Source organism: Lepisma saccharinum, chromosome 13 (genome assembly GCF_977018435.1).
Source record: "Lepisma saccharinum chromosome 13, izLepSacc3.1, whole genome shotgun sequence".
NCBI classification, from domain to species: Eukaryota; Metazoa; Arthropoda; class Insecta; order Zygentoma; family Lepismatidae; genus Lepisma; species Lepisma saccharinum.
The window spans coordinates 81,345,426-81,478,606 of NC_139241.1; the positions used below are offsets into that span (position 1 = coordinate 81,345,426).

Genomic DNA, 133,181 nt, shown 5'->3' on the forward strand with positions numbered 1-133,181 from the left:
ACACCTTAAAGAACATTCCGCGAAGCAGATATGTAAGTACGAATGTTAAAAATGACGAAACAAAGAAGTTACACTTGTTTGTGGATAGTAAATTTTTACCAAATTACAGACTTACCTGGTCAAAAACAGACCAAATACTGACTAATATCTGACCGATTTTATTACAACCTAGCAATAAATTAGTATTTTCAATTATAATCATATTTGATTGAAATATATTATATACCTAACCTCCATACCCAAAAGTAGAGAAGGCTTCTGCGACGGCGTAGTGGTGACGTCGTCGCCTTGTAATCAAAGGGTCCCAGGTTTGATACCTGGTAGAGGCACATAGTGGTTCGGATATTCGGATCCCACTTTAAACTGTATGTTCAGTCCCGATTAGCCTTACTGTGGATAAAGTGGACTTAAAGCACAAAATCAATCAAAAACCAACAGTAGAGAAAGTTTGGGCCAAAGTTCCTTTTGTTTTATTGCGATTTCATCATGCTACGAATGCAATTTTTATATGGTTCGATTTCGATGTGCGTCTCTTAACACATACTGCGGAGTTTTAGCGATTACTTAAGGTTTTGTTCAATATATGCTTTCGTGGTTAGGTTAGGCAGGTTAGGTTTGGTTCCCTTAGCATTAAAATAAAGTCCCTAAATGCATTCTACTAAGGTTCCGATTTACTTCTACATTCATTTCAACGCTACTACGATATTTACTTTCACTTGTTGATGGAGAATATCTTGACCATGAGAAGTGCGTAAGGTAAGTTTAATTTTTTTTTTCAACGGTAAATAAATTCTCAATTCTTTCCCCGACACACACACACACACACACCAAACTATTCGTTGCTTACAACCAAAGCAAGATTGGGGTAGAATGTAGTGTTTACAAGTGTCATGAATATTTATTTTACCAGCTTTTAGAGGGGGTCGCTTCAGAATGCGACGACGTAATAAATCTTTTCTTTGAAACACTTTAAAATTTTGCTACAGACGAAACCTAGATGTGAAATGCTTATTTGCCATTTAAAGATAAATACCTACAGAAGTATAACACTATAATAGAATTAATAAGAATAGTACTTCACACATAACATATTTTTTGTAAAACTTGGTCTGAAAACTTACGCAATATTACCTAATTGTATCTGCCAGCAAAGTTTTTACAAGGAAATTTCTAGATTTTGACAACTCACGACACGAAATTTATCGTCGTCAGTTGTTTTACTTCCCAGTGCAAAACTCTCGATTCATTAATGAGCAATTCTGCATTACAAGTACGTCGCAAGAACATACATTGCATTAAAAGGAGAAATTTGATTAGTTTAAATAAAAATGCACCCATGATATGTGGCTAACATTAAGTCCTATCAAGCTTGAAAGTTCATTCCCCAGAATTTGATGACTTTGATTAGTGGCGTGCTCAAAGGAGATGGCTTTGTGGGTGGGTCATAATCCCCCTTTGGACACAGTATAACAGGTTAACTCACACCAGCTCCCCCTTGGGCACACCACTGTTGGCAAGTGCTTGGCAGCTTGGTAATCCTTACAAGAGGAGCCAGGTATCAAAATGTCCTTGCTTTCCTCATATTAAAATGTACGTGAGAAACAGTTATTGTGCAGAGGCATAATTTTGCAAAAGGGCCTCCCCGATGGCGCAGTGGTAGCGTCGTCACCTTGTAATCAAGGGGTCCCGGGTTCGATACCCGCTGGAGGCACATAGTGGTTCGGATCCCACTTTAAACTGTAGGTCCAGTCCCAATTAGCCTTACTGTGCATAAAGTGGACTTCAAACAACAAATCAATCAATCAATCAATAATTTTGCAAAAATGATAAGCAAGGGATGAAGACTTTTTTAGTCAATCTACTAGTTTCAGTAACTAACTAAATAACTCTCTAGCCTTCTTAAACCCGAAGGTTCATGGCTCCAGCAACACAGGCCTTCCATCTGTACCTATCTTGAGCAAGATCTATATAAAGTCCGCGCGTTCATTATATCCCAAGCGGTTAACAAAGGGAGCGGTACTCTTTGTTAAAAGAAACACCCAAGCTGGCGGTTTTCTCTTGAAGTAGAAGCAAACAAACTGGAGTAGGAAAGCGATGTTGCCAAATTGACGGAGAGATAAAGAGGAAAAGCAGAAGGAAATGGCAAATTAAAAAGAAAAAGAAAGAGAAACAAAAGTAAAGAATATGGAAAGAGAAAAGAAATAAAGATAAAGATTAAAAAGGAAGTGTTTAAGGGTATTATCCAAGGGGTTGGGGAAGAAATATCCAACTATTACATATTAGGCCTTAAAATGCTTCCGCCCAAAGAATGGACTTGGAAATTCTATTTTTGTCTTTTCTGTCGAAAGTTAGGGAGGGTCACGTGAACCGCTGAACCAATCGGCTTTGACCAGTTGCCGTGGTGAAGGGGAATTCTCGTGGTATTCTGCGTTGCCAAGTGTATGCCTGACAGGAAAAGTTCGGGGTTATTGTGCGGTTTGTTCGTGCTTTTTTTTTTCGTATCTGTTATTTTTATACAGAAAGATTATGAGCCTAACGCGAATACACCGGCGAAATCGGAAGAAAAAAAAGTTGTCGGCCGTGGTATTCCTCTGCGTGGCCAGACTCGTGAATTAGTATGTGCAGTGCGAGATTATTTTGAAAATGAAAGAGATAATAATGGCCCTTTGATTCCGTTTAAATAGTGATTGGGAGAACAGCAGTGGCTCTGGGAATTATTAGAACGTCCGTGATATCGGGAAGGAAAAGTCCCGCTTAACCCAGATATGCCTGAAAAAAAAAAAAAAAATTCTTGTTTTTTGTGTTTAATGCATTAAGAAAAATCAGATTAACGTAAAAATAGTGTTTATTTTGAAATATCTAGTTTCAACAATGCTCTAGAGGGTGTCCTTTTAAAAGGACAGTAGGCATTAAGGGGTACATTATGTTAGTGTAACGAAGTAATGCACATTTTTCTTCAGCGAAAGAAATGTTATTTAACATGAAACAAATACATAAGAACATATTCTAATTGTTTGTGTGGTAGCTTACATCCACGCAGACTCAGTTCGGTAAGAAAAGGAATTGTGGTAAAAAGATTATCAAAGAAAATATGATAAGGGTGAGACCCAATAGATTGTAAAACATCAGTGTACATGAGCACCACGGATGGGTCAAGACGAAGTGGCCTACTTTGTATTCATCAGGTAGTTTCGTTTTTGCACCCTGATATGGCTCCATCCAAACAACATACCCATTACAAGTAACACTAACCCACAGCTTGTAGCCGTACCTGATTGGTTTGCCGTGAATAAATTGATTGCATCATTGGCGACCATAATATGGCACCATTGCCTCATCAGCACAGTGATATTCGAAGTGTGGTGCCATTTCCCGACATTTCTTATTCAATATGTTGAAAAGAGGTCCCACTTTTGCAAAATGATCACTTGTGTCTAAATGCTCATTATCGCAACAAGGCAGATTTGACATAATAAATTCGAATCTGTCTCTAGACATAGCATTCACAACTGCGCCATTGCTTGTATCTTTACATTGTTCCCAATAAAGATACCTTCTAGGAACCTAGTTGTATCCACTCAACAAAATAATTCCTAAAAACCACTTCATTTCATCTTCACTGACATCTCCTGATTTGTTCTTTCTCGCTGCATATCTGTTAGTTTGTTCCAACAACAATTCAATAGCATCATCAAAGAAATGCAAAAAAGTGGTGACTCTTTATTGAATACTTCCTGAATTGTTGGCCAGTCACTAAATGACACCTTCAGTTTTCCTTTAGTCCACTTATATTATTTTCACTACATGACACTGACGGAGAATCTTGATTGTTGTTTCGGGAAACAGTTTCATCCAAATTGCTAATTATCTCATCGTTGTTGAAAGCAAAGAGTTCTGCTTCAGCATTCAACTTAGATCCTGGTAGGTTATTGGGTGAAACTGAATCATCTTCTCCAGAATCTACATCGGTGACATCTCCTGTGTCATTGGTTGGTGGCATTATTACAATATCCAACTCATGTTGTAAACTATCACCATCATCATCATCATCTTCCTCCTCAAGGATGGAAAGCATTTTTAAGTGTAAGACCTCTGTAATACAAAATTTACGTAATATAAATAAATGTATATAAATGAATATATATATATATATAAATGTATATATATATTATATATATATATTAATGATGATGATGATGATGATGAGTTGTCTGCCTGAAGGCAGGTGTTTTGACCAGAAGGTCGCTGGGCAAGATGAACCCATGGTGGTTTGCCATTGGCTACCATGTAATGAGGATTAAATGGACGTTTACAAACAACCATGCAGGAGCGGGATTTGAACCCGGGACCCCTAGCGTCGCAGCGCGATGTACTAACCACTCGGTCATGGGGTCCGGCATATATATTATTGTATTAAATAATAATAATTATAATAATAATTAATTAATATATTAAATATATATTAATATATAAATGTATAAAAAATGAATGAAGGTAAACACAAAGAACCCTCAAGTGCCTACTGTCCTTCTAAAAGGACACCTAACTTTACATAATTTTTGCATCTCTGTATATTAAAATTTTGAACATTATTTGGTTTTAGGCAAACACATATGAACCTAGCAAACGTGTACTGCTCATAAAGTAACTGAAACATTTATAAAAGATAACAAAACTTACCTTTCCGTTCTGCAGTGTGAAGAAAATTATATGGCTTCACAGACTCATAAACACAAATAAGGAAAAATAACATAACAATAGCCGGAAATTGTATGCATTTTGTTACGCTTTGTTCTAAGAACAATGCAGTGCTGCAAAATTGACAAAACTAGAGTCGTTTTCACGTTCAGAAGAGACAACGGCGCTTATGGAGAAACCGCACAGTGTTGCCAATACAGCGCTAGCTCATGTCGCCGGGAAATGATGACCTTCCTTCACAATGAAGGTGTTACATATTTTGTATATATAACTTTACATAATTTTTGCATCTCTGTATATTAAAATTTTGAACATTATTTGGTTTTAGGCAAACACATATGAACCTAGCAAACGTGTACTGCTCATAAAGTAACTGAAACATTTATAAAAGATAACAAAACTTACCTTTCCGTTCTGCAGTGTGAAGAAAATTATATGGCTTCACAGACTCATAAACACAAATAAGGAAAAATAACATAACAATAGCCGGAAATTGTATGCATTTTGTTACGCTTTGTTCTAAGAACAATGCAGTGCTGCAAAATTGACAAAACTAGAGTCGTTTTCACGTTCAGAAGAGACAACGGCGCTTATGGAGAAACCGCACAGTGTTGCCAATACAGCGCTAGCTCATGTCGCCGGGAAATGATGACCTTCCTTCACAATGAAGGTGTTACATATTTTGTATATATAATGATAATTATATGTAATTATTAATATTAATATTATACTGTGAACGTTACAGTTACCCTTTTTACTATGATCCATTGCGATCACTACACACGCGAGTGTAATGCACGAATATGACACTTCAGAAATCACTTAAAAAAGTAAAAATCACTGAGAGCTCACACAACTGAAAACACTTTTTCGGGAGAGGGAAAAAGTCTAAACAGACCAAAGCAGATCTCTCACTCAAGTAAGGGGAACCTGGCACATGGGTTAGATTAAGTTGCAACCCAAACAAACAAATGAGTTATGGCCCACGTGAACTGATAAGACGTGAATGACTCAAGCAAGGCATCTCATATTTCTATCTTGAACCCCCATATTTTGTCACGTGTTGGAAAGCCTTTCAAGGGTTAATATGGTGTCTATGAATTTATGTGTACGTTGGAAACTGAAAGGTGATCTTCATTTCAGTATTAATGTCGACAGTAATGTAAAGGAAAACAACGTGTATTTGCGACAGCACTAATGTTGATTACAACAACAGCATTGGAAATAATTGTCAATTATTAAATTTAAGTAATTTCAATTCTATTATAACAAACAGCATGAAGTTCATATTTTTACTGAATTGAAATAAAATAACTCGAGAACTTGGTGGTGATTAGCCGGAATGCTGCGGTGAGTCAGCTCAAGATGGCCAGACAACGTCTCCTTACTTCGCGCGCGGTTCGGGTTAAAAAGAAACTCCAAATGCATGGAAGTAATCTTTCTGTGAACCTTTGAGTGGTTATAAAAAATAATTTCATTATTTTCTCCACAACTTTGTCGCTGGAAGTTTTTACTTGGAATTACAGAACAAAAAATGGCCAGCGACGACATTTTCTACTGCACGAATATAAAAAATCTCCACATACTTTATTTGAATATTTTTTAATGCAAATATGCTTTAAAGTATTGATAAATTCTGAGTACCACCGTCACCTATGACAATTAAAAAACAGTGTCAATTTTTTTCATAATGAAAGCTTCAATTTTACGGCATGTTTCAACGTTAGGAATGAAAACAATGTAAAAATTGTGTTTTCACAGAAAATTTGCGTTTTTAATTTATCTAAAATTATGTAAGCAAGTTACCGTCTTTTTGTGTTCACCATCGTATTCTCTACAAAATTTCCTGCAAAACTGCAGGTACCGATTTTACTTAAGCTAAATTTGTAAATCCAGAAATTTGACAACAGCGCGCTCATATTTCCCATAAGAAAAGCATTGCCCATAAGAGCCCATTGTGTCTTCTGAACGTGAAAACGACTCTAGCCTCGCGCAGGGTTTAGGACCCCTCCAGAGGGATTTACAAACTTGAAACTACAGGACAAATTTGTTGGCTGTTATTCGCTGCCCGTCATGGGCTGAGGTTGCGCGCTCTCTCTCTGCAAACAACACTCGCGAGTCGCGAGCTCGCGAGTCGACTCTTTCCTTCGTTCAAAGAGTCGCTAAAGTGTGCCACGACTCTTTGAACGAAGGAAAGAGTCGACTCGCGAGCATGCTCCTTCCCCTCTCATCGTACACGGCACGTTTCAGCCAGCTTTACTCAACTAGGGGTAGGGAAAAGGAACAGAGAGGACCCCCCCCCTCCCTCTCCTCTCCAGTCCCCATTTGCTGTCCGCAGAATCGACTTGCTTTCTTTAAAAAAATCCGGCAGCCAGGCGAGTATGCACTTGCGCATGCGCCTTCCTCGCAAAATTCGTGGAAAGGAGAGGGAATAATGGAATAATAGTTGCTTGGCGGGCGGAGGAGTCGTGGCACACATACGACTCTTTGAACGTGTCGTTCAATTCTGGTGAACGAGTCGTTCACCGCTCACAAGAGAGAGTCGCAGTGGCGAAGCGTCCTATGAGGCCCGGAGGCCGTGCCTACCTTAATATATTTGTCTATAACGGATTATTTTATTACTTATAAATTTCATTAAACGACGCTTAATAAAAGAAAACTGAAATTCTTGGTCTTCCAATAATTACCGCAAGTTTGCAACCCTGCCTGGAACCGCATCTGAGCATTCAGCGAGGCCCATCCGAGAGTGCCTCAGCTGGACCATGCAGCTGGTCCCATAACAACCTATGTGATTCGTGCGGGAAAGCATAATTTCAGGGGTGCGTTCGCCTGTAATGTAACCTGAGAGGCCAGCCTCTTTTCTCTCTCTCACCCCCTCTCCCTGACTTCCGAAGAGTGCCGATCGTGTACGAGCGCTTGACGAAGCAGGCAGTGGACGTACAGAGCTTGTTGAAGCAGTGTTTCCATGGAAGATTCAGAGCTGTGCCGGGAGCGGAGCACACACAGCTGCTAACATGTAGCGAAAATGTGTTGCTAAGCAATGCTAACACCTCTAAGCCTGGCCTCCTAACCTATCAAAGTAGGCATTATTAGAATTCTAACTGCAAATAATGCATGCAAGTTGGTTACCAGTGTTAAGTTTGGTGCTTTCAGCTCTTTTGAGGAATCGCTTTTCGCGAAGTGTTGCCTGCTGGATGTGCCCCACACCAATCTCGATTCAGAGAGGGAAAGTATTTTATTTCTTTGAGGAAAGGGATATTGAGACGAAATTTCCTTTCATGCTTAGTGACATAACTGAAAACGCGCTACTTTTAAAATGGGGCAAAGTACGTACAATGCAAACGTATAGAGAAAATCCATGTTACTGAAATTTTCTGGTCGGTGTGTTACACAGTCCGTGTTCTCATTTAGCATTTCATCATTTTCTAAATCATATTATATATTTTTTTAAAAAAGTCACGTGTTGAGGAAGAATTACATGCATAAAAAAGTTAAAAAGAAATAATTGATTGATAGATTTAGTTTATTTTACTTGGCTTTCTGCCATTTTTGGCTAATTGGGAAGATGAGAATGACGATAATATGATGACATTGACGAAGGGACACTCAAGAAGAACACCTATGCCCAGGTGGGGATTCGAACCTGAGGCCCTTGTCGTAGCACGCTGTTATAACCAATCCGCCGCGGAGGTCAGCATTAAAAAGAAATAAACGCTAAGTGACGATCAAGTGAACCAACCATTTCTGTAATGCGAGAAACATTTACAATACTGTTATTGAAGTAGCAAATAATTTTTACGAGCAGCTTTAATCTAACAAATGTAAGATGGCTAGGGCCTGACAGAACGGCTTTTTCATTGGGTGACGCGTGGTCAGAACATCGAGTATCATTGTCACTTTTTTCTGACCTTCGAGACAGAAGCGCCTTTATTCTCAGATATCTAATCGAGACTAGATTAAAGTAGAATCTGAACCAATGCCTCCAGGAGGAATCGAACCTTCTACTTCTTGATTATAAGGCGAGAGCGTTAATCACTACATTATCCTTTGCAATCACTATCCCGACTTAAGTAGACGAGATTCAGGCAATATGTTATCTTTTATTTTCTAGGGGCTATATTTTAACATACTACTGTTAAAAAAAATCACATCTTCCCCTCCCCCCCAAACCCTGCTCCGTCCTGTGCCTACCCTTACAGAGACAGCACGCTTCGCCACTGGAGAGTCGTTACTTTTGAACGACTCGTTCACGAACGACCCATCACTACTGTAATGTCTCATGAAACAAATTGAATCTGCCATAGGGCTGGAGCATATTATTTGGTTTGCCAAGGTTGAATTATTCTATCTTTATCTTAAGTTGTGTAACAATTTGTGTTAAATTCTCAAATTGAGTTTACAAACCCACTAAAAATACTATTTATATGCTTATTTACATATTTTAATTTACTACATTTAACCGATCAATGTGCTAGCTTTAAGTTTTTTCGAAAATCGAACAATCAAAAAATATGGACAATGTAACATGGTATTTCATTCAAATAGACATCAACTATTACACATTCATCCAAACTATTTTCTGGGGATTATGATGAACGATTTTAGGGATGGTTTTGAGTGATGGGCACCCCTGTTTAGGGAGTAGGGGCAGATCAAGTATAGTGTTCTGTAAAGCTAAGAAAAAGCTACTTTCGGTAGACACGCTGTGGTAATTAAATACTTTGTGGGAATTGCAATATGGTTTCAGGGCGCGAATGATGTTTTTTTTTGGGGGGGGACCCATGACATGATTTTTGGGGGGAATGCACCATTGGCTTTCGGGGGGATGGGCACCTCTGTTCTCCATGAAGGAAATAATATCCTGCAGTTTTGTCTTCATACTTAGGATTTGCACTAGCAGCTGTGAGTGATAACTTGCATTATGCGAAGTCTAAGGAAAAAACTAAAAACACAACACTATAACAAAGCAACAAAACAGCACCATAACACAACACAAGTATAAAAAAAAATCAACCCCGCACGTGGTTATGGTGCAAAAATAATGAGAGGCGCCTTGCAACTACAAGAAATGTAAAGAAAATGTGGCAACAACGTTTGCGTGCATGCGCTTATCGGGGGCAGTTTGGCTATTGTTGCCAGTGTTAAGTTTCATGAAAGGGTTGCCGATGGAATATAATAAATGCGCGGACTTTACTCTTTTCCATCCCTACCAATTTCCTTTAGGTCCATCTTAACATTGTCCCTCTACTCTTCGTCTTGGCGTTCCTACAGGTCTCTTACCAACAAGAATCCTGTAAACTCCTCTTTCCTCTCCCATTCGTGCCCCATGGCCTGCCCACCTAAGTCTTCTTGATTTAGCCTAATCATTCTAATAATATCTGGACATAAATACAAATTATGTAGTTCTAGATTATGTAACCTTCTCCACTCAGCTGTCTCCTCATCCCTTTTAGGTCCAAATATTTTCCTAAGGATTTTATTTTCAAATACTCTCAACTTATGTTCCTCTTTCAATGTAAGGGACCAAGTTTCACAACCAATAATAGTTTCAGTACAATGTAAAATTTCACCTCCACTCACCGAAATCCTGCTTCTTAAGCAGGCTACTAAGCATACTTGCTTAGTGAAAAGTATGTTCCCGAGCATCAAGAGGGGACACGTTTTGGACATTATTAAAAATAGAATGAGACAAGAAATTATAGGAGAATGGGATAGTGAAAGGGTAGTGAAGGCACTGGAAACCATTTGGAATAACGGTTACAGTATAATGGGAGATAAAATAATGTTAATGAGTGAAGGACTAAATATAGGTTCCAGTCTAAGCCCAGCATTGGCTGAATTGGTTATGAATGAATGGGAAAAGAAAGTGATAGAAACAGGAGGTGACAAAATAATTCTGTTTTGCAGATATGTGGACGATTGTTTTGGCATATGGAAGGGAACGAAGAGGCAGCTTGGCATTTTTGCCAAAGAAATACAAGATGAAGAAAGAGGGATATTATTGGAACTTGAAATAGAAGAAGAAGACAAGTTAAGCTATCTTGATATATTGATGAAAAGGAAGAGAGGACAAGAAATTGAAACCGCTTGGCATCAGAAGAAGTGTGCAGCAGGGGTATTCTGCCACAAAAGAAGTGATGTAAGTGAGGTGACAAAAATAAACTTTATAAAGAATATGGAGGACAGAATCAAGAAAGTATGCATGAAAGAATGTGAAAAAGAAGGCAAAATAAATAGCCTATGGAAACAGCTGGAAAAGAATGGCTATGAGAAGCAGGATAGACTGGACATAAACAGAAGAAGGAAGAAAAGAGGAAGGGGAGAATTGGAAGAGAAAGAAAAAGAGAGAAGGTTTGGAATAAGGAGTATGGGGAAGACCACAGAAAAGATATGCAAAGTGCTTAGGAAAGCGGGAATTAAAACTTACAGGAAGGGAGGGAGAAGCATCTTAGGAATAGCGAGGAATGCAAACAAGAAAAAGGAAAACAGAGAAGAGGAAGAGGAAGGGATTATCTACGAAGTGAAATGTAAAGAATGTCAGAGTGTGTACATAGGAGAAACGAAAAAAAGGCTGAAAGACAGGTTGAAACAACATAGGGATGATGTTCGACTTAAGAGAGAGAAAAATGCAATATTTAAACACACGAGAGAAACAGGACATGACATAGAGTGGGATGAGGTTAAGCAGATAGGAAGGGAGAAGAGAATGCTAGTGAGAAAATGGAAGGAAGCCAAGGAAATAGAGAAGAAAGGTGAAGAAGACACAATGAACTGGAATGGGGGACTGAAGTTAAACAAAGAATGGAAGAAGATGTTAGAAAGAGTGGAAAGGACAAGAGAGAAAGAGGAGAGGAGAAGGAAGAAAAATGAAGGGAAAAGAGCGTGAGATTACAAGTCCAACCACATTCTATATGGAAGTAATTAATTGTGTTTAGCCTTTTAGGTGAAAGTAAAGTTGGCAAGTGAAAGTCACCTGCTAGAAAGTTCCAAACAACTTTCTAAATAGTCTGGAGGGAGTAATATAATACCTTGTTTTTGTATCTTGTTGCTTTTGTACTTGATACAGAGACCTTGCTAGAAGGTTGAAACGTTACGTTTAGTTTATGTTTTTAATAAAATAAATTACTGCCTTGGTCAGCATATTTAGTTTTTCATAATCATGGAAACAAGGCTTAATGGTGTTATAATTGCTTACTTGTTTCTGATCATGAACAATGATGTGTTTTTAACTTGAATTTAAATGAGCAAATTAGTGTTATCCATGCAAAATGTTCCAATTGTCTTTTCACAATTAAGTGCTTGTGTAGGTTGTGCGTTACTAGAAATTTATTTTGCAATAATCATGGATGTCACATTAGGGTGGCCCTTATTTTAAAAACTTTTGAATTTCTTTCTGGGACATGACACACCTTCAACTGATCAACTGATGTCATTCCTCAAGCAAATAAACTATGTAAAATTTCAATTGAATCCAACATTGGGAAGAGTGTCGCAAAGCACTTAAGTTTTAAAATTGTTAAGCACCTTGTACACAATATGTCCTACTTCTTCCTTTGGAATTAAAATTATCATCTTTGTTATGACTAATCACTATACTAAAGTGCAAGCTATCTTGACAGTGACGTCAGCTGGGACCGCACTACAGGTTGATGCGAAACCATTGTATCACTCCGCGCAAAGCATGAAAGATTCTCTCCGTCACAGTTGTGTCTCAGAGTCCGCAGAGAAAACACACAGGAAGAACGGAACGTTTTTGTGTACAGCTGATCGAGGGTTGGGTAGGGTGGGAGGTGGGGGGTAGTAAACTGCTCGACTTCTGACACCCTTTCAATGTTGCCAAACTTACATGGACGAATGGTCATTGAGTTCGAGTGCGTCTGTTGTGTATGTTGTTTGTACCGAAATGAAGGGCAAAACCGTACATAGTGAGAGCCGAGAGGTGATTTCCAATGTTGTTAATTTTTTTGACAACGAAGCAAGAGAAGGATGTTACACGTTTCCGGTCAATCAAGCTACAAAGCGTGCGGCGGCTGCAGTTCAAATGTCTGACACTTTCATTAAGAAAATTAGAAAGGAAGGAAATTCCGGGGGGAAATTTACGACACCAGGTAATCACAGGTCTGCCGAAAAGAGTAGAATTGTTGTAGACGACTTTGACAAGTGTTTGATTAGAAGAACTATTGGTAATTTTTATACGGTTGAACATGAAGTGCTTTCAAAATTAAAGAAAGAAATTAATTTTCGGGGTAGTCGTGAAACTCTTCGCAACATTATTTGCAATGACTTAGGATTATATAGTATTATATATTACATAGTATTATATAGTATATATATAATATATATTAGTTATATCAGCTAATCAAACCCAACAAAAAGCCCCCGCAATATCGGGTCGACACTCTTGCAGTAGAAAACGGCCACACCGTACTTCGTCTTCCACCTTATCACTGCGATCTAAACCCTATTGAGTATGTTTGGGGTATCATAAAGGGTCGTATTGCATCACAAAATGTGGATCGTAATTTGGGCAGAGTACTGCAAGTTGCAAGAGAAGAATTTCAGAACTTTCCCAAATAAGACTGGAATCACAACCATGACAATAGATTTTATTGTCATTAATTATTTAAATCGGGAATCGTCACGAACGCTATCCATACTTCTTCAACCACTGACCGGGCCACCCTGAACGTCGCGTTTTGCGGCAGGTCCACCAGAATTTCATCTGTCAGAGAACAGCTGTGAGGCATCGTGGCAACAGCGTGCCATTTGAGAGCAAAGAAAAAGAAAAATTTCCCCCATATTCTCGTCTGCTGCCGTTCACCGCGACAGAAACAGGTGGGGGTGGATTTTAGTTCGCATATTTTCCGGGTGTTTTCTCTTCTTTGCTGAGCAGTATATATAATTTTAACTTTGACTTGTAACAAAATAATCGTGCCGAATACTCTACATTTCAACAAGTTTTTAAGTATCTAATATTTTTAACACATTTATATGCTCTGTATATGCTGTAACGTGTTTTCATTAAGGAACTATATTTTTGTGCTCAAGCCTCGCGAACTTTCCGTTCAAAGGCGCGTTGCCATCTCGTATTTATTATCCGATTCCGTTCATTTACTTGTATTTATACATCGTGCTCGTTTTAATTGCTCTTTATTTTACATGATTCCATTCTAAAAGAAACCTCGCATTGCGACATGTTGGACTTCCTTCCCTTGCATTTCAAACTATTGAAATTCTTCCCTTGTTTGTCTTTTTTCTTAGTGCAGACAGTGAAAGTATCAACAATGGAAGTTTGCAATGCTGTTACTACGTCACTGTCAAGATAGGTTGCACCAGAGTTTAGTTGATTTATTTCTCTTCATGCCATAAACAGTGCCATGTGAACCTTTCCAATTTTTACTTTCATCGTGTACATGTACAATTTCAGACCATTCAAGATTTCCTGTTCAACAACTTTCAATTGTCGATTTTAAGTGTTCAATTCAATGACTTGTTCGTGATTTATTTGATCGTGCACAAATAGCTTTAGGCTGTCTTTCAAATTCAATGAAGGGAGAAGAGTGTCATCAGGAATAATTTCCTAAAATCTAAATTTTGGTCAGTTGACAGACCATTTGAAGTGCAAAATCCCAAAAGTTGTCCCCCCTCATAATACTGTATAATGTAAAAATCTTCAAAAGCGCGAAAAAAATAACTAAGATTTTTTTTTAAAATTATGGAAAAACCACTGACATTAGCAAAAAGTGAAACAGGTTTTTTGTAGCCCATCTAATGAGGATCAATACTCGGAAAAGATTATCTGCTTACCACCATTAGTTATAGAGATATAGGTCCAGAACTAAGTGTGTGCAAGGGAGGTGTTTTGGGATTTTGCACTCCAAGTAGTGGTCTGAAAACTGACCAAAATTTATACTTTCTACGAGCTTTGGTTATTACAAGGGTTATTGTTTTTCCCAGAGTTTGTAATGAGAGGAACTTGTGAATGATGATTAAAACACACAAAACTCAATCAATTACTGGTGTCGAAGCATTAGACTTTTAGTACATAATTAGATTAAGATGTCTGGGTGGATTGCGTCAACACAAAAGGCTTAAATTATGACAGCTTTATGCACACATATAATTTGGGTTCAAGTGTTCTTGAAGATAGAAATCCCAGGTACGAATCGCAAGTTAGATATTGATCTTGCTGTTTGTTACTTTATGTGCAACAAGGATTTTTAAATGTCCGTTGTATACATCTACTTTATGCTCATATGGGTTAACCAGGACTGGGCCTGCTGTTTAAAGCAGGATCCAAACCACTTTGCAATGTGCCTTGCCTAGTTATCAAATCCCTTGCAAGGCAGCAGTGTTCTGTGGGGGATGTAATAGAAAGTTATTTAAACAAACATATTTGAACAAAGTAACATAACATTACAAAAAATACACTACTGCACTACATACAGTGTAACCCCATTTTTATGTTCCTGGATTTTGCATTTTCGCACATTATACATTCAATCTTGGTCTGAACATAACAAAATGTTACAAAATTTTCCTCGATTTTACATTTTCCTGTATTTTCAGTTTCTTTTTAGCTTGGTCCCTTGAAAAATATAAAATCGAGGTTCCACTGTTGTATCTATTCTACCTTGAAAATAACTTTCCCAAAACTACTTTCGTCACTACACGGCTGGGAAAAGTTTGCACCTTTGACCAAATTAGATATAAACAACGTTTATGAAATCAAACAACAGGTAATGAATACAAAAATACTTTTATTTTCATAACAAAAATACAAGAAAAACTTGGCAATGGAAAAATGCATCACCATCCGAGCTCAGTGATTTAGGGCTTATGCAACAACATAAGAGCCAATATTCCATTATAAATCTTGATTCCTAAGTTTAAAAAATATCTACTATACTAGACAAATACACTGTACAAGAGAAATAACTAATAATAGAAGAACATAAGGAACACATGATAAAATGGATGCAGTACTCTCAGGTACAAAACAAAACACACTTTTCTGTACTTTTACTAAAAAAATAATAAACGTATCTAGTCAAGGATAATGTATCAACAAATGAATTTGATATTATTGTTAATACCTCCAAGTACCATTTCACAATTTCCTGTTTTCTTGTCAGAATATCGACTTCTAATGAGTGATTATTATTGTTTATATCTAAAAGAACAGTTGAAAGTTTTAAGGGAGGAACAGTTAATGCAAATAAGAGGAAGACTATGCACTACCACAAGCTATTTTTTTAAAATTCAAATGCGTACCAAATTTTCTGAATGGTGTCAGTGTAAATTTTGATTTGCTGTACCTTTTAAGAAGATACTTCATTGTGCTACCATCTATTGAGTAAAAGAAAAAAGCACTACTGTTGTTAAAAGTGAAACTGGTGCTATCATACACATTTTTTGTTCTTGCATTGTGTGGAAAAAGCAAATCTCAAACTTTTTTGCTTCATGGCGTGGTGCAAAGCACAGGGGAGCACTTTACTATTTTTTTCCTTCTGTTCAGAAAAACTACAGAAATAATTTTTTTTAGCTCAAGTAGACAGTTTTGTGTGGTACTTACGGGTATATTAATTGTGCGAGGCACATTTCAAAAGAAAGCAGATTTATAAAAAGTGACTGGCAACAGTGATCGGATCGAACCTGCACAGTAACATCAACTCATCAACTGGTCCATTGGCAACCTAACAATCATAGTTTTGCTAGTCAGCTGTTGGTTATCATGTGAGTTAGAGCATGTTAAAAAGGCTGCGTGATTAAACAATCCCGTCTGGTTTGTGGTCTGCGATTCAATTTCATTATGCCAAAGGTCAAAATGCTGAAGAAATTCACCGAGAATTGTGTGAATTTTATGGTTTGAATGTAATGAGTGAAGGAAAAGTATGGCAATAGTGTCCTGCAAATGGGAACTTTTTGATTACTCCCCGTATAGTGCGGACCTTACACCTAATGACTATCATGTCTTCCTGCACATCAAACAGTGACTCGATCTCGATGATTTGAAGAAACTGACGTGTTGAGAATGGCAGTGTTGGATTGGCTGAACTCCCAGGCAGCGCTATGTAGAGGGGTATAAAAAAAGCTTGTTCAATGGTACCAAAATTGCTCGGAAAATAATGGTGACTATGTTGAGAAATGAGAGAGATGTACGTGTTTGTAACCACTAATACAGTGCTCCTACACTTCTTTTCTGTGGCTTGAACCCAAATTTCGCTATGATCTTTGTGTTACGTATATGTTCTTTAAGATTTGAAAAGTACACATTAAAAAAATCATTTCATTTCTCATACGATATCTTGTACAGGAGAAAAAACTGTACAGACAAATTTTTATGTAAATGTACCATTTTTTTGAGTATGTTGAACAGTATTTTTTGGCAAATTCATCATTTTATAGTTTTTTGGAAAATTTTATTGACAGAAGTGAAATAATGTATGTGGCAGCAAATCTGTGTGTAATAATGTTGACAATTTTACCATATTAGTAACTGATAATGACTGTCAATGGTTTCGTGACAACTATTAATCAAGTCCAGATGCATATATTTCTTCTTAAACTGACTCAAGACCTGTTTGGTTTTTTTTTTTTGGTACTGAATTGGTAGAGCCATGGTACAGTATGCCAAAGACCTGGGCTAAAATGCTAGTCAGGTTGGCATTTTTCACCAACTTTGATTATATATTAGAAGGAAAGATACAAACACTTATTGTGACAAGTTAAGATATGTTTGCTTTGTTCATTTAACTAACATCACTTTGTAGTGACAGATACGGTTGGTTTCCTTCGTTATTTTTTTGTAACTCTGGGAGGAATGTAGTGCTGCCTCCTAGAGGAAAAGAAGCAAACTACTGTTTCTATGTAATAGTGTGTGTAAACCAGATGTAACGTTGGGAATGTAGTTTTGTTATCATGTAGAGCTTTTTTTTGTGAGTCTTTCCAATAAATTATCTTGATAATGCATGTGTTTGCATTCCATAACAGACTTATTCATAACATTAGGTTAACTATGACAGGGAGGTGAGAATAAGAACTCCTTAAAGGTATTATCTCAATATTTGCCTGGGGCAATGCAGGAAATGTAGGTGGAGGAGAAACATGATTGAAAAGAATGCGATTGATAGTCATCTTCATGTATTCTTACTAAACTGTTTTTCACAATTACGGGTTGTTACTAGAGTTCAATATGAAAGCAAATATGTAAGCAAAAATTTGTCAAGCTAATTGTCATGTCTTAAAAAAAGTCATGGTTATGATCCTTTGTGTGTCCAATAAGTTGCTTTATGAAACTAACATGAATTACATTGTATATGGTACATATCAAGAAAAGGTGGAAGACAAGACTACACAGAAATTGGAATTCTACAGCATCTTCACAGAAGTGCACCATTATTTCTGACAAAAAAATGTTAAGTGTACAAACATGATGAAAATTTGACCATTAACCAAATTTGTAGGAAAGTACAAATATTTGTACAAGTGTTCACTCACAACACACCACTTTTTATTCGCTACATGCAAATGAAAAAGCACATGACAACCTTGTGTATTGCATCACGCAATAGAAGTGCTAAGTACTTGATAGCCACACTCGCCAATACCAGTAGACTTGAAAAATCATATTTAAGGAACTTCCATCGCATATACACTGATTAAACATTACACTCACCAGAAACAGAAAATATTGTTCCATGGTGAGAAACTTTGATACGTTATCCTTGACGTAACATAACTTTTTGTTTTACGCTTTCAAAATCCAACTGCAATTCTCAGGCAGAGTCAAGTTGAACTCTGTGTTTCAGGAGTTATCACCGAACTTAGTGATATTATTATGTACACAGAATATTTTGGAGAAAACACAAAATGCACTCTGGCAGTGCTGCTGTTCATATTCACATGCTCATTTTTCAATATCGTGGGTCACTGCTAATCATTGGAACTAAACATATGCAAAATTCTCACTTAGTCTTTTCCTTGCTTACAACATACATTGGGAATAACAAACATGAATAGCGTTGAAATCAGACATTTCAAGGACGTAACATTTGTTATTATGAACACTTATTTCCTGTGCTAACAAAGTTCTAAATGTGTGAAAACTAATACTAGTACAACAACTAAAAGACACCCAAATTATTGCTTCCTGGAAAGGTAAGAAAACAAATTTCTCAAAGGTATAATATTTGTTCAATTATAACCATTCTATTCCACCCTGATTATCCGAACTAAGCATATGCCTGGACCAGTATTTTGGTTGACAGCATAATACATATTACTCTTCTCTGGACAAAAGACACTGATTATACAGAAAACTGCCATTTACTTCTAACGTAACATTGGAAGATTGCAATTATTCATAGGAATCTTATAATGATGCGAAAATGTTGTCAAGGTTTTATAGTACAAGATATACTTTCTGTGGAAAGCGAACTGTATGAGACAATATTATCCACTACTTAATGTGAGAAAGGTGTTATTCAGTTGTTTCATACAACATAGTGGACAATATAAATTACAATTTTACTTACGTTTTTTGCGAGTATGATACGTTTTCTTCAATTATGACGTTTCGAGAGATAACTTTTCTCTTCTTCAGGTTTCGGTGTTTTATAAGCATTCATAAAGTCATAGCTTTGTCAAAATATTTCTTCCATAGTCATCAGGATTAAGGGTTAGGTAAAATGCGATGATGACTGTGGAAGAAATATTTTGACGAATCTATGACTTTATGAATTGCTTATAAAACACCGAAACCTGAAGAAGAGAGAAGTTATCTCTCGAAACGTTGTAATTGAAGAAAACGTATTATACTAGCAAAAACGTAAGTAAAATTGTAATTTACATTGTTAATCTTGTGAGTAATTCGCACATAGTAAATATGAACGTAGTGGAACGAGAGTTTGTGAAGAATATTCATTTTTGTTTCTTGGTACAAATAATTCATACAGAATTCCTGACCACGCTGGGGTAAATTGCAGTGCATTGGTTTCAACTACTGTCATGCCACAATCGTTAAACCCACTGAAAATGCAACTACTACATTGATTTCATGAACTGTAGCACTAATTGTGCCCTTCGGATACATGGTTTATCAGGAGAATACAGAAGTTGTAAAATATAGGTGCATCGTTGCTCGTAAGTTAAGTAATTAACTTGTAATTTAAGTAATTAACTTACGAGTACGGATGCACCTGTATTTTACGTAACTGAAAATGTAAGTAAATGTTTTTCTTTTGTTTTTTCAATCACAGACAGCAGCTTTCACTTATGGAAATGATGACAAATGGGGTGCCAAGTGGAGTGACATGTAGTATCATAATAAATACCATTATCAAAATCATACAAAAAAAACTGCAAGAAGCAGTTTGATGCAAAGATAAAAGAAAGTGTGGTGATACCAATGAATGAATGAATGAATCTACGTGTTATGTAGTTGCGTAAAAATATTTTACCACAGCACTTTTCCACTCAACACAAAGAGTATACTTTTAGTGCATTATTAGAGTTTTTTTATATGTATAATATTTTTTCAGTACATCTTCAACACATATGTGCACTGTGTTAAAATGTTCAGAAACGTGGTCACTTGACTACAAAATTATGTCAATTATGAACATTTCAGTACAGATATGTATGTGTTCGTTTTGCTCATGAAGTTTTTTGGTCTTGAACAGGTGACTTGATATTAATGAGCACAACACAGTAATTTTAACATGACCGTTCAAATGAGAATGACAAATTAAATACATTATTATGAACAATGGATATGCAAATGAACAATTGTTAGTAACAATATTATGCTTGAATATTTGTACATAACTGAAAGTACAGGAATGTTACTTGCGTAGAAAATGAGTAACAGATACTTGTTTGAAAGCAATGCAAGAATACAGGCATTCTGAAATAAAGATATGGTGTACACAGTCTCAAGTTTAATTCCTTCACGTCAACTGACCTCAAAACTAAAATGGAAGAACCTTTGAATACTGTACAGTGATTGTTAACATGTGCTTAAGTACAAAGACGCAGAAGAAACTATATTACTAGTGCAAACTTTGCACTCAACCATATTATGACATCCACACTTAATATACTTGTCATGTAAGATCAGGTTACATGTTCTGAGATATTAAAAACAAAGCATGTCAAAAAAACACATGTGTAATACATAAAAATAAGTCTTTTCAAAAAAAGGTTCATGATCTGTGAGGTTTCTTACAGGTAAAACAACTTGTCGCACAGCTTATCGCTTGGTTCCCGGTGGATGTTCTGACCAACAAGATATGCTAACTTGTGTGCATACTGAAATAACAAAAGAGGAAAAATATTATTGATGAAAAAGACTTATTATTGAAAACAAGCATGCAAAAAAAGATACACACACATTGTCACTGAAAGCATGCTTGCACAGATATTTATCAGCTTCCTATGCTTGGCAATTTTTGGCCACTAAACTGCTGCAGTACAGGGTGTCCAAAAAGTTAAACCAACCAATTGATTGATACACTGATTTAGTTTATTTTACTTCGCGTTTTGTGCCTCTTGGCTAATTTGCGAAGATGGGGATGAAGGATGAAATTGATGAACGGACATTTACAAACAACCAAGCCCGAGCGGCATTCGAACTCTGGACCCCTCGCGTTGCAGCGCGATGTGCTTACCACTCGGCCATGGGGTCCGACTTACACCAATCAAGATTATGAACGTACATAACTTTTGTACAAAAAGCGATGGAGACATAAACATTGCAGTGGGTATTAACTTTGTCTATGTGGATGTTTTTTAAACATTAAACAAGAAAATTATTCTCTACATGAATGTACAGTATGGTGGAAAGTTACACTAAGCTGTAAAAATAAATTGTACGAAGTGAAAACAAAGACGAATAAGCTATCGAGTAGCTTGCAATAATTTTAGATGTGTATTGATGGTCTCCGTGGGTATTTATCTAACTGATGAAAGAACAATAATTTTTTATACATTTTGTGCACACAAATGGATGATTTAAGGGGTTAATTGAGACATATTCATAAAAATTACGAGATGTACTGGCAACATTGTTCAATCAATACCCAGATGAAATAAAAGATTTGAAATTATTGTGCAAAAATATAGGTAGGTTAGTCTTATGTAGAATTCTCAATTTTCATTGACATTTCCTGACTTTCCACCAACATTTTATGACCCTTTCCACCTCTGGTCAGTATATTACCTCCCCTTTCCTTCATTCGTCACAACTATAATTTCAGATTGTGAGTATTCATCAGTAGAGGCATGTGTATTTCGCATTTGACAAAAAACACAAAATGTGACACATTGTAATGTTAATTTTTCATGGTTCTGAAAGGTGTGAGGTGCATTTTCCTGCACTGTTGTGTCACAAAATGATGTGAAATGAACTGCAAAATGCTAAATAGAATCTAAGGGAGATTTCAGACCAAAGCGACACGCAACACATGTCACTCGGGAACAAGTCGATCAACAGCAATGTTTCACAGCATAGCAGGCTGCACAAGCCTGCGTTCGATTGGTGAAATCCTGAAGCAACACATCTTGCATGTCGCTTCGGTGCAAAATCTCCCTTAAACATGAAATTTAGAGTTTATTTGCCAATGCCAACTCATTCCTGCGAGCTTCGCAATTCACAGAAAATTCATTAATTCTGCTGTGAATATTTGAGAATAAAAAATGGATCCCTTTAAACAGGAAAAAAAACTTAACACTCTGGTAACTAAATAAATGTGCTGTTAGAAGGGATATGTTTATTTTGTGTCATAAGTGCAGTTTTTAAATCAAATTTAGGATTATGTTCACAATTTTAAAACCAAAATAACATTTTATATACAGGGTAAGTCAAAATGATGGACCAATTACAGAAATTTATACTGTGAAATCTAATAAACATATGTTATTGTGAGACACGCGCTTCGAAAGGTTAACTTTCAAAGTTTAGTTTCCACTTTCTACCGCTAGGAGTCAGCAGCGAGCAAGAAAATGGCATTGACTGGAGAACAGAGATCTTTCTGTGTGCTTGATTATCATGTGAACAAGTCTGTGATTAGTGTGCAATGGCATTTCCGTACCAAATGTCGGAGAGAACCACTTATTGGGAAGGCCATTTGTAAGTGGTATGAACATTTCAGAGATTCGGGCTGCATCTGTAAACGAAAATCGACTGGCCATCCGTCGACTGGGGGTCCACAGAAGTCCACCTAACGGGCAGCGAGAGAACTTCAACTTCCACAGAAAACTGTCTTGGCAGGTTATGGGGAAACATTTACAAATGAAACCCTACCACTTGCAACTAGTTCAAGCCTTAAAAGACACTGATTATGCTTTGTGCGTGCCCTTCTGTGCCGATTTCCTCGCATTAATGGAAACGGATGGGTTCTCTGAGAGGTTAATTTACAGTGATGAAGCAACTTTTCACCTTTCAGGGAAAGTGAATAGACAAAGTAAGGATTTAGGGAACTGCTAACCCCCATGAATTTGTGGAACACGAACGCGACTCTCCCAAAGTGAATGACTTTTGTGCCATTTCCCATGAAAAGATTTATGGGCCCTTTTTCTTCTGTGAACGTACTGTGACAGGACTTGTTTTCCTTGACATGCTGCAACTATGGCTCCTTCCACAGCTTCCAGAGGATAGCGCATTACCATGGCAGCATTCGGGACCATCTCAATGGGGCATTGGAACAACGTTGGATAGGCCGTGCATCTCCGGAGAATCGACCTCTCCTTCATTGGCCACCTCGTTCCCCCCGACTTGACCCCACGTGATTTCTTCATGTGGGGTTTTGTCAAGGATCATGTTTACGTACCACCACTTCCAACAACATTGGATGACCTGCGTGCCTGCATCACAGCAGCCGTTGCTGATATTGACCGCAACATGCTACACAAGGTTGATGTGTGCCGTGTTACGCGAGGTGCTCACATAGAACACTTGTGATTTGTTTGAAAAAAACTTTGACAGTTTACCTTTTTAGCACATGTCTCACAATGAGTAAATGTCTGAAATCGGGTCCATCATTTTTACTTACCCTGTATTGCTTTCAATCCGCTATAACGCCAAAATTTTATTTGCTGCTTTTGAACCGAAAATTGACAGTTTTTGTACGGAAATTTTGCTTTTATATTTACCAAAAACATGTGCCTATATTCATCACGTTTTCCAGGTATTTGGTAACCCTGACAAAAAAACTGAACATTAAAAAGAAAAAAACTAACAAATTACAAGCCAAAGTTAAAAAAAAAAAACTTTTAATGAATCTCCTGACCATTTTTCAACCTCAGCTATCTCGGTGATCACATTCATCACAAATCAATCATAAACATTAGACATTCAAGATTCATTTGTAGAATGAAGGTCAAGATTTTGGTACAAAAACAAGGCACATTTTGGGATCGAAAGCTGCATATACCGTATTTACGCATGTATAGTGCGCATGCGTGGATGGGTAAAAGTGACAAAAAATTATATCTCGTATATAATGCGCAGTACAATCCAGTTTCAAGAAATGGCTTTCTTAGTTGTAGGTTGTAAATCTGTTTGCTATGCTGATCAAGAGTAAATGACGTCATACCCATTCAATTGCTCATTCCTTCTTTTTCAAAATATATACTTTTTCTTTCCATGACTAATGTAACATTTATACGAGGCACATTCAGGACCTTCCAAATAGCAGTTAGTAGCACAAGATTTCTTCCATTAAGGAATTTACACACTCCATGTATGTCATATTATTTGGCCAGTAATACATTTTAATTTTTATTAACTTTTTCCTTACGTTTTCTTTCATCCAAAGTACCATACAAATCAGAACGTTTCTTCATTTTTTGATGAACTTATTTCAACCGCATTTCACATTAGTGTCGTTATCTTGTATGGAATACTCTTTCCATATTCAGAAACTGCAAGATTCAAGCTTTACAACGATATATAACATGATAGGGTTCCGTAAACATGAAAAATCAATGCAAGTGTCCCAAAATCATGGAATGACCCTGTACGATTTCATGTTGGCTGTCTGAATTATTCCGTGCATAATATGCACCACAGTTTTTGGGGGCAAAAATTTTGGAAAAAAGTGCGCATTATACATGAGTAAATACGGTAATACTATATTTGACTTGAAAACTGCATTCATTACACACACAATAAACATTTCACTTCCAATAGCACATTTACATAATTGTCAGAGCATTGAGTTTATTTTTGCTTCTCAAACATTTACAGAATTAATAATTTTCCATAACTTGCATAACTCACAGAAAATATCAGACTTCAGAAAGTGTTGCATTGGTAAATAAACTCTACATTTTGTGTTTAATAGTTTATTTCATATTCTGCATCATTTCGTGACAAAACATGGTAGGAAACTGTACCTCACACCTTTCAAAAACTAGGTATCGCCACAAAATCTGGGTAATGGATATCCGGATTTGAAATTATCCAATATCAGTTTCAGATGAAACTGAGAGTCTGAATATCCAGATGGTATGGATATCTGGAATTGTACATATTTGATTAAGAATATGTAGAAAATCCGTACAGTGAAATACAAACATGGCAAATAAAAGAATATGTGGATAGTCCATAAAATGGATAAACAATAAAAGTGTCTCGATAAAGGAAACACACTGATATCCACACATTTCAGATAATCTGAATATCAGGATATCCCTGACTCTGTTTATCAGAATATCCAATATTTGGATACTGGAAATCTGGATAGAAAATTATTCAATATCCAGATAAAATTTTATCTGAATTTGGACATCCCTATCAAAAACAAAATATGCATGCCTCTGTTCCATGTGTGAAATGCAAGTTGGATATTCAATTCAAAGTTACCTGGAAATTACTTTAACAATAGGCATGCATATTGATTGAAAAGGCAATACATACCTGGCATGGGGCTGGAACTCTTACGGTGCCAGGCCAGTTGTAGTACATATGGGTCATTTTGTATGACAGTCTCTGGACGTGATCTGGCGTCATTGTGCTGGTATCATGAATGACCACATAATGAGTAGGCGACACTGTTCCCTGGAAGAAAAGGGAAAAAAATAAGATATCAGCAACTTTTCCATTTCTTATAGCACTTTAAAGAGTTCAGACTAATTAATAAGGAGACATACACAGTTTCGCATCATGTGTAAAATTAATTTTGTTCTCGCAAAATGCACTCAAGTATTACAAAAATGAGAGTTCTTGTGGATTACACTAACACCGCTAGGTCTGTTAATCTTTTCAGGACAACTAGTTTCAAATTAAACCACCAAAAGTATTCATTTAATGAGGTACACACAGGAGATGTACTACGTAGATTTTTCAGCGAAAAATGCAGGCTCGACCAGGACTCGAACCCGGGTCTCTGGCAATCTGTGCCATTTCTTTAGCAAACGCTAGAACAAATATTCTGGAAATCTATTCTGCAAGATGGCTACACTGCTTTCCATAATGGATGCTGTAAACGCAGTTTAAGTATGTAATGATCCTGAGAGATCATACTCATTAGTATCACTAATGTTTATTTACTCGGTGTATATGTAACCATTATTATTATGTTCAAAGTTATTTTATTTACTTGTTCAATGTTACATGTGTTAATACCTGCTTTGATAATAATTGTATATTAACGTTTAGCACATGTTTAATATTATAATATGTATCGTTTGTGCCTTGAGCACGTAGTTCAATCGTCTGCCGTAGAGATGGCCTTGCCTGCTTTAGCACGCTTCCACATAGTTCGCGTGAACGGCACTAGAGGCGCTACTTGAACCGAGGCTATATAACTGGCCGAGCAGCAGATATTCTTCACTTGGCATCGATCGGTTAGTTCGTATGAACTTTCCAACCTGATCATTACCAGTGCGTAGTTAGAGTTCGGTTAGTTCATTGAACTCTCCAGCCTAATTATTGCCTATTTTTGTGGGAGCAGGAAGAGGAATATTATCCATTTTGCCTTGACTCATCTCACTCAACAGGTCGCTAGGTGCCGTGGCTTGCCACGAGTTGATAGCTTCCTGGAGATGAGGCCTTGCTCGAAAAGGTTTATTATCCATATTCTTCAGTTGGCTTTCAGGTCGACTCACGATAAGATCTCTCTTACAAAACTGACCTGGAAGAAGGAGCACTCCGCTCTTGCGAGAGGCCAAGCACCCTAGAGAAGTTGTCCTCTGCCTGCGGGCGAGAGAAGCTGCACTCCGCCTATCAGTGAGAGAGGTTCAACTCTGCCACTGGCAAGAGAACCCACTCCACTTTCGAGTGAGAGATACCCCACTCTGCTTATTGGCGAGAGATAAACTCCACTTTAGAGTGAGAGGACCCGCTCCGCTTGCTGTGAGAGGTTTCCTCCCCCTATCAACCTGCGGCACCCCACGAGGGTAGTGTGGCGTTGGGTTTCTAGGCAACCACCCAGAAGGTAAAATTACAGGTCAGATAAAATACTATGGTTATCGTGAGGGTGACCTTAATAGATGCCCCTTGTTCCCCAAAAGCCAACAGTTTCCCTGTAAAACACCTGCAGTTACAGAAGTCGGCACAAAGACAGCACATTCCTAACGAGAGTTGGAACTACATTTTCGACGGCAGAGGGCAACGGCAGCCGTGTTCCTGTTCCCAGTTTACAGCAGTTGCAGAAGCCATTCTTCCCCACCCCAATTGTGTGGCAGTATATTGGTCAATGAGTGTAATATGCTACACGGGTATGTGCTAAACTTACAACGTTTGCAGTGTATCCAGCTATAGTCATTAAACTTTCTCTAGCTTTAGACAGTGTATTTTTTCTCGAACCCTGAGTGAAATAGTGTCTCAAGACACCGCTGGCAGAAGAGTTAGCATGATGGGTAAAACTTTGCAGTGGGTTTGGTGCTACTGATTGGCCGTTGCCAAGCTAGTAGATTTGCACCTCTGCTGACCTTTCTCTAGCACGACGTAGCACGTATTACGTACTTGAAGTTTTGTGTTTCCGGGTTGCAGAGTTCCCTCCCCAACTAATTTCTCCACTCCAAATGTGGTACCCTTAGTGAATGATTCCTTCAAAATTGATTGGAAAAAAAAATCTAGCAAACTCTGCACCGTGGAAACACAAAACTTCCTGTACGTAATACACAGCTTTTCTTCTGCATTTTTATCCCCCCCCCTTCTATTTTTCAACATGACTTGGTAATATACCACTGCTACATACATTTTTTTAGTTGGATTGTAGTAGCCATATGGTGCTCCTCAATATGAATTTTAGTGTAAAAATTGAACCATTATTTATATTTTACACACGCACGCAGCTTTCATTATGGAGAGAGAAAATGTACGATTTCACCTCTGCTAAGAGTCCTGTCATTCTGCAAAAATAAAAAAAACTATTTCATCCCGCTACAACAATTACTTCTCTTGTATGATTTTCTTGTTCGTAAATTGAGGTAAGTTTGAAAAGGGCACACATAAAAATGTCTTCTCCATAGAGGCTAACAGGCAGGAGAGGCTGACATCTGCTAAAGGTTATTAAAAAGTGTTTCAATGCAGACATATTTTTTTATGGAGAATGAAAATGCTTGCAAACAAAGTTTACCTGGCGCACATTCTGTGACACTAGGAAGAAATCATAGAAGTTCCTTCTTGTAATGGTATGGTCCATAATTGTTCCTGGAGGTGGATTGTCAACTCTGCTACCATTCTGTGAAGAAAAAATGCAAAGTTATTTATTACACGTAATAGTCATTCTAATCCCAAGATTAACAAAGTGTTCAAATTCATATGTGGTTAAAATTCACTTCTTACTCAAATATGTAAAACTCCATGTAACATGTTAAAAACATAACTTATTTGCCTATTGATTTCGTTGACCCTACATCACCGTTCACAGAAGGTTGTCGAACAGCATTCTATTATTCTGTAATAGATGAGGTCCGGGATGGACCAACATGAAATGTCTACTGATACTGATAAAGAACCGATATAAAATTTACTAATGCCCATTATTCTACTGATTCAATATACAATTACAGTATATTTGAAGAACCTGAATGGTTTACTAAACCCATAATTAATGTATATAACCAGGCATGTGGTGCAATGAGTTTCATTTTAAGGGAGAAACTATGTATTTAGATACTTACGCTACAAAACTATGATATATGAATTACAGCGGACCCTCGATCTTACATTTTAAGGGGACAAAGCTGAGAAAACTTAAAATGCAGGGGTTCCACTGTATATGTTCATACTGGCCAATACTGATATTATATATTTTTGGTAAATAAAAAAAGCAAAATTTCAGTACAAAAACTGAGTCAATTTTGGGTTGAAAAGCGGTAAATAAAATAAAATATCGGTGTTATAGCGGTGAAAAATTGGATGAAAAGTGGTATATAAAAAGACATTTTGGTTTTAAAATTGTGAATATAATCCTAAATTTGATTTAAAAACTACACTTATTCCACAGAATTAACATTTCACTTCTAATAGCACATTTATGTAGTTATCAGAGTATTAAGTTTATTTCTGTGTAAAGGAGTCCATTTTTGCTTCTCCAATATTAACAGCACAATTAATCAATTTTCCGGGAATTGCATAACTCTCAGGATAATTCAGACCTCAGAAGGTGTCGCGTCTGTGAATAAACCCTGAATTTCGTGTTTAAGAGTTAATTTCGCTTTTTGCAGTTCATTTCGCATTATTTCATGACAAAACATGGTCACAAAATGCATCTCACACCTTTCAAAAACATGAAAAATTAACACTACAATGTGTTTTTTCAAATTTAGTTTTTTCATCAAAAACGAAATATGCATGCCCCTACCGATATAGTACTGATTAATCTGTATATTTTATCACACTTTGCTGTCAGTTATAAGTAACATTTTACCTTCATTGTGTTTTTAAACTAGTATGTTAATTTGTAGGTTACAACTACAAATGAAAAATAAAAAGATATATAGAATTTAGCATAATTTTCAGGATAATTAGACTCCATGTACCACATGGAATTTTTGTAGACCAAGGGAAAGAAAAAACAATGAAAGAGTATTGGCTCAGACCCAATAACAATTAATCAATCCATAAGCACCCATGCACAATTCTAGCCTCCGTCCAACAGTAGGCTTCCTATTGTTAGGGTTCTTATGCTCGGTGAAGCAAACTGTACCATTATCCTTCAAATTCTGATCAAGTCAAGTATTAGAACAGGGTGGCCACTCTAGGACCACGATAAAACTCAAGTATAATTCCCGGTTTTCAAAGTAAACTTTCCAAAAATTCAAGTATAAAAGCAGGCTTCTTTTTTCTATTTCAACCTTATGTATTACCACCTCTCAACACCCACACAAATATATTAACAATAGTTTCCAACGTACCCAAAAATTCCAATTCAAATCAGTTAAGCGGTATATGTATTTAAAATATTTAAGGTGCGAAGATTACATTTCGTACACTCAATCTACATCTACAAACACAAGTCACAAATGTTACAGGATATACTAATCTACAAAAAATTATCAATTTCATACGACTTTCAGACTCGGATATAACTAATCAATTAAGGCAAATATTTTTTGTAAATAAACAAAAGCAAAATTTCGGTATAAAAATGGAGTCAACTTCATGTTCAAAAGCAGTACATAAAAAGACATTTTGGTTTTAAAATTGTGAATATAATCCTACATTTGATTTAAAAACTACACTTATTACACAAAATTAACAATTCACTTCCAATAGCACATTAATGTATTATTTTCTTGTAGTTTACAGTTATTACAAGCATAAGAAAACAGTTTTTCGTTGTGACGTTTCAGGAGAACACACGCTCCCTTCATCAGACATTTATTTCTGTCTTGACTAAAGATACAGTTATAACAAAGGTTAGCAATTTTTTAAACAAAAAGAATCCTTTATATAATGGATGTTGTCAATGTTACACTGTTGTAATATAGCAACCTAACTGTGAAAAGAAGCAGTCTGTTTTATTTTTTATTTCAGATATAAAATTTTGATCATATCATTTTTTATTTAAAGTTATGAATCCCAAATATCATCAGGTAATATAAAGTCATCACTGTTTTCACAAAGTTTCTTGATGTTTTCTGTTACATTAAATTTTTATAGATGGTGGCTTACTCAATTTGTGAAAAAGAAAACTCCATACTGGATCTATATTACCATTTTCATTATTTAATTTATTCCAGTGTTCTTCTGCAATGAACGAAGCTTCCCAGACATTCAACTCTATGTTTCCCGTCAATCTTTTTAAAACCTTCTCTTTTTAATTAAATGCTTATCTTCGATGATGTGAGCTGACAAACCTGTTCTTGGCTTTAGATTTATAATGTCCAAATCGTGTTCATGCCATCTAATTGCCATTTTCCTTGCTGTTTGTCCCACATAATCCTTTGAACATGAAAAACTTATATTATATATTCCTGTGGTTTCCACATCTGGTAGAGAGTTTCTCATTTTGAATTCATTAAATGTACATTCCAAACTTCTTGGTGATCTAAAAACAATTTTGAAATTAAATCTTCTAAAAATTTTTGCAATTTTATGTGAGAATCCCTTGTGGAATGGAATGCACACAAATTTCTTTTCAACAGATTTTTCATCTTTGCCTGTATTTCTCTTTTCCTTTAGTTTTCTTGTGACTTGTTTCTTGATTTGGTTTATTCTGTTAGTGTGAAAGCCATATTCTTTTGCTATATTAAAAAGCCTTTCTTCTTCATTTTTGATATCCTTATTATTAGAACATAGTCTTGTGCTCTCAGGAAAAAAATTACAAATATATTATCCATTGTTATACGAGAATGTTCTGAATTGGCATGGATGTACCAGGTGGTTATAATTAAAGTGACGGTGTTCAGAGTGGTACAGCACGGGCTGTAATGAGAGTAGCAGTCTGAAACTTCGTAAATATGCTAATGAAGCAATGCGCTCGCGAATTATGAAGGAAAAAAAATAGTTCCAATTCTCGCCACCAGGGTAAAAAATGGCACTGTAAGCAGTAAAAACGTGGTATAGTTACAGGAAAAATGCACTATAAATTGCAGAAAACAATACTCGTTGTAAAAAAATATCGCTACAATTTCACCATTCGAATTACATGAACATTACTAAAGGAAAAAGCAACAAGCGTCACCAACAACAACCAGGGAGCTCACACAATGGTTAGGCAATGTCACCGATTTTGACGTCAGAGTTACGGAAAATTCCACGTTTTGACTGCTTACAGTGCCATTTTTACCCTGGTGGAGAGAATTGGAACTATTTTTTTTTTCCATAATTCGCGAGCGCATTGCTTCATTAGCATATCTATCAAGTTTCAGACTGCTACTCTCATTACAGCCCGTGCTGTACCACTCTGAATACCGTCACTTTAATTATAACCACCTGGTACTTTTCCCCTGCTAATTTTTTCCTATGGACTGATGTTTGAATTGTTGTGTCAGTTGTCTTAATTTTCAGATCAAGGAAAGAAATTACATTGTTATTCATGGGTTCACAAGTGAATTTTATGTGACGATGTGATTCATTTAACAATTTAAATACGTCCATGATGGTGTTCTCATTTTTAGCAATAATTAGCACATCATCTACATATCTGATGTAGAGTATGATATTCGCACCTGTCTGATTAACAATTGGAGATTCTATGTAATGAAGGAAAATGCTGGAGATGATTCTGGATACTGGATTTCCCATTGATAGACCATTACTTCTTTTCAGTTAGGTTGCTATATTACAACAATGTAAAATTGACAACATCCATTATATAACTAATTCTTCTTGTTTAAAAAATTGCTAACCATTGTTATAACTGTATCTTTAGTCAAGATGAAAAACTAAATATGCTGACCAAGGCAGTAATTTATTTTATTAAAAACATAAACTAAACGTAACGTTTAGTCAAGATAAAAATAAATGTCTGATGAAGGGAGCGTGTGTTCTCCTGCAACGTCACAACGACAAATTGTTTTCTTATGCTTGTAATAACCGTAAACTACAAGAAAATAATTCTACAATGCATGCAATGCGTACATACAAGAAAAACATTGATGTAGTTATCAGAGTATTAAGCTTATTTCTGTGTAAAGGAGTCCATTGCTTCTCCAATATTAACAGCAGAATGAATCAATTTTCCGTGAATTGCATAACTCGCAGAATAATTGAGACCTCAGGTGTAGTGTCTGTACATAAACCCTAAATTTAGTGTTTAAGAGTCTATTTCGCACACTTTGCACTTCATTCCGCATTATTTCGTGACAAAACATGGTAGCAAAATGCACACCTTTCAAACACGTGAAAAATTAACATTACAATGTGTTTTTTTGACATTTCATTCTTTTGTCAAAAACAAAATATGCATGCCCCTACTAATCAACTTCAAGATATTGTAAAAATCTTCCGGGCTGTAAGATAAATTGTTCTGCAAAGGACACTAACAAAGTAAAGGGATTGATAGAAATATGTTTTATTTTCTGCAAGCTAAACTGTGAATAACTTGTCTTAGGGTATTTAGAAATATGTATAAATTCAATGGGATTTGGATTAATAAAAGTTGCAATTTTTCATGTCTACGGAGAAACATACCTGCAGAATTCTAAAAATTCAAGGAATTTCCGCTGAGTAGTCACCATGTAGAACCAAAACATACTTACAGTGAGAGCAAATATCCTTGTGTTGATACGCTTCTGTACCACAACGAAAGTTATCACGGGCTTGTATGACTCGCTGAAGTGTTGGAACGTAGACTCCAGCTGAGGTACTTCGTGTTCCTTACAGTACTTCAATTGGCCGTCACCCACGCCATCTCTGAAGATGACGATCCTCAATGGTAACACATTGTTGATCTGAAACAGGCAAGGAACTATATTCAGGGCATCTACCGAAATAACAAATCCAAAATTCTTGGCTTTTTTTCTTAAAGAGTTGCAAAAAAAGCAGGCTTTTCTGAACGGTTATTTTTTTTCCAATTAAAGGCCAGAAAGGCCAGCATAAAAAAAAAATATAGAAATTTTGGCTCCTTAGCAATTGCTGCTAGCCTGTTTCACTTGTAGTGCCAGCTAAGGGTTTAGGGGTTCAAAATGTCATGTTTTGGAACTAGCTAAATAATTTTACATGCTGTAGCAGCTAGAAGACATGTATCAGCCATTTCTTCAGGGTGTTCGAAAATTCACGCAACAAAGACTTTGAACGTACGTAACCTTTGTACAAAAAGCGATAGAAACACGAACCTTGCATTGGGTATTGACTTTTAGTGTGTGGATATTTTTAAAACATTGGTTCATGAACGTTCAGTATGAAGAAAAAGTTACTAAGGTGCAAAAAAGTATTTGTATGAATCAAATAAAAACATGAATTGAAGACAGACACAGAGTCGCTTGCAAATGTTTTTGATGGGTGTCGATGGTCTCTGTGGGTATTCACGGAATTGCCGAAAGAACAATTACTTTTTATGCATTACAGATGATTTATGGCACATTCATAAAAAGTGTGTCCTTTTTTCGAAATTACAATTGTACTGGCAACATTTGTCATGTCAGAAGGCAGTGCCAGGTGTGCCCAACATCTGGCTATGATATGCAATGAATGTCCAGATGAAGAAAAAATTTGAAATACAAAAAAACTAACCTGCCTACGTGGGTTGTAAATAAAGTAGTGGCAACACTGTCAGGAAAAGGTGATGACACCGTGCATGTGCTATCAGACAGTGAGCAATGTCACTTTGGGCCCATGTCGATGTGTGGAGTGCCAAAAGTTGTTGGTGCAGTGAGTGCTGTTGTGCATGTACGAGGTTGAAATTATCTCCATTTTGCTCACCACTCTAAAATATGTTTGCCAACGTATATGAATGTTGCACAATGGTGACAATATGGGAAACACATCATGATGCAATTTTACTCATGTTCTCGCTGACACATCCCAATCTCCTCAAGAAGTGCACTTACCCATTGTGCAACCATCAGATACGGTTAGGTATTGTTTCTACAGGCTTGATGCAAGTCTGGATCACATTCTCATGCATTTTTGCCATGGGCAAACCTCGATTTTGATCCAAAATCTCTGTTATACATTGGCAAACATGTTTTAGAGTGGTGAGCAAAATGGTGATAATTTCAACCTTGTACATGCACAACAGCACTCACTGCACCAACAACTTTTGGCACTCCTCACATCGACATGGGCCCAAAGTGACATTGCTCACTGTCTGATAGCACATGCACGGTGTCATCACTTTTTCCCCGACAGTGTTGCCACTACTTTATTTACAACCCATGTATATATTTGTTCGTAAAATCTTTTCAACAAATGACAAAACATTGTAATAAAATGAACCTCTCACGTTTCAAAAATATGAAAAATTAACATTACAATATCTTATTTCACATTCAGTGTTTTTGTCAAATACAAAATATGCATGCCCCCATCAATTACCTACCTCCACGTAACTGCCAAACAGACGCGGCAGCAACAACAGAAAAGAGAAAAATAAGGGAAATAAAATAATAAGAAAGATGGCTCCTGAGAAAAAGAGGCTGGCAGCTGAATTATTCTTACTTTTGTCTAGTCTTCATTCAGTGTCTTATTCATACATCCAAAACATGTCACAACAATGCAAAGTGATACAAATAACAAGTACAGCTTACGTCTTTATATTTCTGCAGAGCACTTATGAAACACGTCTTTATGCCGTCAATCAATTCTTGGCCAGGAACTTGGAAGCAGCTCCGGGAGAACCACCTCGTTACAGTCTCATTCATGGAGGCTACAAATCCTGCTACACTCCTTCCCTTGCGAGCGGCGTCGTGGTAGACATCGATTCCGCAAATCATGACACCTTTCTGTTAATTAAAAGGCATTAATTAAGGAGATTTATGAACAATACACACTACTATACCATAAAATCTATTTTAATATCATAGAATAAAAACATGAATTGAGCCTGTTTCCTGCGCTTTTCTATTTTGAACATTTTTCTTCATCTCTAGCAAGGTTGCCAGGCATTTCTTAAATACATTTCCAAACTATTTTGGGATGTTTTACAGTATTGTAACTCTGTTTGCAGCATACTTTTAGAGGGCAAATATATAAACTGCATGACACACCATTCTTTGAAAGTAATTTCTTATGAGATAATGCACACTATTGTGGCAGTATTTACAATGTGATCGCCTACCAATTCTCATAGCACTTCTGGCAACTGGAGAATCGCAGGGGACCAACTTCCTTACTGGGATTTTTACCTTTCAGGCTTAAACCACATACGCTTACTCATGCAAAATGTCAAAAACAAGTCTGGGGTTAGTAATTTCAGGTTTTTATTAATTTTCACATGCAAACATGCTTGAAATTTATTAGAAAACAATCCGATTCACATGCATCGCAAAAACTTACAACCACGGCTTCCATTCAGCTAAGCCACAGAATATCTCCACACTCCTATTCCTCTATTTTATATAATGCGATTGCCAATACGGCTTTTCTTTACATCGCTGTCAAAGTTATAATTCATACAGCGTGATTATCTTTTTATATACAACATTTTCAACTTGAGAACTTATGATCTGTCATAACAAAACTATGAAAACCGATCATTATCACCCAATGTCCAACAATGTTGAACGTTCAGTCCACTGCTGCCACTTCGTGCAGTGGAATGCAACATGGAGACAGAAAGGGATTGCATGGAGGGGACAACACAGCTCCACCTACCAGGTATTTGCAGCAGGGCACCTTGCTTCCCTTTCTCCAATCCCCTTCTATAAGGTTTAGTTTGTGGAAAACAGGCCACCTTGCATAACTATGAACCTATGTGCTCACCTTAGAAGTAATCCCCGTAGGCATTGTGGCATTTGTCCACCACCCTGGCAGTACGTCAATGGCAGCCCTGTGTGAGGTGGGAGATTGCTGAAACAACCGATCACTCACTGTATCCTTCACCTCAGCATCCAGTTGAACAGGAGATCACACAGTGCCCGTTTCAGCTCACCAAAGATGGCTAAATCGCATGGGGACATATCCAGACTATAAGGTAGGTGCTGGAATGTTTTCCACTGAAATCTGTGTAACAAGTCCCGGACATTGGCCATATGTGGATGTGCATTATCATGCCAACAGCACCACCCCAGACAGACTTGATGGCCTGACGCAGGAACATCAAAGTTTCTGTATATCAGATGACAATAACAGTTGCACCTTTCTCACAAAATTCAATAAGCAGAGGCCCACTGTGGTAGACTGGTAGCTGCATTTCCTTACTGGACTCCATGCCTTACTGGCCTTCACACAAACTTGCGACAAACACTGTAATCTACAGTGACAACGGAACCCTCTTCCACTAGCAGGAGTTGCGTAGAGCCGAGGCATCTACATGTCGAGATACAAGGTGGTCTGTTTTCCACTGACTGACCCTTATATACCATTATGTGAAGCCTTGCTCCACAGAGTAATGGGACAGACGAAGTCTTCATGCACTGAGACAATGACACATGGGCCCAAATAAACAGCCAATTGAGCACGGCAACAAGATAAATGAAAAACAATGGGACTTACCATTGGAATTTTGACTGCCCACAAGCTACCTCCCAATTTGCAGTTTATTTGCAATGCTATCTTCTGAGTTACTGAGCGTAGTTTGTCTGGTTTGCTTATTGTTCGACTATTTATCACCTACAAAAAAAACAAAAACAACATGGATTAATTGCTTTAATTTATTTTAGCAGTCAAACTATCCTTGAAATTATACAAAATGTGCAATATTCATACATTCTAATTTGTTTTTTGCGAGATAAAAGTGGATTTAAGGAATAAATAACAGTTACTTTAATATCCTAATTGTATAATACATGTATGCATGATGAAAGTTTAGTTCAACACATTCAATTCTCAAGAAAATAACATTCTTTAAAAAAATACAAGAACATATTGAAATGAGGATTCACAAAATTCACTAAATGTAACTCAGAATATGGTTAATATGTCTTTGATAGTTCTTTTTTTTTTAAATCAAATTCAAGTTCTTTGCTTCACTGTTTGTAAAGCAAAATACTTTTTAAGTGTAATATCGATTGTTTCTGTGAAATTATTATTATTATTATTATTATTAAAGTAGGGTTACAATTAAGCTTGCAATTTTCTTTACATTGATTCTGTAACTCGAAAAAACTATAATGTCTTACAATTCTGCTTAGCAGGTTTTTACAACAATAAGTCATAATTCATCCATTTTCAGTTTAGCTCATTCATTCATTCCTTGTTCTGACCCTGTCGAACGAAAGACTGTCCTTGAAGGATTTCAGTTTCCAGTTCCTGTGTAATGTTAATGAATTCATGAGATGTAAGAGACTAGTTTAGAAATAAATGCTGATCAGTTTAGCTCAATTCCACCAAAAAGTAAAAACAAAACACACATCATAATCCCTAGGGTAACGAGTTTGAAGATGTACACATACAGGTAAGACACAATTCTCAGCCATCATCAGAAATAGGCCAAGATATTGAATAAATGAAGAATTCACATGCCAAGTTACAGGGATTATAAAGAAAATATATTTATCCAATGGGAAAGGATGTGTCAAGTTGTTAAGTCCACTTTACGGACTGATAGACTAATCGAGATTGAGCTACAGTTTAAAGTGGAGCCTGAACCACTATGTGCTTCCACCGGGTATCAAACCCAGGACCCCTTGATTACAAAGCAATGATGTTACCACTATGCCATTGGAGAGGATCAGGAAAGATCATGTTAAACAAGGGGGAGAGATAGAGAATGCAGTATTTACCTGGGAGGCCACTGGCATCTCAACACAGCAAAGTTTCTTCACAGCCGAGTATCTGTCATCTCTTGCGGTAGGGCATATTATCACTGCAACTTGTACCTATAAAAGTGCAAACAAAAACACTGTTATTAAGCACAGGTTGTGCTTGTGGTGGCAACATGATTACGAATAAACAACATACGGATATTTCTGATGCATACGTGGTGCATAAAATATATTTCAACAGAAAGAACAAAATATGTGAAACAACAGAACAAACATTACAATGCAAGGTATTAATACACAATAATAAATTATGACTGAAGCTTGACAAAGCTGAGAAAAACCCTCTACTACCGCTATCGAATTTTCAACAATGGAGGGAATGTGGGCAATGTAATCAGCTGCTTGCCATGTAAATCTTCCGCTGTATTGCCAAAATGTGCTGCATTCTTCAACACACTGTCATTGCCTTTACTGAATGACAAGTGTCTGTACCATCACAAAGGTAAAAAAAAACAATACATAGTGAGAAGAAAGATGTCTAGTCACTAAGGCATCTGGGAGAGATGGATTCAATTCACAGGGTGGTTGATCTAAGGCTGGAATATTTCCAGCCTTGTTTCCACATGAAGCAACTCTGAAGTCACCCGACCTCAAATAAAATGGATACACACCCTGTCGAAGAAAACAAGAAAAACTATAAAAAAACCTGATACATCACAATATGAAAACACCCAGGTTGTCAAATGACTTTTGGTAAATTTATCCCCCACCTGCCTGGTACCTCATCAAGCAAACTGAATAGGAAACATTTTAAAATTTAATACACTGTACTCACGAATGGATGTCACAAACCACATTTCTTTGCATAAATAAATACATAGAAACTATTTACACACACACACACACAATTCAATTTACAATGTTGTACAATGCAGAAAAGTAAGTCCAAGAATTTTTTTTCACTGCTGTTACAAATCGCTGATCTACCAGCTTTCATTTACTGCTTTTGTCTTATTTACCATAAATTTGTGTGCTACCTGTATGCCAACACTTACTTGAGGATTTATGTGCTCTCGCAATGCATTGGTATATGTCTCCGTTCTGTCATTCCTCAATGGGACCTTCTTGGGATCGAAAACTTGTATGCCCATTTGAGGTCCCACTCTCTTCATTTGGTTTATGTAGTCAGATGTATACCTTTCATCTTTGCTGACGTAAACTACAATCCACTTCGTGAGATCAATCTGGAAGTACACACAATTGTCTAGGCTTAGACTCGAAGTCTGTAAATGTCATGGTATTAATAAATTAAGTACAAAAATTAGCATTACCGGGCATACCCAGTAGCCAACTATGAGAGCACTATAAAAGTGGGTACACAACCTGCTTCCGGAGGAGAAGGCAGCCAAGTAGTTCAGGGATCCAAGCAGAGTCACGAGAGGGGCGACTGCTGCTGGTCACGGAGAGTTCACTGCAGGGCCTTCACAAGCCGCGGGGACCAAGACAGGGACTGTCCAGAGGCTAGACCCAGTGGCGATTTCATTTATACTTATTTCCACTTTTCTACTTTTTAAGTTTAACACTTTCTAGTCTGGCAGTTTTTACGAGTCTTTTACCTGGGGATGGACGTTTTAGAGCATCTTTTTAAAAATACAGAAAAATATACTATAAATGGTATCACAATGTATTATATATCAGATTAAAGCTTAGATTCTGTTCTAATAGATAATTCAATTAAATGTTACATTTTTATAATTTACACATTGCAATATTTATTGAAAAATTACGTATGTTTTTGTATTTTTGATAACTCAGCATAAACATGCACTGTGCACATTATAAAAAAATTCAACGAAATAACGGTAAGCCTTTACCCAACCAACATAAGATGCTCTCTGGTGGCAAAAAATAGAACTATCTCCAAGCGTGTGCAACGATAATCGCATAAGGTTCGGGCAACTAAATTTAAATGCAACGGAAATACGGCGATCGTATTCTAGCCGATTGGCGACCAGAACGGGTGTTTCACTCTGCTCGCATCACATCCGATTCCCGACCAGAAAGTGTTAATGAGAGTTATAAAATTTTGAGCACAATCAAGGTTCGCTACTCGACTGTCAAGAGTCAATGTGCTAGCTATCACCCGATCGTTCCAGATCTGTTGCCCAAAGACGACCGACCGTCTTTGCCTGCAGCTGAGGAAACTTTCTCGTCATCCTACAGGCAGATGGGTGAGGAGCAGTGCAAGGGAGGGCGGGGGTATGCAGGGGGTTGCCCAGTTATAAGGTCCACAAGGAAGATCCCGTGGGTTCCTCAACAGTGATGCCAACTCTAGCATAATGGTTCTAAATCTGGCAAAATTTGAACTTCGTTGGCATAATGGAAAATCCAGCATCATCTCAAAAACGAGCATCCTTGGGAAACAGAGAAATTGAATTCTAATGAAGATATTTTGAGGAAATATTTATTTTTAAGAAAATCTCCAGATCTTGTTTGTACTTCTCTAGCGGACTTGTTTCAAACAAAAGGAAGTATACCCACCAAGGGACAAGCTTTTACAGGCCCCGATCCATCATTTTGTTTTCATCTTTTCTTTATGCTCCCCAATTTAACAAAGGAGGAGCATTTCATAAAAGGAAATCGGTAGAAAGAGTTGGAGGTCACAAATAAAACGTTACCAGTCATGGAATTTTCTTCAACTTTTTTCAAGCACTATGCTAAACCCATTATTATTATTATTATTATTATTATTATTTTGAATGGTCGAAATTGATAACGTTGCTTAACTACAATAAATAATCAATAACGCAGTTCACAACTCTAAAATAGTAAAATAAAATTGAACTTAAAACTACTACAGTCATCAGACAATGATAATAATAAATTGATAATACAGTCAACCCTCGATTCAACGACCTTTCACATTTCCCGGGAAAAGGGTCGTTATTTCGAAGGGGTCGTTATTGGAATTTGCACCAATTTTCAGCTTAAACGGAGCTCAAACGGACACAAAGATCCCTAGGAGATGGTAACATCATTTATCCTGGTAGTTATACAACCTGTCATGCACAGGATGCGTGTTGTGAGAAGGAAAATAGAACATGAAAACGTTTTCACAAAAGAAGAATTTAAAATAATGTTACTTTCTTTCAATTGTGCACAGTCCTTGCTTTTCCAGGAAATTCTTACAATTCTAGTTCATGAGAAACCCGTTTCCACTGAGACCAATGGAAAGAAAAACAATCTCGAGCTTATTGCAAGCAAAACTCGAAGAATCTTGACACCAGTCAGACTGGTGCCAGCAAAAGTCAGGAGATAATCGGGCATAATGAATGTTGGATTTTATACGGGTCTACTGGAGCATTGTCTGTTACAAGATTAACTGGTAAGATTAGATCTCTCGGAAGAAACAACACAACCTCTCTCTAGGCGAGACGAGACAAAAAAAAATACATCGTAAAAAAAAAAGGCACTTTTCTTTGCTTCAACCAACTTCATTCACCCTCCTCCCCCATTCAAGGGAGCAGTCCAAACTCCTTCCTTGACTTGCATTGTAATCCTGCGTGAAAAAGGAAATGCACAACTTCTGCGTTTCCCAATGCATATTCTAGGACACGTCATTAAACAGCGTCCCAGTCGATAATCATTCAGGTTTGGAATTGAATTTCACTTTAAACTGTATATTTAGTCCCGATTAGCCCATCAGCATAAAATGAACTGAAAACAAGCTTTATGAAACCCATTTTCACATATCAAAATGGTAGATCCTTACTTACTCTCACGTTAATCCAGGATTTAATGTTGGATTTAGGAGTATTCTCGATGTCAAACACCCACCCCTCCAAACGTTTTCCCTTTGATTAATGTCTTCTTAATCCGTCTCAGCGACCATTCCTACATTGAACACTTTTTTTTTTTTACACACATGAATGGTTCTGAAGAAAAGCAAATTAAATTTACATATTTGCTTATCAGAAGGTGCAGGACATGAAGTTGTTTTATTGAATTTCCTTATCGTAAAATCAAAACAACTTTGCCACATTCAAAACAATAACTTTTTCCTTCAAAACAATAACTTTTTCCTTCACCCTGGATGAGTCATCGCTGTTATCAGCAAGCAAGAGCTTTGCAGACGCTAGACAAAACACTGGCGCCAGCTGTATCATAAAAACAAGGAGACCGGCTGAAAGTTCGAGCAACAGGTGGCGGGAGAGAAAAATCCCAGCATTTTGAAGATAACGCAACTGCAGTGTAAAGAAGAAAGAAATGACCCTTGCCCCTTGCTTTACGTTTTACCATGCAACAGACAATAATACAGGCAATATTTTCTATGCAGACAACAGCATATAAAAAACAGGGGACCTGAATTCTGCAATTATCAACATTGCCGTGCACACCAGTGGCGGAGACTGAGCTGGGGAAAGGGAGGGGGAGGGTCACTTTTTTTTTACTTGTTCTATGGTTTTTGTTTGTTTTCAAGAATATATCCAGAACTGGTTGCCCCATTTTAGATGTCAAAGGAAAAGAAGAGGGGTGGGTCTTTTTCCTGCTGACAGGAAAAGAGGGAGAAGCCAGTCAGCCACGGGAGTTATGATGCACGTAAGATCGAAGTAAACTTTTGTGGAAACCTGGATGACAATGCATTAAGCGGGTTGACGATCTTTAGTTCACCTATGTGGTTTTGATTATCTCTAACAGTTTCGCTTTTTTATGAAGTGTTGCAGGTAACAAAGAACATGCTTTGGATGAAAGCGGAAGTTGTCGGCTACAATGCCGAGAGTTGCTCACTCACGGGAACGTGCTGAACTCTAGGTCAGAGCTGGACAGATGGGCCAGACTTCCAGGCGCCACGCATCTGTATTTTCGAACATTCCTGCGATCTTGTCTCTCGAGGTGGTGTATTTATCGATGAAAGAGCTTGACCTGCCATACACATTGGCAAAGACTGCAAGTCCAGCAGTCATTTTGGGCTGCTCCCCCGCGAGTTTTCAGAAGCTCTTAGGACAAGGAAACAAGTCAAGTCGATTTAAAATAACATCCAAGCACATTCGATCTTCTCTTCTCGCGTATCCAAGAGCAAGCCAGGCACGTTGGGTAGCGGCCGTCGGGTGTGAGGTAACATTGGTGCGCTTGAGGGAGGGGAGGGCAGAGGTCAAGTGCTATTGGATATCACTCAAGCATGGTGTGGTGGTGTCTATTTTTAGTTCAGACCCAATTGTGAGCGGTAGAGCGCTCGTAAAGGGAATGAGTGGAGGAAAAAAACAACGCATTTTTCGGCCGATTTCCTTCAATTTTTCAACTTTTTTTCCAAATTTTTCACGGTTCCCGGGAAAAGGGTCGTTACTTCGAGAGTTGACTGTAATTGTATAATAATAATAATAATAATAATAATAAACCCTAGCATAATTTTATCACACTTAGCGTAATTTATGAGTTGAAACAGCCCCTTTTCTTATCAGGAGGTTGGTATTGGCAAAGCTGTTCATAATCCACATATAACAGGCAGGGAGGGCCTGCAGCTAACATTACAAATCGATACATGTCACTGTGTAATTGAATGCATTTTTGAAAACTTTCCTCGGTCTGTTTACCATAATTTCCTACACCCCAAAAATTGCACGAGTCGTCACTGTCAGCACCCAGCAGACGACCATTCCAGCATTGAGGTAATTACCTGCCCTTTTATGGTACTATTCCTTCTGCCCCTAAATTTTCCCTTTAGTCAACTGTAGTGCAGTTACTAACACAATAAAACTTATCCAAAAAGTCATTTAGTTGTGCATCTTTAATTTAACTGGTCTATCTCTGACTCGCCATTCGTTGGTCAATGGGTCCTACCCTCCAATACAGAGGGTGAAATCCAGTACGGCCCCCTTCATGACTCCGGGGACCAGCCCTGGGACAGAACCTTAGCACGTAACGCTAGGGATGGACTGATATGAAATGTCTGCCGATACCGATAAAGCACGGATATAAAACGTACTGATATCAATAACCGATATTCTACCAATAAAGTAAAAAGTAAAGTAAAGTGCTCCCCTGTGCATAGCACCACGCCATGAAGGCGTATAGGGGGTGTGGGGTAACGCCCCACACTTTCTTGATCCGGTCGTGAGTGGGGGTGATGTGATCAGCATCATGCCCCTGACCGCCTTTACCCCCCAGGGTTTCCCCCCGGTACCCATGTTATTCGACGCTGGGTGGGCGCCAGGGTCGCTTCCATCGTTAAAAAAGTTCCCGGATTTGAACCAGCCTGGGATTGAACCCGGGACCTTTAGCATGGCAGTCAGACGCATTACCGACTGAGCCACCGCGGCCACTGATATTCTACCAATAGGATGTAAAATCCCAATAGACTTATTAGTGTTTAAAGTCAATGTCTAAATATCCTTTTTTTAATATATATATATATTACAAAATCTTGATTCATCTGGTAACATACAGTTATTAAGGAGGTCAATGAACCATTTGTAATAGGATGTAAAATTCCAAATGGTTCATTGACCTCCTTAACTCTTTCGCTGCGGTCGTCGCTTTTATGCACAGCACGCCAGGTGCCTTGCTCCGCGGAAGTCGCATTATTGCGAGTTCATACTTCCATTTGCTGCGGGTGTCGCATTTCTGAAGTACGTCGCTTTTAGTAGCCTTCTGACATCTGTTGATAGTATTTTGAACTATTTGAACTTGTAGTTTTGTTTTTATCCGTATGATGTTGCTAATTAATCCTCCATTTAGATTTCTTTGACATACGAGCGTTGAGTGCTGTGACATGTCAGTTTCAAATGCATGTTCGAATGTAAACAACCTGGCTTCCTCAAGTCGTCAACACTTGTCTGATAATGATGTTACTCAACTGTTGTTTGCCGACTCAGAATCAGAAGGTGAATTAAGTTGTGACGATAATAGCGACAATTTTCAAGTGGTGACAGTGATTGTATAGTGTCTGATGAAGAATTTGTACCGCCGCCCGTAACATCATGGAGCAGAGTGCAAAACAGCATTGATCTAGGTGCGGGAATTTCAAAATTTTTCAAAATATCATACCACCAGGGACTACAGAATGGTTTGCCAGTGCAAGGAATGACTTTTTGAAGTTCTTTATAACATATTTTGCAATGTAATTTTGTAAAATTATTCTTTCTAAAAAAATGGTTTTTTTTGTTTTTTTTTTCAAAATTTCAATATTTTTCAAAATATCATACCACCAGGGACTACAGAATGGTTTTCCAGTGCAAGGAATGACTTTTGTAAGTTATCTATAACATATTTTGCAATTTAATTGTGTAAAATTATTGTTTCTAAAAAAATGTTTGTAAAATTATTGTTTCTAAAAAAATGATTTTTTTTTTCAAAATTTCAAAATTTTTCAAAATATCATACCACCAGGGACTACAGAATGGTTTTCCAGTGCAAGGAATGACTTTTGTAAGTTTTCTCTCATATATAATGCAATGTAATTGTGAAAACTATTTTTTTATAAAAAAAAAAAAAAATCAAATTTAATTACGCAGCCAAGGGATATTGTGTGCCAGAGAATTCCGCAGCGAAAGAGTTAATAACCGTGTTACCAGATGAACCAAGATTTTGTAATATATATATATATATAAAAAAAAGGATATTTAGACATTGACTTTAAACACTAGTAAGTCTAAATCAGTTGCAACAATGAGCAAAAGTCTGTAATAGATTATATATTGGTAAACAAGGAAGTAAAGAAGATAATGAACAACATTAAAGTAATACCCAGTGAGAACTTAAGACAGTTATCGTAGGCTACTAGTAGATGGGAGATGGACAATAAAAGATAGAAGGGATGAACAAGAGAGAAGGATAAGAGTGTGGAAATTGAAGGATAAGATGATAATAGAAATATCAGGAAATATTGCGAACAAAATACCTAGAGATGAACCCAAACGAGTAGAAACAGAATAGATAAGATTTAAAACAGAATTACTAGAGGCACTCAAAAAGGTATGTGGAAGGACAAGCAAAAAAGAAGAAAGGAACACCGTGGTGGAATGAAAAAAACTAGAGGGGCAGTGAAAAAAAAATAATTATGCATTCGGAAAATGGTTATGCCAACCCAGCAAGAGGCAGGAAACGGTGAAGGATGATGATGATGATTTTAATGTCTATATTGGCGGATACTGATACCAACTAATCTGTTCCATCCCTAACAAAAACACAAAATTATACAAGGTGGAAAACTTAAAACCTAAAGCATACTTTACCAGAACTTCTACAAATATTCATAGGTTTTCACACTACAAAGTTGACTCCAGGGCACAGTGGTGCTGGCCTACAATTTATTCACCAATACCAGCCAATACTTTTTCAGAAATGAGGTGTTTGACAGGGTGGAATTCTGTGGTTGAATTACATTTTTTTTTGGGTGTTCCAATGTAATTTTTTGAATATTTTAAAGCAAAACTCTAGTAAATTGATGAATGTAATTTACAGTGGAATGATTACATATTAACTGATATGATACCAATGCTTTTATTAATTCCCATACTGATACCGGTGGCTGAAAATTGTACGAGGATCGTTTGAAAAGTTCTAAGAATGACTGACAGATGGCCGCAGTAGTTTGGAACGATGAACACTGGTAGAATCACCAATTCTTCAAGGAAACACGTGCACAGTATCGTGAGAGTACCTTCATTTGTTTTGTGTCGATAGGCAAGAAAAGCAGAGTACGTGTGAGCGTAATGCAAGATGAAGAAGATTGAGCACAGCGCAGTGATAAAGTACTTCTTGAAAAAGGGAATGAAGGCAACAAATTCATGCTGATACGAAGAACACTTTAGGGGACTCTGCTCCTTCATTTGCCAGTGTCAAAGTGGACTCTTGAGTTTAAACGTGGCCGTGAGAGTTTCGAAGATGACTCATGTAGCGGAAGGCCAAAATCAGCTACGACAGCAGAAATGATTGAAAAGGTCCATGATATGGTGTTGGAGGACAGTCGTCTGAAGGTGCATGAAACTGCTGAACCTATAGGAATCTCAGGTTTGGTGCCGCATCCGTAGACAGTCGATCAGAAGCGAATCCAGATGGGAGTGTGCAATGAATGTCTGACACATTTTAAGGAGAACTAAACAGATTTTGTGCTTCATAACTACAGATGAAACATGGATACACACTAGAGACAAAAGAACAATCAAAACAGTGGAAGAATCATGATTCACCACCACCAAAGAAGGCGAAAACAGTCAAATCAGTGGGAAAAATCAAGGAGTCGATTGTTTGGGATACGAAGGGCATCCTGTTGATAGATTATTTCCCAACTGGATCCACCATCAATGGACAGTACTATGCTAACCTTCTTGACAAACTGGACACAAAAAATTTGTACAAAAAGACCAGGATTGAAGAAGATAAAATAATCATGCATCAGGACAATTCTTGACCACACAGTTTGTTGCAGCTATGGCAAAAATCGACCAATTGAAGCATGATTTGCTGCCACACCTCCTTGTTCTCCTCATCTGGCACCCTGAGACTTTCATCTCTTCCCACAGCTTAAAAATCCCTTGGTGGAAAGCGATTTTCATCAGATGAAGACGTGCAAGCAGCAAGGAGGACTATATTGCAAACCCTGAGGAATCCACGTTTCGTGATGGGATCATGGTGCTGGAACATCGCTGGATGAAGTGCATTGCTCTCAAGGGAGACCATAACTGTGTTTTTTCTTTGTCATTCTTAGAACTTTTCAAACAACCCGCCTAACAAATAAAAATTTATCAAAATATTGAGTAAGTATTCAGGTTTACTTATATGCATATATTTACAGTGTTCCAAAATAATGTTTAAACATTTTGAGAATTAATAACAGAGAAACTATTGTGGATGACTTGATTGAACTTTTTGCATTTGAAGCTAACTCGGGCCCGGCCCTAATATTAATACAGGGCTACTATAAATGACTCATCAATTTCAAAAGTATTACACATACACTAATGATTGATACATAAAAAGAACCAGCCTGAATACTAATACAGTAAAATCTCAATTTTATAACATTTTGCTATGTTGGGACCAACAATATTGAATGCATAATGTGGGAAAATATAAAATCCTGGAACATAAAATCGGGTTTCAACGGAATCCAGAAATTTCATAGACTACATACACTGTTGCTACTGATACACAGGATCCTGAAAATGATGACCCACATCATGACATGTTCCATTGCTGACTGAAACTTCCAGATGGTGGAATTTTGTGCAGGCGGTATACAAAAGATTTATCCACAATACCGAAAGTACTTGGAAAATAGTTGACTGTATAGAAATATGAATCAGGCATGTACGTGTTTGTGACCAGTACAACATTTTTGTTACATTTCTTTTGTAGAAATATTGAGAGCATACCAAAGTCAGGTAATGTTCATTTAGTGCATTAATCACAAATACAACAAAATAGAATATACTAAGGTGTCCAAAACTTACAGCAGACAATACTGAATTACTTGTGGCATCTCTTGACCAATCAGCTCGTTCAGCAGCAACTTGCTTTTGATTACCAAATTGGATAACTTCCGTAGGCACGACTCTTCCCTCGAGATTGACCGTGTCACTAGACATCTTCAAACCCCACTGGGCCAGCACATCTCTTGCTTTAGGGGTATCTGAAAGAAACAGGCAGATAAATAATCCGAATGAAATAACATGTACAAACACTAACTAACTAACTCTCTAGCCTTCTTAAACCCAAAGGTTCATGGCTGCAGCAACACAGGCCTTCCATCTGTCCCTATCTTGAGCAAGATCTATATACTCTTTTCCGTCCCTACCGATTTCCTTTAAATCCATCTCAACGTTGTCCCTCCATCTTCGTCTTGGAGTTCCTACAGGTCTCTTACCATCAGGTTTCCCAACAAGAATCCTGTAAACTCCTCTTTCCTCTCCCATTCGTGCCACATGGACTGCCCACCTAAGTCTTCTTGATTTAATTATTCTAATAATATGTGGACATGAATACAAATTATGTAGTTCTAGATTATGTAACCTTCTCCACTCACCTGTCTCCTCATCCCTTTTAGGTCCAAAGATTTTCCTAAGGATCTTATTTTCAAATATTCTCAATTTATGTTCCTCTTTCAATGTAAGGGACCAAGTTTCACACCCATATAATACTACAGGCAAAATTACTGTTTTGTATATTTTAACTTTTAGTTTCTTAGATATTAACGAGAAGACAAAAGTTTATGAAGAGAGAAGTAACATGCATTTCCTGAATTAAGCCTACTTTTTATTTCCTCTTTAATATAATTTTCATTTGTTAATATTACTCCTAAGTATTTGAATTTGGAAACTGGTTCAAACGAGTTGTTATCAATAATTAGATTTTCGTTATTACCTAACACTTGGTTTCGGCCTGTAAGCATATATTTAGTTTCCTCTTTGTTAACTTCCAAACCTATCTCTTTAGCAGTTTTGAAAAATATTTTAGCATTATTCTTAATTGTATTTATATCATCCCCTAATAAGTGTACATCATCTGCATATGCTAACAACTGAGTCATACCATTTAATTTTAGTCCTTCATTAGTTTCTTTTACCTTCCTTACAGCATATTCTAAGGCAAAATTAAAGAGCAATGGAGGTAATGCAAACACAAAGACACACTTCTTTAATTCATGGTGTATGAAATTTAATGTTTTCACATTTCGAATTGCAGGGTAATGTGATGGTTGTACATCTCCGTCCCTGCCGCCGTAACCTCTGTTACTGAAGGCAGTGATTAATAACTAGGGAAAGGATTTTAAGGTGCAGCATCTTTCCAAAAATATAGCTGTTTTCATACAGATTGTTTGAGATAAGTATTTTAGGGTATGGAATCAAGTAAAATGAACACACTTTGTTGCACCTTTTCGTGAGGTTAGCACATTTACCACCCCTTTAATGTTTCAGCACCTATTTCCTTCCTTTTCTTCAATGTTTTGTTAAAAACAATTGGCAATATGGAAATACGAAACATCATTTGTTCAACACGCAGTTTAGCTAACAAAAAGTTTCACTTTGCCCAAATAATGACTTATGAAGATGAAGTGACAGTTAATTTTTTTAAAAAAAAATATTCATCTAGAGTTCTCAAAAGGACGAAAACACAATTTTGTAACATTTTGGAGAACACACGCTCCCTTCGTCACATATATTCTGAATAAAAATGTCAGATTAAAAATTAACAATTGTGTTTTTGTGCTTGTGAGAACCGCAAGCTACAACAGAAATAATTCTTCATGAAAAGTATTACCATATGGTAACACTCAACATCTTGATATTAATCTTAGGATTGGCTCCACACATTGTAGGGGTGTATAAGATGTGTTTTTGAGACCACTCTGTTCAGTGAAACTGGTTTTACTGTTATTAGGCCTTCTCCATGGCCATGCGATCTTAGGGCTTTGGACTCAGACTGCGGGATGGTATAGGATTGAGTCTGCCTAGGTTCAGTCTCCGGGTTCTCAGCCTGTGTATAGGACCGGTGTCAACCCACCATTGTGAGGAAATTGGGGAGGTACAAGTGAGTAGCATAACCCAGTCACGGAGTCTTATAACGGCTGGACGTGCTGAACGAACATCACCTAATCACCGGTTGAAGATCTCCAAACCTCTAGGTAGGATTGTGGGAGAGAGACTGGAAGCCGGGAGATCGGTCTAGGCCCTGTAAGGGCTGTCGAGCCACAGGTTATAGGGATCACATTTATTGAACACCTATTTATTTTCTCTCACCAAAACATGGCACATTGAATAACATTATTTGCTCAATGTCTTTTGATGTGATGTTTTGAATGCCAACATTTAGTGAACACAAGTGGAAAGATGCTTCCTTCCTATTTCCTCTATCTGTTCTTTGATTGATTCTAAAGCCAGGAAAATTATTTACGCTTCTGATTGCCACTTCCATGGATTATATCTACCTATTACTTCTTGTTATTAACCCAATTCCGGATGAATGAAACCATACATACAAACATGACCCATTGTACAATTACTGTCCAATAAGATGGGCGACGGCATAGCCCATTATCAAAGAGATTACTCACCATTTATATTCTTCACAAACTTCTTCATTGTATATTGCCGTTGCTCGGGTGTAACACGCGTGTACTGCGCTACATCCTTCATGACTCTAAAATCAGCTCTCATCTGATCGTTTAGCCCTGTCAGGTAACACAATTCTGGTATCAAGCAGATGAGGGTGACCACAGGCTGGAAAAGATGTGGATATATGAAAACAGGCTTTAAAACATTAAACATTGCATTACTGAAGAGAAAACATTACATGAAAACTTGTTACATGATTGTGACAGCCATAAATTACAAGAAAAGTTCCACAATATGCACACATAAGAAGATTTACACATCTAATGATCATTTCACCCTGTTCCTAAATTCGTAACATAACTGGTATCACCAAGTTTACAAAGCCAGTTACCATATTTACGTGTGTATAATGCGCACCCTGGTTTTGATTGGGAAAAGTGACAAAAATTATCTTATATAATGCGCAGTATAATCCACGTTCAAGAAATGGCCTTCTTGGTTGTAGGTCGTAAAGCTGTTACTATGCTGATCAAGAGTGAATGACATCCTACTAATTCAAAGAGTCACTTGATGCTATGTGAACCAAGAGGAGAATATCCTCTTGTGTAAACAATAAGCCACCAACCCACCCCATCTCCCTCCACTGTGTTTAGCATCCCAATGCTTTCAATCTTTAACCACCTTATTTATCCTGCAATAGTAGAAAGAGAGATCAAAATTACCTTATGGATTTGCAGTGCTCAGGAAGTTATTTTTCTATTATTTCTCACTAGAGGCACATATTTTTGGTAAATAAAAAAGCAAAATTTCGGTATAAAAAGTGAGTCAATTTCGGGTTCAAAAGCGGTAAATAAAATAAAATATCGGTGTTATAGCGGTAAATAATCACATACAAAATGCTAAATAAAATGACATTTTGGTTTTAAAATTGTGAATATAATCCTAAATTTGATTTAAAAACTACACTTATTCCACAGAATTAACATTTCACTTCTAATAGCCCATTCATGTAGTTATCCGAGTATTAAGTTTATTTCTGTGTAAAGGAGTCAATTTTTGTTTCTCCAATATTAACAGCAGAATTAATCAATTTTCCGGGAATTGCATAACTCTCAGGATAATTCAGACCTCAGAAGGTGTCGCGTCTGTGAATAAACCCTAAATTTCGTGTTTAAGAGTTAATTTCGCTTTTTGCAGTTCATTTCGCATTATTTCGTGACAAAACATGGTCACAAAATGCATCTCACACCTTTCAAAAACATGAAAAATTAACACTACAATGTGTTTTTTCAAATTTAGTTTTTTCGTCAAAAATGAAATATGCATGCCCCTATTTCTCACCCAACAAATACTGGTTATACAAATTCCGCCAGAACTGCACTGCTTTTCTTGGTATTGCACAACATTGGATTACAAAGTGAAAAATCTGGTAAATGGTCTTTATAATTTTATATGTTGTTTTGCTAATTTCCTCTTTACATTTTCTAAAAAAACCTTCAAAATGTATATATTTTCCACGAATAATGTAATATTTTTAAGAGGCACATTCAGGACCCTCAAACTAACAGTTAGCAGCACAAGCTTTCTTCCATTAAGGCATTTACACACTCCATGTATGTCATATTATTTGGCCAGTATGTAATACATTTTAATTATTATTTTCTTTTTCCTTATCTTTTCTTTCATCCAAAGACAAGAAAAATCAGAACATTCCTTCATTTTGTGATCAGCTTATTTTAACCACATTTCGCATTAGTGTCACCATTTTGAACGGAATACTGTTGCCATATTCAGAAACTGCAGAATTTAAGCTTTGCGATATATAACATGATAGCAACAATGTAAGTGTCACAAAATCATGGCATGGCCCTGTACGGTTCCACGTTGGCTGTCTGAATTATTCTGTGTATAATACGCACCACAGTTTTTGGGAGCAAATATTTTGGAAAAAAGTGCACATTATACATGAGTAAATACGGTATTTTCATTCATATATTTTAGCTTCGTTAAGGAATATAAAAAAAAACCAGCATACTCACATCACATGGTAATCATTGGGCAGAACATAAGACTCCTTCTAGCATGTGAGTCTGTATGACTAAATTATTACACATTATACCAGGCGTTTCATAAATAATTGTGGGGTTACAAACATTTATTGCAAGTAAATTATTGAACTTTCGTTGATGAAACCAGTCCAGAACGATCGAGGAACGCAAACAGTTTGTGCGTGTATGTTTTGTTAAGCTGAGAGTTCACATCCCTGCCGCTAGGCGACACTCAAATAGCCCACATCACTCACAGTGTTTTGTGCAATGTTTTGGTTTTCAATATCACCGCAAATGGTATTCGTCTCATTGATGCCGCGTGATATCGCAGTGCTAAGGGATCGTACATGGCCATCTTTAATCCAAGGGAGGCCGGAGCCTTCAATTTGGCAACCCTGTAAACCGTGACATCAGAATGAACGTCCAAAAGTACAAAAAGTGATAATTTTATGTAGCCTATTCATCCCGTAATCACTTCTTTCAATCAAATTGTATTTGCTAGTGTATTAAACATTATTTTTCCTATACCACGTTTGTTAAAACCTGTCCCGCTTCCCACGCTTGCTGATCGCTGGCTTTTTCCTCGTTTCTCATTGGCACCAAAACTGTAGAGTCATCCCTAGCACGGGAAACGGGACAGGTTCTAACAAACGCGGTATAAGTAAAGCACTATGTTATGAAGTTGTTAAAAATATACATTACGTTTTGAGCAGCATACCAGCATTTCACGGAACATTCCCTGCGTTTCACATGTGGTGAATCATCGAATATAATAAATATCCAATACTGATGTCATTAATATTCTTAATTATTATGTGAAAATAAATTAGCGACGTCGAAGAGATATAACCATGACACAGAGGCTTAAAAATATGTTTATGCAAAAAGCAAATTCCACGCTGAGAAAAGTTGTGTGTGCATGAGGCGCTACACGCTAAGTTTTTTACTTGTATTAAGTACAAGGGTTAAACTACAACACTCATACAAGAATTCTGGAAACAATACAAACTCAAACAAACCTCTAAGAGCATATAACTGCCTAACTTAACAAAAACAGTATAACACAAAATCACTAATTCCTTCACTGTAACATATCTCCGCAAGAGAAAAACAATGGAAATTTAACACCTTCTAATTTCTAAACCATGCAAAATTATCCACTTTCTCACAGGGAGTACATAGTCATCAACACTTGGCATTTTTTTAGCTTTGTGCATACATGGGCTATATGTTTATGACATCCACAACTACTTTGTACGTCTTACTTTTAGAACTTTAAGGTCAATGTGTTGGATCTTCCAGCATTTAAATATTTAGTTGTTACATTTGAATGTCATTCTGAAATGCTAGCAAATAAAATAAGGGCAAAAGTTCCATACTGCATATAAAATGCAAAGTTGGCCTTATATTTTCTGCTTATTTCCAGTTATTTGACGACAAATTTATATTTCTATTGTTAATGTATGTTTTCCATTTACATCGTAATGTCAATCTTCTGTCCAGATTTGGAAAAAGGAAAACATTTTACACAGAGTCAACATCAATTTTGCTATTCGCGCCCATCCTATGTAGCTGGAGGTTTAGGCCGACGAGACAGCGTTGCTACATTTCAGGATTCCAGCTTTAATAAAGCTGGCCGTGGATCATATCATCACAGCAACAGACAGTATCGGCAGGCCAATGTTGATACAAGTGTGGCAAGAACTCGACTATCATGCCAATGTGTGCCGTGTCACCCGTAGTGCATACATTGAATATTTGTAGGTGTAAAAAAGGCTGAGAAACAACAAGTCAGCGATCAGGTGAATTCTCTCCGAATGACATCGGGCATTATCGTATCACAAGGCACCGAACGTTAATAGTTGGACAAAACAAATGAGTGTCAGATATACTGTCTGTTGGCACACATATTGAAAAGCCAGCAAAAAAGGGAGGGGTGACTACATTATGATGCAATAAAAGTCTGAGGACCTCCTTGGTTGGAAGATCATAAGTACTACATTCTTGTGGTTTGCATCGGCCCCAGCTTCTTCTTTAAAAGACTGCAATATGTTGTACTCACTTTTTCTTTTTCGTTCTATTAATTTCAGTGGCAACTACCACCATCCTCGTTGGAACTTGCTGTACTGTTGCTTGCCTGCATCTTTTGTTTGTAGTTCTCAGGCTGCCGCTAGGTGTGCTGTTGTAGAAGGGGAATCCAAGCATGGTGTACCTGTCCGCTATCGATGTTTACCTCATGCGGGAAGTGCATTATGGCATGTGTTTCCTTGATTTTGGTGTCTACGAGTGTGTGGGCAGTGTGTTTGACTTGTACCTTTTGAATTATATGGCTATTGTATTTGATGTGTTTAGCAAGACCAGTAGTTGGTTGGGCTTTTTTTGCATCTGTTAGGTGCTGTTGGATTCTTTCATTGACAGATCTGATGGACCTGCCGTTGTAATGTGCCTAGCACTTGCACTCTGCATCAAACACCTGAGTTATCAAGGGGAAAGAGGAAGTACCAATTTTGTTTGTTCAGTTTAGCAGCAATTTTGGCATTGGGTTTGTGTGCTACCTTGATGCCATATGGGAGAAGGGCTTTGGATATGCGGTTGGATGTGCTAAACATCAATAGTGGACAGGCACACCGCACTTGGATACCTCTACTACAACAGTTAAAACCGGGAAATAGACGACACGGATGCAAGACGTACAGTTAACAACAGCCTAGCAGCAGCCGGAGAACTACAAACAAAAGATGCACGCAAAGCAACAGTACAGCAAGTTCCAACGAGGATGGTGGCAGTGGCCACTGAAATTAATAGAACGAAAAAGAAAAAGTGAGTACTAGTTTCTCCATATTTATATACTACCGCGTCTCTCTTTTCCCAATTATGAAAAAACATATCCTCTACAACATTGCTGTGGGAGTGTTACTCCTACACCTTTTACTTCATAATTGAGGTTGTTGACACTCACTGACGCACACACCCTTGAAGACTATTGGTGGACAGAAACAGATATGTAGGTCAGCTGCCGGATCAGCCTGTGATCAAAATAATTGTTGGCAGTTATAAATGCCAATTCCCCAGAAACTGCTCAGAACAAAATTTTGAATCGTCAACAATTCTTTTCGATAACCCTGTACTACAGAGCATTCCCTGACATTCGCTATGAGACTCGGCAGCAAGCAGCCCGGCATCAGCGCTTGTCTTTCCTGGTGAACGGGTTCGCGACAGCAGTCGCTTATATTAAACCTCATAAAAAAGTTTCGAGTAACAGGGTCAGTTCTGAATAAAAGTGGAAAAGAAAAATGGGGAAATAAAATATACAAAGAAAATCTGCACACCATCCGTGAGTTAAAAGAGTGTATTGTACGAAAAATCGGGAGAATTACAGTAGACGAACTTGCACGTGTAAATGCCAATTTCCTTCGGAGATGCCAGGAATGTGTTGCAGCAGAGGGATATCATTTTCAACACCTTCTGTAGTCAAGGTTCGTACACAATATGAAAACTGTAATTTTAATAGCCGACTCTAGCGACTGTCGCTGACCCGTTCACCGGGAAAAAAACAAAGTGTTGATGCCAGGCAGCTTGCCGCCGAGTCTCGTAGCGAATGTCAGGGAATCATCTATATTACATCTTATTAATTCTGACATACACTGCTGAAGCAAGGACTTGTGAAAGGAACTTCCTGGTGTGTAGAAACATTACGAAAACCAAAAAATCCCTTTCACATAGAAGTCCTGGAATGCCAATCTTGATCAAAATAAATACACTGAAAATCGGCTTCGTTATATTCCTCCTTAAACTAAAAACAAAATTATTATATTTTGCAGAGCTTACTTCTTTGACACCAGATTCTCTAGTCTTTTTCTTGCTTATCAGCAATGGCTGACCCATGTCCATGACTTCAATATTATATGCATTCCTGTAATACTCCGTAAATGAAATCTGAAAAATACACAAAGATGGGAGAATATTATTATACTCATCAAATATAAAACAAAACAATTTCCCTGAATTTTTAAAGTTATCCGTGGAATTAAAAAACAAAATGTTCCGTGGTGATTCAAAATGCTAATAAATAATTTTTAACTGTTAAAATAACACATGCTATTCATAATAATCACGTTCATTAAACACTGCTCAAAATGAATTAAGTATTTGGTCTAGGAATTAATTCGAGCGCCTGGACAAGAGATGGCGTAACGAGCGTATCGTCCCACAGTTCTGTGTAGCCACACATGCGTTGAAAACTCCTGTCAGCGCGCATCGTTCGTAGTATAGGGCAGTTGAGTAACGCGCCAACAACAGCATTTTGTAGTCAACTGAACATGGCGCAGTTCGTGCCAGATAAAGTGTTTTTGCGGGGTGTTCTGCTTCATTACTTTAACATGCAGAAAAGTGCTACCGAAAGTCATCGTATTTTGGTGGAAGTGTATGGTGACCATGCGCTAGCTGAGCGAACGTGTCAGAAGTGGTTTGCACAGTTTAGAAGTGGTGATTTCAGCCTGGAAGACCAAGAGCGACCTGGACAGCCAAAAAAATTTGAAGACGAAGAATTGAGAGCATTGCTCGATCAGGATTCGTGTCAAACGCAGGAAGAACTTGCAGAAGCATTAGGCGTTGATCAAACAACAGTCTCCAAATGCCTCAAAGCCATGGGAATGATTCAAAAGATGTCACATTGGGTTCCACATGAATTGAAAGACAGAGACGTTGAAAGACGAAAAACCATTTGCGAATTGCTGCTTCAAAGACAGAAAAGAAAGGGGTTTTTGCATCGCATTCTTACTGGCGATGAGAAGTGGATCCATTACGAGAACCCGAAATGAGAAAAAGGCCTGGGTGAAGCCAGGTGAACCAGGTCCATCACAACCGAAACGAGATATTCACTGTGCAAAGGTTATGCTGTGCATATGGTGGGATATGAAAGGTGTGGTGTACTATGAGCTGCTGCAACCGGGTGAAACTATTAATGGAGAATGTTAACGACGACAATTAATGCGTTTGAAGCAAGCTCTGGCCAGGAAACGACCAGAATGGGAGAACAGACATGATAAACTTATTTTTCAACATGATAACGCTCGCCCACATGTCGCAAAACCGGTCAAAACCTATTTAGAAAATGTCGGATGGGAAGTTTTACCCCACCCGCCGTATTCACCAGACCTTGCTCCTTCGGACTACTACTTGTTCGATTGTATGAATAACGATTTGATTGGACAGCGGTTCACTTCTTCAGATGATATCGAAAAATGGGTCTCTGACTGGATCGCTTCGAAGGATGAGGACTTCTTTCGCCACGGAATCCGTAACTTGCCTGACAGATGGGCGAAAGTGGTGGCTCGCGATGGACAATATTTTTCTTAAGGTATTTATGTATTTTGTGTTTGAACTACAGCTTCAATGTGTGTGTAACAACCGCACGAATTAATTCATAGACCAAATATAAAAAGTATTTTTATGCTCAAATGAAAAGGAGACCTTTGCTGTAGCAGCGCTGTATCTAATCGAAAAAGGTAAATATGTTTGCCAATAAATGGCACGGCGTTTGTCCCAGTTTGCAGGTGTAGCGAATGGCTTCGCCTGCTGTTCTCTCAGTTGGCAAGAGTTGTCTTGCGTGGACGGGTGCATTATGGATACCTCCAGATCAACACAGAGCTGTAATCCAATTTCTTCGTACCGAAGGCTTCACAAATTTATCGCAGGATGCACCATATACAGTGGGAAGTCCTCACACATTCTCCGTACAGCCCCGATATTTCCCCATGTGACTCCCGTATCTTTGGCCCCTTAAAACAATCACTGAAAGGTCAACGGTTCACCTGTGATGAGGAAGTGCAGAACACCGTGGAAAACTGGATCCGTAAGCAATGCAGGAGTTTCTACACTGAAGCCATCCACTCCCTCCCTACGTGCTGGGATCAGTGCATCAATATCAATGGCAATTATGTGTAGGTATCATGTTACACATTAACTGTAATTCACATATTATGTAATGCAAATATTCTGTAATATAATATTCTTTAGATATAACAGTAGTCTCCTTTTCATTTGGATATACCTTATATATACAGAATATCTCCCTTCATGGAACTGGTTAAGGAAAAAAAGGAATTGATTTTCAATATCAAGTTGGGCTGAACCGACACCACTTAGAACCAATATCCACACCAATGGCAAGGCTCGTATAGATTCCCACACATGCTGATAATGGTGCTTGAAAATTGTTACAATTAAAAGTTGTTCAAAATATTTATATTAGTGGATAAGTATACCTTCTTCACTTTTTGTGCCAATTTGCAAAGATGGGGATGAGTGATATGATGAAATTTATGAATGGACACTCACAAACAAACATGCCCTATCCAGGATTCAAACCCGGGACCCCCGGCATCGTAGCACGATGTGCTAACCACTGGGGCCGGCTTTAAAATATTCAAAAATTACATCAGAATATTAAAATACCTCTCAGGTAATAACAATACAAAATACAATTTTTATCAACATAATATTTTTTTGGGAAATGTATAAAATTTATACATTTGTTTAATATGGAATAAAGAAGAAATCCCTGAACAGTGGAAAGAATCCATAATTGTTCCTGTGTTTAAGAAAGGTGATAAAATGAACTGTAATAATTACCGTGGAATTTCTCTACTCTCAACAACATATAAAATATTATCTAACATTATTTTAACAAGACTAATCCCATATGCTAATGAAATTATAGGTGATTATCAATGTGGATTTAAACGTAACAGATCAACTACAGATCAAATTTTTCACATCAGACAGACACTTGAAAAAAAGTGGGAATATAATCAAAATGTCCATCAGCTATTCATTGATTTCAAAAAAGCATATGATTCTGTCAAAAGAGATAAATTATATAATATATTAGTAGAGTTTGGAATACCTAAGAAGCTTGTTAGTATGATAAAAATATGCACCAATGAAACAGAAAAGTAAAATTCATGTGGGTATTAATGTCTGACAAATTTACAATTCATGATGGGTTAAAAACAAGGAGATGCATTATCTCCATTGCTCTTTAATTTTGCCTTAGAATATGCTGTTAGGAAGGTAAAAGAAACTAACGAAGAACTAAAATTAAATGGTATGACTCAGTTGTTAGCATATGCAGATGATGTAGACTTACTGGGGGATGATGTGAATACAATTAAGAATAATGCTAAAATATTTTTCGAAACTGCTAAAGAGATAGGTTTGGAAGTTAACAAAGAGAAAACTAAATATATGCTTACAGGCCGAAAACACGTGTTAGGTAATAATCAAAATCTAATTATTTTATTTATTTTAATTTTATTTTAATTATAACAACTCGTTTGAACCAGTTTCCAAATTCAAATATTTAGGAGTAATATTAACAAATGAAAATTATATTAAAGAGGAAATAAAAAGTAGGCTTAATTCAGGAAATGCATGTTACTTCTCTCTTCATAAACTTTTGTCTTCTCGTTTAATATCCAAGAAACTAAAAGTTAAAATATACAAAACAGTAATTTTGCCTGTAGTATTATATGGATGTGAAACTTGGTCCCTTACATTGAAAGAGGAACATAAATTGAGAGTATTTGAAAATAAGATCCTTAGGAAAATCTTTGGACCTAAAAGGGATGAGGAGACAGGTGAGTGGAGAAGGTTACATAATTCAGAAGTACATAATTTGTATTCATGTCCAGATATTATTAGAATAATTAAATCAAGAAGACTTAGGTGGGCCGGCCATGTGGCACGAATGGGAGAGGAAAGAGGAGTTCACAGGATTCTTGTTGGGAAACCTGATGGTAAGAGACCTGTAGGAAGGCCAAGACGAAGATGGAGGGACAACGTTGAGATGGACCTAAGGGAAATCGGTAGGGATGGAAAAGAGTATATAGAACTTGCTCAAGATAGGGAAAGATGGAAGGCCTGTGTTGCTGCAGCCATGAACCTTCGGGTTTAAGAAGGCTAGGGAGTTAGTGAAATGAAAGTGTCCTATGGCATTTTTGCAGACCACGTGTAAAAAGACTGGAAAAGTATCTGCAGGTATCAGTAAATAAAATCCAACTGATTCCTTCTTATACCGATACTGATATATCGGCATTGGTTCAGTCTTAATATATACAGTTGAACCCCAATTTTATGTTCCTCGATTTTACATTTTTCCGCATTTCACATTCAAACTTGAATGATGAAGTTTTCTCGGGATATCACGCAGGTGATTTCCGGATAGGCTTTCGAGAGCTAACACTATTCTCATCTTCAGGGATTGGTAACTTCACTTCAATTCCTGAAGATAAGAGTGACGTTAGCTCTCGAAAGCTCGGAAACCTATCCGGAATCACCTGGTTGATATCCCGAGAAAACCTCTTCATCATTTGACGTCAGGAAAGCTTCAAGAATTACTACATTCAATCTTGTTTGTTTTGCAAAATGTTACACAATTTTCCTCGATTTTACATTTTAAGTTCCTTTTTCAGATTGGTGAAAAACGTAAAATTGAAGTTCTACTGTATGTATACATGCATAAATGGGTGTAAATAAAATATATAAAAGGATGCATACCTCCGTTCCATCACTCTTCTGAAACGTGGAGCGTGGTGAACTGTTCCAGTCAATGTCATCTATTCTGTAGGTTTTGTTGTTATATCGAGTCAAAACGGAGCAGCCTATCACTTCTTTTAATATTTGGTCTTTGTAGTTCTGAGGATTTCTATGTAGTATGTCAGTGCTGGAATGACAGAAGTTGTAACTTTCAATAACAGGGTGGCTACTCTAGGACCTTCATAAAATTCAACTATAATTCCAGATTTTTCAAGGCGATCAACTTTTGTCCTGAGATATCAGCCTGTGTAAAGGACCGGTGGCTACCCACCATCTTGAGGAAATTGGGTAGTGTAATCCGATCATGGAAGCCTACAACAACGACTGGGGGTTCGTCCTGCTGACCAAACGTCACCCCATAACTTGTTGAATGCCAGCAGTTGGTAGGTAGGCCCGGACCTTCAATGGGCTGTTCCACCATGGGTTAGTATTTATTATTAAAAGTCCCTGATTTTCCAGGTTTTCCAGAAAAAATAATCAACATTTTCCAGACCAAATCAATGGGGTAATAAATGTTCATTGACATAGTGTGTGATAAGGTCTCTCACTCACTATACTTTAGCTGAACAGCACATGTAGAATCCCACCAAAGCTGATATTAGGATCTTAACCTCAAGTGTAAAGGTAATAATGTGACTCAATGGTAATTGATTTGATTGATTGATTGATTTAGTTTATTTTACTTCGCATTTTGTGCTTCTAGGCTAATTTGTGAAGATGAGGATGAGTTGGTTGATTTAGTTTATTTTACTTCGTGTCTTGTGCATCTTGGCTAATTTGCGAAGATGGGGATGAGTAGGGACATTGAATTTTCGCGATGAGCGAAATCGCGAAATGTGAAAAATAGATGCAATTTTGAATATTCTGCACGTAACTACAACCCCAGTGATGAAATATGCATGAGTTTTATTCGCGAAGTAATGCGAAATGTGTGCTTTTACACGAAATGAACACTTTTTCACGAAATAACCGTGAAATATCATCAAATTAAGTAGAAAACGCGCAAAAACCGGCAATCGAGGTTGTGCGCGCAAACTGTCGATTTGTAACGAAACGTTTGCCTAAAGTTTCCTACCACTTGCAGCTGAAGAACGTTTTATCTTCGATCACATCAGGAAGATACTGGAAATTGGGATTTCCCATACACATAATCTCAGTTCGAAAACTTCGTTCCCTGTCACGCTGCATTCCTTTCTTTCCCCGAATGTCTACTCAACTTCCAGTTTAATTGAACTTGCTAGCTGTAGCAGTGATAATATTAGTTAGTCTGTTCCCGCACATCAAGGGAAACAATGGTGTCATTTGTGTTCAGTCATGAATGAATTTTGTTTATCATCATGTGATTTTCAACATGTGTTTGTGTATGTGCAGTAGTGATTATTTTATTTGTTGGACAGCAAGGATATCCTTTAAATACATACAATGAATAAATCACTAGAGATATGCAATTTAGAAATGAAGTGATTTTGTGTTGATGTTTTCTTTTTGGTTGGACAGCTAAGTACTTGTGTATGTGTACAGTACATAAAAATGAAGTAGTTTATCAATTTATAGCTGTTTTGTATGCTGTTTCCTCTCATAATGAAGAAGTGTGTGGCAATTTTTTTTTTCCACCGCTGGGATATACCGCTAATCTAACATTTTATTTACCGCTCTCCTCAGTTTTTATTTACCATAAATTTGTCTCCCTAGGGATGAGTAATGAAATGATGAAATTGATGAATGGACATTTACAAACAACCAAGCCCGAGCGGGGTTCAAACCCGGGACCCTTGGTGTCGCAGCGCAATGTGCTAACCACTCGGCCACAGGATCTAGCTCAATGGTAATTGACTATTGAGTGGGGAAGGTATCGGGTATGAGTTTCTATATAATACCTGAAATGTATGACCTAATGATTAACAAATTTTCTATTGTTTGTTCCATAAACCTACTTTTGATGCAGTACCACAAAAATATTAATTCTTCGAGAACACAGTTAGTTTCCCTGACATTTCCAGAAAAAATAAAATCCCTGATTTCCAGATTGGTTCTGTCAGGATTATTGCAATGCATGAATGGTAGGGTGAGGCTTTAATAAGAAGGGCACTGAATGCCCAACAAACCTATTACTAATTTGCTCAGCACTAAAACAAGGCAAACTATGCAAAATTTCAAGGGATGTTTTCTCTCTATCAACTTTTATGTATAACCATCTCTCATGAGTCTGTCTAATGCACACACAAATAATATTAACAGTATAAAGATCCGTGTGCTTCCAATGTATCCAAAAGATCTAATTCAATTCAATTAAACTGTATATATACATGTCTAATTTCGAACTCAAACTTACTTAATCAACTTCAAGATAAATTATCTTACAACAATCTTTCTCCTGTAAGATAGATTGCGCTGCAAAGGACACTAACAAAGTAAACTGACAGAGAATTTTGTTTTATTTTTCCATGCAGCTTTTTTTCCTTCCTCGATAAAAATAAAAGCTAAACTGAAAAACTTGCCTCAGGGCGATTACAAATATGTATAAATTCAATAGGATTTGAATCAAGAGAAGTTGCAATTTTTCATGTCTACAAAAAAAAAAATGCAGGAACAATTCACGCATAATTCCAGTCACCCTGTAGAAAAATATGCAACTCTCAAGCTACGTACAGGGCAATCAAACAAAACCAGCTTCATAAGAACAGTAAAGCACACTGTACACTTACATGGCATCCATGACTGTTTGTGTTCTCAGAACACGATGTGAAGCATCCAGGCACAACTGAATTCCTCCTTCATACTCGTCCACAGCCATCACATAGCCTGGCCAGACTTCAAGTCTGAAAATAAAAAAAAATATTACAATACATAAAAATGCAAAAAGGAATTCTAGGATTTAGCTGCTGTACACATCTTACGAAATAAAAATTAAGATGAATTAAGAGGCACTTACTGACAAAAACAATAATATCTACAGCATTGCACCATCAATGTAGCTTCCATTTAAATTTTTTTAAAAAATAATTATACTTTAAGTGCAGAAATAAATTCAAGAATAGGACATTCGTAGTTGATATTATTGCTAACAGCTGTGACTTTCCATTAGATGAGTAAAACAAGAGTTGGTATTTTGTTAATGATCTATGGATCTCGTTTCAGACAATGTACTGATTTAATTTATTGCTAGAATTATGAATGTAACAGTTAGGGTTATTTCTGATAATACTGATCAAATATTCCAAAAAATACCTTATGAATTTATACAAAATTCTTCCATTTTATTATTATTTTCTTTCATGTTGAGGGGCATAAACAACATGGTTGATAATATAAGGGAGAATTCACACCGAAGAAACACGTGACATGCAACACGCGACATGCAACACGAAACACATGTCGCTTGGAAGCCAACGCTCAGTAATCAATGCAATCTTTCAAACCACAGACACACGACAAGATGCACGTGTCGCGTGTCGCTTACGTGCCTCTCGGACTGTGCCGTTTTCTCAATACCGTGCATCGTGTTGCTTCAGTATGTTGTTTGCGCATGCGCAGCGAATGCTTCATTCCAACAAGCTGTATTTAGACTCTAGAAGAGAGCTCAACCGGCATTATGTTTGATCCTCTAATTTGTTGATATAATAAAGTATCGATATGTACAATGTTTTAAGATTTAAAGACAACGTTCATTTCGCTTTATCAAGTTTTTTGATGCAGTTGTCTATCACCTGTAATTTGCCTTCAACATCGTGAAAAGAGGCCGTGCTTTGGCCATTTACCTGACTGCTTTTATTTAAAAAAGTCAGTTTCTGGAGGCACTTTAGTCCAAAATATATTAGTCAACATGGTAAAGTACTCTAGTGCCGCGACACGATACCGTGCCCTCGTATCAACTATACTGAGCTGTGAAATGTTTTGCTGAAACTGGTTGACAACTATCATAATCCCAATATCATATTTGAGTTGTGAGTTTTCGTTTTTTAAGTCCATTTTATGCACAAATATACTAATCAGAACTGGATCTGCCCGGTGCCTCCCTGGTTATCGAACCCAGGATCACTTAATTACAAGGAGAAGACGTTACCACTTTGTCTTCCATATTTTTATATTTGTCAACAATCCTACACACGTAATCAAACTATTATTATTCTTATGATTATGCTAGAATTTATTTATCAATATTCAATTTCATAGGTACATGTTAATTCATGCATAAAATCTTGAATGCTGTAAAGATTTACAAGGAAAATTCTTCGGCTAAGGACATTGACTTAAAAGAAATACCGTGACATGGTTTCACGAAGGTTGAGAACCATTTTTCTAGTGTTTAGGTATTTGCTTTATTCAGGCTGAAAAGTCTAGCGTATACAGTTTGAGGTCAGTGCATATTATTTCTCAGTTTTCTGGTGCACAACATGCCTCTCTCAAGTTTCAATAACTTGCACAAATTTTACAACGCAGTTTACATGTAACAATGTTTCTTGTTACATTATTTTTGGGTGACTAATAAACTGATTAATGCAATTATATCGGTACCATCATGCAAACTGAGCAAAGAAAACAGTGTTGCTTGCTGCATGCATCTTGTCTCTTCAGTGTGAAACACTTGTGTCGCGTGTTGCATGTCGCATGTTGCATGTCGTGTGTGTTTCTTCGGTGTGAATTCTCCCTAAGACGTAAGCGAGTTACTAAAGATATATCTTCATTGACAAGAAGGAAAACAAAGGAATTCTATTGTTTTCATAAATCGTTATCAATATGAATGTGATGGTAAAGGAAAGGTTAGTACTTCACTTACTTGTGCTGTGGAATCTGATGTGCCAGAGTTGGGCAATAATCATTCCGTCCAATCCTTACCAGTTCCAGCATACCCATAATCCGACGGAACAGTACATTGTATAAATGTACACATTGGCCTAGCGTCTTCTGGTGCTTGAAGTTAATGGTGACCGTGATATTCGAATTGTCAATGGGATGAGGAACATCAAATTGAGATTGCTGGAAAAACAAAAAGAATTAAGACATGAGATACACATACTAACCATAGTTATGGGCAAGAATATTTAGATTTTCACAACACGAAATGTGAAACAATGCACTGTAGTGTGAATTTTTCATGTTTTTGAAAGGTGTGAGGTGCATTTTCCTAACTTGTTTTGTCATGAAATGATGCAAAATCTGAAATAAAAATGAAACAGTAAATTTAGAGCTGAATTACCAATGTGACAATTTCTGAAGTCTGTATTATCCTGTGATTTAGGCAAATTATGAAAAAATGGTTAATTCGGCTCTAAATATTTGATAAGCAAATATGGACCACTTTACACAGGAATATACTTATCTACCCCGATTTTACATTTTCCCGCATTGCACATTCAATCCTTAAGGTCCCAACATAGCAAAAACTTATAAAATTTTCCTCGACATTACAATGTCCTGCATTTTAAGTTATATCAGCTTGGTCCCCTGAAAAACACAAAATCGAGGTTCCACATTACATAACATAAACGCCCTACCAGAAATGGCATGTGTATTTTGTGTAATAAGTATATTTTTTAAATCAAATTTTAACACTGAAATCCCTTTATTTTGTTTTACAGTTTGATTGCAAAATGTGCCTAATTTTTGTACCGACATCTTGATCTTTATTCACCATAAATACCCACAGTATTCAGGCACTTAGCCAGGGAGAGGGCTAAGGAGGCTGAAGCCCCTCCTGAAATCATACAAATATCTAATTAATTTTACTTTCCTAGGAAACATTAACTATAAACATTAGATTGAAAAAATGTCAGTGTATAATAGAGGAACCAGTTTATATTTTTATATTCTATCATTTAATCCAAAGAATAAATTGATCCACAGCTCTTAATATGTATAGTTTCCTTTGTGAGAGGTCACACAATATAAACTTTATGAGTAAAATTTGGCCCTAACTTGTTAAGTGTTTTTTTTTAAACAAAATGAGTAAAAGTTAATAAGAAAATACAATAACTATGAATTTCAGTACACTAACTGTCCAAAATGTAAGAAAAATAATGGGCAACACTTGTGTTGGATACTCACTCATATGGTGAATCGAGTAACCAATCTCTGCATTTACATAATAATAACACTTATAATAGTTACTATTGTAAAATGACAATTATAACCGCGGTAATAATTATCATCATTATTATTTCTACTAATCAACAAATATTTCTGGGGATGACCCCTGCCCCAAATAAAATCCTATAAAACCATTAGAACAACAAATTTAACATCATGCACAAGATAAAGAGTGTAAAAATTTTGTAACTGCTCCTAAACAAGCAAACTGCAGTTCCTGGCTTTTCCACAGTAGTAACATCTAATAATGTTAAAATGGATTTGCAAGACGACATTGAATCTCTCACATAATACATGAAAGTGGGTAAATAAAATTACATGAAGGAAAATAATGCACTTACCACATCCGGTAACTTGAATGGCAGATAGAGTTTTGATCCATCAAATGTTTTCGTAGGACCAATTTCTTTCTCAAGGGCTTTCATGATCCTAAATCTGATATTTTTGGAATCCACATGCGGTTCCATCACAACCTCGTACTCAAAGACTCCTCTGCCTGGTTCCACTTCCAAACGAATGTAATTGGCACCCAGAGGAATCCTTAAAAAAAGAAAAAAAGTTGGGGCTATGAATACAAAGCGAAACTTTTGAAGGTAAATAATTACCGTATTTACGCGTGTGTATAATACGCACCCTGGTTTTTGATGGGTAAAAGTTACAAAAAATTAGATCTCATATAATGCGTAGTACAATCCAGTTTCAAGAAATGGCTTCCTTAGTTACAGGTCGTAAAGCTGTTACTATGCTGATCAAGAGTGAATAACATCATACCTATTCAATGAGTCACCTGTTGCTATGGGGACCAAGACGAGAATATCCTCTTGTGTAAACAATAAGTCTCCAACCCATGCCACCTCCCCCATCTCCCTCCACTGTGTTCAGCATCCCAAAGCTTTCACTCTTTAACCAGCATATTTATTCTGTAATAGTAGAAAGCAAGATCAAAATTATGTTATGGATTTGCAGTGCTCAGGAAATCATTTTCTATTATTTCTCGCCCAACAAATACTGCTGATGTTCATCCCATGTAACGGAAGGTGCATGCTCGAATTTCGCCAGAGTTGCACGAATTTTCTTGGTGTCGCAGAACATTACATTACAAAGTGAAAATTCATGTGAAATGGTCTTCAAACTTTTATATGTGGTTTTGCTCATTCCTTCTTTGCTTTTTCTAAAATAACTTCAAAATATATACTTTTCCCGTGATTAATGTAACATTTATATGAGGCACATTCAGGATTTTCAAACTAGCAATTAGCAGCATAAGATTTCTTCCATTAAGGAATTTTCACGCTCCATATATATAATATTATTTGGCCAGTAAATACATTTTAATTATTGTTTTCTTTCATCCAAAGCACCATAGAAATCCAAACGTTCCTTCATTTTGTGATGAACTTATTTCAACAGCATTGCACATTAGTGTCACAATCTTGAATGGAATACTGTTGCCAATAATCAGAAACTGCAGGATTTAAGCTTTACAACGATATATAACATGATAGGGTTCCGTAAACATGAAAAATCATTGCAAGTGTCCCAAAATCATGTAATGACCCTGTACGGTTTCATGTTGGCTGTCTGAATTATTCCATGCATAATACGCACCACAGTTTTTGGGAGCAAAAATTTTGGAAAAAAGTGCACATTATACATGAGTAAATACGGTAATAGTTGCTTACATGCAACTTGCTTTGAACATTTAAGTACCATTGGCATTAGACATAATCTATTACATACATTAGAAAATCCTCATTATGAGATAAATTCCCCAACAGAAGATAATCATTGCAGTGTAGTATTTCTTAATGGAAGGGGGTGCAGCCCAGTACTGGACCCTGGCATCAATCATACTGGGCCACAAACGGTTCTCCTGAAGTTTGAGCAGTAATTTTCATTGACAATTTTTCCTTGTTGAAAATATTCTGATTATTTCTCGGTGTTCAAAATGCAACATGCCACTGAATATGAGCACTTACCAATTAATTTAATGATGATGGCCTGAGGAAACTTCAAGATTTTGTTCTATCCAGTTGTTGATAACAAATTTAAACCAAATTTTATATTTGTGAACAATCCTACACATAATCGAACTATTATAGTTTACAATTAGGCCATAATTTATTTATTAATATTTCATTTTAAGGATACATACTAATTATGAAGTTAGGTGTAAGGTAAAAGTAAAGTTCCCCGTGCACATCGCACCATGCCATCATTTAGGGGATGTGTGGCCCATCATATTCTCAAGCTCAGCCATTTTGGACTATGATGTGATCAGCACCATGCTCCTGCCACATTTATTCCCCCCAAGGTACCCATTGATTTGAGGCTGGGTGAACCAAAAAGCCACTTTATGCAGAGACAATGTCAGAAAATTCCAACCCGAGAATTGAATGAACCCAGTTTTCTCATGTGGCAGTCGGACGTGCTACTGACTAGACCACTGTGGCTCTAAAGTTAGGTATAAAATTTAAAAAAATAAAATAGAAAGGCGTTTACGAGCTAAATTGATGGGATTAGAGCATCGTCTTTTAAGCAAAGAATTTATCAAGCCACGGTCCCATGAAGGTTGAGATACAATGTTCCAGTAGACACCTGATAAAGGGAAGAATGTCATCTGACCTTCAGTAGTTTCCATGCTTTGGTGGGAGCCAGATATATTTATCATCCTTCAATTGAGCCTAATTGTTGTGATTCTTTATTTTAAAAGCACTGCTTTTATCTTGTGACGATCATACCTAGGAAGAGAAACTTCGTGTTCGAAACAAAGCCTTACAAACTGTTGGCCTGTGTTAAATATATTAACAAGCATTTAACACCAGGACTGAAGTAATACTATAATTCCTGCACAAAATGCGAGACATTCAGTGAAAATTCATGGAGGAGTAACAATCCTCTCCCTTGGATAGGGAGTGTGGATGCTTGCTTTTATGCTGAATATTACGTTCAATGTAGACACCTGATTGGTTGGGGTGGGATCTCCATTAACTGTTAACTGACAATTTGCTGGTAGTTTTAGAAGTCCCCACACCCCCTATACGCCTTCATGGCATGGTGCTATGCACAGGGGAGCAAGCACTTTACCTTTTTTGCCTTCTTTTTTAAAAGTCGTAGATAAGGGGATGATCACTTATAGTTACATATGAAAAGGCGATAATCAACCTTACATGCTATTATCAAAGTGTACTGATTTCAGTTTACAGTGGAAAGATGTAAAGTGGTTTAGATACCACTTTGAACTGTGTACCCAGTCCCGATTAGCCCATCAGCTTAAATTGAACTCAATACAGAAAAGTGCTTTGCACCACGCCATGAAGGTGTATAGGGGGTGTGGAGTTAGGGTCCCACACTGATCACGGCCAAAGATGAGGGTGATGTGATCAGCACCATGCCTCTGGCTGCTTTTACCCCCCAGAGTTTCCTCCAGGTACCCAATCTGTATGATGCTGGGTGGGTGCCGGAGCCACTTGAACAGGTGGAAAAAATCCCGGTTCTCTCACATGCTATTCAGACTCCCTAACGACTAAGTTACCGCGACTCGAACTTAATACGTACAAGCTTGACCAAACTAACACATTCTAAACATCAAAATAAGGGATTGTTATTTATTCTTAAAGTCATCGATGATTAATTGTTGGATTTAGGAGTCTTTTTGAGGGCAAACACACCCTTTGCCAACAGTTTCCCATAAATAGCATGCTCCCCCCCCCCCCTCTGTCGGAATAAAAGCAGTGATTTCCTTCCTGCACTGCTCTCAGCATTAAACGATGTTTATTCTTATCAATTTTGCTCATCAGAAGGGAACAGAATCCACACTTGCAACTATTGCTTATTGAAAATATAAGGAAAGTTCAGCCTGTACATGCAGAAATATGATAACTTCCAAAGAAAATATCTCTCTCTGTCACTGATTTCTGCCAGGTCAAAGAAAGCTCAATTTCATGAAACCGATGTGTCTTTCCAGTGTACTTTTAAAAACAAAAATTAGTTCACAGATAATTTGCACTTACATTTTTCCCTGTTGTCCTTTGCGTACAACTGGGGGGTTTTCTTCTATAATTAATTGGCTCATCTGTAAATCCAATCGACTTCTCCGCTCCCTTTCAGGTTGTGGCTGAGGTTGTATTGGTTGAGGTGGTGGTTGTTGTTGAGGCTGTGGAGATGCTTCACTACAAAGAGAAATAATATTTTTTTTTACCTAGTACCACTTCCATGCCATCTAGAAAAGGAATGACACAAACATTTCACAATTGCACCACAATATCATTTTAAGCTGATGCCAATATCAGTATTGTCAATGATTCCCATTAATAAAGACGCTTAACCTTTTGGGTCCCAAGTATCTCGATCGAGATACCCAAATGTACGCCTCACGGTCCCAAGTATCTCGATCGAGATACCCTGTGTCAAGGTCGTAGTTTTACCTTATAACTTTTCTATTTTTGGCTAGAATTTCGATTTTTTTATATATTGTTCCTAACGCATGTATTTAACAGAAATGTTTTTTTGCATTTTTTTTGTCTTCATGAAAATGGAGGGGAAAATGCGGCAAAAGGGACTTCTCTTTTGAGTCTCTTTTCTAGGTCAAATTTTTGTCGACAAAGGAAGACGGGCTTTGTTGTTCTAAAGCAATGCTTTTCACTCCCACCTGTTAACTGCATTCGAAGGAAGCTTGTTTATCAGTATCCGATATCAAAATGAAAGTTTTCCGTGAGGGTGCAAGCAGGGGGGGGGGGGGAGACTGGTTGTTGATTCTGCCTTGTGAGAATGGAATTTCGAAGTGCGCTGAAGGAAACCTTTGTTTTTTTAGCACAAGTGTCCACAAGTTGCGACAGGGGTTACCCTGCATTGTCTAAAAATAGAATTTCAAGCAGCTGCAAGAATCGGCACTCCTTTTTCACTGCGTTCTAGCTTTTCGTCCGTGAATGTTGTGCGTAGGTGTCGTTTTGTGCCCAAGTGCGAGGACATTTTTTGGGCGAAGTGACAATTTTTTAAATAATTTTTGGGGGTTTTCTCCCTTCCCCCTCCATATATATGCCAAATTTGCATAAATTTTGCATTTTGACATTTTTTTCGGGGGGGGGGGGAGGGGGAAACCATTTTTTTAAAGAAAAGTATTTTTGAGTGGATTTCCCCCCTTTCCCCCTCCATATGTACGCCGAATGTGCATAAATTATATATCGTCAGAATCTGTGATTCATTCTGCGTACAACGGTATATCTTTCATATCTCTAGGGCATTTAGTTTCTGAGCTATGGTCATTTCAAGGTACCGCTGCATTTTGAAGCTTCAATCAGTGGCGTGCCGACCATTTCTTTTGGGGGTACAACTCAAGTTACATTGGTCATACGACAATGATGCAGACATTTTTCTGTTTCTTACATGCCAGCGATAATTTCTATGTGCATTTTGAACTTTTCATATCCTTTTTTTCAGGGGGCGGGGGTGCGAAACCCCATTTCTTAAAAGAAAAAAGTATTTTCAGGGGATTTCCCCCCTTTCCCCCTCCATATATATATGCTGAATGTGCATAAATTATATATCATCTGAATCTGTGATTCATTCTGCGTACAACGGTATATCTTTCATACCTCTAGGGCATTTAGTTTCTGAGCTATAGTCATTTCAAGGTACCGCTGCATTTTGAAGCTTGAATCAGTGGCATGCCGACCATTCCTTTTGGGGGTACAACTCAAGTTACATTGGTGATATGATAATAATGCAAATATTGTTGTGTTCCTTACATGTCAGCGATCATTTCCATGTGCATGTCGACACTGTCATGTACTTTTTCCTTGGGGGCAGGGTGGGGAAACCAATTTTTTTTACCGAAATTTTGGAATTTTGAGAGTTAGCCCCTCCCCCCCTGCCACATATACGCCGAATTTGCATAAATTTCATATAGTCTGAATCTCTGGTTCATTCCGCGTGCAACGGTATATCACTCATCTCTCTAGGGCAATTAGCTTCCGATCTACACTCATTTAATTGAAACTCTGCATTTTGCTCAAAATCGGCTCGGGACCGACAGGCTTACTTGTGAAAATGGCCTCGGGACTCAAAAGGTTAATATTGACAGAATTTATATTTTTTCAGTATGTTCCTATACATCAGCAGTGTTTCAGTCCGAATGAAAAAAAAATCATATTTGGGACGGAGAAATTTTACCGCAGCCCAACCAAAAAATTGCACTCTTTTGGATCGGGAATGTACAGGATCTTGTAAAACCTTAAATATCTTGAATCCTACAACATAATTCTCCCTCAATTGAGTGTTTTTGAATTTCTGGATATTAAAAAAACTACCATTTGCAACGTTTATTGTACAGAAAATTGACAATTGGAAATTTCACCACTGTTCAGGACCCAAAATTACTAGCATCAGGATGGGAAATTTTTCCCAAATCCTGGTACTAGCATTTCAAGTTCGTGTTACTAAATATTAATATTTCTTGTATGAGCATATTGCTTGCATTGTAGAATTATTGCTCTTGTGGTTTATGGTTCTTATAAGCATATAAACACTATTTTTGATGTAACGTCTGATGAAGGGTATCAAAAATTGTGTTTTTATTATTTTTAAATTACAAGAGCAATAAATATTAATATTACAGATGGGCCAAAGTGAAATTCTGGCTGATATAAAGTACCAATACAGTTATTCTACCAATCCGATATAAAATTTCAAATGGACCTTGAAGAACCTGTATGGTTTTTTCATCTCCTTAATACATGAGGGTTCCCAGGTGACAGCAGTGCAAAAGACATTGATTATTTAGACATTTACTTTATTAAAAAGTAGGGCATGGAGATTATCCATAAAAATAACAAACTGGCAGAATTTTGCACTTAATAATAAGGTATTATAGATAAAGGGTGCATCACAGGAAATGGACGATTTGAAAACAGAATTCCCCAGTAATGGGTAAACATTTTGCTTACCATAATGAAATGATACAGTATCACATGCCATTTGAGGCAGATTTATGTAATAGTAATCCGTCGCGCAACAGCCCACGAAGGGCCTTGGCTTACCTCCGTAGCCGAGCGGATTAAGGCGTTCACTCGTCTTGAGATCGTTCACTGCGGGACGGCGTAGGTTCGAATCCGGCTCTGGTCGGAATTTATTTGGCCTACGTATAGGGCCGGTGGCAACCCACCATCGTGAGGATTGGGGAGCTCCGAGTGAGTGAGCGTAATCCGGTCGAGAAGACCTACTATAACGGCTGGGGATACGTCGGGTTGACCCCCCGGCTATTCCAATACTGGTTGCAGATCTCCACGCTTAGAGGTGACGAAGGAAAGCGTGGGAGGGAGACCGGCAGTCGGTAGGTAAGCCAAGGCAGATTTATGTATGGAAAATAATGTCAAATTACGACCATTTTGGTGAACGCAAATGTGGAATCGCTCCTTGAACTGTTCTTCCTCCCTCTTCAACAGTTCTTGGGTAATCAGTCCCACTTGCAGGCGAATGGCATCCCTCAGTTCCTTCATACACTCGGGACTCAACAATAGACTCGCCACTTTTCACAAAACTCTCGCTGTGAACTAATGATGTTCTAATGTCCATGGTGCCATGACTAATTGATCTTGCACGAGCCCAGCTGGGCCGATCCGAACAGAAAATGGCATCGCCTAGCGAGTTGAATGTCATCCTACTTCCATCTCTAGCCAACCCCCCTCCCTGCTTCAAAACCTCCATTTCAAAATCGTCCGTTTCCCTTAATGCACCCTGTATATTGGATCGGTAAAAATAATCAGTAAATTAACTGATAAACCAATGTGTGTATATATCGGCTGATAGTGATAAGTAGGGACATTGAATTTTCGCGATGCGCGAAATCCCAAAATGTGAAAAATAGATGCAATTTTGAACATTCTGCACGTAACTACACCCCCAATGATGAAATATGCATGAGTTTTATTCGCGAAGTAATGCGAAATGTGTGCTTTTCCACGAAATGAAAGCTTTTTCGCAAAATAATTGTGAAATATCGTCAAATTAAGTAGAAAACATGCAAAAACCGACAAACTGTCGATATGTAACGAAACGTTTGCCTAAAGTTTCCTACCACTTGCAGCTGAAGAACGTTTTATCTTCGATCACAACAGGAAGACGCTGCAGATTGGGATTTCCCATGCACATAATCTCAGTTCGAAAACTTGGCTGCCTGTCAAGCTGCATTCCTTTCTTCCCCCCAATGTCTACTCAACTTCCAGTTTCATTGAACTTGCTAGCTATAGCAGCGAGAAGATTAGTCTGTTCCTGCACATGAAGGGAAACAATGGTGTCATTTGTGTTCAGTCATGAATGAATTTTGTTTAACATCATGTGATTTTCAACATGTGGTTGTGTATATGCAGTAGTGTTTATTTTTTTTGTTGGACAACTAGGATATCCTTTAAATACATACAACGAATAAATCACTTTAGATATGCAATTTAGAAATGAAGCGATTTTGTGCTGATGTTTTCTTTTTGGTTCAACAGCTAAGTACTTGTGTATGTGTAGTTTATCAATTTAGAGCTCTTTTGTATGTTGTTTCCTCTCATAATGAAAATGTGTGTGCCATTTTCTTTTCCACAGCTGGCCTAACATTTTATTTACCGCTCTCCTCAGTTTTTATTTACCATAAATTTGTCTCCCTAGTGATAAGAGTAACCATGCGCCCACAGAAACTCGTTCTTCAGGGGACAAAGTTGAAAAAACTTAAAACATGGAAAAATGTAAAATCGGGGAAAATTTCCCAACATTTTGGTACATTGGGACCATCATGACTGAATGTATAATGTAGGAAAATGTAAAACCAAGGTTCTACTGTACATGGTGAATGCATGTAATTCAGTGAATTCCTATTATGCAAAGGTTGGTTTTCAAGAGTAGCATAAGCTGAGTCCATTGTGTTACTTCTAGTGAGGACACTGTATCTATTTCTCAGATTAGAGTCGTACTATTGTACATCGGGTGGGACTAAACATGAAGCCATGTGCCAATTGTGAATCCTGGATTGTTTCAGAAGGTACTAGTAAGCGCTGCACAATCAAGGTAGATAGGCAACTGGCAATGCTCAAAATCATGGGTAGACATATACAGGTCATGTAGTCGCCATGGTACCTGAAAATTTTTACCTGGTGCCTGAATGTTCAAGTCCACTTCTAAACATCTTTTTTAATAATTAAAGTTCACTTATGAAAGTTTCTATTACCTCTTTTTTAATAACGAGTACAGTATATGTTTTCTGCATCATGTGTATCATTAAATAAGAATAATAAACATGTTGTTATACAAAAATCTTGTACTGTTGGTAGGCAAATTTTAAAATCTGAAGCGATATCTAATGTCGGTCATATATTAGAAAGTAATGCATGGTTATTTATGTTCTTGCACGTAGAGCCTTCTTTGGGAAGCCCATTCTGATAATTAATTCTTTTAAACCAATCTTGTATTAATTAATAAATTAAAAAATTTAAGGTTGAGGTTTCAAAATGTGTAGCTCTATCGTGGATTCATGGCTTTCTTGGTCAGTGTGGAGGGAAAAAAAGAAAAGCTGGCTCCTGAGGAAAAAGGCCTGGTGTCCGAATTATTTCAGTTTTCTCTACCTCTGCTCAAAATGTTAAAATATAATGCGTGATGCATGACTGCCGGTTTCACTCCCACATGCCATAGCAGAGGTGGGTGATCAACCAGTTACGGGTGATGTCTTACCCTGATGCCTTCGAACTGCACGGCCTCAGGATGCTCAAAATGTCACCTTTTTCTATTTCTCCACTCTTTTTAGCCCTGCTGCTTTGTTCTTCTCACTGAATGGGTTTAGGTGGCTTTCCGTATACACTGAGGCACACAAAATATTTGAAATGACAGACCAATGATATGCAACATTACGCAAAGGAATTTAAGGAATGATACTGAACATGCTTACCTTTTTGGTTTCACAGTCCCTAGGGCTTGCATCAAACTTGCTCGTCCTCTCCCAATAGATGGCAGAGCAGCGGCCCTACCAGCAGGGGGAGGGACTGGAGACGGTTGTTCAGGGTGTGAAGCGGCTTCTGAATCACCTCCGCCAACACCTTTCCGAGATTTTGACTCCGAAAGAAGCTTGTGGAACACATCCAACGATCGGCCACGTCCAACACGTGGATGACTTGACTCCTGAAAATGTAAACATTACAAAGTGTGGGTGGACCAATCTGAACCAAATGGATAACTGTATATTAATCTTAAGGCAGAATCACACAATCGGATTTCCAGCAGGAATGCCGTAGTTGATGCTGGACTGGCTACCTGGCTGAAAGAGCCAATCAGAGTGAACTTATGGCCATGTGAAAATAATCTCAGTTTAGAAATGAATATAAAATCGTCCCCCCCCTTCTTTCTGTCATTTCTCAGAGTCGTTTGTTTCTGTTTGCTGCTCGATGGAAGAAAAAGTATGAGATGAGGTGCATTCATGTTCATTAATATTTAGGAATTTATCCGATGGGATTAGCTGATAAAGAAATCCTTACCTTTTTTTTTAATGAGTCCTGTGAATCTCATGTATGAATATACATACCTGTACCAGAGTTCATTAAAAAGCACAACTTGATTTCCATATTTTCTTTCAAGCCAATGCTTTTCTTTTAGTACCAGCAGTAACTATTCTCCTACAACATTCTTCCTAAAGTTGCTCACCCATATTTTAGTTTGTCTGCTCTGTGCAATCACTGGCGGTTTCAGGATTCGTGAACAAGGGGTATGATAAGCAAAACAGCAGCCTCCTATACTAAATTTTTTCTAGCAATTTTAAATGTAGTATCTGTATGACGATTTTTTTATAAGTTTAATAATACAGTATAATTAACGTAAGAACTTCTTGGAATATACAGCACTAGTAAAAAGGTCCCCATATTATACAGGCATATTTCTAGATGCTTCTAACGAAACTATTAACATTTAATTAATCATTTTCCTGTAGTTTACGGTTATTACAAGCATAAGAAAACAGTTTTTCTTTGTGACGTTTCAGGAGAACACACGCTCCTCTCATCAGACATTTATTTTCATTTTGACTAAAGATACAGTTATAACAATGGTTAGTATTTTTTTTATAAAACAAAAAGAATCTGTTATATAATGGATGTTGTCAATGTTACATTGTTGTAATATAGCAACTTAACTGTGAAAAAAGCAGTCTGTTTTATTTTTATTTCAGATTTTTTTTTTTTTTAAATTATGAATCCAAAATATCATCAGGTAATTCAAATTCATCATTGTTTTCACAAAGTCTCTTGATGTTTTCTGTTACATTAAATTTTAAAGATGGTGGCTTACTCCATATGTGAAAAACAAAAAAAATCTGAAATAAAAATAAAACAGACTGCTTTTTTCACAGTTAAGTTGCTATATTACAACAAAGTAACATTGACAACATCCATTATATAACAGATTCTTTTTGTTTAAAAAAAAAAATTACTAACCATTGTTATAACTGTATCTTTAGTCAAAATGAAAATAAATGTCTGATGAAAGGAGCGTGTGTTCTCCTGAAACGTCACAAAGAAAAACTGTTTTCTTATGCTTGTAATAACCGTAAACTACAGGAAAATAATTCTATAATGCAAGCAATGCGTACATACAAGAAAAACTATTTAATTAATCATATTTAATAATTAAATAATATATAATTAATGCCTCTATATTGTTAATGTTTTTCGTATTTGTTATAATAAAACCTAGTACATGATACGAGGTATTACATTCAATATTTTTTCAATATGTGTTCTGAAAGACGAAAGTTAACTTATGACCGATCATTGATTTCTGTCCTTTCCAAAATATTACCATAAACCTTCAACTATAAGCAGACGAAATCTACCTTTCTCTTGTGGCGCTGGTGCCGTAAGGTTTATTTAATTTTCCTCTTTGTACTGAAATGTTTCTGCATGTTAAAAATACCAAGGTTAACAATTGTGTTTACAAAATAAGCCTATGAGGACTGTACAATCTGAATCTATCAATGCCATGTGAAATATTAACATTTCTGCACAATTTTTGTTCAACAAACATCATCAATAATTCCTCGAGTCGATCTTGTGTCATGGTGGCTCTTATTTTTGATTTCACCAGTCAACTTCGAGAAACTTCTCTATACGCACAAAAATGATCTAACGATTTACTTTACTGTTGGGTAAAGAACAGCTGTCGCTGCAGATCTGAAACACTCCACCATTAAGGGAATGGTCCTAGCTTCAGAAAACTGCGCAGAAATCAGACAATTATATGCTAAATTCCAAGTCAAGATCTCGCGTCTCGATTTTTCTCGCATAACACATATTATCACAGATCATTTGTGTCTGGTTAAACAAAATACAAAATTCGCATAGAATATCATTTATTAAACCTTAAGATATTGAGAGACAATCAAAACACGTAACCTGTTGCACCTGAGAAGAAAAGTTAAATGCATAATAATTTTTGCAAACATCTTCCCCATTAGCTACCGTGTTAACCCTGAAAATTAAGATTTTTTGGTCCTAAGTATACATACCAACATAAAAAAAACAAACTAGAAGCCACAACGAAGAAATCAGGAACTTCAGAGTTCCGAACAGTATAATTCTAATCCTAATATTTGATTTTCTTTGGGAAACTATAGAAGAGATTTTTTTTTCTTGCTTTTAGAATCATTAAGACGACCGGAAGTATGAGAAATGGGTGAAACTATAGAATTAAGTACTACTTGACTCAAATACTCGCCCAAGACGTATGATTTGGTTAACTCTTTCTCTCAGGGGCGAAATGTTACGTGATCTCATTGTCTCTCAATAACTTAACTTCACATTTCGTTTTGTTGTTGTTAGCCGTACCTAATACTATACGTAGTTTTACCAAGAAATGTCCAATTCTTGCGGCAATATTTTATTGTGATTTCAAATGAAAAAGCCAGGAGAGAAGCAAATACAAAAACAACACTAAACCTGACATAACTAATGTTATCCAAAATTCGAGTGCCAATATCTTAGTTTCAAAAGTCGAATCGCAATTTTTTTTTCCGCTATGACACTCTTCGGGAAAAGATTTGCTAGAAGTAGGCCATTTTTCAATTATTTCAATTACTAACCTGATTTCGAACTTTTTAGAAAATTATTCATGAAAGTAGAATAATTTGTTATAATTATTTAATTGTTTGTTTCAGATTAATTTCAAATGACCACTCCCTTCATTAATTGAAGTTACAACATCAGAAATATGAAATAATACATTGAATATAACCTGAAATTGATAATTCAAACTTCATATTTGCAGACTGAAGAATTTTGAAGATATCGCAACATTACAATAGATCAATCATTGACATTTGGCTACTTTATTGACATAGGCAGACGGGCGTGCCAATCAAAATAAATATTCGCAAGTTTCCAAGATACTGACAAGTCACATTATAACAAACATGGTATTTTACAACCAGACAGATGGGCTAGACTAATTTGTCCTAGGTTACTATTTGGTAGCTTTATCTGGCCACTAAATTTTGCCTTTAGAACCATAAGTCCTGTATACTGATAGCTGACACAAATAGATGGACATGACCATCACGTACGGAAACTTTATTTTTCAGCTTCAGTAGTGTCTATAAAAATCATTTTTGATGATTTAAAAAAAAACACACGCTTAAAATTGCTTGTATGTTTTGGCACCATACAAATAATATATAATTTTTTTAGAAAGGATTTTTCTGGTAAACAGCCCTGTAAAATATTAGAACAGTTTGGTTAAAGCAAAGAGAAAATTACAAGTAAATATACATTTTTCAGTTTCTCATAATATATGAACCTATGGAAGTGTTTGTTGAGTGGGTTATTAAAACCATAATAATTTCACTAACTTTTCTTCCAGTGAAAATGAAGCATTCTGGACGTACCATATAACCATAGGTGTGCACAGACCCTCTGATTAGGGGGGACAAAAGCCTTGAAAGTTCAGTCGGGGAAGAAAAACCTCTATCTATCTCACTGATTTAGTTTTATTGCATTGATGGGGCAGGTGGTTAATGGTAGTTTAGAAAATATCAGCTGATGTTTATCTACAACGTAATGATAATGACACTATATATGGTTTAACATGATTAGAATCTTGTATATTATTCTACACAATTATTTTGCAATTCTTGCTATAAGATTCTTGAATTTTAAATTAAGATTAATTTAAGCATGCTTAAAGTAAACATATTAAATTTCCTTTCATATGAGCTTCACCCCATCAGTATGTATATTTTGTTTCCTTTCTTAGAGTCTAAGAAACACCATTCAATGGTTACAAGTAGGGCTGAGCCGATGTCTATACTCTTACCAATTCCCACTGATAACGATAATAGAAAATTGCAATAATTAAAATGTGCTCTAAAATAGTAATGTGTAAATAATCTTCTCCAATTACATGCATGAATTGACGAATACATTTGCTTTAATAGAATGTTCAAGAATTACATTAGAATATTAAAAATAGATGTTATGTTCTTTCATAATTTGGGCAAAATAAAAAAACATGTTTGAATTTTGCATAATTTCCAGGATAATTAGACTCCATGAAAATGCCATGCTGCATTTTTTGTAGATCCCATGAAAGACCAATATGCCGGAAAAGTATCGGCTGATATCGGTAGATGAATTCCAAGAGATACTTTTCGATACTGATACATCGCCATCAGCTCAGCCCTAGTTACAAAATTAATGTACTTTTACCAAAAGTGATTATCATATCTTCAAATTCCTTATGTACATTATTCTATAAATTATTTATTTAATGTGATTTAAATCAAACCATCTTGCCAACTAGTATGATATCTTAGGTTTACTTACTTGTACTGTAGTTGATGGTGCTGACGATGTAGGGACAGCAGAAGCTGCATCTTCAGTGTCACCAGCTGTCCTCCCTGGGGTTGGCTCCGGAGGTTTTAAACCTTTCGCAGCTAGCAATGCATCGAGGGCGCTACCTCTACCTCCACGACCACCAAATCCCCTTCCTGCCATTTTTATCTACAGCTAGATACAAATGGAAGTAGAATATTAGTTATGCAATTGCATAATTTTTTTCTTTAACAATATATTCATTAAACCCTAAGTGTGAATGGCGTGTATATATATATGTCATCCGCAGTGTGCTATTGTAGTACAGGTGGCATATACACTGCCCTCCAGAAATTAAGCAACAACAAGAAAATGTGAGGTAAAAGAGAAAACAGTTGGAGAAAAGAGAAGAAGAGTGGTGGGCACGCTGAAAGAAAGCAACGAATGCGTTAGGGATCATATCCCTTATTAGTGTCAGACAACGGTTACTTTCGTTACAAATAAAATATGTACACCCTCCGGCCTTGTGTTTGATTCTATTGGATGATCACCATTTGTAGCTTAATTTATGGAGAGCAGTGTATATACACACCACATGTTAGATTTTATAAGATTTGACTGCGGGTGAGCCAGGCTCCTTGGCGGAGTGGTTAGTACATCGTGCTACGACGCTAAGAGTCCCAGCATGGGCATCGATGTTTGTGAGTGTCCATTCATCAATTTCATCATGTCATTACTCATCCCCATCTTTGCAAATTAGCCAAAAGTGGCACAAAAAGCAAATAAATCAACCAATCGACTGCGGATGATGTATATATTTGTCCAGATTTTGGGAACATTATATCCATATATGTGTAGTTATCCACAACAAATTTGTCATATTTTTGTTTCTTCAAAAACCCACCTTTATTGCACTACTAGAAAAACACCGACCTTTCCAGAATACAAGTAGATTTCCCCGACTTTTCCAAGATTACCAGGCTGGTACCCTTGACCCTCTGTACCCCCTCCACAAAGTGAAATATATCACATGGTTTATGAAGATTTCCCTGCTTATGAATGTTTCCTGTTGTATTTAGCTCACGGAGATGTGTTATTGTGAAGTAAAGTATGCCTGTTACCTTAGTGTGAAGCAGAACACACCTTGTAGGTTTTCATTTTATGTGGTTAGGTTGGGACTGAGTTACTTTTTTAAGTGTTCTCTTGCTATTTGAGTGTGCATACAACTGATACAAAGTGGAAAAAGTACTCTAAAATAGCAGGTTTTTACTTACGCAGTCTATTCTTTGGGATCAAATACCTCCATTGTTTGTATTTTCCGCATGCTGGAACCAATTTTATATTACGTGTAACATCAAAATCTATCGATTAAAAGGAATTTCAACATAATTCCCAATGAGGTAGAGTGGGTCAACGGCCCCTTTCAGGTTTTCTGCACTGGTAAACACCCTGTTTACCTGTAAGAGGATACACACCCATTCTACTTTCCCACAGATTCTACCAAGAAGTACATTTCCCTACAATTATTTGGGAAAGCCATTTGCATAAAATTCAATGCCCTGCTTACAAGGGAGGTGCTAACAGTGCTTATATCATGGGTGCTAGTGTCCACACAGGTTCATTTACGGCTGGGAACAAGGAGAAGTCATTGGATGCAAGAGCTGTTACAAGGGGAAAATACCAAGGCAAAAGTATAATGAACCTGACCAGCATAGCTTTGTAAGCATATTGGTATAAGTCTGATGATACAGGGTGGCTGAAAAAAGGTAACCAAATACATAATACAACGGTTCTACATTTTGGTCACCTATTTTTTGGGCCACGCTGTACTTCCATGTAAAAAAAAATTGATGAAATGTGAAAAGAGAGCTGAATTCAATTCTGCAAAATGACCACACAATCGCACTTGATGATAAAACTTTTTGCAGATGGCAGTACTAGTCTATAATCTATGCAAAAAGCGCTCTCCTGTGCTTTGCACAAAGTCATGAAGGCGTATATAGGGGGTGTGGAGTTAGGGCCCCATGCCCCTGGCTGCCTTTACCCCTAAGTTTCCTCCAGGTACACACTTTATATGATGCTGGGTAGGCACCAGATCAGCTTCAACATTTTCAACAGCTGGAAAACATGTTGAACATATTCTATGTAAATCAACAAATTGGCACTTGCCACGAAACCGCATGGGACACAAAAATCATTCTGCAAAAGAATGATTGTGCCTATTTAGTTTGCACCTAGCCATATGACATAAAGAAGGTTAGGTTAGCATGAAGACACTGGAACCTTCATATTAATACAAAATTTGCTCCTTTACTTCTGCTATCTCAACATATGTGGGTAAAATTATAGTTTGCTACAATCCCAACTCCAGTCCATGTTTTGAATTACGAAACATATAACGTGATTAAAGTTGCTTACAGATTTGTGATAATACAATGCAATGCTAACAGAACAAAGAACAGCCATTGTTTGTACTGTCTGTGTGGAATGACACATCAAATATGTTACCAGCCTTCAGCTCGTACATGGATTGGTGATGCCTCGTTATGATTTGGAGCCCCAGTTCACCCAAACCAACTTATCTTGGTCTCTTATTTTTACCTCGCATTCTGTCACCTGAAGTGCTATCATGTGGAGTTATACTGAATCAGGGTCCTGAAGTTCTCGATAAAGCTGCTATCAACTCGGCACTGTTGCTTTCGGCCTTCATCTCATGAATCACGTGATCGAGTGGTTAAAACTGGGTCCATCCAACGGCCTCAGTCTTGTACATGGCAACGTGTGGAGAAGTTGATATTGCACCGTCTGTTTCTGAATTTCTTTTTAGTGTGTTTCATTAGTGACTTTGTACATTTAAACACATGACATAAATTTTGTGGTCCTCTGAGTGTGCAGCAATGCCCCGCTCCTGTATAAACTTGCCGGACAACTTTTGCTATATATGCGCTGACGTGATTTGTGGTCCCACTGAAAAAGTCATATTTACTGTACTTTGGGTGTCACGTCAGAGACCAGGATAAATCGTGGGCTCCCCACGTTTGTTGTACAACTTGTTCATCCACCCTTACTGCTTGGGAAGAAAGTTTCCATGCATTTTGGTGTGCCTGCAGTTTGGCGTGAACCAACAAACCATACCACCGATTGCTATTTCTGCATGGTACCGTGCTTGAAGGGAGAAATTAATACGAAGAAGATTGTATACCCTGTGATACCATCTGTCATTCGCCCAGTGAACCATGGCGAAGGATTGCCAGTCCCCGATCCCCCAGCTAACATTCAGACAGACAGTGATATGGAGGATGATGGAAGTGAACATGATGTGTTAGAAAGTGTTCCAAGCACCAGTGATGCAGATCCAACATTTCAACCGACAAGTACCTCTTGTAACGTACACCGAATCTCACAAAGTGAACTTCATGACTTTATTAGGGATTTAGAACTGCCAAAGAATAAAGCTGAACTCTTAGCATCCAGATTGCAGCAGTGGACCCTCCTGGCGGATACGGTTAAGAGTATCTACTCTTCACGATCGTCAAAAAGAACTGTCAACATTTCTCAGCAGTGACGACAACTTAGTATTTTGCAATGATGTTGAAGGTTTGATGCTGAAACTGAACATTCCGTACAAAGCAGAGGATTGGAGACTGTTTATAGATGCATCACAAATTAGCCTCAAGGCTGTGATATTGCATATTAGTAATGAAATATCACCATCAATCCCTAGGTAAAGAAAGCTATCCCATGTGTCGACGTCTTCTGGATCTTATAAACTACAATCAACATAACTGGTTAGTATGTTGTGATTTCAAAATGATAGCTATTGTGCTCGGTCTACAAGCTGGGTACACAAAGTACTGTTGCTATATATGTCAGTGAGATAGCCACGCGAGACATGCACATTACAAACAGAAGGAATGACCTGTACAAACAGCTTTGTTGCCTGGCACTCAAAACGATTCATACGAACCTTAGTGAACCCTAACAGAATTGTCCTACCATCCTTGCACATAAAACTAGGACTTATGAAGGCATTTGCGAAGGCCTTTAACAAAAATAAACGCGCATTTGAATACTTATGCTAAAAGTTTCCACGTCTAAGTACGGAAAAGGTAAAACAGGGGGTATTTATAGGTTCCCAGATACGCAAGCTCTTTCAAGAGACAGAGTTTGAATTAAATCTTAATCCTGATGAGCTACATGCCTGGCAACCTTCGTGCTGAAAATTACAAAGACCTAGCGGAAGAACTCATATCTGCCTATTAGAAAATTGGATGCAACATGTCACTATAAATGCACTTCCTGCATTCACATATTTTTATCTTCCTACTGAATTGTGGCACTTTCAGTGATGAAAAAGGAGAGAGATTCCATCAGGACATTTCTGCAATGGAGCAGCATTACAAAGGAAAGTGGTCAATTTCAATGTCAGCAGATTTCTGCTGGATGATCCAGAGAGATTCTCCAGATGTTCCCCACAAGCGACAGACAAAAAGACGGCATGTATAAAATGGTAGGGTTGTGAACTGTTATTCGTACTATTGTACTCCCATTGTATTCCCACAGAGTTATATGTAAAATGTAAAAAGTGAAATTACTCAGAAACCTGAGCCAGGAGGCAATTTTCATTGTGATTTTAGTGTTCAGCGACCCGAAATCTATGAAGGATGGCTATTTTCACCTCTGTAAAATTTTCACTGTTTAACAGTGTTACAAGCAATATTGTCAAAAGTTTCAAAATCTCAAACTTCTGTGAAATTAATTGTTGTTGTTCTTAATGACACCGTTTTAATACATTACGGTTACCAGTTTCATTAACTTTGTTTCCACAGTTTTCTTGCATAAGAATTTTTTAAAATCATAATATCCATGATGATAATAATTTGTGTAGTGCAGGTTCCAATTCTTTAATTCTGAACTAATCATTATACACACACATGCTTCATAGTAATAGTGATAACTTACCAAGTGTTTGGTGGTAAATATCCTTTCCCTTCTACATCACCTTTATGTGTGCTTGTATGCAAGAAGTCATTCTTTTCATTCGTCTAAGATATGGACTACTGGCATGTACCTCACATCGTGTGAATGAGTTTTATATTAAAATAAAGGCCCACTACTTTCAGCAGGTGATGAGAATAACCACAAGTGCTGAAGACCAGAAATCAAATGATCAGATATTGGAAGTATTTATGGAAGTAAATTAAATGCTAATGGGCCTAACCCTGACCTGCCTAATCCAAAATATTTAGGAATATCATGTTGCTTCATACCTACATCACATGACGTATTAACAGCAGCACTCCATATCAGAACACTTTGCGATATTGGGCAAAAGAAAAGAAGTATTTGTCGCCTAAACGAAAATACATGCACACTGATGTAAGCTATATACACATCAACAACTAAAGAATGAACACAAGCCAGGCCAGATTGTAGATCATGCACATGCAGTTTAAAATCTGGTGAAAATAGCTCAAAAGCTAGCTTCATAATCTGGTGATGCCAGTCACTCTGGTACCCTTGACCCTCCGTACCCCCTGGAGAAAGTGAAATATTGTGCATGGTTTATGAAGATTTTCAGTTGATTTTAGCTCTCGAAAATGTGTTATTGTGAAGTAAAGTACGTCTTTTACCTTAGCATGTTACTTTACCATGTAGCAGAACCGCTCGAAGGCTTCGCGCAAGTGAATAAAGCACCCAAAATGACTTTCCACAATAGCAGCTATAATTTTACGTAGCTAGTTAGGTTAGGATTGATACTGATAGTCATTTTCGACACGTTCTTTCGCTATTTTAGTGTGCATACAAACGGTTTATTAAAAGTTTAGTATCCCCGAAACGTCAGAAATTCCTTTATTTTCTTCTTTTTCTCATTGGTACTTACATATTCTGCATTCCTAAGGATTCTTGAAGGTGCCATTTCGTTTTTTTTTCACGCAAATAATCTCAATTTTCGACATATCGAGTAATTCTTGTTTGTTCATTTTTGCTTGCGTTACACACAATATGGCAGAGAAATCTTGGAGCGAATTTACAATACCGGACCCCTCCCCGATTTTCGTAATATTTCGCATACTCACTAATTGAATCCTCCAAATCACGAATTCGCTCCGCTCCGGCTACCCGCCTGTCTCTATAGATACGTTGGTAAGGAATTTAAATATTAAAAAATGTTAAGTTTCGTAGCACGTAGAACTCCAAAAATTACTTTCCGTGCTCCAGAATTTTTTTATTCAAACTTAATAAGTAACACGTAATCTTCATAAAAAGAAAAAAAAATCCTTCCAAAATCGACGGTGGGTTAGATGACCACGGAGCCAATGCTGTGTGGAGCAACCCGTACATAAGTAGTTTTAAGACTCCAGATTTTAACTATGTTTCCCTAACCTAATCTTACCAAGAATGTTCAATGCGACTATCTGTCAATGGTTTTCCGGTAATTGCAGCAAAGAACCTATAAAAAATCTTATTTTCGTAACACTTAACCACAAACGTTACTCACCGAAGACGCCATTTTCGTATCCTGCAATTTTAAGATCACCAAACTTGCCTGTAATCAAATCAGTTCGCATTCCACATCCTCTTCTACATCGTAATTGTCACTTTCACTTTAGTCGTCTTCGTCCTCGATGCATCCTCCTCCACACTCCATCTAACGATCTGTGCAACATTCACAACTTTCTTACTGCTCTCTTCCACCATTCTAACACGATCCGTGCTCTCTAAGTATCAAATCAACACTGTGGCAACGCTGTAGACACAGTTAGTCTTAGCGAACGTCAATTCTTTATATCAACAAAGATGGTTTCTGTTCTTGTATACAGAGAATAATTGCAAAAATCAAGAACGTTATTTAATGATCAATTGCTGCACTTGACCGCAACATCTTAACCTTAGAAGAACCACCGCGACTAAGTATTTTGTGAGTATAATTAGTATTATGGAAATTACAGAAGGGTCCAGTATTGTAAATTCTTGCCGAAATCTTGACTAGTGTTGTCCATGATCAGTGGTTATGCAGTGTTGCAACCTTCTTCATCGAAAAATACCTACTTTTGTGTTACTGATTTTGTATATATTTTTTTCCAGTTTCGAAAACCCCACGAACTGTGCACGTAGCCCCACAAACCATTCATAAATAGCCCCACGAACCTTGCATGGATAGCCCCACGAACCATTCATGGATAGCTCCACGAACCATGCACGGCAAGGTTAGGCAAACATAGTTACAATTGTCGGTAACACTTTACTATAACGGAGACAAATTTCTTCAAATTTACAGGAGAAAGTACTTACACAAATCATTTTCTGTAGCGTTGTTGATGTTCGGTAATGTAGTTTTGATCCATTTTATTGTGAATGCATGTGGTTTTCTACGAAAATCTCTTTCCAACGTGCTATTGCTGCTGCCGCCATTTGCTTTCTGCATGAGAGCACAATGTTCCATGTGTTTGATGACGTAAACACCGTAGTCAGTGTTTCAACCCACGCCATCTCTTCGCTATAAGATGATGTGCCGTTGTCCGTATATGCTAAATTGAACGAAAGGAGTGCTAATGGAACCTAACCCAACAGGCCTAACCTAACCTAGTAGGCATACCTCGTCCCTGTGATGGTTTGTGGGGCTATCGTGAATTTTTGGTCTAACGTCAATGGTTTTTGGGCTACCCGTGGATGGTTTTTGGGGCTAACGTCAATGGTTTAATAATTACTCTTTATATCGAAAATTGAACTTTTTTCGTGAAGTGTTTTTAATTTTTTTTTTAAATTTAGGTATTTTTCGGTGAACAATGTTGCAACACTGCATGCACACTCCAAATCGACAAAACACTGGCACAACGCGCGATGAACGGGTAAGCTATCGCCATATTGTGTGGAAATAAGGAAGAACAGTAAGTACTCGTAAATGTAAGAAATAGGCATTATTTTCGTTGGAAATTTATTATTTCACCTAAATAAATGTTCCGGAATGCAGATAGTACGTTAGCAATGTAAAAAGTGTGAAATAAATCATTGACAGGTGTCTCCGGTATAGTAAAGTAGTACCCAGATAAACCCCCCGAACCGTGCACGTAGCCCCACAAACCATTCATAAATAGCCCCACGAACCATGCACGGATAGCCCCACGAACCATTCATAAATAGCTCCACGAACCATGTACGTCAAGGTTAGGTTAGGCAAACAGTTAAAAGTGTCGTTCTTAGAAAACAATGGTGTGGTTGGAAACACTGACCGGGGGTTACATCATCGAACGCACGCAACATTTGATTCACGTGGTGGAAGGATATAGAGGCAACAGCTTTCGTGCATTGGAGACACATTAATCTTCAAAAATACATGAATTACTGGAGAAATAAATTAAGCGATGGGAAAAAACACTTCCACGACCTTTCAAGTGTACGGAAAGTCAGTTCGGTAAGTACTTTCTCCTGTAAAATTGAAGAAATACGTTTCGGGCATACTAAAATTTTACCACTCCATATTAAACCCAATATTTTATAAACAATGCAAAATGTTTCACTTTTCGCGGGTGTACGGAAGCTACCTGCGCAAATATAGAAATGTTACTGCCAACATAAACGTGTCATTTTATTTTTCCTTTGCCACGTGAAGGGTATCCTTCTTTAAAAACTTAATGATTTACTCATAAAAACTACTATGAAAAATGTTGCTGTGAACAATAGAAGTGGTGTTAGCACGCTGTATTTCATCTGAAATCTTCTTGGCATGGAGGCAGATTCACAAAAGCAACTTTAACATTTTAAATAAAGAAAAATAATAATACTACTGTTCAACTTGATTTACTTACCTCCCCAAATCTTACAATCACTCCATGTACACTCAAATTACGAATTCCTTTCAAACGAAACTTTAAACGTAAATCTTGAAACGTAACGCAAGACATACACAGATGAAAAACCACTTTTAACCTCACTGTTCTGCAATGTTGCCAGCAAGCGTTGTGCTGCGGTGGGCGAAGGAATTTTTTTTGGTCCCTGTTATTTGTGTTACCGTGCCCAACAGTCAACAGAACAAGTCTCACTTATCGCACAACATTTGAGCAACCTTGCGTTCTGACATCACGGGAGAAAGCTTTTTTAATTTTAGTATAGATGCTTACGTTGTCAGGTTAATGGCCGCGTGCACCAACGCCGACTATTTCGAAGTTCAGATGAACGAGATCAATTGTAATCCACTCTAATGGCCGTGTGCACGAACGAAGATCAAATTTTAAACTCGGATCGGGAAAGGATCACTGGAAAATTCCATTGCACGAAGACGGTTCAACACTTGATCGCGATCTAGGAACATCAAAACGAGTTTATCTTGTGATCGGCCATTCGCGACCGTTTTGGTGTCTGATCCTGGTTCACGATACTGACGCTTCGACTGCAGGCAGTTGTTTTTTAATATAAAAAGAGCGGAAAGTGATATCGAGGGCGTGCAAACGCTAGAGATGTTGGATGTACAATGCTGATAATTCGAGAACTATGTAAAGTAAAAACTGCCAAAATAATAATAATAATTTGTGGTTCTGTGGTGCAAAGTCGTAATGTTTATAAATACTGTACTTTCTATCCCAAAACAAAAAAAAACATATATAAATGTCATATATTACGTGCAAGGTAAATTAGAACACAGCAATGTTTACGATATTGCTACATGGTGTTGGAAATATGATTGTATAAATTTACGAAAATACATGTTACTGACTATTTACACGACACGACAATATAAATATATAAGAAATCAAATACTTACCACAGTACAGTAATAATAGAAATAATAATAATATATATCTTTATTTGAGCGGGCGAGGTTCAGCGTACGCTGTTCTCTCAAAATCGAATGCATTTCGTAAGGCATTAAAGTCCCGTAGAAGAAGGTTCCATGCTCTCTCCTTCTCCTTTTGTTGTGCCGTCAGTTCTTTTTTAATATCATTATATTTTTACACTCCACTGCATCCTTGTACACATTGACAAGGTTGATTAGTACATTTCTCAAATTCAGAGAAGTTTGTAGCCCGAATTATTTTCTTCTTCTACATGTTGATACTTTAACACATCACATTACTCTACGGGGTTCATGATTGTCATTTGTTTTAGCCAACCAATCAGGTATAGCCTTACAAATTAATCTCGGATCAGTTGAACGGAATCTCCTGAACGTCGTTTTTCGTTGGTGCAAGGCAAATCTTTAAACCAAGTTCATTTAGAGTGGATTAAAATTGATCTCGTTCATCTGAACTTCGAAATAATCGGCGTTGGTGCACGCGGCCATAAATGAACTTGGTTTAAAGATTTGCATTGCACCAATGAAAAACGACGTTCACGAGATTCCGTTCAACTGATCCGAGATTAATTTGTAAGGCTATGCCTGATTGGCTGGCTAAAACAAATGACAATCAAGAACCTCATAGAGTAATGTGATGTGTTAAAGTATCAACATGTAGGTAGGAGAAGAAAATAATTCGGGCTGCAAACTTCTATGAATTTGAGAGATGTACTAATCAACCTTGTCAATATGTACAAGGATGTAGTGGAGTGTAAAATAATAATAATATTAAAAAAGAACTGACGGTACAACACAAGAGAGAAGGAGAAAGCATAGAACCTTCTTCTACGGGACTTTAATGCCTTACCAAATGCATTCGATTTTGAGAGAACAGCGTATGCTGAACCTCGCCCGCTCAAATAAAGATTTATTATTATTATTTCTATTATTACTGTACTGTCGTAAGTATTTGAATTTTTCATTTCTTAATTCTTATGTATTTATAATGTCGTGTCGTGTAAGCTGGTGTAAATAGCCAGTAACATGTATTTTCGTAAATTTATACAATCATATTTCCAACACCATGTAGCAATATCGTAAACATTGTTGTGTTATAATTTACCTTGCACGTAATATATGACATTTATATATGTTTTGTGTTCTGGGAAAAAAAGTACAGTATTTATAAACATTACGACTTTGTACCACAGAACCACAAATTATTATTATTATTTTGGCAGTTTTTAGTTTACTGATGGCCGTGTGCACGAACGAGGATCAAATTTTAAACTCGGATCGGGTAGGGATCACTGGAAAATTCCATTGCACGAAGACGGTTCAACACTTGATCGCGATCTAGGAACATCAAAACGAGTTTATCTTGTGATCGGCCATTCGCGACCGTTTTGGTGTCTGATCCTGGTTCACGATACTGACGCTTCGACTGCAGGCAGTTGTTTTTTAATATAAAAGAGCGGAAAGTGATATCGAGGGCGTGTAAACGTTAGAGATGTTGGATGTACAATGCTGATAATTCGAGAACTATGTAAAGTAAAAACTGCCAAAATAATAATAATAATTTGTGGTTCTGTGGTGCAAAGTCGTAATGTTTATAAATACTGTACTTTCTATCCCAAAACAAAAAAAAACATATATAAATGTCATATATTACGTGCAAGGTAAATTAGAACACAGCAATGTTTACGATATTGCTACATGGTGTTGGAAATATGATTGTATAAATTTACGAAAATACATGTTACTGACTATTTACACGACACGACAATATAAATATATAAGAAATCAAATACTTACCACAGTACAGTAATAATAGAAATAATAATAATATATATCTTTATTTGAGCGGGCGAGGTTCAGCGTACGCTGTTCTCTCAAAATCGAATGCATTTCGTAAGGCATTAAAGTCCCGTAGAAGAAGGTTCCATGCTCTCTCCTTCTCCTTTTGTTGTGCCGTCAGTTCTTTTTTAATATCATTATATTTTTACACTCCACTGCATCCTTGTACACATTGACAAGGTTGATTAGTACATTTCTCAAATTCAGAGAAGTTTGTAGCCCGAATTATTTTCTTCTTCTACATGTTGATACTTTAACACATCACATTACTCTACGGGGTTCATGATTGTCATTTGTTTTAGCCAACCAATCAGGTATAGCCTTACAAATTAATCTCGGATCAGTTGAACGGAATCTCCTGAACGTCGTTTTTCGTTGGTGCAAGGTAAATCTTTAAACCAAGTTCATTTAGAGTGGATTAAAATTGATCTCGTTCATCTGAACTTCGAAATAATCGGCGTTGGTGCACGCGGCCATAAATGAACTTGGTTTAAAGATTTGCATTGCACCAATGAAAAACGACGTTCACGAGATTCCGTTCAACTGATCCGAGATTAATTTGTAAGGCTATGCCTGATTGGCTGGCTAAAACAAATGACAATCAAGAACCTCATAGAGTAATGTGATGTGTTAAAGTATCAACATGTAGGTAGGAGAAGAAAATAATTCGGGCTGCAAACTTCTATGAATTTGAGAGATGTACTAATCAACCTTGTCAATATGTACAAGGATGTAGTGGAGTGTAAAATAATAATAATATTAAAAAAGAACTGACGGTACAACACAAGAGAGAAGGAGAAAGCATAGAACCTTCTTCTACGGGACTTTAATGCCTTACCAAATGCATTCGATTTTGAGAGAACAGCGTATGCTGAACCTCGCCCGCTCAAATAAAGATTTATTATTATTATTTCTATTATTACTGTACTGTCGTAAGTATTTGAATTTTTCATTTCTTAATTCTTATGTATTTATAATGTCGTGTCGTGTAAGCTGGTGTAAATAGCCAGTAACATGTATTTTCGTAAATTTATACAATCATATTTCCAACACCATGTAGCAATATCGTAAACATTGTTGTGTTATAATTTACCTTGCACGTAATATATGACATTTATATATGTTTTGTGTTCTGGGAAAAAAAGTACAGTATTTATAAACATTACGACTTTGTACCACAGAACCACAAATTATTATTATTATTTTGGCAGTTTTTAGTTTACTGATGGCCGTGTGCACGAACGAGGATCAAATTTTAAACTCGGATCGGGTAGGGATCACTGGAAAATTCCATTGCACGAAGACGGTTCAACACTTGATCGCGATCTAGGAACATCAAAACGAGTTTATCTTGTGATCGGCCATTCGCGACCGTTTTGGTGTCTGATCCTGGTTCACGATACTGACGCTTCGACTGCAGGCAGTTGTTTTTTAATATAAAAGAGCGGAAAGTGATATCGAGGGCGTGTAAACGTTAGAGATGTTGGATGTACAATGCTGATAATTCGAGAACTATGTAAAGTAAAAACTGCCAAAATAATAATAATAATTTGTGGTTCTGTGGTGCAAAGTCGTAATGTTTATAAATACTGTACTTTCTATCCCAAAACAAAAAAAAACATATATAAATGTCATATATTACGTGCAAGGTAAATTAGAACACAGCAATGTTTACGATATTGCTACATGGTGTTGGAAATATGATTGTATAAATTTACGAAAATACATGTTACTGACTATTTACACGACACGACAATATAAATATATAAGAAATCAAATACTTACCACAGTACAGTAATAATAGAAATAATAATAATATATATCTTTATTTGAGCGGGCGAGGTTCAGCGTACGCTGTTCTCTCAAAATCGAATGCATTTCGTAAGGCATTAAAGTCCCGTAGAAGAAGGTTCCATGCTCTCTCCTTCTCCTTTTGTTGTGCCGTCAGTTCTTTTTTAATATCATTATATTTTTACACTCCACTGCATCCTTGTACACATTGACAAGGTTGATTAGTACATTTCTCAAATTCAGAGAAGTTTGTAGCCCGAATTATTTTCTTCTTCTACATGTTGATACTTTAACACATCACATTACTCTACGGGGTTCATGATTGTCATTTGTTTTAGCCAACCAATCAGGTATAGCCTTACAAATTAATCTCGGATCAGTTGAACGGAATCTCCTGAACGTCGTTTTTCGTTGGTGCAAGGCAAATCTTTAAACCAAGTTCATTTAGAGTGGATTAAAATTGATCTCGTTCATCTGAACTTCGAAATAATCGGCGTTGGTGCACGCGGCCATAAATGAACTTGGTTTAAAGATTTGCATTGCACCAATGAAAAACGACGTTCACGAGATTCCGTTCAACTGATCCGAGATTAATTTGTAAGGCTATGCCTGATTGGCTGGCTAAAACAAATGACAATCAAGAACCTCATAGAGTAATGTGATGTGTTAAAGTATCAACATGTAGGTAGGAGAAGAAAATAATTCGGGCTGCAAACTTCTATGAATTTGAGAGATGTACTAATCAACCTTGTCAATATGTACAAGGATGTAGTGGAGTGTAAAATAATAATAATATTAAAAAAGAACTGACGGTACAACACAAGAGAGAAGGAGAAAGCATAGAACCTTCTTCTACGGGACTTTAATGCCTTACCAAATGCATTCGATTTTGAGAGAACAGCGTATGCTGAACCTCGCCCGCTCAAATAAAGATTTATTATTATTATTTCTATTATTACTGTACTGTCGTAAGTATTTGAATTTTTCATTTCTTAATTCTTATGTATTTATAATGTCGTGTCGTGTAAGCTGGTGTAAATAGCCAGTAACATGTATTTTCGTAAATTTATACAATCATATTTCCAACACCATGTAGCAATATCGTAAACATTGTTGTGTTATAATTTACCTTGCACGTAATATATGACATTTATATATGTTTTGTGTTCTGGGAAAAAAAGTACAGTATTTATAAACATTACGACTTTGTACCACAGAACCACAAATTATTATTATTATTTTGGCAGTTTTTAGTTTACTGATGGCCGTGTGCACGAACGAGGATCAAATTTTAAACTCGGATCGGGTAGGGATCACTGGAAAATTCCATTGCACGAAGACGGTTCAACACTTGATCGCGATCTAGGAACATCAAAACGAGTTTATCTTGTGATCGGCCATTCGCGACCGTTTTGGTGTCTGATCCTGGTTCACGATACTGACGCTTCGACTGCAGGCAGTTGTTTTTTAATATAAAAGAGCGGAAAGTGATATCGAGGGCGTGTAAACGTTAGAGATGTTGGATGTACAATGCTGATAATTCGAGAACTATGTAAAGTAAAAACTGCCAAAATAATAATAATAATTTGTGGTTCTGTGGTGCAAAGTCGTAATGTTTATAAATACTGTACTTTCTATCCCAGAACACAAAACATATATAAATGTCATATATTACGTGCAAGGTAAATTATAACACAGCAATGTTTACGATATTGCTACATGGAGTTGGAAATATGATTGTATAAATTTACGAAAATACATGTTACTGGCTATTTACACGACACGACAATATAAATACATAAGAATTAAGATATGAAAAATTCAAATACTTACCACAGTACAGTAATAATAGAAATAATAATAATATATCGTTATTTGAGCGGGCGAGGTTCAGCATATGCTGTTCTCTCAAAATCGAATGCATTTCGTAAGGCATTAAAGTCCCGTAGAAGAAGGTTCCATGCTTTCTCTTTCTCCTTTTGTGTTGTGCCGTCAGTTCTTTTTAAATATTAATATTTTTTTACACTTTACTACATCCTTGTACATATTGACAAGGTTGATTAGTACATCTCTCAAATTCATAGAAGTTTGCAGCCCGAATTATTTTCTTCTCCTACATGTTGATACTTTAACACATCACATTACTCTATGAGGTTCTTGATTGTCATTTGTTTTAGCCAACCAATCAGGTATAGCCTTACAAATTAATCTCGGATCAGTTGAACGGAATCTCCTGAACGTCGTTTTTCGTTGGTGCAATGCAAATCTTTAAACCAAGTTCATTTAGAGTGGATTAAAATTGATCTCGTTCATCTGAACCTCGAAATAATCGGCGTTGGTGCACGCGGCCAATAGTTCCCGAATTATCAGCATTGTACATCCAACATCTCTAACGTTTGCACACCCTCGATATCACTTTCCGCTCTTTTTATATTAAAAAACAACTGCCTGCAGTCGAAGCGTCAGTATCATGAACCAGGATCAGACACCAAAACGGTCGCGAATGGCCGATCAGAAGATAAACTCGTTTTGATGTTCCTAGATCGCGATCAAGTGCTGAACCGTCTTCGTGCAATGGAATTTTCCAGTGATCCTTTCCCGATCCGAGTTTAAAATTTGATCTTCGTTCGTGCACACGGCCATAAGCTAGCTAGTTTAAGTTCTCTTAGCATAAAATAATAATTTTTCATTGTATTTATGCTAATGGAACCTAACCGAACAGGCCTAACCTAAACTCGTACGCATCTCTCCACTGACGTCAGAACACAAGGTAGCAACTGTTGTGCGGAGAGGAAAACCCATTATAAACAAGTCTAAACATGCAACTCTAAACCCAAGTGCCCCACATTCCGCACGGATAAACACGAGGGTGACTGTGAATGGACATTTCCACTCAATTTTTTTTACAACAATTTTAAAAACTACACCCTGGAAAAATAACCCCTGCAAGTTCTCGCGTTTCTCTGCGTCCAGTTTAAGGCAAAAACGAGACTTCCAAAGTTGCGAGGCTAGCGTTGTGTTGAAAACACGCCCCGCCATGTTAATATGTCACGACTTAGAGAGTGCTCGTTTGTCGTCTGCTTCGAGCGTCCACGGTGAGCGAACATGTGCAGCAGTTTCACAAATCTGTACAGATTTAAATAATGGAAGAAGGAACGATGGTGGAAAGGAAAGCTATGCTTTGTAATGATCATTCTTCCATGAAATATACCTGCTGCTCACGTGCAAGATAAATGAAAGGGTTCTGCTGCGTGCGTGTTTTCAGGTCATGCGAAAAATATTGCCTGTAAAATGGTCGCTGACCAAACTTTCAAAAATATTGTAACCGATCTTGACGCACCCCTTATAAAAGTTGACCCGCCCTCGCTGGGAAAAAAATTGCGTTGTATTTCCTCTCCAACGTCCTGGCAGTCCGGGACCGATCTCCCTGCCTGACAATCACTGCGCGCTGCGCTGCGTTCGAAAACTACCGGACACTCGAAACTGACAATTAAAAAAAAACGCTCAAAATCGAAATTTATAAAAGTACAGATACTTTCTTCGTTATTTCATTTTCCTTTGGCCGTTGACACACGACTTACACACCCAGAGAAATCTCCACTGGTTCTTACATGTCTAAATAAGGCCATAGCTTTAGTAGCTGAACTTGTTGAAACCTACGATTTGAATTGATAATGTGTAAAAGATTGTAAGATCCACTGTATTTTTTTATAATTATGTATTCAACTCTGTAGTTTCGCACGACCAATTTTGACATAGTGATGTACTTGTCAAATCGTGCTCATCGCTTAAATAAAATTATTATTATTGGTACGTTTATCCTCCTGGTACATGCCCTCCCAGATGAAAATTCGTGGTTGCGCCCCTGTACGTGCTAGAGGAATAGGGTGTGTTTTATACACTGAGTGTATATTTGCTGTCAGCTGCAAAATAAAACGGTAGGCAAATATTGTTAATCGATATTACCGTTCATTTTTCTTCAGTATATGTGTTCTTTTTTTAGAATGGTTGTCCTCTGTTTATCGCTGTCCGTTCTTTGGAGAGGTGTGCGCAGTGGCGTGCCCAATGAGAGGTTGGTGGAGTCCTTTCCCTCTCTCATTGGCCCAGTATTCCCCCCAAAAGGAAAGAAAGCCAAATGCAGGAAAATACCACAAAATGATGGCTGACTACTTAAAAAATAAATGTAACCTTTCCCGTTTCGAAAATCCTGGGCGCACCACTGGGTGTGCTCGATCAAGGCGCCGAAATCGGGAAAAATTCACCATCTCGAATCAAACTTTGTGTATTGTGTTTAAAAGTAGTTTATACTCGACGTTTTCTGCATTAATCGTCTGAAACTCTTTGGAATGACTTTCACAAATGCAAAAGCAAGCACTTTGAGGGGAAATAGAGTGTGGAATTCGAGGTTTTGAGCATTTCCCGGGCCAAATGTTTGTCTATTTTTAAAAAAATCTTATCCGAACCTGCCCAGTGGGATAAACTAATTAAACTTTTTGTTAGGGGTGTGCGGGACAGCATTTTTTTCGTCGGGTCGGGAAATGTTTTTAATCCCGACATTCGGGGCGGGAAAGATTCGCCATTTTCCGACAGTCGGGAAATGCTCGAAACTTCCCGAAGCTCTGAAAATCTCGAATTCTACACGTCATTTTCAACTTGTAGATTGTTTTTGCATTTCTGGAATAAAAACAATTAATTTCCGAAAAGTTCCAGACACTTGCAGTGCATAAAATGTCGAGAATTAACGACTTTTTAAAATGACTATTCGGTATTTCCCGACTGCTCGGGTTCCCGCATTTCCCGAAGTCTGAATCGGGACAGGAATTTTTTTCCCGATCCCGGTCCCGACTTCAGGAAATGACTTCCCGACTTCTCGGGATCCCGAGCAGTCGGGAAATACCGAATGGTCATTTTAAAAAGTCGTTAATTCTCGACGTTTTTTGCATTGCAAGTGTCTGGAACTTATCGGAAATTGTTTGTCTTTATTCAAGAAATGCAAAAACAATCACTTAAGTTGAAAATGACGTGTAGAATTCGAGATTTCTAGAGCTTCGGGAAATTTCAAACAATTCCCGTTCCAAAATTTTCCGACCTTGTCGGGAAATGGCGAATTTTTCCTGTCCCGAACGTCGGTTCGTAATCGCGTAAAGAAAAAAGAAAAAGAAGAAACAGAAGTTGGAGAAGAACGAGATTTCTACTTTTCATACAGTTACTCACACTGTCGTAGATGTATGTTATGGTGGAAAGTTTGTCAATTTCGTAATTAACAGCTTTTCCGAATCCAATATCTTCAATACTGCGTAGTGTGACGTAATTGCTATGTGATCATTGTGAAGTGTTTTTAATACATGATCCAGTGGTGACATTACATTCGAAATGCCATCTCTGTTGTTACTGTTGTACCTTTTCTTAAGCCTAGCATTTGCCTTCCCTACACAAAAAAACAATGGCAGTGTTGGCATATATGAGAGAATGCTTTTGGATCCATTACTTTCAAATTGCAGTTTTCCACCCCGGGATGTTCCTCTGATAAGTACTTCCTGTGATAGAAAATTGCCAAGTAAGGACAACAGTGGCATACTATATTCAGAATTCGATCCTATGATGTTCTTGTGTTCTGGGGTGTACAGTGTTGCTGTTCATGTATGCAAAGTTTTAAACGACCACAGCACAGAAGTGCAAATTTATATTCCCAAAACATACAAAGAGATGTTAGATTTGACTAGCAAGCTTGGTAAAGAATTCTGTAGCAATGCAAGAACATTGAATTGGGACATTTATGAAGAAAGCCATGGAGAGTTTCAAGTCATTAAGAGCTATTTTCAGAATCGTACCTTGTGCGAACGTATTTGTGTCCCAGGAGAAATACATCCCCTTTGTGAAACTATATTTTGGGGCAGTACGTTGCTGAATGAAATGAAGACTAAGAGAACGCCTGGTATAAACAAGGACACAGGTTTGTTTCCACTGTATAGTGCAATATAGAACGATCTCTTTCAGCTTGTTCTAAAATTATATGAACTCGCTGTATTTGAGGGCCAGTCGTTAAAAAAGATGAGAATTTATTTGTTGCTTTAAATACATTAGGTAGGGTCCAGGGTGTGTTGAATGGATTTGGCTCAATGAGCCTGTCAATCTTGGAATATGTGCTGGAACCACTCCTTTAACTTTAACTTTATTACCAGTTTCATGGATCGGAGACACATTAAAATCAGATATTTTGTGTTTCGCATGGTTCGTACGTACTAATTGTGTATTGCGGAACATAGTTTAAGGTGCCATTATGCTTTTTACACAAAAACAAACACATTTTCTACTAAAATGAGGCATTTTTCTAAGTGCTTCCGAATGCACGTCACGGTGCAATATCGCTTGCTTTGCGAATGATAACGCTTCTTTTGTTTTAGAATATCAGTGTTTCCAACTCTATTATCCAAGAAAATGGCTATGTTCCACGAATTATTGGGTTTTTGAAATTATACTTTGGTAACAGTTTGTTATATCGGATACACTTTTCTTCAAATTTACAGGAGAAACTATTTACGGAAATCAGTTTCTGTAGGATTGTCGAAGTTCTTCGAGGTATTTTCTTTCGGTATTAGTTTACTATCCTTTGGACACATTTATTTATTTTTACAGAAGAAACTACTTACCGTAATAAGTTCCTGTAGCATTGTCGAACATCGGGAAGGTGTTTTGTGTGATGTGGGAATGTTTCATAGCTGAAATTCATGTTGTTCGTTGAAAATGAATTCTGCGACGAAGATAGCGTTTGGCGCGTACATGTTCGTATACCATCAAGTTCGTACACCTTCATACACCGTCGTGACTATCATGACGTGTCGTGATTGTGTTTTGTTGGTATCCAGTGTTTCGAACTGTCTGCGTTTGCGACGAGAGTTAGAACTGTGAATCGAGGGTTTGGAAATATGTATAATGGAAAGGTAAGAAAGAGAATATATGTTTCGGTAAAAATTTGGTGTGTTTTTATGAGGATGTAGAAATTGGAAATAATTGCGAATCATTGGCGCTAGCCCCACGAATCATTGGCGCGTGGATAGGTTAGTAGGGCCACGCAAAGGTTTCAATAGTGAAAAAGATAGCCCCACGAACCATTGGCGCTAGCCCCACAAACCATTGGCGCTAGCCCCACAAACCATTGGCGCTAGCCTCACGAACCATTGGCACGTGGATAGGTTAGTAGGGCCACGCAAAGGTTTCAATAGTGAGAAAGATAGCCCCACGAACGATTGGCGCTAGCACCACGAACCATTGGCGCTAGCCCCACGAACCATTGGCACGTGGATAGGTTAGTAGGGCCACACAAAGGTTTCAATAGTGAAAAAGATAGCCCCACGAACCATTGGCGCTAGCCCCACAAACCATTGGCGCGTGGATAGGTTAGTAGGGCCACGCAAAGGTTTCAATAGTGAAAAAAGATAGCCCCACGAACCATTGGCACTAGCCCCACGAACCATTGGCGCTAGCCCCACAAACCATTGGCGCTAGCCCCACGAACCATTGGCACGTGGATAGGTTAGTAGGGCCACGCAAAGGTTTCAATAGTGAAAAAGATAGCCCCACGAACCATTGGCACTAGCCCCACAAACCATTGGCGCTAGCCCCACAAACCATTGGCGCTAGCCCCACGAACGATTGGTGCGTGGATAGGTTAGTTCAGTTAGGTTGGGATACATAGTTAAAATTTGGTGTCAGAACGCGAAAAATAAAGTTAAAAAGAAATAGATCTGATTAAGTTTGTCGACGGGCATTTCTTGGGTTCCGAAGGTTGAAACACTGCATAACAATTGAAAATCGAGAAAAAAGAAGGCCAATGCGTCATTCCTACGCGTTATTATTTACGAAGGTGTCCGCACCATGTTGTGTGTGAGGGAAACGGAAAGGTAGGAGGAAGAAGTAGTCGTAAGGTGAAAAATTGCTCTTACTTTCATGAAAACAATGTCAATACACGTTCAGGAATGTTCCGCGAAGCAGATACGTAAGTTCGAATGTCAAAAATTTGGCAAAAGAGAAGCCGGACGCACAATTATGTAGGAAGGTGTACTCGCGATATTGTGTCTCAGGCAAGGAAAAATACCTACCAGAAAGACGTTCTGGTAATGTGAAAAATTGGAATTAATTTCATCAAAACAACGTTATTACACCTTCAGGAATGTTCCGCGAAGCAGATACGTAAGTATCAATGTCAAAAATTGACGAAACCAAAAAAATAGAGGTGTCCGAAGGATAGTAAATTTTTACCTTTTCTTTCATCTTTCAATCTATTTCAGCCGGAAATCAATTCCCATTGCTTCAATTTAAGCTAAAACGTAACCATGCCATTTTTTAACTGTGTGCCTAACCTAACTGAACCTAACCTAACCTTCTGTGAATGGTACGTGGGGCTATTCATGGATGGTTATACGATCCCAAATGGTTTTTGGGGCTATCCGTAAATGGTTTGTGGGGCTCCCACCAAGACGTGCGTTCCGTAACACTTCGAGAAATTGCTTATTTTAGTGTAAAAAATGTTTCTAATCGTGTGAAAACCCTAATGGCACCTTCAAATATGTTCCGCAATACACAATTGGTAAATACGATCCGTACGAAACACAAAATATCCGATTTTAAACTGATACCTATACTTTCAAGTCACGAAACATGCACAGTTAGGCAGGTTAGGTTAGGTTAACATAGTAAAAATTGAGAGATTAACTTAACCGATAATAACTTCACGTCACATCCAGGACATGCCGTTTTCTCGTAAAAAAAAGTGTGCATTTGGAAACCCTTCTTCCACTGGCGAGACTACGTGACTTTCGACACTCGAGCCATCTGCAGGTACATAATGGAAACAATGGCATAATGTTGTCGCTTTACACAAAAAGGCAAGATCATTACATCAAAAGTGATTATTTCTTGTTCTGCTGCTTATACGGTGAAGTTTTTAGTTTCCGCAGCATTTCGTACTCTGCAGAAACAAGTTTTTCGTAAATATTTTTCTTAGTAAAAATGAAGAAATGTCTCTCCGATGCATGAAACTGTTAACTTAACTTTACCTCTTACAGTGACTTTAGGCCCGTCAGTCTTTGGCTGTACTATCTAAAGTTCTCAAAAAAAAAAAAAATTGTGAACTCGCAGGTTGGTTAACTTACCAGGAATTATGCATGCATTCTGCATGAAATTTTCTCTGTAGATGTGAAAAATTGCTAACTTTTACTAATCCCATTGAATTTATACATATTTCTAAATGTCTTGATGCAAATTATTCACAGTTTAGCTTTTATTTTTATCAAGGAAGGAAAAGACAGCTGCATGGAAAATAAAATAGAATTCAGTCTATTTACATATTGAAGGTATCAAGTCACTACATGAAATTGTATTTTTTTATTATTACATATTATTTTGTCTTTTATTATTACATATTATTTTGCCTTTTGTATTTGTAGTTAAACACTTTGTGTATTCATTTCATTTTGTGTATGTATTATTTTACTTGTAGCTTACTTCTCAACATGCAGTTTATTATATGTAACATTGCATTGACAAGGGTTAGGTGGTAGAGCAGCCTATGGGGATTATTCCTGGATAAACAAAAAATATTCGATTATACAATATAAACTTCCGGTTTGACCAAATTCCTAATGTAAACAAGTGGGATACAGATTACCTCCGAGCTTATTTTGTTACAAAATATCACATACACACTGGATCACTTGAAATTTGAAACCGGTAGTGAAAAAAACAAATGTATCTGGAAAAAATTGGGAAGTTCCCAGATGCTTTAGATGCAGATATAAGGGACAATACTAATACCGTGCGTCCATCTCGATCTGCAGCCGAGAGATCTGGAGAAGCGTGGCGGGCGGCGCTGACGGAGATGCCGACATTTGCGGCCTGAAATGCCCACTTATTTTTATGGACATATGCAGACATTTATATAAATATTGCAAAACTTGCACTAACCTGTGTTATAAGAGTATGGTTTTAATTTTAGTAGCTTAGTGACTGTATGTGCCGATGATTTTGACACGCCCACCTCTTGTGAAACACGGCGTAGAGGTTTGTTTGGAGAACGTTCTAACGCTGCACCAATATCATCGAGTTTTGCTTCGGTTAGAATCCGTCGTTTTTGCTTAGGTGTTTTAAAATTTAACGATACAGTTTCTCGTAATTTAAGTACAAGATATCTAACCGTATCTCTGTGTGGAGTTGAAACACATGGGAATTTCTGTACAAATTACCTACACACGTCTCTACACGAGTTTGTTTTCACGTAGGTACGTGTCATACATAAAAAATCTTTGTTCTAACGTGAATCTTGCGGCTGGCATTCCAATCGTCTCACTGACACGTCACACATACACACTACAATAACACAAACAAGTAACTGCAAGTAACCAAGAATAAAACTCTTGCGCACAGTACGAAATTAACACGCTCTTGGTTTACATTGCTCGCCACTATATTTACAACTCTGTCTTCATCTAGTCGCGAAGGAACAAAAGACTCGAGCTCGGATATTTCGGATTGCGAGGAAGCTCACGAAAACCATTCACTTTTATCGGTTTCGTCTGCAGTGTAATCCTGATACAGTGTTGCACATTCGAAACCTCCAAACGATTCCCATCGCCACAAAACTCTTTCAAGGATATAAACTTAAGCAGGACGTTACTGATCAAAACCATGATTAAAATGCTTTTTTATCTGTGGCTCTTAACATCGTTTCTATAGCGTATTTATTTGTGTATATAAGAGCAGAACTTGGATGAATTACAGAAGAACTTTTGCGTGTTATAACACAGGTTAGTGATCGTTTTGCAATATTTATATAAATGTCTGCATATGTCTATAAAAATAAGCGGGCATTACAGGCCGCAAATGTCGGCATCTCCGTCAGCGCCGCCCGCCACGCTTCTCCCGATCTCTCGGCTGCAGATCGAAATGGACGCACTGTATTTTCGAAGACAAGGTTCATCTGCTACCAACAGTTTCGTGTTAAGACTTCTGTAGGTTGAACTAAAGCTTACATAAATTATAAACATTGAAATACTTCAATTTTACAACAGCAAAATGTAGACATTTGAGACATTGTGTATAGTGATGGGTTCAAGCCGTTCATTTATGTGAGTCGACTCATGAGCGCTCGCTCTCTGAGAAGAGTCGTTCAAAGGAGTCATCAAGCTTCTTTTTCTCGAAACATACCCGAACGACTGGGGGGGGGGGGGGGTAGGAGGTGTTGAAGCAGATGATTGAATTTAAATAAACTAACACAACAGAACGTATCAGCCTGTCCTTCAAGATTAATAAATTGTATTGCATTTCTGTGTATGTGTGTAGCCGACTAGATGTCCAAGATTCTGAAGTAATCGACATTTGATCTTGCCACCGAAGTTCCTGGGTTCTAGTCCCGGTTTGGGCAAGGATATTCTTTACGAGTGTCCCTTCATCTATATCATCAGGCATCCTCCTCATCGTCGCGATTACTTAAAATTTGAAGAAAAGTGGCATAAAATAACAAAAATACAAATACGGGTGTGTGGATATACATATATGTGTGTAAACAGTAAAAAGACACACGCAAAGAAAATTTATTGCACATATACTTGTTTTCATTACTCTGTCTCATGAGTAAGATTTTATATATATGTGTCTTGTTTCAGTTTGCATTTCATGCTGCAGATAATACAAATTATGAAGTACGATAGCATGCATAGAAATGTTATATATTTATGTCAACCTTTTGTTAGTAACAATGCGCATCTACATATTCTTCCTTTTTTTTACATTCGATCACTGGTTTTAATATCGCAACATATGTGAGAATGCGAGTCAACAAAATACACTCCAGATCTGCGCTGCGGCACATGCTTGCATTTCCACGAGCATCGCATGTTCACGACTCTTTTAACAGCACGAAGAGTCACAGCACAGTCCCACGGCTCTTTCCCCATCGTTTGTTCGAATAGAAGAAATTATCAACAGTGTCGATATGAAACAATCATCCCGAGAATTTTCATGCCAAACCTAGACTGACATTGTTGACATTTGTAGCTTTGCACATTGTAAGTGCAAATGAACGTTCTCCGCTTTCGCAATTCTTTTTATCTTTATTTTCTTTGCTATTTGCTTCGAACGCCAGTACTGTAACAGCCAATTCCGTCGTTGAAAATATCTTAAACATTGTAGTTAGTACAATTGGCAGGCTCTTCATTTAAAAAAATCGGTGTACTCTGTCAAGAAATCAACACCATATTGACGATGATCATACCTTCACCGCTAATGTGGATACCCCCTGACCGTGCGTGGACAGTGATTTGAGCATAGATGTGAATCAATCCTTAAAGCTTACAGCGAGACCGTAGTGCTTGTTTCTGACCCAGGGTGCACTCCCCCAACCCTAATAGTGGAGTCACCTGCCGCTACATCACTTGACTTCAGTCAGGGATCTTCTCCTGAGCGGTGGGCTGTACTATTTCGAAATTTTATCCTACGAAAGATATCATGAATCTTTGTAGAAAGGAGGAGGATTTTGATTTGCCTGATGATATTCAGAATCCATAATTAAACTCTTCATTTAAAATAATATTAATAAGAATTTTAAAAATGCTTCATTCCTAGTTCAGTTCTAATGTTCCAACAATGTAATATTTTTTACAAGATTCATTGCAGAGCTGTTTCTTTACGCTTTCCTTAAATTTATTTCATTGTTATAACTGTAATATTATACAAACTAAACATAAATGTCTGATGAAGGGAGCATGTGTTCTTCTGAAATGTTATCCTTGTAACTGTAAGATAAATAATCTTTCTCTGTAAGATAAATAATCTTTCTCATGTCCATCAAAGACTGTTGAAGCAATGCAAAGCTGTTAATAGCATGATGCGAAGTACATCTGTATTTAATCATGTGAATTACTTCTCTTCCTAATGCATTTTTGTTTTATATCTTACAGATCAACACCCTGTGGATAGCAAGAGAAATAATGTAAGCCAGACAGTGGATGCATCTGAAAAAGATGTAGATGCTAATGTTCAGGCACCACCTTCAGCAGCAGACGTCGACAAAGCTCCATCCGGTCCTGGTAAAGATGCCATTCCTCCTTCATCCAAGTCTGGAAATTACCCCCTTCCGATCGAACGTTTAAGTTCTGCGAACGCTCCAAATTATCCAGATTATACAGGGAGAGAGAGTGGCCCAGTTGGTGAACAAGATCATGGTTTTGAACATTCTGAGCCTGTAGGACAGTTTGCAACTAATCCTGCCCAACAACCGGATGGAGGATATGATGCCTATCGTATCCAACAACTGAGAACTGGGCTAATGTCAGATAAAGATGACCGCCAAATGCCACTTTTTGCTGGACACGTGCCAATGCATAGTTCTGCTAATAAAAATACTGCAAGCGGTCAGGAGGCACCGCCTATCCAAGCCTCTGATAAGAAGAAATTGTACACTACTATTGAAAACAGCACAGTACAAGGACCAAATGACTTGAAGATTAATGCAACATCAAGTAAAGTCCAATCAGAACAGCAAACTCCTCCTAACAAAAAAGAGAATTTGTCACCCGGTAATGACAAGGATGCACAAAGCCCATCTGTACAAATCAAGGTACCGGAAGAAACTGTTCCTGAGAAAACTGACGATTCGAAGATAGAAAAGGCAAACACGGTGAAGTCCGATGCTGGTGGCGAAGCAGAACCCCCCATCTTCAACACGAAGATGTCCGAGGCTGATGTTACCGTGGAAAATGATGAGGATAATGAAGAACCAGGGCAGTTAAATGAGCCGGAGAAGAGCGACGCAGCCATCTCAGAAGTTCAGAAGGAGGCCAAGCCATCCACTTCATCAACATCAGTATTAGACAATGATTCGTCTCCTTTGCTGTCCTCTGATATGCAGTTTGAATCAGGGAAGGATGATGCGAATTTCATTTTTGCTGGCATGGGTGATGATGAGGAATCAAAAGCTGGTAAGCCCTGTTTGATTTTTTTTACAGTTATAATATTTTATGATTTCTCTCGTCGTAGTTGGAGAGTAAGATTATACAAATGTTAGAGACATAGTGTTATGTGGGAAATATGGTTAAAAATTACACTACGACCACTGTGGCCGTATTGCTTCCATCATTTTGACAATTAAGTTAGTGTGCCTTCAAAACTAATACATTCAAACCAAATGAAGCAAGCATTATGGGTAAAGTGGTTTCTGTATAAATGTTAGGTCATTTTGTTATTAGCAAAATATTTAGACAAGACAAAAATCTTGTCTTGGGATGAGAAATTTTAAAAATGCCAATGTTCATGATGGAAAATGTTAGATTTTCTGACACTGTGAAAAACTTTAATTGTACACATCAGTTCTCTCGGCAGTGATTTTTTTTCCATTTGTGGAATGAAAATTGCCATTTCGACTCAATTTTCAACACTTAGAATGCAGAAACTTTAAGAATTAAGCACATTTAATTATATGACTCTTCAGGATCCTTAAATTTAGAAAGTCACGTAGGAACTGCCCCTCCCATATAGAATTTCAGTACTGACATTTTGGGATTGTTCACATGCCGTCATAAAATTCCCTATTGCTGTCTGCTAATTTCTTCACTATGTATGTCCCTGTTATGTATTATATGAAATCACTACTTGCATAAGTAATTTCTCCACTGTGATTGCACTAATGATTTTTCCACCCACTATATTGTTTCACACAAAAGTGCCATGTTTTGAGGGTAGGCAGATTGTGATCGCAACATTTACTGTCCAGCAGAACTGTGCAGTTTGGCAAGTTTTAACCTTTTTCTTTGTTTTACATATTCTGTTAATTCCTTTCCCCCCTTTTTTTGGTGAATTTTGCTCCCCTGGGTTTTCCCAATATTTAACACTTACAGTGCTGACCTCAAAGTCGCTTTCCGTCCCAAGAATGCTGACCATTTTCACAACTTTTTTTAAAAATCACATCTCAAAAACTTAAAATGTAAAATATACAAGGGTTGATCAAATGAAAAGGTACGAAACGTCGTAACAACGGAATCTTTTATATAATACCAATGCCGCGATGGGAGAACGTAGCGTGATATGTAGGGGTGCGATTGGAGTCGCCACGCGGCATCGGAGCATGCAGGGGAACGCGCATGCGCAGGAGAGAGCAGAGGCTCCAATACAGAGCGCCGTCCAAGTGATGCGGCAGTGCATGTTCGGACAGGATGGCGTTAACATTGGCAAGGTGTTGCTTACCGTGTTTTTCGATGTGCAAGGTCCGCTACTTTGGGAATTCCTTGAACACAGATGAACCATTAACTCTGATGTGTACTGTGAGACACTCCGCAGCCTACGCAGGTCCATCAAGAACAAACGACCGGGGCTGCTCACGGAGGGTGTGGTTCTGCTCCATGATAACGCACGTCCACATGTCTCCAGGGTCACACACGCGGAACTGGCCAGGTTCAAGTGGGAGCAGCTAGACCATTCGCCCTACAGTCCAGACTTATCCCCCTGTGACTTCCATGTGTTTGGTCCCCTGAAAAAGCATCTCAAAGGAAAGCGCTTCACCTCGGACGATGAACTCAAGGATGCTGTGAAGGACTGGGTCGCGTCACGGCCAAAGGTATTCTGGGAAAAAGGAATCATTCGGCTCGTTCATCAAGGGGATCAATGTGCTCAGGCCTATGGAGGATACTTTGAATAAAGTATTCATTTACACAGACAGTGTCGTTTTGTACCTTTTCATTTGATCAACCCTTGTATGTATGATACACTGTTGAAAATTTTGATTCTTCCTCTTTATTTTGATATATGATATGTTACATTATAATCATATGGCTACCTTGAACGTTTCATCATAAATGATATGAAATGTACCAAAAATAAAAAGTTGACGATATATGACAAGCAGTGGCGGCGATTGGGTCCAAAAAACTGGGGGGTCAAGGTGACAAAACTAGTGGGGCAAAGACAGTATTTTCACCTTTGTAGATAAGATTTAGAATAGTGCCAGGGCAAAAGTGGTGAGCGGCCCCTAATCGCCGGCACTGTAGAAAAGGGAAGCAAGCATATCGCTATTAGACAATGATGCGAACAGAACCGTTATGAGCATTTAATCACCATCTAGTGGCAGTATGAGGAAGTACGATGTCCAAACATTACTCAGGATTGCTAACTCCATAAATGTATGGAAAATGACCGTTGAAATAAATTTTGAATTCAACTTCGTATATATACGTGATTTGCACACTAGAGAAGTTCGGGAACTCCTTATATATACGTGATTAGCACTCTCAGTGTTAACACTCTTGCCTTTGAAATAATTCTTGAAGCTTTCCTGGCGACGAATGATGAAGAGGTTTTCTCAGGATATCAACCAGGTGATTTCCGGATAGGCTTCTGAGCTTTCGAGAGCAAACATCACTCGCATCGTCACTTCAATTCCTGATGATTGATATCCCGAGAAAACAGAAAACCTCTTTATCACTCTTGCCTTCTGGGTGAGCAGGTCAGGTTTGATTCCGAACGGAACCACCAAAGATTTCAGTGTTGACCCAGCATTATGAGAACAACCAGGGGGCTACTCGAAAAGAAGAAGTAGTGAGCTCCGGTCTTGAAAGTCAGAAAACAGTGGTGATGGGGCTCAATGGGCTGACCACGCGTCACTGAACGAAAAAGTCATTTGGCAGGCTCTAGCCCTGCAGGGGATCTTGTGTTGTGGAGTTTAATTTTTAAATATCACTTCTGTACCAAAATGCTCTTGTAAGCACGTATGGCAAGCATGCATATGTTGCCTGGGCATTTCCACATTTTCCTCCTCTTCACATGTGGGCATTGAACACACATATTTATTGACAGAAATCTGAAATATCAAAATAAACAGCGCAATGTTCATTTTTGGGTTTTATTACAGGTATGGGGTACATTCTCCTATCATATGTTGTCACCGAGAATGAGTAAAATTGAATTACATTTTTAAACATGAAATTTTTAAAAATTATTTACCACCACAACTCTCTCCAGAATCAAAAGTATCCTGTGAGATATACAAATTCCTATAACTTTGATTAATACTGTGGCAAAACGTGGTATGGAAAAATTTACTTTAAACATGAATTATTTCTCTGATAGTGTACAGTTCTTACAAGGGCATAAAGACAATTGTTATAACTGTAACATTAATGAAACTAAGAATAAATGTCTGATGAAGTGAGCGTGTGTTCTGAAATGTAACATGAAAATTATGTTGAACAGTAGACCACAAGTGAAACAATTCTTCCATGTAAGGAATAAGTACACACAAGGAGAAAAACATGAATTATCTTAATAGAACTCCATTAATGACAAATGAATCTAGCAATATTTTATATTGGTGTAGTAAGTACCATGTTCTAACATAAATGACTTTTAATTTAAGAAGCTGAGTAACAAATATCTATGGGACGTATTGTTAAAAGAGATTGTTCTTTCTGTCACTGTACTTGCTGAAATTACCGAGAACTTCTGCACAGTGCTATGCAAGCTATTTGGAGCTCTGATTTGAACATTTATTTTAAGCATATGTTTTCTTAAACCGGATAAACTCAAGGTATTTACTAGGGCAGAGCCGATACCGATGTATCAGCATCGGAAGTATCGGTTTAATTTTTTCTAGCGATACCATCCGGTACCAAAGATTTTCAGTGGCTAGAAGAGCAGGCGGGCAAGAGCAGCAGCTCATCTCAACATTTGTCCTTTTTAAAATTTCGTTCACCCTTTCTTGTGAAATTGGGAGCCCGGTAAAAGAAGCCATAGATTTTCCTAGAAACACTGAATCATAAAACTCCACCCTCCTGGGAAGCAGACGGCAAGTGGGTTAGTGAAAGCTGAACCCAAACATGACAATGAAATCCTAAAAATTCCCAAATTTTCAAAAACCGCAAATATCAATTGCCATTTTATTTAATACAGGAAACTGTTACCTTAGATCATCCACCCAGGGAATCGAACCCAGTTCTCCTACTTGGCAGTCAGATGCCTTACTGACTAGACCACCATGGCTCAAAAGTATTATAATGCTAATGAGAATAATTTGGGAGTTATTTAATGTCATTAAAGGTGTGTGATGTGATGAGTTAGTATGACTTGGTAACTTTAGCCTTTATTATTTTAAAATCAAATTTTACAAGTATCGGTGTCGGTTCAAAGTGGTATCGGAGGGCCTCCCCGATGGCGCAGTGGTAACGTCTTCGCCTTGTAATCAAGGGGTCCCGGGTTCGATACCCGGTGGAGGCACAAGTGGTTCGGATCCCACTTTAAACTGTAGGTCCAGTCCCGATTAGCCTTACTGTGCATAAAGTGGACTTAAAATAACAAATAAAAAAAATCAAAATCGGCTCAGCCCTAGTATTTACTGTTACATTTCACTCCAAAGAATATCTATAGTACTGAAGTACTATTGTAGCACTGCTATGTCATAAAAATATGGCATGTAATAACTTTTGTCTGGAGGGATGCAAGTTTTACTCCACGTACTGCTGAGTGTATGTTTCCTATCTTTCTCTTCCTGAGAGTAATGTATAATTTTAAGTCAGCTAGCAAGTAAGTTATTGTAAATTAATCTCTCATTCCTTCTTCTCGTTTTAGTTCCTGGAATTTCTTCAGGAAATTTCGTAGGAGCGGAGGATTCACATTTCTTTGCTTACTTTCTGACTGTGGTTGTGAGCTGTATTGTTGGATATCTCGTGTTTCACAACAAGCAAAAGGTATATTTAAGTTTGTAATTTCTCTTAGTAAATTCTGCATTTTTTTTTCAAGATTAATGTATGGCCTATACTTGGCCAACATCACGTAGATTCATAAGAGAGAATATAAAGTTACGTAATTATTTATATGTGTATCGAAATACATGCAGATTACAATTAAGTGTGAAGTTCACTTGATAATAACGTGCACCACATAAACTTAAGTCCCGCCGTGGCCAGACAGTTTTTAAAACACTTCTTTATTATTTGGGCACAGAATTTCCCCAGCAGCGATGAGACAGTCTTTCACGAACTCATCCTCCATGAATGCTTTTGATTTTTTAGCATTTTTTTTTCAGCTATTACATAACTTATTATGACACACACTTCAGTCTCTGCCCCCGGCCTTTGTAACAAACCCTGCTGGCATTTTAAATCACTGTGCAGATGGTTCACTTTGTCCACACGAAGCTGCCCTTGAAGGTGATCGAAATGAGATGCATGCTTTACATCATAGTGGCATTTTATATTGTATTCTTCTGCTACTGACAATGACTCATGGCAAATTAAACACATTGGCTTGGCATTGATGGGCACAAAAAAGTACAAAGTGGTCCACTTTTCATGAAAACCTGGCATGAATCGCTAGACTTAACATTTTTACTTGTAGATGCCATGATGATGGACGATGACGCCTCACTCACAGTTCTTATCCACTGAATATGTCTCACACACTAAAACACAATAACTGTCTATGGCTGACATGACGCAGATGCTTACTACCTCCGACGCCATCTGCTTACATTACCTACTAGTACTGCTTGGGGCTGGTAGATGGCAGCATCTTACAGTTCTCAATACCGTAGTATAGCTTCATGGCCCGTGAGCGTAATTGAAATTGTTAATGTGGGCCACACTGTCTGACGAGTTGAAGACCCCTGATCTAAAGCATCTGGCTTTCGGCTCGAGCTATGGAATGCATGCTGGTTCGAATCTTCTGGGAGAAGCTTAACTTTTCTCCTGAGATTTCGGCCAGAATATCAGACCTGTGAACACCCACCATCATGAGGAAATTGGAGAGCTACAAATGAGTAGCCTAACCCGGTCACGGAAACGTACTACAACAACTGGAGGTTTGTCGATTTGACCACACATCACCCCATAACTGGTTGGATGATTTTCCACTTTTGCTGAGGTCTGCAGTCGTTAGGTACGCCCTGGCCCTCAAGGGATGTTGTGTCACAGGTTACTGTTACATACAGTAATCACAATTCCTCAACCTAAAAATGCCACTGAAATTTTGTAACAAACTCCATATTAAAAACAAATCTTAATAGATCACTTCGAAGTATTCCATCTTCTGAGGTATTACATACAGAGACCCAGAGGAAACCTGTCTACAAGGAGTCACATCTAATGTAATATGCAACACATAGGAAATTACTATGGAGTTGTCTATCCCATTAAAATGACATTCAGCACTGTTTTCCTATATAACTGTTATATTTGAGAAATCTTTTTTTTCCCTTTGTTCCTCAGGTCCAAGGAGATTGACAAAAATAACCATAACTTGAAACCTGGGGGGGAAAGGGGGTAAGTGACTCCCACTTGCTCCCATCAAGTTACGCCTGTGATGCAACATGCATGACAAGCTAGGTGTTGGACATTGCATAAAAGACAATCAACAGACCTTTATAACTCCTCTCTTGCATTCCTTAAACACATAATTCTCACATAAATATCTACCCCTGTGATTTTCTGAAGATATATCATTATTCTCAGCACTTGTTTTATTACCATTAGGGTAATTTCTTCTTTCATTTGGTTTCACATTTCTCCATTTTTATTTGGTTTTCATGAACCAACCTAATATCTTCACCAACTTTTACTTTTAATACCATTAGGATGGTCGACTTTCGGGCATGAATTTAAAGGAGATTTTCAACTTTCAGCTTTGAATTTACGGGAGATTTAGCTGTGAAATATTTTGCACATTTTTAGCAGCACGGCATCACTTCAGCAAATGTTTATGTAATGGATAATATTAAGCAAAATAATTAATTTACATTTTGTATAATATATAGATGACAATACAGAAGAAAATTTACAAATTTGCATGTCTCTTAGTCCTAACCCATATGTATTTGCACAATGCTGCTGCAGAATTAAGCATCAATCAACTACTGCAGGATGTGACATCACTTCCATCCATCAAAGGTTAAACATGCAAGATTGTGTAGTCGACTTGAAGTTTTGTATGTCTTGCAGAATTCGGAATGAGTTGAAATTTTCCAATCTTTGTTGTTAATGAAGTATATAGGAGAAATAGAATGTCGGTACGGGAGCCAGGAACTGTCATATGAGAGATTCCAAAAAAAAGGGGGGGGGGGAGTTGGCTGCCCTAGATACCATCCTTTCGGCAACTTACGACTTTTTTTTCTCAACACATTAAAATAATAACATACAGGGTGATTCTGAACAATACCGACAAACTTTAAGAGGTGATTCCTGACAGGACAAAGAACATATACCCTGAAATGCATATCTTCCAAGATAGATGGCACCACCCATTGTCTTGTCGAGAGTCCCTCTTAAGGGCACTAGTTGCCGAACACGGGGAAAGATGTGTATATGTTCTTTGTCCTGTCAGGAATCACCTCCTGAAGTTTGTCGGTATTGTTCAGAATCACCCTGTCTAAGATAGGAATTAGAAGTGATTCTTAGAAAAGTTCAAATTTATGTATGTTCGCATAGTAAAAGTTGTAATTTTTTTTAGATCCTTGCTCTTGTGATTGAGGGTCGTGGAGCTCGAGGCACTCGCAGACGACCGAACACCGCAGCATACAGGAAGCTTGACAGCAATTTAGAGGAAGCCATAACATCATCACGAGGCACTTCAGTCACACATGTAATTTATTAGTATGGTCGGTGTGATGTACTTAAGAACATTAAAAAGTGATGTTATGTGTATGCATTGGCAAAAGACATGAAGACTCTGTGCAACTGTATGTGTGTGATGTGTGTTTAAAAAATAATGTATGTGTTTGTATATATCACATTGTATATTTAGTACATTTATACAGGAAAGAGTCCAGTTGTATATTGCAGAAAATAGAGGTTTGAGGTATAATGTTAGAGTAGTGAAAAATACTGTTACATTTTTTTCCCCCTTGTACTTGTGCTGCTTTAGATAGCAAAATTTTTATTCAGAGACCACTCTTGTGATCACAAACACAAAAATGTTTATTCATTTCAGGTTTACTGTAGAGAATGTTAAGAGATGGAAAATATTTTTGTTTATAACTTAATATTTATAGTTTCAACAATGGTTACTTTGTGGGTTAACAGCAGTTTTTGAGAGCAAATAAATATCATTTCGTGAAATTTTTGTGGTTCTGTTTTCCCTTTTTTTGACACATATATACAAAGAAAAGTCATTAAATAACAGGATTTTTAATAACTTTTTTTTTTACAAGAGTAGTTATGGAAATTGTTTTTTTTGTTATTTTTCGATATAGTCACCCTGCTTCTCAACACACTTGGACTACCTGTCCACAAGGTTGCAGATGAACTCTAGAGAGAAAAAAACTATTTGGTGTGGCCTTTAACCACCTTTGCAACGCACCGCCTGTCAACACCATCTGAAAACGTTTTACCCCACAGAATGTTCTTTCAGTAGTTCAATTAAGGGAGAGCCCAATGGTGAATGGGCATCAGAAAGGGAGGGAATTGAACTTGTCCGTTGTACCTCCATGGATATTGACATCGTTTATTTCAAGTATGTTAATAGCAGAATTAAGGTCCAGTTAGTTTCATTCAAACAGAATAACTGAAGTTAAAACTGCCTTAGATCAAAAAAGTGAGTGTAAAATACAGGAATCAGGTTGTTTTTATCCTATTATATAATTTAAAGTTAATCTATAGAATAAATGGTTCCACAGTTTTCATAATTCCAAAAATTACACTTTTATGTGTAACGTCAAACAACGTAAATTTTATATTTCTATAATATCCTCTTGGAAAACTTTTTCTTGAATGAGGTATGTAAAGGTTAATAACGAAACAGAATAACTATGCATTTCAGTACACTAACTGTGTGAGGGCCTCCCAGATGGCACAGTGGTAGCGTCGTCCAGTGGTGACTCGTGGTTTTTCTTAGGTGTAGGAAGTTATGATCAACAGACCAAAAGAGAGAACAAAGAAAAGACTTTGAAAATGTATTCAATTAAACATGTATCACTTGTACTGTCCACTGCATTTAGAATGTTAGCTGCAACCCTGTACCCAAGGGGGTCATGCTCCTCTGACAATAAAATATTTACATGCGATCCTAAAAATACATACAAAAATATAACATTGACAATTTTTCAGATTATGAAAGAATTTCTGTCTTTCTCATGCGTAAACGAATGGGTTGTTTGTGGAGATAGGCAAGCTCCAGAAGTCTGCAGTCTGCAATATTTGGTAGTTTTAATTTTTTATCAATTGATGGGAGGCTACCAGACGTCCCGATACCCGATTTAAATTCATTACAAGAATCATTGCTAATATGTAGGCCTACATCATTTAATTTATAAATACAGTAGAGCGTCGATTATCCGAACGTCGGTCAACCGAACGACCGCTTAACCGAACTGTGTACTCGCTCACTTTCAGATATCTGTAATGAAAAAGTACGTTAATTTTGTGTACTGTGTGTATTGTTCATGCAAAATGCGTATGTAATATGTACATATTTTTGTTTAATAAACTGTACCACATACTATATATTCCTACTAAAGTTGCCTTTGTACGTTACTTTGTAATACATACTTAAAGAGATGCCTGTTTTTATGAATAAATTTACTGTACAGTACTTCTTTTTGGCAAATAAACATGTACAGTTCGATTATCCGAACAAACCAGTTTTCCGAACACCCATGTCCCCCAATTACTTCGGATAATCGACGCTCTACTGTATATTATTTTCTAAATATAGAATTATCGTGGCTGTTTAATGATACTGGTAAAAGAAAATTAAAGGAAATTTGAAAATATGACAATTTGCGGAATACTTCGGAGAATTGAGTGTACACAAGAAGCACCAAACTGTACTCTGTGTGACAGCCTTGGTCTGTAAGCGATTGCATTGCTGCTTGTTTGTCTGGTTGGGAAAGGGGGGGGGGGGGGGTCTATGGGAAGTTTTAATTTTTTCCCAACTCTGCAATGTCCAGCTGCTATACTACCATAGCGTCGTTGTCGCATCTAATACTCCACCAGTATTTCGAATCTTTCCCCCACTAAAAGAATAAAAAAATCCTGAGTATGTGTCTAAGTTAGCTTGCAAAAATTCACACACCGTGACACTTGTTTTGATAACAATCTCGAATCTCTCTTCCACACCCCTCGCTTCCCCCTGTAGGTGGAAGATCGAGGTTCCTCAGCAGCAGGAACAACTATTGCCTTTGGGCGGCAGATGGAGCAAGCCATGAGTAAGTGAGTGACAGTGACCAGTAGCAAACCTAGTAAAATGTATGCATATTGCACTCATAATTTAATAACACGCATTAAACTCCTAAAAAAGTAGAAAACTGGAAATAAATGTAAATGAACTGTAGGAAGTTCCTCACTTCCTACATGGAGGAATCGCCCCTGGCGTCGTCGCCTTGTAATCAAGGGGTCTCTGGTTCAATACCTGGTGGGGGCACATGGTGGTTCTTACCCCACTTTAAACTCAGGAGCGTATATTCTAGGCTCTCTGTGAAGCCTGAAGCGTAGAGAATAAAATACAGGAGAAAAATCGATCAGAAATTGTAAATAAAATTATTCATATTAGCGAGATGATGATGGTGATTCTGGAGTTGGTAATCTGATTTTTTATGAGTTGGTAATCAGACTTCCTATGAGTTGGCAACCTGATTACTTATGAGTTGGTAACCAGATTTCGTATGAGTTGCCAACCTGATTTCTTAATGAGTTGGCAACCTGATTTCTTATGAGTTGGCAACCTGATTTCTTAGTAGTTAGTAAACCTATTTCTATTCATAGCCTAGGAATACATGACATAGTGAGATAGCCCAGACCTTGGACTCAGTATACGCCACTGTTTAAACTGTAGGTTCAGTCCCAATTAGCCTTACTGTAAAAAGTAGACTTAAAACACGAAATCAACCAACTAACTGTGTGAAATGGCAAAGATAATGAAAAGCAGTTGTGCTGGATATTCAGCGAGTTGAAAACACACTACAAGGATATAATAATAATAATTATTATGAATTTGGTATAAAAGTGTTTTATTGTATTAGATTATAACATTTACTATCTTATGATAATAATAGTATAGTTTTTATTGATATTAATTTAATTTATACTCTTCCAAGTTTATCAATGGCCTGATCCCCCATTACAAAAGTTTCTGGCAACACCCATGCAATGGTGCCAAGTCTGTTTCAACACCTCAAATTTCAGAGCACATACTCTTATCTACTGTATGCACAGCCGTATGGGGGATGTGTTGTAGTGAAGCAGCAGTACTTCTTTTGAGAGAATACCCGATGTTTAAATCATATTGCGGGTTTCAACTTGTTCATCAACATGTCATTGTATAGTCATAGTTTGATCCTTTTCCTGGAAATGCACTAATATGATGCCACTGACATCCAGAAAGGTGGTCTGCATTACTTTTCCAGCGGAAGCCTATGTCTTGAATATAATTGCTGGAGACTGCGGATATTTCAGTTGCATCATTTGTCTTACTCTATGGTTTATAATTGTGCACCTAGGACTTGTCTCCTGCCACCATTCATTGGACAAAAGCGACTACTACATGAATAGGGCTTGGAAGTTGATGACCTAAAAAATCACAAAAAACGACCTGTAGATCACCTACATATTTTTAAAAACGATTTAACAAAAATAAATTTTAATTAATTGTTTAATCCATTGCCAAAGATTTAGTTTAATATAATCTTGTTGTTTTGCATATTTGGCATACTTGTTAGGAAATTTTAAATATGTAAGTTATGCTACAAAATGCATTTAAAATTAACGAAACAACAGGGAAGGTGCAAGAAAAATGACCTAAAAGACAAAAAAGCTGGAAAATGCAAAATAAAAATAATGTTGTTTGGTTCTAATTGAAGGGAAGTGGACTACTATGAAGTTTAGCATTCTCTTCAAGGCCCAGAAAAAAATATGATTTTTCATCGACTTTCAAGCCGTAGTCCAAATATTCTTGACAATTCTGTAGTGTCAAGTGCACGCCTGCAATCATCAGACAGCTGACTTAAACACCATCTGCTACATGCTTTTCTCTACCCCGATGTCCTTGTGGACAATATTGTACACATAGACTTCATGTTAATTCAATGGCAATTCCATCAGTAGTCACACATTCGCTGCTCGATCTATTGCTTCACTGTCTCAAATACCACACTAACTGATCTTTACTTTTGTTAACACGGTGTTGTCTCTCTTTTTTGTCTTTGATTACTAGATTAATGACTAGTGAAATGACATTTTGTATTACAATTAACAATAGTTGACATTACAGCTTTTACATAAACATCTAATAATATAACATTTTCTTCCCTTTTTTAAAATTTAAAGTTACGGAAATTGTGAATGTCAGTTTGCCTCAAGGGGGAATTTTTTTGTATTAAATGTACATATCCTCTGTACATTGTCATAATAATACTTATGTAGGAATCAATTTGTGCAAGTTGAAGATATTTCCATATTGATGTTTTGATCAGATTTATTGTTTGACTGACTTGAAATTTTATTGTTGTATTAATCGAGAAAAGAAGAAAGGACAATAGAAAAGCACTGAATGAGAAATTCTAGATAAAAGGAATGGTACTTGTCTTCAACACCCGAGTCAATGAAGATCACAAACCGGACAACCCACAAAACCCTGACAACAACTTTTTTTTATGTGTAGAGTGATCATCGGGTTTATTTTCTTGAATGATGCACACCAAAAATATTTGTTCACGATTAATGCTTTAAAAATTTAAGATTGTTGCTATTCACGCTAACTCTTTGAAGTCCTGTAACAGTTGTCATAATTGCTGGTACATATTTTCATTGTGGCTACGTAAGTCTATTAAACTATTACGAATATCTAGACAATAGTGAAAGCAAACCATACGAAGATGCACATGAATGCTTTGGAACAAATTCTAAGCAGATGTAACTTATCAGAATTTGGAATATCACAGCAGTTTTTCGATAGTAGAAATTTCGAAAACGGCTTCGCTAACATGTGCCAAAAGGTCAAGCCAAGCCTTAAGGGGGAGAGAGACAATTTTCCCTAGGTCCTTCTCTCTCAGGCAGTTGGGGAGGATTGTTACCAACTTAGCTCTTTTGGAGCAAATGTGGCTCACTAGCCATCACTGGCTCCGGCCCACAAAGACCAACTTTTGCCATGAGTATACATTTTGCATGTGTTGTGATATTATTATATTGGCTGCATCACCCCACCCCTGCTTTTTTATAGTGCCGTAGGTGACGTGAAGATGACATAATATTGTTATCCGGGATACCTTTATTTCCAATTCCATGCAATCATTGGTGGATTATTGAGACTGATGATGCTGCCAGATCTAGACGATGAAAAGTAAGAATAAATTGTCATCACTTTAAAGTTAAAGGTAATAGCAGTGTCCCCACCCTTCTGACACCTAAAATTACCCTAGGAGGCACTTTATGCAGCCTTCTTTAATCTAGCTCATTGAAAGTCATATTTAGCTCCATTAATGGTGAAATGTAGATCTTTTATGCACATCAGGTTTGGCAGTACTGCCAGGATGGCCATAGGAGGCAAGGAGAAAATCATTACGCTTATGGGAGCTTCATTTTATTCGTTCTCTCGGGAATATCAAACATCCAATGACACAGAATAGTACATGAACGGAAAAAGGACACGTTGAACTTTGTCGTAGGAAAAGATGAAACACCCATTTGATTAGTCGTAACTTGAAGTTGATTTCCTATAAGGAATGCATGGGGATTCTGTAAACACTTATTGATCATATTTTTCAAACGTCGTGTCTAGCTTAATAATCACCTTATAAAACCACTTTCACTTGCAACATGGAGAGAAATTTATACTCCCTTGTATAGTCAAGGCTTCTTTTAGTAGCAGTGCCCATTCTGACGATATTGAAATAAATGCACAACTGGTGAGTAATTGTCACTCTTCCCCTTAATTAGGTATAATAAAACGTGCACGATGGTTACGTAGTTACACTTGATTTGAAATTGAAAAAAAGTGCTGACAGTACTAATGTATTTTTCAGATCAACCTTATCATCCAATCACAATAAGGTAATAACACGGTAGTGTGATTCTGTGCAGCCAAGTGAATGGCTTGAAGATTAAATTGCAATTCCAGTAAAGATATGGAAACTGTGACATTGTAACCTATCCACCTTTACAGCTGAGTCTACCATGGCATGGACGTTGCCAGAAACATTTGTAGGTGGGAGTGTGTGAGGCCATTTGTAGAACTTAAACTTATAATTATTACTATAAAATAATAACTATTATAAACATATTTTTAATGGCCTTTAGTGATCTTTTTAGTGATCATAACTTTTTCCTGATTAAAGATAGGTTGAAGAAACCATTACCACTGCATTCTTGTGAAATTCTAATCCTGATTTGATTCTAGTCTGACTGCCACGTGGGTAACCAAGGATGGGTGAACTAAGGTCGGAATTTTTCACGTTTTGTCTTCGCATAAAGCAGCTCTAGGGCTCACCAGCCATAAATAAAATGGTACCCGGTGGGGGGAGGGGTTGATCACATCACCTCCAAGATGGCCGACATCCAAAATATGTGGGGCCAATGTGCCTTCATGTATAGGAACTTTAACTTTTTTGCCTGTGTATATTGTATTCGTTTCTGTACCTCTTGAGAAACTACGTTTATTTTTTACATACGCATATACGAACCAGTGGCGGATTAAAGACGTTATCTCGGAGGGGGCGGACACCCATGTCGTCGCCCCCCCCCCCTCCGAACTTTTGGCGCCCAGCACACTTCCCTCACAAACTACGGTCCAACCATATATGTCATAAAATCACTGTCCTAACTAAAACGTAAAACGTTGGAGGCCCAATCGTGTATCATGTTTTTGCCCCCCCCCCCTCCCGCAACCAGCCATGGTATTTGACGGTTACAATTATGAATTGCATGTTTAACTAGGTGGCCGCGGTGGCTCAGTCGGTAACGCGTCTGACTACCATGCTAAAGGTCTCGGGTTCGATCCCCGGCCGGTTCAAATCCGGGAACTTTTCTAACGATGGAAGCGGCCCCGGCGCCCACCCAGCGTCGAATAACATGGGTACCTGGGGGAAACCCTGGGGGGTAAAGGCGGTCAGGGGCGTGATGCTGATCACATCACCCCCACTCACGACCGGATCAAGAAAGTGTGGGGCGTTACCCCCACACCCCCTATACGCCTTCATGGCGTGGTGCTATGCACAGGGGAGCACTTTACCTTTTTTTTTATGTTTAACTCAGAAAATCCACATCGCATGGTTGATGTTTATTGAAGGAAGTTCGCATTTTACAACAAACAAGGTTGAATGTGTATTTAACGCATATCGAACGATCAACATACAAGAAATAAGTAAGGAATTAAATTCAGCGTGAAATTTGAAAAAGTAGAACATTCACTTGTGTGCTTTGGCATGAGTGTTTTACAGTGTGCTCAACGTTTGGCCGTTCCGTTTATCTGTGCTCATTGTTCAAAACGTATATATACTTGTTTTTCTTTGCCGAGGTAGTACCGTGCGTCCAGTTCCTTGCGAGGCCGAGAGATCGGGAGAAGTGTGGCGGGCGGCGCTAGCGGAGATACCGACATTTCCGACCAGTAACGTCCCGCTCATTTTTATGGACATATCTTTACCATGCATATATTTATATAAATATTGCAAAACGAGCACTAACCCGTGTTATAAGAGTTGTTCAAAGTGATGTCCACCTACATTCACACATTCCTGGCATCGTCTGATGAAATTTTGATTCATACGCAAAAGTTCTTCTTCCGTAATTCTTCCAAGTTCTGCCCTTATATTGTCTTTTAGTTCGTCGATACTATAAGGGTTATTTTGGGAGACTATACTTTTTAAGGTTCCCCCACAAATAATAATCGCACACGTAAGTGTCATACATAAAAATTCTTTGTTCTAACGTGAACTTTGCGGCTGGCATTTCAATCGCCTCACTTACACACAACACACACACACGCTGCAAGCAGCGGCTCAAGGGGTAGAGCCGCCGTGCCATGGTACTACCCTCAGAAGAAACGCATACCTCGCCAAGTATTGTTAAATGAATACATTGATAGTTTACAGACAAGGAGATTGCAAACTGACGTGACGACCGCCCCAATCTCCTCACTGCATCGCCAGCTGTTTCGTTCGTACCCTCGCGAGGCAACAGTCCGTGCCGCCCAAGAGCTGGCCTAACCAAGTTGACACACGTGCAGAGGGTTGAAGAAGTCTCAGCGAGGAACATTTCCACCATGAGCCGAGAACAAAGTGGCAGGGGGCGACGTTAGCCCATAAGAAACCGTGCCCGTCTTCGCCTGGCACGGCGAGGGAACTTTCGCAGTGTTGACACAGTTGCCACCTTCAGAGAAAATTCGCTAAATACGACTGATTTGTAAGACGGGAAGTAATTTCTGACTACTTTTGGAGAAACGAACCTAGTATTTTTCCAAAGTTAAATGAACATTTTTGATAAGAGGGCCAACCAGACTTTTTTTAAAATATAAAAGTAAAAAATCCTATGATGATGCGAGTTTCCTTTGGCATTTCGACAATTTCTTTTCATAACAAAGATATTTTCGACATCCAGTTAAAATACGTGTGCATGGGGGAGGAGAAGGTGATAGGAGTTGTTTTTCCTTTCCTCTTGTAATTGTTATATTTTTAGGGAAGTGTCCTGTAGTGTATAAAGATAGGTTAGTGAGTGAAGATGAATCGGATTAGTACGTTATTACTTAAACACACGTTGTTTTCCACGTTACCAAACGAGGATAAACATCTTGGCCAGTGGCACAACCTCAAGGAGGGCGTGGGAGGGGGGACATTGCGGAGGTTTTTTTTTTTTCGATTTCTTGATCACGTTGGCACTACCCATCATAGTTGCCGCCGGCCGCCACTGACTGCAAGTACACAAAGTAGCACGGCAAGTAACAAAAAATCACACTCTTTGACACAGTACGAAATTAACACGCTCCTGGTTCAAGGTCTGTTCCTCACTCCACCCTACCTGTAGTCGCGAAGCAAAGAACAATTCAACCTCGGAGCTTTCATATTGCAAACAATGCTCACGAAAACCACTGACCTTTAACGGTTTAGTCTGCAACGTAATCTTGATACAGTGTTGGACATTCGAAACCTCAAAACGATTCCGAGCGAAGCAAAACGCTTTCGAGGGTAAACGTAAGCGGGACGTTACTGGTCGAAAATGTCGGCATTTCCGCTAGCGCCACCCGCCACACTTTTCCCGATCTCTCGGCCTCACAAGGAACTGGACGCACTGTACTATTCCGCAGATAATATTTTATTGACTGAAGTTTGGAAAGTGTACGTTCTACAGAGGCCAGAGTTACGGGTAAAGTGAGGAAAATCAAACAAGCAGTAAATAAATCCGGAAAAGAAGTTTAATAGTCATGTTCCAGGATGAAAGTAGTGACGTCGCGAATGGTATCAAGTTTTGTGATCAGAGGTGTGCCAAAAGGGGGTTGATGGGAGTCATAACCTCCCTTTGTCCCAGTATTTCTAAAAAAGAACATACACACCCTTTCGAAAATCCTGCGCATGCCACTGTTTGTGATATCTTCTATTGTATAGTGCCTGAATGCATTAGATGTACTATATTAGAACTAACGTCGCTGGTACACTTTTGAAGTTCGTTTTCTAATGAATATAGGAGCATAGCACGACAAAGAAACGATTTTGTTAAAGTCCTGCAAAGCCTCGATTCTATCTTGCGGCGACCTGCTGCACATACTTTTAGTACAAGCCTGTATTTCTTAATAAGTGATATATTATTGTTTTCTCCAATTTCATCTTTATTTAACTGCATAACAAAAAATAAAGGAATATTCATTTTAAATTTTAAAAGAAGATGGATGGGGGTCCGCGGCCTCAAGGCTTGAAGCATCACTGGCACCTCAGGTTCTTATAGAACTGTATGGGGGCTATTCACCGGATGTTTACATTTCTGTGCTTCCTTGGCGCGGGCGGGAACTTTACTTCCGGTTTTCAATAGAATAACATGGAGTTCAAAGGTGTAAAGGCAGTGTCTTAAGCAAAGGCGACAATCATTGGGTGGCTTGTGGTTACAACACAAGGTTGGGAACAAATATTTTTTTCTTGGGTATCTATACACAGTTTTAAGACAGATAAGATACGAAAAACTCAGTGAATTCAGGCAGTAAAGTGAAAAGATTGGACACAAACACGAGGGAATAGGCTCTATAGTCGACACACCGGAGTAATTCAAATGAAAATGTTTTACGTGTTTCGAAAATCATAATCGTCTAATGCACATGTGTTGACTATATTTAAAAATTGAAACTGTTTGTAATCATCCAGAATTCCGAAAATTATAATTTTATAATTTAATGTAATCAATGTAAACTTTATTAGTAAAATAAAGTATTTTCTTGAACGACACTTGCAAAAGTTAATAATAATATCCAATAACTGCATTTCAGTATTGTAACTGTTGTGCTGAATATGCACTCGAATAGCATTAATAAATAAATAATAATAATACATTTCGAATAAAATTTGTTTATTTCATTAGTTTAGTAATTATTTATTGTATTAAATATAAAACAGTTGTAATAATTATTATTATTATTATTTCTACTATTCTACTTTAATTACTGGCCTTTACCTCCTACAAAAATGTCTGACAACGCTCTCTAAGCCATATGATAAAATTAATCTAAAATTAAAGTGGCTGTATTTGATTACACAATGTCGAAAATTATACATTTTACTGTTGTAAAATTGAAGTATTTCAATGTTTATAACTTATGTAAGCTTTATTTCAACCTGCAGAAGTCTTAACACGAAACTGTTTGTAGAAGATCAACATTGTCTTGTAAAAGACAATTATTTTGCCGTAAATTTTCATCCAAAGGATTCGGGAAATTGCCAATCTTTTCTAGGTGCCTTGTTTCTCTACATCACTCAAAATTTTCAAATGATCCATTTTGTATCCGATCTTTTATAAGAAAATAAGCTCGGTGAGGATCTGTATTCCACTTGTTTACATTGGAAAACTGCCAAACCGGAAGTTCTTTCTCCGCCATCTATAATCGAATTGCCTGATCGATTATTTTTTGTTTACTCAGGAATGACCCCCATAAAATACTACAACGTTTGCTGAGCACACCAGTCATTCTAAGTTGTTTAACTTCAATAAAATAAAAACTGTAATAGTCATAAAATGTCACAATGTATGATGTATTTCATTCAAACTTTGCAAATTTATCAATAGCTAAAAAAATGGGGCCAGTGTGGGGGTTGTAGGAGAAGAATGATCACCCCTTCAAGCCTTTAATTCGCCCTTGATCGATAGTTTGTACAGTCACCGACACTTCTGGATCGTAATGACTCCATTAAAAGTAAATTAGGTTGTTACAACCCAGAAGTGTCTGTGACTGTAGTACGGATATTTTTATTTCATCATAACCCTAGTGGCGCCCGGGTACATTTCAATTGCTCTCTCTCTTTCCCTGGCTACGACGTTTCTACAGTGACTGCGCATGAAAGATAAAAATGAGTGAGGAGGCAAAGGTGGCGAGAATATTTTCTCGATCCTCTGTGAAGGAGTGATCACCTGACGACTCCTTTGATCCACCCTAGTAATATTATACTAGCCCTTCACCTTAAGTTCATTTCTTACTTATCTTTCATCGTCTCCTATCTTTCGTCTCCCTCCCCATTCTTTGTTATTCTTTGTCATTCTTATCTTTGATCGCCCCCCTTAGCATTCATCACCACTATCTTTCTTCAATCTTATCTTTCGTCGCCCCCTTTGATCGCCCTTCGGATAGTGGGGCGCCCTCTTTGTCACTCTTTATTCCGCTCTTGTATGTTTCTTAATTGACACTATGTGTATTATATTTCATTCCAACTGTGTAAATTATTTATCAATACATGAAAAAATAAAAATAAAATAAGTCCTCGGTGGAAGTCGCCCACGACGCCCCCCTCAGGCCTTGGAGGGGGCGGTCACCCCCTCCGCCCCCCTTCAATCCGCACTTGATACGAATCCTTGATTATGTCAATGGCTGAGAGCCCCCTAAATGCTTACTCGTCTCCGGGTTCCCTCGCACTACGGGGTTTTGCAGCTTGTAGATCCGGCACTGCACAAGATACATTTTGAATACATGATGTTATCATCCTTTTACCTGTTCATCATGGGCGTCCGGAAGGGGGGGCAAGGGGGGCCGTGCCCCCCCTGGAAAATGGAAGTCAACCAAAAATTATGTATTTCACAAACATAGTTTCATTTTAGCCACAATAATATGTGTTAATTATTGCATGAACATCATAAATTCAAATTTAAGCAATGTTTTTTCAGGGAACAACACTATTTTTGGAGAAAATGTGCCTTGTTTGCCCCCCCCCCTGGAAAAAAATACCTTCCTTGCCCCTTCCTGGAAAAAATCCTGCGGACGTCCATGCTGTTCATGTAATAATAATAATAAGTATTATTATTATTACATGCTAGGCACTACGTTCAGACTCTTCCCGAAATATAGTTCTAGATACAGGGTGGGCCCAATTAAAGTTGCTCTTCACATAGCCCTCTGGAAGTCGTTTGAAGCATCGGATTGCGGTGAAACTTGGTAGATATGCTATGGAGACCACGAGAAAGCGAATGCTGGGTAAAAAAAGAAGAAGAAGGTTTTCAATTTTTCTCCACCAATTTGAAATGTGGCGCTGAAATCTGGTGGTGCATTTGATGGATTTGCTTTATTTTATTTCGCTTCTTGTGCCACTTTTTTGTTGTTGCTAATTTCGAAGATAGGGATGAGTGATGATATGATGAATGGACACTCAGAAATATCCATGCCCAGGCCAGGATTCGAACCCGAGACCACTGGCGTCGTAGAGCTCTCCGTCACGGGGACAGGCTCTGAAATCTGGTGCACAGTGAACAACATCCAGGGAAACTCTTCGTGAGACCACTGACAACGCTCTCTTACTTAACACTTTTCAAAGCTTCATTCACGTTGACTAAACGCTGCTGTACCGACATGAACTCAAAATACTGGATGTTGTTACTGCAGTGCCCCAGTGCCACTTGGTGGTGAAAATTTGAACTATTTTTTTCGTCGGCATTCACTTCCCCATTGCCTCCATAGCACTGGCGTCGCGTATTTTTTAAAAGTGTTACCGGCTATCAGTACGACAATTATGCCTGCTAGACGTTATCCCCCCTTCCCCGGTAAAGAAAACATGTCTTTTGGCTAGATATTTGTTCATTTCGTTCTTGTTTTGCAATCAGCACAGTGATTTGGCCACAAACACTCCTAGAAAGAACTACCACTCATGAGACAGTTACCACGAAAATCCAATGAATAGTGGTGTAGACCCTTGTCAATTCTTCATCTGTCTCTGTGTCTTTGCAATGAGGTGCGAAGGGGAAGAAGAAGAACCACATTTTTCTCGGGTCAGCTTGACGTTTGTGTGGTGAGCACTGAGCAGACGACAGAACTTCGCTCCTTTGTGGAAGGGAAGCGCCCAGCTGTACGTACTACTGTTGTTGCCAACTTAGTATTTTGGAGAAAGGTTTGTCCAAATCACGATTCACACCAAGGAACTATATTTTCGTCTATTACCTAACTGGTCTCAGTTGTAGTTCAATCCAGCCTTGGCTCTGCAGTCTACCTCTAGTTGCTTCACAGAAATTGTATTCCTATTTTAGGAGGGATTTAGCTCTTTTCTGCCAATCCGATGTGACAACAGTGGCTGATCCGGTAGGTCTGAATGGCAACAGGGCACCTTAACAGGCATATGAATAACCCCGTAGCACACTATGCCCCAAAGTCCTTCCCCGCTGTTTCCTTGCATTGGCGCCCTCTTCTCCCTTGTTGCCTCTTCAGGGTAGCAGAACGGCCTCCCTCTTCGCTTCTGTCGGCTGCAGAAAAAATGTCCTAGGCAACATCTACTCGACGGCAACGGTGTTCATTAACGTATTTAACAATGTTGTCATTTTATTGAAACAACTTTTTAATTCTTTACAATTTGCTGTTGCCTGCGGTAACACCAGCTACATGCACCCCACGCCTCTGCTCCAAAGCCTCTTTACCAGGTTCTGCAATCTGTTGCTTCGAACGGGCTTCAGAAGGCTCAGAGTAGGGGAATTTTAATTCGCAGCGCCACATTTCATACTGGTGGTGAAAATTTGAACTATTTTTTTCGTCCGCATTCGCTTATCCATGGTGTCCATAGCATCTCTACCAAGTTTCACCGCAATACGATGCTTCAAACGGGCTACATAGGGCAACTTTAATTGTGCCTGGCATTTATTACCTAAAATTTCCTTAAATATGCCCCAACAAGCCGAACTAATAATATAAAATGCATCGAGAGAAGTACGCCATTTCTAGTAGTCTAGCGCAAAGCTAACCAGTTCAGAAAGCAATCATATATCGCGTAAGTGTTTCTGTATGTTAAAAAGGTAATTTATTTCTAGCTGGCGTAACAGCTATTAATCTGAGCATGTATTTATGAACTGGTTTCTTTACATGCATGGACAACTCGAGATAATCAGATTCGCCGCCACGTAGACGTACAATGAATAGCTGCCTGTTTTACTTGTCATCTTGTCCTGGTAGAGAGCTAATGAATTCATGATAAACTGTTACTTAATGTTGCATTTAAGAGACGTAATTAACATCTTTGTATCAACTGATGATTTCTTTTAACTGATCCCTGTCGAGGAATGTGTTT

At 37.7% G+C, this 133,181-nt stretch overlaps 3 protein-coding genes across 4 annotated transcripts in view; 1 reads left to right on the forward strand and 2 right to left on the reverse strand.

Moving 5' to 3' along the window:
- The window catches only part of LOC145997077 (E3 ubiquitin-protein ligase RNF181-like), a 10,990-nt gene extending 9,768 nt beyond the window's left edge, over positions 1-1,222 (reverse strand). The window contains exon 1 of one of the 2 annotated variants that reach the window (XM_083133694.1): positions 1,132-1,222. The gene's annotated coding sequence lies outside the window, so the exon portion shown is untranslated. Of the gene's footprint in view, positions 1-1,121 lie in introns of both variants that reach the window. The other variant, XM_083133695.1, reaches the window with a different exon arrangement.
- A 14,219-nt stretch (positions 1,223-15,441) lies between these two features.
- AGO3 (Argonaute 3) lies at positions 15,442-92,002 on the reverse strand. The gene is made up of 19 exons (XM_083134528.1): positions 91,884-92,002; positions 83,086-83,268; positions 78,171-78,400; positions 72,262-72,420; positions 68,590-68,788; positions 66,939-67,138; positions 64,867-64,980; positions 62,123-62,288; positions 57,392-57,499; positions 51,515-51,680; positions 48,915-49,093; positions 39,519-39,707; positions 38,482-38,577; positions 37,253-37,369; positions 35,347-35,541; positions 33,358-33,549; positions 28,284-28,388; positions 25,619-25,759; positions 15,442-21,009 (listed from the first exon to the last, which is right to left on the reverse strand). Exons 2-19 carry the CDS (start codon positions 83,254-83,256, stop codon positions 20,923-20,925), a joined length of 2,814 nt encoding a protein of 937 aa, XP_082990654.1. The 5' UTR covers positions 83,257-83,268; positions 91,884-92,002; the 3' UTR covers positions 15,442-20,922.
- A 9,728-nt stretch (positions 92,003-101,730) lies between these two features.
- LOC145997458 (uncharacterized) lies at positions 101,731-119,969 on the forward strand. The gene is made up of 4 exons (XM_083134529.1): positions 101,731-102,449; positions 109,450-110,469; positions 115,103-115,221; positions 117,977-119,969. Exons 1-4 carry the CDS (start codon positions 101,870-101,872, stop codon positions 118,118-118,120), a joined length of 1,863 nt encoding a protein of 620 aa, XP_082990655.1. The 5' UTR covers positions 101,731-101,869; the 3' UTR covers positions 118,121-119,969.
- Positions 119,970-133,181: the final 13,212 nt, after the last annotated feature.

Excerpts from the sequence above, each read along its gene's own strand:
- AGO3 (XM_083134528.1), bottom strand. The coding sequence starts at position 83,256 with ATGGCAGGAAGGGGATTTGGTGGTCGTGGAGGTAGAGGTAGCGCCCTC. Across the intron at positions 72,421-78,170 it reads GGGACTGTGAAACCAAAAAG|TGAAGCATCTCCACAGCCTC; the intron begins GTAAGCATGTTC and ends TTCTCTTTGTAG. Across the intron at positions 68,789-72,261 it reads AAAGGACAACAGGGAAAAAT|GATTCCTCTGGGTGCCAATT; the intron begins GTAAGTGCAAAT and ends TCTTTTTTTAAG.
- LOC145997458 (XM_083134529.1), top strand. The coding sequence starts at position 101,870 with ATGCCATCTCTGTTGTTACTGTTGTACCTTTTCTTAAGCCTAGCATTT. Across the intron at positions 102,450-109,449 it reads TGGTATAAACAAGGACACAG|ATCAACACCCTGTGGATAGC; the intron begins GTTTGTTTCCAC and ends TATATCTTACAG. Across the intron at positions 115,222-117,976 it reads TGTTTCACAACAAGCAAAAG|ATCCTTGCTCTTGTGATTGA; the intron begins GTATATTTAAGT and ends AATTTTTTTTAG.